Raw genomic sequence first — 144179 nt, 5'->3', positions numbered from 1 at the left:
ATTTTTTAGTGGGTCCATTGGTTGCGGAGGACATCCAAAATGCCTTTTGTTCATGCTGATTAATAGCTCATCTGTACCTTTATGCTCGTTAACTCCCATACTTGGAGTATGCTCCCTCATCATTTCTGTCTCTTAGAATCCCTTGGTTTCCTTCAAGATTCATTCAATTCAAGCATCACCTGTACAGAAGGCTTTTCCTGATCTGTCCCATCTTTAACTCAACTGCTAATCTCTTCCTCCTCCTTAACATGATTACTATGTACCTTTTTTTGTATTGGTATTTGTACTTGCATATGTACATTTTGTCCTCCCTTTTTGAATGCTGGTTCCTTGGAGCACAAGGGCTAACTCCTTTTATATTCCTGTCACCTAGCATAGTCCCACCTGGTTGATCTCATTGTTCTGCAAGATGACATCATTTCTGAAACTCAGCAGCATTTACTTCCTCAGCAGCCTCTGCTCCTGGGGTACTTCCATCCTTTTGATTAGAAAGGATGGATATTGGACGTCCAGGAGTGCCTCCCAGACCTTTTGTTTGATGAGGACAAGAAGGGAATTTATCTCATCATTTCTTACCTGGGTAACCCCCTGGATTTCATGATCTCCAGAAACTCATCATCCTGCAAGGTGAAATTACCTCTGAAAATCTCACCTCAGATCATTTCCCATCCTTACTATGACTTCATCATACCCCCTGGCTGTGCACTACCACTTCCCTCACCACCCTCTCCTTCAGCTTCTTTTTATGTGTTGTCTTCTGACTATGAGCTCCTTGAGAACAGGGACCTGGCACACAGTAGGTGCATCATAGATGTTCACTCTGAAACTGACACTGTGTCTGGCACATAATTAATGACATAATAATGACACTTAAAGCTTGTTCATTGATTGATTGATTGAAAGTTGCTTTTGGACACTGAGATGTTATGTGTCTTACCCATGGTCATATAACTAGTATGTCAGAACTGGGACTTGAGTGCAGATCCCCTTGAGTCCAAGATTGGCCTCTTTTCACTGGTTCTTCCTGCGATTCTATTTTTCTTTTAAAAGAGATTGATCTTTGGATTAGGCAGGATAAATTGAAACTGATTAACAGGGAGAGGAAACCCAATATAAATGAGAAGATGCTCAGGCAACATCTGACTGCCCTCAATGAATTAAAAAAGCTATATTTTAAAATATTGAAGAACTGACAGAGTTGATTGTTGATCAGTGGTCTTTGCAAGAACTTGGAGAATGGAAGAAGTGCCACAGGCTTGGAGAAGGTAAAATCCCTTATTTTTTTTAAAGAAAGAATGAGCAAAATGATGGGGCAAATCAAGTGATATGGAGTTTAATAGAATAAATGTGAAATACTATAGTCAGGCTTGAAAATCAACTTCACAAATACCGTAAAGGTATGGCTACAAAGAGGCTCATTGGTTTTAGTTTATGAAGCTGAATGTTAGTCAACAGTGTGACATGGCCACAGGGGTGTGCTGGAAGCAATGCCAGAAGTTCCCATGGGCTAGTTGTTAAATTTCCAGTGTAAGCATTTATACTTTGGAAAATAGGCAAATACCCAGGCTTTATTTATCGATTTGTTATTTGTCTGGGAGAGAAGAGGGAGGTTGGAGGAAGGCAATAGGCATTTACTTTGAGCCTACTGTGTGCCAGGCACTGTGTTGAATACTTTCACAAATATTATTTCATGTGATCTTTACAACAGCCTTGTAAGGTATTATCCCTGTTTTAGAGCTGAAGAAACTGAGGCAAATAGAGGTTAAGTGACTCGACCAGAGTCATGTAGTTAGTAAATGCCTGAGACTGAATTTAAATTCAGGTCTTCCTGACTAGCACTCCGGCCATTTCACCATCTAGCTATCTTAGTCTTAAGTGACAGAAAAAATGTTAATAATGCAGATTAACTAAAAAAAAGTCATATGTACATTTTTTTTTCTTTTCCAAGAGCTGGCTGTTAAACATTTACTAGTACATCACTGGACATAGGATTCAATAACCCGATTTTCCTAAGCTTCATTAAGTAAGACATAGGGTCCAGAGTAGAAGAGGTAATAGTTCCAATATACTCTACTCTGACCAACCCATATCTAGAGTACTAGCACATTTTGGGAAAGACATAAACAAACTACTGCATATCTAGAAGAGGGTGACAAGAATGGCTAGAAGATTGGAAAGCATGATTTCTGAGGAATGGTTGAAGGAACATATTTAATGCGGAGAAAAGAAGACTCAGAGAATAAACACTAACCCTGTTTAAGTATGTGAGGAATTCCTTGGAATGGGGATTAAACTTGTTTCTTTTCACCCTAGTGGCTGAGACTAGAAGACGGGACTGGAGGGATTTGCCGTTTCTTTCTCCAACTCATTTTATAGATGAGGAAACAGGTCTACAAGGTTAAGTGACTTGCTCAGCATCGCACAGCTCGTAAATGTCCGAGGCCAGATTAGAACTCAGGAAGATGACTCTTCTGATGGACTCCAGACCAAGCACTCTGCGCACTATGGTGCCAGCTCGTTGCCCACCCACCTTTAACAGTTACAGCCATCTTAAAGTGGGAACAGAATAGTCAGCCTCGGCAGGGAGGATATGCTTCCTCCAATATAACCTAATAAACATTTATTAAGTTCCTACTATGTGCAAGGCACTGTGCCAAGTGCTAGGGATAAAATTAACAAAAAGGAAGACAATCCTTGGCCTCAGGGAGCTTACAACGTAAAGGAAGGAGATAACCCTCAAAGAGAGGCAACAAAAGATTTGGGGGAGGGGAGAGGTGTACCTGGCATGGGGGCAGCTTCTTCTGGGAAACTGAAAACAGGCAGAGGAGCAGATGCAAAGCTGAGTGAGCTGGATCCAGTTTCTGCCCTCCCGCCCTCCAATCAGAGGTGAGCGGAGGATGAGGGAGGCGGGGTCAGTCAGGACTGAGTTAGCAGCTTGGTGATGAGTTCAGAAGTGATTACTTTCACCTGGGAGGGACATCTTGTTCCATGGAGTTGAAACCAGGCAGAGCAGTAGAAGCAAAGAGAAGATGCCACATCCTCCTCGGTGATGGTCTTCAAGCAGACACCAGGTTGTTGTTTTGGGGAAATATTGTAGAAGAGATTCTTGGTCAAGGATGAGTGGGATTCGTATCCTCTGAGGTCCTTTCCAGCTCTATGATTCTGTGACCTTTTTTTTTTTTTTACATGGATGGTTATCCAGCCATTCTTCCTCTATCCTGCACACCTGTGCAGTTGTTCTTTCTTCCACATGAGTTGAAAACTTAACCATTTGTTTCTCTTGAATTTCCCTACTTGGATTCAGCCCATAGTACTGTTTCATTGAGACCTTTTAGGGATCTTGATTCTGCCATCCAACACATTTGTTATTTCTTCTAGCTCTGGGCTATTCAGAAATTTTATAATCATTCCATCTGTGCTATCTGATTATTCAACAAGTTTCAAGTCCACCAAACAGCATGATCTTGGAGGCCTATGATCAACCTGACATGTTGTCCACAAGGATATCATGAGACAATTGGCAAATGATAGGCAGAAATCCAGGCACACTACTTTTTAGGCCAGGGATGGGGAACATATGTAGTCCTCTAAGTTCTCAAGTGCAACCCTTGATGTTTGAATTCAGATTTGCCAGCAAGGAAATGTGATTCATTTATCAAAATGAGGTTGGCCTGGAACTTTTACCTGTCTATTTCAATTCAACAAATATTTATTACCTACAAGTGGGTTAACAAGTAGTATTTAAAATTGACTTGCATTCCCAGTGCTGGTGTTGGGAGGATATACCCTTAATTCTTCTTGCTATGTCTTCTTAAATTATTCCTATTTAATTTCATTTAAAAAAAACCTGTTCATTGTCTTTTTTTTTTTTTTTGGTCTTACCTATTTCACACAATTCAGGGTCAACATACTGACATCTCACCACATTATGGACTTCAGTAGAAGAGTGAAGATGGTAGTGAGAAGCAACAAGTCATTTTTGTTGAATGGTTGAGTCTTCTAGTGTGTGGATGTAATTTGGTGGCCTTTATCTCATGCTTGGGAATGAGACTGGGATGAAAGCAGCAAGTCAGGTTCACAACAGAATTTGGGGGCATAATGGGACATGTGTCCTGTACTGCTATTTAAGAGCACATGGCTAAAGTTCTGCATCCTTCTGAGCACCTTGGTGCAATGGAGAGAGCTCTAGATTTCAAATGAGAAGTCCTAAGCATAAATCCTGCCTCAGCCACTTACTTGCCCTGTGATCATTAATAAGTTGCTTAACCTGTCATAGACTTAGTTTCCTCCTCTGAAAAAATGGGGCTAATAATACTTATATGATTCATTTGACAAGATGGTTGTGAGGAAAGCAATTTGCAGATCTTCAAGTTTTATATGAATGTGCACAATTATTCTTTAAGTCAGGTGTGATAGAAATCCTGGACAAAGATAATAATGTCTCTTCTGAAAATGCTACCTTTTAGAATAGATTAATCCTAGATCAAATAAATCTTTTCCCACTTCAATCCATCTTTCACTCATCTGTCAAAGTGATCCTCCCAAAGTGCAGATATGCCAACGTTACCTCCTCTATTCGGTAAACTCTCGGTCACCAGTATCAACTATAAAATCCTCTATTTGCTACTCAACGCTCCATATAACTTCCTCCCCCCACCCTAACCTGCACCTTTCCAGTCTTCTTATATTGCAATCCAGTGATACTGGCCTCTTATGTAAAACACCATCTCCTATCTTTGTGCATTTTTGTTGGCTGACTCCTGTACTGGGAATACTCTCCCTCCTTGCTTCCCTGGATTTCTTCAAATCCCAGCTAAAATTCCATCTTCTATAGGAAGCTTTTCCTGATTCTCCTCCCTCCCCCAATCATAGCGCCTTCTTGCAGTTGATCATTTCCTATTTAGCCTGTATAGATTGCATTTGTACACTGCTGTTAGCACGTTGTCTCCTCCATTAGAATATGAGTAAATGTGTCCTGCCTGAGCGCATTGTTGTCTTAGGCCCCACCAATGAGATCTGTTCCGTATTCCTGCATTTCTTCTGAGCATGGTATTACAATGAGATATACGAGTGTTTCCTCTTTCTATCAGATGTTTAGATGGTTTCCAGGACAGAATATGGAAGAACAAGATAAGAAATTCAGGTTCTGCTCCCTGTTTAATCAGGTGTTTGCCATGTGGCCTTGAATAAGCCCCATTGCCTCCCTGGGCCTCATTTTTCATATCTATAAGTGAAAAGACTACACTAGATCTGTTCTCCTCCCCAACTCCTCTTTGGTGGGTTCTACTAGAAAATATTAGGGGGAAAACCCAACTATTTCTTTTTCACTTTGCATAGCACATCTGGACTTTTTTGGCATCATGATAAGGCTCCTTCAGAATCTTTGGTGAGAAATGCTACTTGAATCTACAGTGGCCTTGGGACCTGTGGTCTCAGGAATCTACTAAAAACAAAGAATATTTGATTTATCTTTGTTGAAAGTGACTTGGAAAACCAAGGAGCATCATTTCCTAAGCCAACAATTTAGGTTGATTTGAGAAAATTTTGCCTTCATCATGCCCAGAGATATTATTCCATAAACAAAGCCTGTCCTTCCTTGTATGCTCAGGCACATTGCATGCCCTCCCAAGTGCTGATTTAGTTTAAAGATTCCCTTTGGTTTATTCACTTGCTTATTGATGCACTGCCATTTTGCCTAATGACAAGATTCTTCTGGGAATGTGGCGCTTTACCCCCGATGATAATGTTATCTATATTGTCACATACAGGTCTTGTATGGGGACTGTGTTGCTAAATGACACTTGGCAACAGGCAACGTGCCTATAGCCAAGTACCATGCCAGATCTTTAGCAGCATAATAAATCGCACGAATGGGATGCCAGCCATTCTTGGACCATTTCCTCTCTGTGCTTATGTGCTATGGACCCAGGGGGCACATAACTAAGTGGCACACTTTAGTCATCTGTGAATAACAGTGTATGCAAATGATATCTGAGAATCAGAGCATGCTTTCCTCATCTGGAAGATAGGAAATCCTTTTGGTGGCGAGCATTTACTTCTGATATTGGCCTAAAGGCTCATTCACTTTGATCCTTCCTGTATTTCTCTGTAGCCTGTTGAATCAGAATGTGGGGATCTTTTACATTTGACTCATATAATGTCCAGTTTTTGAGTAGCCTTTTGCTGAGGAAATGAAAGATTTTGCTTAACCAAGTTGACAGGTCATTTGTATAATGGATACTCTCTTTCCTGAATTTTTGAATAACTATCCCGCCAAGTGTACCATGTGTCAGAGTGGATGGAGGGCTGACATTAAAATCATAAAGACCTATGTTTAAGATGGATCTTGGATATCTTAACTGTATTTCTGGGAACATTCGATCATTCAGTGACCCAGGTGACTCCCTAAGTCTGTTGGTTAAAGACCACAGTTACCCATTTGCATTGGTAGAGGGAGTCTCTATACTATGAATTCCCTACCTTGATGAAATCACAAGTCTAGACAAAAAGAACAAATACATAAATAAAAAACAATAAAATATCCTTCATTAACCTACTATTCCATCTTAGATGTTTTATTAAACTTGTTTTTGTTTTCTCTTTTCCCTCTTTATTCTTCTTTCTTTTAATCTATAGAAGTTCTATTGGCTGTTTCCAAATTGTTATTCAGTTTCTGCCTCATGTATCTTGTACCTGAAAGCATTGTTTAGAAGTAGTTTAAAATTCACCATGTCTTCAGTAACACGAAACAAGGTTTAGAAAAACTGTCTCACCTTTTTCTCTTTGTCTCTCATTTTTCCCCCTTTCTTTTTAAGAAAACCATCCTTATATCCAGGTCCTGAACTTAACTGAGTTATAGTAAGCATTCATTTTGTTCCTGAAATGTTTTCTTTTTCATGATGCTAATTTTTATATCAATTCATGTAAATGGTTGTAAATGTCAGTGCATGCTTGTTACCAAAACCATGACTAGATATATGTATATGTAAATGTATATATGTATACATATATATGTATGTGTGTGTGTATTTCTTCCATTCAAATATGTCTGTGGTTTTTCCTTAGACATCAGGGGTTGGCAAATTTTCAAAAGTGCCGTGCCCAGTTGCCAGTCCCAATTTTCCATGAGTGCTAGTAGTGGGAGTAAAGCAGTAACTATGCCAAGTTTTGATGGGAGGAGTTATTGTACACCAGCCTTCCCAGGATAGAGGGAAGGACACAGGCAACAGCAATTTTTAGAAGTTGGGGTGACAGGGGTGTGGTGGTGATAGTAGATAGTCTCCATGCCGTATTTAGTAAGTGTTCATTAGGCTGATGATCTCTGCTCTGTAAGTTACTACTATTGCTAAAAAACAAAATAAAAAACCCCAAAAAGTCAGATATATACATTTGAAGCCAAGTTGTGTGGGAAGTTTTTGTTACTTGTTACTGTCGGACTGATTGTGAAGCTCACCCTGAGACGACAGCCTGAGGGTATCATCTTTCTGCCTGGGTATCATCCCTTGAGAATAAAGATGGGAGGAGCGTCAGAGCCACAATTTCAGACAAAAATCTGAGCTTAGTCTTTGTCAAGTTCTCATCAGTGGCCATCATTCCCAGCTAGCAACACAACCAGCTCAGGATTTTTCTCAGGTTCCTTTCACTATCCACACTTAGACACAAACTACTAGCAAGACCTCTGCCTGAGGTTCCCACTCTCCTAGTAACATAGCTCAGGACATATTACATTTGTGTAAATTTCAAATGGATTGACTCAGAGGAAGAAGTGGAAATTCACAGAAGAGGACCCTTCATAGAAGACATTATAGATACTTAAGGAAGGGAAGTCCCCAATTCCTGCAGTACTGAATGAGCATCCTGGCTGTGAAAGTATACATTGTTCCTGCTGAATTAGCTTCTCTCCCATCAGGCTGAGAAAGGCAACCAGAATCACAACATCAGCATCAGAGGATGCCAATTCTTAAAGGTTAAGTCTGTCTCCCTCCAACTGGGGAAGCAGCTGATGAAAACACTACTCCTGTGGCTTCTCTCTGTATATCATGAACCAAAACTCTTGTGCTCTCCACATCTGCACACTGACTGCAAATTCCACTGATGGTGATTGAATGGTGGGAATAACTATCACTGAGTAGATGGGACTGTTTACTTCCTGTTGATAAGAATTTTCCCAGAATCCCAAGTAGTTTCCCTAATATAAACTATAACAAATTTGTGTATTGAAAGTAGTAGACATTGAGACCTAATCTAGTTCATGAAAATTGTTTTGCTACTTTAAAGAGCAGGATGAAAATATCTAGTTACTTATTTTGGTCAAGGAAACATTTAGGCTTGGATTAAAGGACTCTGAGCTCTCTTACAACTCTAAGATTCTATGGGAAACTGAGTCCCAAGTGATTGCTGCCCTAGGCTTATTACATTACTCCCTATATGAAGGGTGGAACTAGGGAAGATTGTAGAGCTTTTGGAACAGCATATTAGTTGTTTAAATATGTGTTAACATATAAGATTAATACATTTTTTTTTTCATATTTTGGTCCTCCAAAAAAGTATGAAGGCATAAATAAAGGTTTAAAAATGTCATTTATCAAATACTTTGAGAACTGTTTAAAAGGGTCTTCTCATTAGGTTTGAAAATTTTCAAACTTTTGGAAATTATTTGTTTTGCAAGATCAAGAACAGAAGCAACATAATGTAATGGAAAACACATTGGGCCAAGGTGAGAAGACTCTAACAGTTTGGGCTTTAACACCTCCCAACTGTATTGCTGTTCAGTCATTTCAGTCATGTCCAACTCTTTGTGACCCAATTTGGGTTTTCTTGGCAAAGATACTGGAGTATTTTGTCATTTTGTTTGCCAGGTCATTTTACAGATGAGGAAACTGAGGCAAATGGGGTTAAGTGATTTGCCCATGGTCACACAGTTAATAAGTGTCTGAGATAGAACATGAAGTCACATCTTCCTGACTCTAGACACAGCATTCTATACATTGGAACATCTAAATCCCTCCAAGGTACAGTAGCTACATTAATTTGACTAGAATGTTGCGTGTGTGTGTGTGTGTGTGTGTGTGTGTGCGTGCGTGTGTGAAGGAGTTGTTGTTCAGTCATTTCAGTCATGTCTGAAACTTCATGACCCTATTTGGGTTTTCTTGGCAAAGATACTGGAATGGTTTGCCATTTACTTCTCCAGATAATTTTATATATGAGGAAACTAAGGCAAACATGTTAAATGACTTGGCTGGAGTCACATAACTAGTGTTTGAGGTCAGATTTGAACATCTCAGCCCTATCCATATTTCAAAACTCAGTTGACCTCCTCCTTCTTTTGTGAAATCTTCTCTAATCCCCTTGACAGTGATAACAGCAACAACACCAGCATACACAGGAGGGCCTGCTATATAGGTTCTTAGATCTGCTTTTCTAAACGGAAAGCAACTTTTGCAGGGGGTCAACAATCTTCTTTAATTACATTCACCAACAGAGAAAATACAGAGAAATAAAGACCAACAGACAGGGCTTCCAACTCCATTTCACCATAAGTAATGCATGCATCACAGACCAACAGACAGATCCAGCTGTCTGACCATTACATACATATATAGTTACCAGAGAGAGAAGTACCAACATCTCGGTTTTCAAAGCTGGGGGGCTCCTTAGTGGCTACCCAGAGTCTCATCTGACCAAGCAAACACTTCCAATGATTAAGTCCCAAAACAAAACCTCACCTCAGAGTATATATACACTTTTCAGAGCCAGAGGGCATCACAACCCTTGAGAGCCAGTGCCTCATTAGAAATTAACAAAAGGTGTGGGCCTTCCTATAAAACAAATCTCCCCTAATCAAGCTTCCCTTAATGGGCAGACCCATTAATTGGGTGGGGAAGATTTTTAACTCTCGTTAACACAATTAACATTATACTAGTCCATTCCCTCCTTTAATTTCCAAAAGCACTTACTATCTGTATCATTTAGTTAGCATTTACTTTTTCTTCCTATTATTTTTACATTTTCATGTGTATGTGTCTATCTCTAAATAGATTATAGACTCCTGATGGGTAGGTATGTTTCTTATATGCCATAGCACATAGCAGCTACTTAATGATTTGTAGACTGACTGGTTAAGTATTTGGGAGATTAGTATAATGGTTAGGGCAGATGGATCTAGATAAAAGTATCTTAAAATGTCATGTCTCAGTCCAGGAATTATGTTTAATGTTCCCAAAATTAAGTCATTAGGCACCTGGTATATTCATGAAAACAGAGCTGCTACCCATCTCTTGGAATAATTTAACCTTCAAGGTCTGAATTTGAATTATGTGACCAAAAGGTAAGGAGTTTTGAATTTATTAATTAGGGTCACATTTTGTTCTCAAGGGCCATAAATATAGGAGATTAGAATTCTTGAAGAGTTTTAACTTCTCTTTAATACCATGACAGGCAACAGATAAAATATTGCCACTCTGAGGTCAAAAATGATCATCTGTTATTATATACATTCATCATTCTTGGTAATATCAGTGCCAACATTGGCTTTTTCTTTTGCTAATAGCTAACTACATGGGATAGGTAGCTCAGTGGATAGAGCACTGGGTTTGGAGTCAGGCAGACCTGAGTTCAAATTCAGCCTCTACTACTTACTAGCTGGGAAAGTCATTTAACCTGTTTGCTTCAGTTTCCTCAACTATAAAATGGTAACAATAATAATAGTACCTACCTCCTGTGGTTCTTGGGGACCAGTTTGGGGAAAAGGCAAGAAAACCATTTCCTTCAAGTCTCAACTCAATCACCACCTTCTGCATGAAATTTTTCTTGACCTCCTCAACTTTTCCCCTTCAAAAATGACCATGTGTCCATTCGGTATCCATTTTGTATGTGCCAATATATACATACATATTATCTTTCCCAAAAGAGCATAAGTTCCTTGAAGGCAGAGACTATCTGATTTTTGCCTTTACATCCTCAGCACCTAGAACAGGACCTGGTGCATAGTACATCTTTAATAAATTGTTATTGATTGATTCCAACAAGGACATAAGTAGAGTGAATGGAATTATCTGCCTAGAGAGAGTTGTCATCAAAGCTTGGATGCAGGAAAATCAAGAACAAGGCTGGGAAACAGTGAAATGTCCAGTTTGACTGGAGCTCATTGAAAGAGGAAAAAAACTCAATAAGGTTGCAAAAGTAGGTTGACTCCAGTTTCTGGAGGGATTTGAACACTTATAAGGCTCGATCAAACCATAATAATTCAAATATGAGTAGAAATGACAGAAATATTTGTACTTAAAAAAAGATATTAAATTTGAAGATCTTTACCTCTAATTGACTATTAATCAGAGCCCACCTTTTTATGCACATCCATCTTCTAAATAGAACTGGAATCTTAAGTTATATGTGTATATATAAAATAATAGGGAAAGATCAGTAATTAGTAGTTAAGGCAAAGGGAATACTTAGCCTTGGAATACTTAGTGAAGACTTTAAGCACATTTCCATCTTCATTGGGGCCCAGTATTTATAGATATAAGTGGTAATTTAATAGTTGTCCTATTGTACTTTTCTTGTTTTAATGATTTCAGAGTCAACAATACATTCAATAGAAAATACTTAGATTTGGCAATCAATATTTTGCCATACTTTGATTTCTTGATGAATCCTTTATTTCATCAATATAGGTGCCCTCTTCCTCTGCATCACTCAAGTCAATGTTATTATTATATAAATACTTTTCCTACTTCTACTCACTTTATTCTGCATCAGTTCATAAAGCTTTTCCAGATTTTCCTGAAACTGTCCCTTTCATCATTTCATATGATGTAATTTTAGCAATCATATTAAGATGCTAAGATTGTTTCCTATTGATGGGCACATCCTTAGTTTTCTTTGATACAAAATACAAGAGCTATAAATTCTTTTATACATATGGGTCTTTCTTTCTTTGATCTCTTTAGGAAATAGATCTTGTAATGGTATCACTGGCTCAAAAGGTGTGCACAGTTTAGTGACTTTTTGGTATAGTTCCAACCTGCTTTCTCAAGATGGCTGTATCAATTTACAGGTCTGCTGGTGAGGTATTAATGTGCCTGCCTTTCCATGTCCTGTTGAACAACTATCATTTTCCTTTTTTTTAATCTCACAATCTAATATATATGAAGTGAAACCATAGAATTACTTCAATTTGTTTTTCCTTTGTTATTAGTGATTTGGAATATTTTGTCATATGGCTGCTAAATAGCTTTGATTTCTTCTTTTGAGAACTGCTTTTTTGCAGCCCTTGATTATTTATTTTTTGGGAAATAGCTGTTGTAGATTTAAATCAGTTTCCTATGTTTATTGAATATCAAAATATTATAAGAGAAACTTCCAGGCTTAGGTGTTTACTTTTTGTCCTAGATGAAATAGGGAGCCACTGAAGAGTTTGAGTAGGGAAGGGATGTGGTCAGACCTATGCCTGAGGATAATTCTTTTGTAAGAGACATGAAGGATAGATTAGAGAAGGGAGATTCAAAGCAACAACATTGAAAGACAATTTTGAGATTTCATCTATATTGGAAAACTCACTCTACCAAGAGAAATCAAACCAGTCTGTGGCTTGGTAGGTGAATCTTAAGAAGTTACCTGAGGCAGTAGAGATTAAGTGGTTTTCCCAGGGTAATATGCCAGTGTCAGAGGCAGAATTGGAAGCCAGATCTTCTGGATATCAAGCCCTGCATTCTGTCTATGACACTGTGGTGTGTGTATTTATTAAAGCAGTTGGTGAAAGATCAAGTGACTACTCTCATTGGCACTAAGAACACCATCATCTTGGCCCACAAAATGACCTTTCTCCTCTCCCAAACATCCTTCCTACTATGCAAGACACTGAGACACTGGATCAAGTCAAGTCAATTAACTAGCATTTTTGAAATACAATTTGACAGGTAAAATGCTATCTCAGTATATAAAGTGCAGACAAATAAATAGAAGCCCACTCCCTTGTCCCTTGGGCTAAGTGAACAAAAGGTAGAAGGTAGGAATGAGCCCAGTGGGAGCATTATCTATGGCAGACAACAAGGGTTGAGTCAGACCTGAATGGAGAGATGAAGTGGTAATGTGGAGTCAGTTGTTTCAGGACCTTGACTAGGGATTAAGGGGAGGACAAAATGAAAGCTCTGTTCCAAGATTCATCCTCTATCATATTGTAAGTTCCTTGAGGGCAGGAATTGTCTCTTTCTCTTTGTGTTTCCCTAGCACTTAGCACAGTGCCTGGTACATAGCAGATTCTTAATAAATGTTTATGAACTAACTGACTTATTTTAGAAGGATGCAGCCTGAAAGCAAGGCTACCTGTTAAGATGCTGTGCCAGAAATTCAGTGAAAATTGTTGAACAACATCAAGGCTCTGCACTCCAGCTGTGCAACTTTGGGAAATCACTTGTCGCTAAATGTCAACCTCCTTTGTAAAATGAGTAGACGGATGAGCTGATCTTTAAGGTCCCTTCTTGTTCTCGCATTCTGTAATTATGTGATTCTAGACATTGGAGTTGGTGGCAGCATGAATGAAGAAGCAACCAGTATTATGAAGGAGCCAACTAGGGGTCCTTGGGATTATGGGAGATTGGAGGGAGGAGTGACTCTAAAATAATACATGCATTTTAAACCTGTCCAGGAAAGAGACACTGGGCTTTACTGAATTCTTCTCTCTGTGCTCATATATTAATGAAAAAATGAGTGAAAAACTGCAAAAGATGTTCATCAGGAGTATTTCATGCTGAAACATGGAGATGCAAATCTTCCTAATTACAAGGTGTCATAATGGTACATAGTGAAGTTCTCATCATGGACATTGGCTGTCATGGTACCTTTTTCCTTTCCCTGAAGTATGTTCAAAGACAGTTGTACTTAAAATAAGGTTGAAATGGCTACATTAATGAAATCACATTTGGATGATTCTTCCATCTTTTCCGTTTTGCTCTCTAGTACAATAAGCTTTTGCAGGAGGCAAAGAACTCCACTGGTTTCTCTATTAAGTAGCCTTTAATATATTGGGAACGAAGGCTAGGCATTTGTCTACCTTCCTAGCAATGAGAACTTGTCTGTGCTTAGGGCACTTGTGGAGGCTGAATGGTTTAGGTTTTACCTAAAACTTAATTTTTTTGAGCTCGTGGGACACATAACTTCTTTATGAGTCTTGGCTTACTGCTGATTACTGCCTTTGTTAGGCAGCAATGAATCTATAAAGTGCCTTAGAGGGAAAATGTGCTAAATGGATACACAGAGTATTGCAACAGAGTACAAATGCACTAAGACTTAGTAGGTAAGTTTTAAGGAGCTGCCAAAGGCATGCAGAGCCAGTGTTACCTGGCTAGTCAGTTTTAGATTTAGGACAAAAGATATAGCAGTTAAAAATTTTAATCAATATGAGAGTTTTAATAGCTTAAAACTACATTAAGACCTGGGCCACTCTGTGTTAAGATGTGTTATCAGAAAAGCAGAGTGATGCAATGGAAAGAGGGTCAGCCTTATAGGCAGGAGAACCTGGGAGCAAGTCCTGATACCTACTGCTTCAGTGACTGTGGACCAGTCAACCTCTCAGTGACCCCAAATACTGCTGATCCTTATTGAAGGAATTTCTACCCAGAGACTTCCTACATCCTTGAAATCAGAGGCCTGGATCAAAACAAAACTAAAAACTGTATTATTGAATATTACTAAAATATTCAAAATTTTTAACTGGCAACTTTTTTTCATTGAAAAGAGAGCTGTAAAATTTTGCATGGTATTAATTTGCCAAGAACAGTTCTGCTGGTGGTCAGGGCAGTTGGTTATTTATAACACTATTCTATATTTGTGCGTGGTTTTGCACTTTAAACGATGCTTCTACATATATTATCACATCCGGTCCTCACAATAAGCTTATGAGATGTATTGTCATCCTTATTTTTCAAACCAGGAAATTGTCAGTCAGAGTAGTTCTGCAAATTATCCAAGGTCACACAGAAAGGTTCAGAGCTAGTCCTAAAATAGGTTCTCATATCCCTAGACTGGGATTTTCTTCATTAGGCCATAGCTTTGTGGACTCAGACTCCCTAGATGATGTCAACAAGTAAAAATCCAACATTAACAGTAGCAAGCAATAATTAAGCACCTATTATTTAGCAGACCTTGTGCTAAGTTCTGGAGATAATGACAAAGGCAAAACCACAGGCCCTGACTTTCAGGAGCTCACATGCTAATGAAAGAGACAATATGTAAACAACTATGAACATAAAAATATATATAGATATATATAGATATATACATATAATAGCAGATGACAGAAGGAAGGCACCGGCAGGGTGGAATGGGGTGGGTGACTGGGAAAGGTTTCTTTCAGATAGTGAGTATTGAGTTGAATCTTGGAGGAAGTCAGGCATGAAAGACAGCCAGTAAGAAGGCAAGATGCAGCATGTAATCCAGGGTCAGTCATGGGATCATATAATACATGGAACAGAAAAGTAGGAAGTAAGAAAGCTACAAAGTGGTGCAGGTTGTAAAGGGCTTTCAAAACCAAATAAAAGATTTTATATCTGATCCTAGAAGTAAAAGGGAGCCATAGAAATTTCTTGAATAGGGGAATGACATTGTCAGACCCATGAATGCTTCAGGAAGATCTATTTGGCAGTGAGTAGAGAATGAATTAGAATGAGAAGACATTTTCAGGAAGATCTATTTGGCAGTGAGTAGAGAATGAATTAGAATGAGAAGACATTTGAGGCAGGGAGACCAGACTATTGTAAAAGTCCAGGAGAGAGGTGATGAGGGGCTGCATCAGGGTGAGGAAAAAGAAGAGGACACATACAAGAGATATTATAAGGGTAGAAACAATACAACTTGGTGAGGGTTTGGCTACGTAGGGTGAGTGCAAGGTAAGAATCAAGAATGACAGTAAGGGTGTGAGTTTGGATGACTGAGAGAATGTTGGTGCCTTCAACAGTAATAAGAAAGTTCAAAAGAAGGTAGTATTTGGGGAGGGGGAGGTCATGAGGGTTTGTTTTGGACATGTTCAATTTAAGATATCAGGGGGATATCCAGTTTGAGATGAAGAAAAGGAAACTGAAGATGAGAGCCTGGAGATCAAGAGAGAAGCTAGCCCTAGATAAACAGACAGAAAATCATCTGCTTAGTGATAGTTATTGAATCTATATGAGCTGATGAGATCACCACATGGAATAAGATTGAAGGAAAAGACAAGGTCAAAAACAGACACATTAGGGGACACCCATGATTAGTGGCTTGGTTGGAGATCCAACAAAGGAAACTGAGAAAGAGCAGTCAAAAAGATAGGAGGGGAAGAGCATCCGGAAAACTTGTAGAGAGATTATCCAGGAAAAAAGTTTGATTATCAGTATCTAAGCTTGCAGAAAGGTCAAGAAGGATGAGAGCTGAGAAAAGGCCATTAATTTGGCAATTGAGAGATCATTAGAGAGAAATGTTTCAGTGGAATTATGAGGTTGAAAGCCAGACTTTAGAGGGTTTGGAGGAGAGTCAGAGTAGAGAGTGGAAACACCAATTATAGACTGCTGAACGTAGGAAGTTTTTAAAGAGTTTAACTATGAAAGGGAGGACAGATGGAAAGAAAGCTACCAGGGATGGTCAGAATAAGTAAGGTTTTTTTTTAAGAATGAGGGAGACATGGGGATGTTTGTAGACAACATCACATTGCCTAACAAACAGAATTATAAGAACTGCTACTTCTCTCTAGCCGACCCTGATCCCATCTCTAGACCCTCTAGTGAAACAGTAAGAGGGAGTAACTTACCCCTCCAGCTTTTTCTTTTTTTTTTTGGCATTTTTAAAATTTATACATATGTGTGTATATTTGTTGTTGTTCATTCTCCATTTTTTTAAATTTTTTTAATTTAATTTTTAACATTCATTTTCACAAAATTTTGGGTTCCAAATTTTCTCCCCATTTCTCCCCTCCCCCCACCCCAAAATGCAGAGCATTCTAATTGCCACTATCACCAGTCTGCCCTCTCTTCTAACATCCCTCCCTTCCCTTAACCCCATCTTCTCTTTTGTCCTGTAGGGCAAGATAACTTTCTATACCCCATTACCTGTATTTCTTATTTCCTAGTAGCAAGAACAGTACTCAACAGTTGTTCCTAAAACTTTGAGTTCCAACTTCTCTTCATCCCTCCCTCCCCACCCATTCCCTTTGGGAAGGCAAGCAATTCAATATAGGCCATATCTGTGCAGTTTTGCAAATGACTTCCATAATGGTCATGTTGTGTAAGACTAACTATATTTCCCTCCATCCTATCCTGCCCCCCATTGCTTGTATTCTCTCTTTTGATCCTGTCCCTCCCCAAGAGTGTTGACTTCAAATTGCTCCCTCCTCCCATTGTCCTCCCTTCCATCATCTCCCCCACCCTGCTTATCCCCTTATCGCCCCCTTTCCTGTATTGTAAGATAAGTTTTCATATCAAAATGAGTGTGCATTTTATTCCTTCCTTTAGTTGAATGTGATGAGTAAACTTCATGTTTTTCTCTCACCTCCACTCTTTTTCCCTCCAGTAAAAAGTCTTTTGGCTGCCTCTTTTATGAGAGATAATTTACCCCATTCCATTTCTCCCTTTCTCTTCCCAATATATTTCTCTCTCACTGCTTAATTTCATTTTTTAAGATATGATTCCATCCTATTCTATATACTCTGTGCTCTCTGTCTCTATGTATGTGTGCATGTGTGCATGTGTGTGTGTGTAATCCCACCAACTACCCAGATACTGAAATGTTTCAAGAGTTACAAATATTGTCTTTCCATGTAGGAATGTAAACAGTTCAACTTTAGTAAGTCCCTTATGACTTCTCTTTGCTGTTTACCTTTTCATGCTTCTCTTCATTCTTGTGTTTGAAAGTCAAATTTTCTTTTCAGCTCTGGTCTTTTCATCAAGAATGCTTGAAAGTCCTTGATTTCATTGAAAGACCATTTTTCCCCTGAAGTATTATACTCAGTTTTGCTGGGTAGGTGATTCTTGGTTTTATTCCAAGTTCCTTTGACTTCTGGAATATCCTATTCCACCCCCTTTGATCCCTTAATGTAGAGGGTGCTAGATCTTGTGTTATCCTGATTGTATTTCCACAACACTCGAATCGTTTCTTTCTAGCTGCTTGCAATATTTTCTCCTTGACCTGGGAACTCTGGAATTTGGCCACAATGTTCCTAGGAGTTTCTCTTTTTGGATCTCTTTCAGGCGGTGTTCTGTGGATTCCTTGAATACTTATTTTGCCCTCTGGTTCTAGAATCTCTGGGCAGTTTTCCTTGATAATTTCATGAAAGATGATGACTAGACTCTTTTTTTGATCATAGCTTTCAGGTAGGCCCATAATTTTTAAATTGTCTCTCCTGGATCTGTTTTCCAGGTCAGTTGTTTTTCCAATGAGATATTTCACATTAACTTCCATTTTTTCATTCTTTTGGTTTTGTTTTGTGATTTCTTGGTTTCTCATAAAGTCATTAGCCTCCATCTGTTCCATTCTAATTTTGAAAGAGCTATCTTCTTCAGTGAGCTTTTGAATCTCTTTTTCCATTTGGCTAATTCTGCTTTTGAAAGCATTCTTCTCCTCATTGGCTTTTTGAATCTCTTTTGCCAATTGAGTTAGCCTATTTTTCAAGGTGTTATTTTCTTCAGCATTTTTTTGGGTCTCCTTTAGCAAGGTGTTGATCTGCTTTTCATGCTTTTCTTGCATCTCTCTCATTTCTCTTCCCAGTTTTTCCTCCACCTCTCTGACTTGATTTTCAAAATCCTTTTTGAGCTCTTCCATGGCCTGAGCCCACTGAATATTTCTTTTGGATGTTTGGGATACAGAAGCCTTGAATTCTATGTCTTTCCCTGATGGTAAGCATTGTTCTTCTGCATCCAAAAGGATGGGAGGAGATATCTGTTCACCAAGAAAGTAACCTTCTATGGTCTTATTTTTTTTTCCTTTTCTGGGCATTTTCCCAGCCAGTTACTTGACTTCTGAGTTTCCTTTCCACACCTTCCTCATCACCAGATGTGCCCAGCTAGTGCTTGGGGGCTGAGATTCAAATGCTGCTTCCCAGACTCAGGGCTTTAGGTGGGGGTGGGGCTGCTATTCAGTGTGAGATTAAGTTCAGGTGCTCAGGTGGGGGCAGGGCCGCCACACCTCAGGGATTTTATGTGGAGACCTTCAACAATGGATCTGGGCTCCTGCCTGTTTTGGGAGCCCTTGTCTGCTGCTGCCTCTGCTGCTGCCTCCCAAGGGGGCCTGAGCTATGGAGACACCCTGCTCCCCTCTCAGCAAACTGAAAAGACCCTCTCACTGACCCTTGGCACCTGTGGGTAGAGGGACCTGCGTGGCTGCTGGAGATTCCATCCCTGAAGCCTGCTCAGATCTGCTCCTCTCAGTGTCACGTGGCCAAGGCAGGGTTGGGCTCTGCTCCAGGTCGGGTGCGTGACGGACCCTTGGCGTCAGTTTTTCAGGTCTCTCTGGAACAGAAATCTCCTCCACTCTGTTGTTCTGTGGCTTTTGCTGCTCCAGAATTTGTTGGGAGTTCTTCTTTACAGGTATTTTATGGGCTGTGTGTTCGAAACTAGCATATGTGTATCTTTCTACTCCGCCATCTTGGCTCCTCCCACCCCTCCAGCTTTTTCTCCATCTTGGTCTGGACAACACTACTCACCTAAATATTCACTCCAAGGGCCTTCTCAGAGTGACTCCATTGTCTAACCTCCATCACTGTGCCTCCACAGTAGGGCAAGATAAATGGCAAATACAAATACCTCTAAGTAGGCTTCAGTTCGACTAGGATTCAAAGATGGCACCTTCAAATTGGAATGCATGTTTGTCTAGCTCAACATAATTATTTTTCAGATGAAGAAACAGTCTCACAGAAGTTAAATGCCTGTGTAAGATCAAACAGCTAGTTATTGTAAGGAATAACTCTAGTTGAAAAATTATGCTCCTCTTTTTCCCCAGCTTGATTTTTTGGATTCAACATTTGAATACTGAGTTCCAAATATGAGATAAATCAACTGTTCACTGCTATTTCAGAGAGCCATCATTATTTGAGAAGATGTAATACAGAACCCACCAACAACAAAATCTGTCATTTTGCCAAAGAAAACAATATATACATTTTCCATTAAGAGATAAGAGCTGATGTGTTGAGGAAAACAACGTTGCTTAATTAGAACTTGGACTGCCTTATAAATAAATTTTTCTAGAAAAAAATGTATACGAATTTGAATTAGGCTAAAAATATTACAGGTGATAATACTTAAAGAGACACAGGAATACAGGACAGACTAAACCATAATGGGAGGATGACACGGTCACCTATCTTTTAGGAAGATCACTTTGATAGCTGAATGGAGGCTAGATTTGGAATGGGAAAGAGACTTGGAGATCAGAAGGCTGTTGAATTCAAGCTCCTGCTTTCTCACTGCCTGGGAAGGGTTAATGAGCCACATAAATCTGGGTATTCATAACATTTTGTTAAATACAGCATTTGCGTTTTTATAAATGTTTATACACCCTCTGCTTGCCTATTTGAGGATATTTGCATGTTATACTGTGTGTCATTAGCAATGGCCTTTAAAGTGACCTGAATTTTCATCAAATAAAAAACTGAGAACAAGCAAACTGAGATCCTGGCAGCAGTGCTCAAGGGCACTCCTCTTGTTTCTCATTTAGCTGGTTAAAAAGGAGCGGTAAAAGGTCATTCTTCACTGCACTGCAAGTTCTAAGAGAAAAAAAAAAATAACAACAGCTGACATTTGTATAACCAAAGTGCAGAGATGGGAAAATGGGAAGAACCCTCAGTGGTCATTCAGCCATCAATGGAATCCCCACCATAACTCACCCTACAAAGTGGTTGTCCAACCTCTACCTGGAGAACTCCAAAAAGGGGAGGACTTTAGAGTTACAAAACATTTGCTTGCAAATATATTATTTCATTTGAGTTTCATAACAACTCTGTTAGGCAAGTATTCTTATGTATTTTTAATCCCCAATATACAGATAAAAAAATTGAGCCTCAGACTTCATCACTTGTTCAAAGTGATACAATTGGTCAGTGGCAGATTTCCAATGTGGATCACCTGACTTCAAGTCCAATGATCTCTCCCCCAGGCTTTTCCCAAGAATTATATTTATATCTGGTCTTGTCAAACAATTATATTTAACCCTTCTCCAGAATGCAATATTAAATTCACAACACATTAAAATGAACTTTCATTGTATAAAATGAGAAAAATGCTTCCCTGGCCACCAAGGATACCAAAGTCTAGATGGTGAAATACATATGGCAATATTCTCCAATAACAGGTGTATAATCAATGGGTTCATTAGCTGCTTTATTTATGTGACATATCTACTACCCACACACAGATGCACTCTGTAGAATACAAATAGAGTCATCGGTGAGGCCATTGATCCCACTGCTAGCCATGTTCACAACTAAAAAGATAGATCCAGGATCAGCAATCCTAGCCACACCATAGATACAGACAAACTCCCCTTTGATTTATAGACATAGCAGTTTCTTGTCCTGTTTGCTATCTTTGAGCTGTACCTCTAGACTTCAAAGGGTGAGTGTCACTTCTATTCCTAAAGAGACTTTCCAGAGACCTTTAAACATCTCCATTCTCCACTGCATTTCATATTACTTGGGCTATTTTTGCTTTCCTTACATTTCATGGAGGCAGCTAGGTGGTGCACTGGATAGAGTGCTGGGCCTGGAGCCAGTCCTGAGTTCAAATCCAGCCACAGACACTTAGTAGCTGTGTGACCCTGGACAAGTCACTCAACCCTGTTGGCCTCAGATGTTCATTTGCAAAAGGAGATGAAGAAGGAAGTGACAAACCATGCAAGTATCTTTGCCAAGAAAACCCCAAACAGAGTTATGAAGAGTCAGATGTGACTGGACAAAAACATTTCAAGCAACGCAGTAGAAAGATCACATTATTTTGGAGACACTATGCAGGGGAAGGGAACTTGTGGCCTCAAGCCACATGTGACCCTCTAGGTCCTCAAGTGCAGATCTTTGACTGAATCAAAACTTCACAGAACAAATTCCCTTAATAAAAGAATTTGTTCTATAAAACTGGGACTCAGAAGGCTGCACCCACACCAAGGGGACCGACCACATGTGGCTTTGGGGCCACAGGTTCCCCACCCCTGGTAGGGCATAGGAAGGAGTATGATAACTATTCTGAAAGCTGCTTCAAGAGCTGATGTGGAAGGAAAGACCATCCTAATTCTTCTTGGGCCCCAAATTGGGTAGAAGTTTCAAAGAGGCAAATTTTGATTCTACCTAAGGAAAAACTGTCCATCAAGTAGAGCCGCTCAAAAGTAGAAGGCCTGGAAAACAGTGGGTTTCATCTCACTAGACGTAGCTAGAAAAGGCTGAATTATCCTTTGTCGGGACGTTACTGAGATGATTCTTGTATGATATAGCTTATCCCACATTACCTCAGAGGTTCTTTCCAACTCTGGGATTCTGGAATTGTGTTTTTCTACCCTCAGATTTCACAGAGCATTTAGAAAACCCCTTTCTTAGGCATCTAGAGGCACCTAGGTGGTACAGTAGGTAGAAGAACTTAAGTTCAGGAAGACCTGAGATCAAATTTGGCCTTAGACACTTACTAGCTGTGTGACTCTGGGCAAGCCATCTAACTTCTCTCCACCTGAGTTTCATCATCTGTAAAATGGAGCTAATAATAGTATCTATCTCCAAGGGTTGGGAGGAAAAATGAAATAACATTTGTAAAATGCTTTGTAAGTTCTATCATTATTATTGTTATTGCTTATAATTTCTTGTGGATATTTGTGTATATGTCTCATTTCCCTATTGGAATATGATCTTTGTGGAGGTAAGGATACAATCATTTAATCTTGACACAACACTCACAGCACAACATAGGCTTTACTCAAAAAATATGTAGTTATAGAGCAACGTCTCACACCATATTCCATGATAAGGTCAAAATGGGTGCATGATTTAGACATAAAGGGTTGACACAATAAGTAAATCAGAAGAGCAAAGGAGAGTCTATCTGTCAAATCTATGGGGAGGAGAAGAATTCATGACTAAAGGAGATAGAGAGTATTATGAAATATACAGTAGATCATTTTGATTATACTTAATAAATGTTTACTGAAGATCATGGTAAAATCTATCATCTCTCTCTGTAAAATGGAAAGCTCCACAATGCAATTAGATCCAAAGAGTAAATTGCAGGAACACTGATTTGCTTTTACCAAGACTCTTTAGTCAGGAAATTGTCATTAAGATTTTTCAAATGTATTGAGAGAGTGCATTAAAAATGATATCAACAAGGGGGACTCATTTTCATAGTTTTACACACAAATGTTACACATGGGAGCCTAATGAATTTTAGCCAAAACCTAATTTTAATTCTTTAATTACCTGAGGCACCCTCACTTGAATACTCACCATATGTATGAAAGCACAGGGGTACAACTTGATTGGATCATTTTCCCAGAGTTTAATATTTTCCCTCAGAATTGAATATTCTTCTCTTGGGAATCTGCAGCCTGACTGAGATATCTACAAAATCCTGAGGCTTGATATGATTAAACCATGCACACAGCTGCTCCTTGGTATCTCTTCAGATTTAGGCAGCTACTTGCCCCTTTGTCTATACTGCAACAAATGTCAAATTAGAGAAACCCTAAGGGTCTTCCTCTCCCAGATTAATTATTTTTTTCTTTTTCTTTGGACTAAGTACAAGATGCCATTCTGTGCCTCATTTTTTACCTAGCCTACAAATGGGCATTGCCTCAGAAAAATAGACCTGGGAAAGACCTTAAGCTTAAAAAGGTCAAGGTTTCTCACTGCATTCAGGGCCATCTCCAGTCATCCTGTTTATATCTTGCCACTGGATCCAGATGGCTCCAGAGGAGAAAATGAAGGTGGTGACTTTGCACAGTCCTGCCTCACTTCAATCCAGTTCACTTTTAAGTCATGACAAACAACAACAACCATACCTATAAAAACCTCACAGTGTGGACTCATTATAACAAGACTTCTGTGCACTATGCACTCTGTGTGAACATGTCCCAGATTTTCTTCTTTTCCATCATAAACTAGGTCCATAGAAAGTTCATACACCCCAAAGCTCTTTCTTTCTTGATGACCTCTTCAACTCCCATAGAATTATTTAGCATCTCCATGCAGATGACTCCCAGATCTGTACATCCAGCCCTAGTGTCTCTCTTGAGCTCCAGTCCCACAGGATTAACTGCTTATTAGATGTTTTCAACTCCCGTAGACATCTGAGTTTCAACAGAACTCATCTAAGTCCCACAAGAATCATTTCTCTTTCATACTTCTCAAATTCTGCTGAGCTCACGTTCCCTGCTTTCAGTCAGCCATGTTCGCAGCTTTGGTGTCATCCTGGGATCCTCACTCTTCCTTGTCCCTCATGTTTGACCACTTGCTCAGCCTCATCAAATCTACCTCCAAAGCATCTCTCACATTGACCCTTCTCTCCACCTACTATGCAACCACTAAGATCCAGAGCATATCATATCACTCCTGGACTATTTTACTGATTGGTCCCCTTGCCTCTAGTTTCTAATCTATTCTCCACATAGTTACCAAAGTAACATTCTTAAAACTCAATAAACTCCAACAGCTTCACATAATCTCTGGGATCAAACTCCTGTGTTTGGCATTTAAAAACCCTTTGCAGTCTTACTCCTGTTTATCTTTCTAGCCTTACATATTAATCCTCCTCACAACGTATGCCATCCAACTTTATACACAGCAGTCCATCTCCATCCTCATGCTTTTAAACATGCTATTCCCTCTACCTGAAATACATTTCTTGATTCACCTCAACTAATTTTTTAAAATATTTATTTATTTTTAGTTTTCAACATTCACTTTTATAAGATATTGAGTTTTAAATTTTCTTCCCCTCCTTCCCCTTCCTCCTCCCCAAGATGACATGCAATCTGATATAGACCATACATGTACAATTATATTAAAAATATTTTCACATTAGTCATGTTGCAAAGAAGAATTAGAACCAAAGAGAGAAACTGTGAGAAAGAAAAAAAAATGGAAAAATAGTATGCTTCAGTCTGCATTCAGACTCCTTAGTTTTTTCTCTAGATGTAGATAGCATTTTCCATCATGAGTCTTTTGGAATTGTCTTAGATCCTTGCATTGCTGAGAAGATCAATGTTTATCATAGTTGGTCATCTAACAATGTTGCTGTCACTGTGTACAATATTCTCCTGGTTCTGCTCACTTCACTCAGCATCAGTTCATGGAAGTCTTAACAGGTTTTTCTGAAGTCCACCTGCTCATCATTTCTTATGGATCAATAGTATTCCATTACAGTCATACATCACAACGTATTCAGCCATTCCCCAATTGATGGCCATCCCCTCAATTTCTAATTCTTGGCCACCACAAAAAGAGCTACTATAAATATTTGTATACATGTGGGTACTTTTCCCATGTTTATGATCTCTTTAGAATACAGCCCTAGAAGTGGTATTGCTAGATCAAAGGGTATGCGCAGTTTTATAGCCCTTTGGGCATAGTTCCAAATTGCTCTCCAGAATGGTTGAATTAATTTACAACTCCACCAACAATGCATTAGTGTTACAATTTTCTCACATCTTCTCCAACATTTTCCTCTTTTGTCATTTTAGCCAATCTGATAGGTGTAAGGTAGTATCTCAGAGTTGTTTTGATTTGCATTTCTCTAATCAATAGTACATTTTTTCATATGATCATAGATACTTAGATACATAGATAGCTTTAATTTCTTCATCTGAAAATTGTCCGTTCATATCCTTTGACCACTGGGAAATGACTTGTATTCTTATAAATTTGATTCAGTTCTCTATGTATTTTGGAAATAAGGCCTTTATTAGGGATACTGGCAGTAAAAATTGGTTTCTAGCTTTCTGCTTCCTTTCTAATCTTGGTTGCATTGGCTTTGTTTTTACCTCAACTTCTTAAAAGAATTAATTTCAACTGAATCTCATGCCAATTAAATGAGTCTTTCTGCTCCTCCTGCATATATATATGTATGTATATGTATTTTTTCTTCCACATATAGGTATGTTGTCTCCCTTAAAACAATAAATATTGTCTTCCCCAGTTTCTTGAGGACAGAGAATATTTGTTTATTTCTGGGTTGTTGTTGTTTTTTTTTATCCCCAGAGCCTAGCATTGTCCATTTCTACTCTCATTGTTATAAATACTCCCTCTAAAAGTGAGGTTGAAACCCACATATACTTCTCCATCTTTTACAATTTATGGCTATCTTCTCCCATAAATCTTCCACAAGCATTCAACCAAAGCCTGGGGGACAGGGACTTTCCTCTGATTTAAACCATAAAGGGCCTCACTTTCACTGCATGAGTAGCCTGTTTTCTTTATGCCAGAATCTTATGGTTACTTAAGTTAATAAAATACAAGGTGGGGAAAAAATCAGACCCCAAACAGTCTTTTCAGAGCTGTTATCTTTCTTATTTTCATAGTTCAGTGATAATTTTCTAAAACCTTTTGTGTGCTTTTGTAAATAAATTTTGTAGATTAGTAGAAAGATTACTGGATTGGAGATCGAGTCCCTGGTGTAGCAATTCCACTGAAGAGCTACATGACCTTGGGTCAATCATTTTACTTCTGTAAATTTCATCATCTGTAAAGTAAGGGGACTGAATGAAATGAATACTAAGTTCTCTAATGAATATGAGTCAAAATCGCCTAATAGTTAATAATAGTAAATATGTTTTGGAAAAAGATTATTCACACAGAGGCTCATTATAATTTTAAATTGTAACATCAATTTTCTGTGCTACATAAATATGTCCTTATGTATTAGTTACTTAAAGTTGGACAAATGTCCTTATGTATATGGTACGTTAGCTACCTAAGACTGAACAAGATTCAGATTTACATAGGTGTTCTGTAACTAGGATTTAAGATAGTTCAAACTGTGCTGTTGTTAATTTTGCTGCAAAATTTTTTTTTCAGGAAGCAGAATATGTTATTTATTACTTTTGAGGATAGATCGGCACTAAATGGGACTGCTGCAAAGAACGCTGAAGAGTCTAATTTACAATTATCTGAGTGAGATTCTCTGTTGCCCAATTCAACATTCCATTCGTGGGTAGAGGTAGCTGTCTCCATGAACAAGTTTCTGGACAAATAAGAAAGGACCTTGTAAAACAGGTTGCATCTTGCTAGGATCTGTGTAACTTAATATCTCAGTGTCCGCCCAGGATACCTGGAGATCTAATCAGAAATGCAATGGCATGCCTCTCTTAAGGGTCTACTATGTGCAAGGCTTAATACTAAGGATACAAAAGAAACAACATTCCTTGCCTTAGAGGAGCTTACCTTCTACTGAAATGATTTTTTTAAAATAGCCAAAATATTTGAGTGACCCAGACAAGAAGTGTTCAGAAGATGGGATCTATGTGGTCAGGGAAGGTGTGATGTGTGTGATGTGATGTGATGTGACGTGATGCTCAGAAAAACTTTGTTCTTCTTCCAATCCACCTACGTTATAGAAGCCAAAGTTGTCAGGAATCTTTTACTCAACACTTCCCAAGAAAGTGTCTCGTCAATAAGCACTTACTATATACCAGGCACTGTGCTGAGTTCCATGAACACAAATAGAAGCTAAAAGACAATACTTGCCCTTAAAGATATTATGTATTGACCAGGGAAGCCATCCCATAAAAGGGAACTGGAGGAGATGGGAGAGGAGAAAAAGATACTAAAGTCAAGAGAGTCACAGACAGTGTTCATCAATGGGAGAAGGGAGAAGAAGGGACAAAGGAATCTTCCTGGGTAAAATGGAAGGGGAGGAATCATAGTGAAGTCTAAAAAGTCAGAAACAGCCAGGATAGGAACAAAGACTGGTTGGCCTAAACCCTTCCTCTAAATGAAGGTTCTGAGAGAATTTTACCAATGAGCAAATGGGGCTAGGGCAAGGGTGAGAAGAATCTTCTATGGTGAGAAGATAAGTGTACAAGCAAGATAGTGTACAATGTATTCATTAAAGTTCTAGGCAAGTATACTAGAAGTTGGACATTAGCAAGGGTAGGTTGTCCAGAAATGGGGACAACCCCTCTTTTCTCCATTGAAAATAAAAAGGTGGAGAATGTTATCTTTCTAAGTCATTCGTGTACTGATCTGGAGCTCAAATCCATTTACAAGTGATCTATCAGATTATTTTAATATGTGCAAACTCAATATACACACATAAGAATACAATACCTTCTGGAAAGGTAAATAAGCCTTTTCTTCTATTTCATGTTTTTCTTTTTTCAAAGTGGAGAGTACACGCTGATCATACATTATTATTTATTCCAAAAATCTAGATCCTGCCTTTCTCCCTCCTCTTTTTCATCTGCAGTGCTTACTCAGTGTTTGGGGGATTCAACCTATGGGTTGGCAACTCACCTCTGGCTACCAGAGTGTGACAAAGGATAAGAATACAAAAGCTCTTTGTCAAGGAACTACTTTCCTCTGGAGACAGGTGGAGGCAGGCCTGCCTACCCACAGGCAAAAGGAAACTGAGGAATATAGGAACAGTGTACTATTCTCTCCATCCCAGACCCATCATAAAAACACTGAATGTTAGAGCAGAGACCTTAGAGGTCATCTTGTCCAATCTCTTCATTTTATGGATGAATAAAATAAATTCCAGGGAGGAATGACCTACCCAAGGTTAAATAGCTGGTTAGTAGCAAATTGAGACTAGAACTAAGGTTCCTAATATAATCCACCATACAATGTTGCCTATAGGAGGTTATATATGCATATAGTAGGTGTTTAGTAAACATTTGTTGAATTAAATACCCCATATACAGAGCTATCAATTGTTTTAGGTGGGGGAGAAACATACTCTTTAATATATGCAGATACACAGAAAGACCATAAGATATTAATACAAACACACTTTGACCCATCTCTCATCTACCTACCACATGGGGGACCAGGGTGGAACCGTGCTTATTGTTCATTTATAGCCCTATTCCTCAGGAGGACATGTCCAAGGATACATGCGTTTTGTCAGAAACCTCATAACTAGAGGGTAGAATGCCAAACAATGCATAGAGATGTGCTTATTCCATAGTATCAGGGAGAGATTCTGGTACAAATTTCTTTAATACTACCTGCTGCACTCCTCTGGACTTCACTGGAATCTCATCATCTGGTAAAGACCACAACCCTGAACCTCACCTCTCCTGATGCCGTGCCCCTAGACCACCTTCACCTCTGACTGGAGAGGGTAAAGGGTGAACCATCAGGAAGGCTCTTAGAACCTCCATTTAAGGAGGTCTCTGTGGTGGCCCATCTCTTCATATCTAACCTGATGAGCTCCAAACTTCATGATATCTCAGTGCTGGATACCCTCCAAACCCCATTTCAGCTTCTTTTTATGCGTTGTCTCCCCCATTAGATTGTGAGTTCCTTGAGGTAAGGGACTATCTTTTGACTTTCTTTGTAGCTTCAGCACTTGGCACATTGCGTAGCTCCAAGTAGGCATGTAATAAATGTTTATTGGTGGACTGACTTCAGGTAATATAAAATATTCCAGAAAATATAGTATGTAGATGTCTTGGGGTAGAAGTTGGGGAGGGAAGGAGTCGATTAAGCCTAAGAGAAGGAGGAAGGGAGCTGATCTTTGCCTATAGAGAAAAGAGAGAAGAATCTTGGGGTGGGGAAGGGCCTAGAGCAGGGGGTCTTAGCCTTTTTTGTGTGGACCCCCATGGCAATTGATAAAGCCTATGTGCTTATTCTCTGCTTAAATAATTAAAGATATTGTTAAATTGCAATCAGGAGTTAGTGAAAATAAAGAAGTGCTAGTGCTCCTCCTCACCTATTGCATACTTAGGACTACAACCTAGATCCAAGTATGGACAATGCAACAGGGTCCTACCCTAGAAACATCAAAGGGACCCCAGTAATCTCCTTCTGACCAGTTGCCCAACCTTCTTACTGTCTATGGGCTAAGAGGTCTAGAAACCATCACTGCCACCACTGATTCAGTTGCCCCCAAGGCCTGCTCCTGGTTTGCTGGGGCCTGGTCTGTTCTGGACTGGACTGTACTCTCACCCTGGTGCAACAGACCTTTCTTGCAGACTTTGTAAGTTGTCTTGGTTTGGAAAATTGTTTAATTCCATCTCATTGTGGGTTCTGTGGCTTTGGGGTTTGTTTTGAGGCTTTATTTAAAGCTATTTGGAGGGGCTTGGGGGAAAACTTAGGTGAGTTCCTGCCTTTTCACTACCATCTTGGCTCTGTGTCTGAGATAAAGAGAGGCTGCCGAAATTTTTGACATTAGGTAGCATATTACTTTTTTAAATGTTCAAAAGAAGACAGAGCAAAGGCCAGAAAAAATCACAGACATGAACAGGGTATATGGTTACATGTTAATTCATTTTATATTTTAAATGAAAAGCAAACTGAATATCAGAGATTTACAGCTTCTTGTGAAGACAGTTTGGTGGGTTAATGGAGAGGACAATGGGTCTGGATTCAAGAGGATCCAAGTTCAAGTCTGTCCTCAGACATAAGCTGTTTGACCCTGTGAGTTATTAAACTACTACCTGCCTCAGTTTTCTCCTTTGTAAAATGGAAATAATAATAGCATTTATCTCGATATTGTCCCAGGGATAAAATGAGATGAATTTGTAAAGTGCTTTATAAGCCTCTAAGTACTATATAAATACTGGCTATTATTAGGAATAATCTTTTTTGTTCTATGTATATAAAATACCTATTTTATCTAATGTGTGCTAAGAGCTGGTGCAATGGAGAAAGCACTGGTTCTGGAGTCAGGAAGACATGAGTTCAAATCTAGCCTCAGACACTGTCTGTGGGATCCTGGGCAAATCACTTAACTCTATTTACCTCAGTTTCCTTGTCTGTAAAACAAGCTAGGGAAGGAAATGGCAGACCATTCCAGTATCTTTGCCAAGAAAACCTTAAATGGGGAAACAAAAAGTCAGACATGTCTGAAAATGACTTAAATAACAAGTTCAGAATTAAAAAAATATTAAAACAATTATGTAGTTTATTACGTATTCTAACTTGTTTTCAGAGGTAGCATCATACAATAGATAAAGAGTCAGCCAAGAGCAGGGAAGATCTGCGTTTACATCCTACCTCTGACACATGCTGGCTGTGTGAATTTGGACAAGTCACTTAGGATCTCATTGCCCCAGGCAACTCCCTGCGAGAGTTTGCATTGGTGGAGGGCATTTCTTCACCTAAAATCTGTACCAATAAAATCATAGGTCTGGATTAAAAAAAAAAATGTTTTCTTACTATTACCCTTCAGATTGGTAGAGTATATCTCTAATTTAAAGACAAAAGAAAACAGAATACCTTCATTTTTATTCTCGATAACATCTGAGAATGAAAATAGTGGAAGATCCTGTCTTGGAGTAATAAACCCCATTTCATGGCGGAGGTCAGTGGGGTAGATCAGCATGAGGGCTTGGTGCATCTGGCAGCAGCAGATCTGGGTTTGACTCATGCTTTGTTTTACCACTTCCTACCTGTGTGTGACACTGGACAATTGCTTAACTTCTTTGGACTTCAGGTTCTGGTCTGTTCCCAGGATTGTAAGGATGAGATCCCATTGGTATCACTTCTATACAGAAACACCCTTCAACTTAATTGCTTTCTCATAATCTTTATAATAAATAAAAAATATAGCACAGTCAATTTGCCTATTTTTCTGTAATTCACAATAGTAAGGAGCATTCAGCACACGTTATAGACCTGAAATTTCTCAATTGCATTAGAGTAATTATTGTTTTTTATTGAAATTGCCTTTTAGAAAAGTGAAGCAGTAATTGTTAAGTGTTTCCTACTAGATAGCTCAAAATAATGACTTTTATTCTTTTCCAAATTAATATAAATTAGGTGGTGCTGAAAAATTGGGAAAAGTAATTATCTCAACTGTATTGATAGGAAAGCTTAGTGGTTCCTCACGGAGAATGGAAAGGATTTGCTTCCCTAATATTTTAATAAAAGCATTGCTCTGCTTTTCATTCATTGCTTATCATGCTTTTCTCCTCTAAGCAGATTTTTAGGGGCCTTAAGAAAACAATTAGCATCTTTTTAAAAGTTACTATTGTTCTCTAGGGACCTTGTTTGCAAGTTTGTTCATTGATATTTTTGCTAGATTATCAAAGTCAACTCTGCAGTAAAAAATACCGCAGGAAGTTTGTTCCCAGTCACCAAGTTTTGGCAAAATGTGTGGAATCTCAGTGTAATTTACAAATGAAATTGTTCACTAATTTAAGATAAGCATTAGAATGAATTTTCTGACTGTGAAAGCTGTGGGACATTGTTCAGACCTTATCACCTCTTATCTGGACTGCTCCAATTTCCTCTAAATTTGTTGTCTGCCTTAAATCTCTTCTCTTTCCAACTCATCCTCTCTACAGCTGCCAAAGGGCTAGTATTAAAGCACAGGCATGACCACATCAGTCCTTAGCTCAATAAACTCCAGGATTCAAACGCACTCTGCTGTTTGGTATTTAAAGTCCTTTACAAGCCAACTCCAACCAACCTTTCCAGACTGATTTTATATTACTCCCCTCCAACACAGTGTCATGGGCCCTCTTCTCTTCTCCCTCAATACTCTTTTACTTGATGATCTCGTCACATCCCATGGATACAATTATTATCTCTATGCAGGTAATTCTCCAATCTATTTATCTACTCCTAACTTCTCTCTTGATCTTTGGTCTTGCATCTCCAACTGCCTTTTGGATACAAAGGACTAGATTTTTCCTAAACATCTTCAACTCAACAAGACCAAAACTGAACCCATTATCTTTCTTCTGCCCTCCTCACACCCACCCCCTGCAACCTTTCTAATTTCTCTACTACTGTCCATAGTGCAACCATGGACAGCAACCCTGGCTTGGAACCTCTGTGTCATTCTCAACTCCTCACTGTCCCTTACCAGGCACATCCAATCTCTTGCTGTCTTCTTGTGCATGCGCTTCTTCTCTCCTCTGACACTATCATCACTCTAATGCAGGCCCTCATCACATCACATCTGGACTATTGCAACAGCTTACTGATGGGTCTACCTGACTCAAGTCTTTCCCCAATCTAGTCCATCTTCCCTTTATTTGTCAGTGATCTTCCTAAAGCACAAGTCTGACTACGTCACCTCTCCCCACTCACCCTCCAAAGAACATCAATGCCTCTCTATCACTTCCAGGATCAAATATCAAGTTTTCCAGTGGTTTTTTAAAGCCCTTCCAGATCTGGCCCCTTTTTACCTTGCTTCTTATACTTTGTCTTCACATACTCTATGATCCATTGACCCTGACCTCCTTGTTTATGTATTCCATCTCAAACCTCCAGGAGTTTTCATTGGCTGGCCTGTACATCTTGAATCCTCTGCCTCCTCATCTTTGCCTCCTGACTTCCTTGGCTTCCCTCAAAGCACAACCAAAACCCCATCTTCTACAAGAAGCCTTGGTATCCCCCTTAATGCTGGTGTCATCCTGCCATTGATTATCTCCAATGTACTCTCTCTCTTTATCTCTCTCTGTGTCTCTCTGCCTCTCTCTGTCTCTGTCTCTCTCTCATATACCTGTACATATCTTGCAGGTACATATTTTTTCATGTTGTCTCCACCATTAGACTGTGAGTTCCTTGAGAGCAAGGAGCTGTTTTTTACCTTTGTTTTCTCACTTTTTAGCACACTACCTGGAACTTAATAGGTTCTTAATAATGGTATTTAATAATAAATGTTTGTTGACTCGATTTCAAGCATTCTATGGTCCAACCAATCTGGCCTTTTGCTGCTTCTGACACAGACTATTCCAACTCCCATCTTGATGTCTGCATAGGCTACACAGGGGTGGGGAACCTGCAGCCTCTAGGCTGCATGTGGTCTTCTAGGTCCTCCAGTACGACCTTTATACTGAGTCCAAGTTTTACAGAACAAGTCCTTTCATTAAGGGGATTTGTTCTATGAAGTTTGGATTCAGTCAGAGGGCTGCACTTGAGGACCTAGAGGGCCACACTTGAGGACCTAGAGGGTCACATGTGTCCTAGAGGCTACAGATTTCCCACCCTTGGGCTACTCTCATTCCCTCACCCCATGCCTCAGCCATATTCCCTCATCACCTCTCTCTCATAGAATCTCCACTTTCCCTCACATTTCAGCTCAAGTGCCACATCCTACTTATGGCCTTTTCCAATTCCCCTAAAATATCAGTACTTCATTACAAAATTATTTTGTATTTACTTTGTCAATGTTTTGTACATATTTATATACGTACCCGTCTCCCCTGGGACAGTCTAAGCTCCTTGAGAGCAGGAACTGTTTCATCACTTTCTTGGCATGTTAAGTTTCTCTAACAAAGTAAGTACTCTATAACTGCTTATTGATTGGTGGATGGCCATGCTTTTTTCCAGAGATTTTTTTTTGAGGGAAAGTCTCTTTGCTATGTGGTTTGAATGGAATCTGTGCCCAGAATAATGCTCTAGGTATTTCTAAGGGGAGGAGTCTTTCCTCAGGTCAACACTCATCCCCTCCATTCATCAGTGTTCATTTCAATTCAGGAAATCTTCCAGCTTGGAAAAGATGGGATGAGCAGTATATCATTGTTGGAGAGGCTCTTGCTCTCCCAACTGCTCATTGTTAAACCTTCATTTTCACAGGAACTGTGGTGTGTAGTAGCAGATGGGCATCCAGGAGGGTGCCAAGAGGAAGATTTCCCAACAGTTTTAGGGATGTTCATGACATGTGTTCTTTGCAAAGACTCGGCAACAAAATATGGCCATGTTAGCCTTAAGAGCTGTGTTTATTCCTTTTGGCTTATAGTTTCCTCTTGATTGTGCTGTGTTGTAATGCTTCTTTTTTTTCTAATTTTCCCTCTGCCATTTAGGCTTCTCATCTGTCATTCCAATTAGAAACCAAAGTGCAACAGAAGAGATGCATTTTCCAAAATAAGACAACCACGTTTTACAACCATGAAATGGGGTAAGTGAGCAGCTCAGTGCTTGGACACTCCTCAGTGAAGCAGTATAAACTCACTGAAATGGGAGGTGGGTTATGAGTTGTCCATGCCTGGAATACTTGCATCCTCTCTTTACATTTTCTAATGGCCAAGTGGTGTTCACTTAGAGCCTTACTATGTCAACTTTACAGATGCAAACACTGTGTCCGTTATTCCCGGGGGCCATCTCCACTTGCCTTGATCTATGTCTTGCCATTGGACCCAGATAGCTCCAGAGGAGAAAGTGAGGCTGGAGACTTTGCACAGCCCTCCCTCACTTACATCCAATTCAATTGCTAGTCATGCTATCACCTTCCTGATGTCATGGTCCTTTTTGAGAATGAAGGACAAACAACAACCACCTTTACTCCCAACAAACTGTAATCAAATGAAATAGAGTTTGTAAAAATAGACTTAGTAAAGAGCTTAGCATATAGTAGGTGCTTCATAAATGCTTATTCCCTCCCTCCCTGTGAGCATTTCATGTTTAATAATCACTAATGCTCAGTGACAAAACTTTCCCCTGGGTTTGACTCTCATTTTATTGTTTGTCACTAGACTAATGGGTGCTTTTTATTTATTATATACAACTTTCAGGCATTTTAATATGTGGTAATGTCCTGGGAAGTGGACCTCACTTTTACTGATGAAAAAAAAGTTAAAGTATTATAGATTTTTGAGCTGAACTGGACCTTAGATGTCTGTGTTCTTCAGTTTACAGAGGAAGCAATGGAGATCCAGAGAAAATTTTATATTCTAGGAAGATAGACTTGTAATTGGAATGGACTTTCAAGGCCACCTAGTAAAACCTCCTCACTTTAAACATGAGGAAACTGAGGTTCAGAGAAGTTGTGACTTCCCAAAGATCATGGGAATTCAAGTTAACAAGCAGCAGTAATAATTCAAACCCAAATCTTCTGACTCCAAATCCAATGTTCTTTCCTTTGTACTATGTGCCCTTTTTAGAGGATTATTTATTCTTTTGGCCATTAGAAGAATAGTAAGTACCCTGGGAATGGTGAGCCTGATGAACTGATGTGCATTCACCAAAATGGTGCATTTACTCCTTTCCCATTTTTGTTGTTAAGTCTTTTTTCAATCATATCTAACTCTCTGTGACCTTATTTGGGGTTTTCTTGGGAAAGATACTGAAATAGTTTGCATTTTCTTCTCCTGCTTATTTTACAGATGAGGAAACTGAGACAAGCAAAGTTACATGACTTGTCCAGGGTCACACAGATAGTGTGTGTCTGAGGCCAGATTTGAACCTAGGAAGATGAGCCTTCCTGACTTCAGGCTCAGCACTCTATCTATTATACCACCTAGCTGCCTCTCCTTTCCCTTAAGTCAAATCAAAACCAGTATATATAAAATGATATACTTAATTCTCCATCTAGATAGATTGTAATGACCCATTGGAAGGAACAGTTAACAGTTTCTTTATTCTGATTAACATAACTTGCAATTTATGGGGGTTCCAGCCCAGAAGCAAAGCATCAACTCCTCTGTTTTTCTTTTTTTTTTAGTGTGGGTGCCCACATCCTGTTCTTTGTATTGAGTCACAGTTCCTACAAAATGCTGGCTGTCCATGTAGATAAGCAAAGCCGTCAGCCATAGGTCAAGTACCGGAAACGTTGCATAACTGGCATCTGACTCATCGACTTAACAGGGAATTCATTACCTCTCAGGAGTTGAAGGGTATTTGAGATGCTGGCCAATGCTTGTGAGGTAGTATATGTGATGTTGACTAGAACTAGACTAGCACAGTGATGTTCATGTGTGTGTACGTGAACATTTCTATTTCTTTATGCTTTGCTAGTCACATTTACCTGAAATGCATATTAGTGAATTCGAGTTTGGCCAGGCCTTACTTAGGAAGGGAAAAGATACAGCAATTCATGTTCCTCTTGAGCCTTGTGAATCTTTTCCCTTGACTGCATTTCTGACAACTTAAACTGTGCCAGACTCAAAAATTATAATTAAGCAAATTGTCAAAGTGAAATCTTTCAAAATATTGACACTTTAATTCGGTCTCTTCCTCCTTCCTGTAATGCCCAAATATCTGATGTCAAAATAGAGGCCTCATTTGATTCAATCCTGTGAAATATTTCTACCCTACACATGTGACCTTGGTGCATGACTAGGAAAGGTGATGAGGGATGATTCTCTCTCATAGCTGAACAAGGAGCATGGGACATCTGCTCCCAGTGTTGCTAAACTGAAGGAACTAAGGTATAGTAGGAAGAAACAGCAACTGGCAAAACCCACCAAATATAATTTAATTATATTTAAATATATATTATATTATAAATATATAATTATAATTATATTATATTTACTTGATTCTCATTAACCCGTGTCTTCTGAATGTCTGCATTTATATCTATATCTCTACATAGATATAGATATATATACACAAGTATATGCATATCTATATATATATGTACATACATACGTATAAATATATCTACATTTGCTTTTTATTTGTGTGTAATTTAAAATTTTAAATGAGTTTCTCCTTTTTTTTAGTCACTATTATAGTACCAGAATCTTTGCACCTTTCTGTCAATATTAACATATTAGTATGTTGCTTAATGCCCTAGAAAACTGCCTGAGGTTCAAAGAGATCCAAAGATCACAGATCTAAAGTTGGAAGGGATCTCAGAGATTTTCTCATCTAATCTCATTTTACAGATGAAGAAACTCTGGCCCAGTGGGTTAAGGCACCAGCCCAAGGTCACGAAGTGAGCAAGTGACTAGTGGGTTTGAACCCATGATCTCTGCCCGCATCACTGTATCTTGGTAAAGAAGAGTATTATAAGTAGAATATATATATATATATATATATATATATATATATAAATATACAAATAATTATATTATATATTATATTTTCATATAATATATAAAATGTAATATAGATAAATAGATATATGAATATATAAATATGGAGTAATACTTTTTCAAAAATTATTTTTATTTATTTCATTAAATATTTCCCAACTATACATAACATTTTAACAATCATTTTTTTAAAACTGTGGGTTCCAAATTCTCTCGCTTCCTCACTCTCCTCTGCACTCTTTGAGAAGGCAAGCAATTTGATAACAATTATACATGTGAGGCAATGCAAAATACACTTCCATATTAACCATGTTATAGAAGAAAACACAAACAAAATATAACAATAAAAAGAAAAATGTATGCTTCAATCTGCAGTCAGAGTTCACCTGTTTTCTTTCTGGATAGAGAAGACATTTTTCTTTGTTTTTGTTTGGAATTGTTTTGGATCATTGTTTTCGTTAGAGTACCTTAGTCTTTCACAGTTGATCATAACACAATGTTGCTGTTTCTGTGTACAATGTTCTCCTGGTTCTGCTTACTTCACTTCCTATTAATTCATATAAGTCTTCCTAGTTTTTTTTTCTGAAACCATCCTGCTTATCATTTTTTATAGCACAGTAGTATTCTATCACAATCTTATGCTATAACTTGTTCAGCCATTTCCTGATTAATGGGTATCCTTTCCATTTCCAATTCTTTGCAACCACAAAAAAGACCTGCTATAAATATTTTTAAACAAATAGGTCCTTTAACCTTTTCTTTGATCTCTTTGGAATACATACCTATAAGTGGTATTGCTGGATCAAAGGGTATGTACAGCTTTATATACTCCTTTGGGTATAATTTCTAAATTGTTCACCAGAATGGTTGAACTAGTTCACAATTCCACCAACAGCGCATTAATATCCCACTTTTTCCACATCCCCTCCAGTATTTGTCATTTTCCTTTTCTGTCATGTTAGTTACTCTGTTAAATGTGAGGTGGTATCTTAGAGTTGTTTTAATTTGCATTTCTCTAGTTGCTTAGACCATTTTTTCATCTGACTATTGATCGCTTTGATATCTTCTTCTGTAAATTGCCTGTTTGTATCCTTTGACCATTTATCAATTTGAAAATGGCTTTTTTTTTTTTTTTTTACAAATTTGGTTCTGTTCTCTATATACTTGAGAAATGAGGTCTTTATCAGAGAAACTTGCTATAAAACTTTCCCCCAGTTTTCTCTTTGTCTTCTAATTTTGGCATTAGTTATGTCATTAATTTTATTTGTACAAAAGCTTTTTAATTTCATGAAATCAAAATTATACACTTTATATTCAGTGGTGCTTTTTATCTCTTGTTTGTTTATAACCTCTGCCCTTATCCATGGATCTGATGGACATATTTTTCCATATTCCCATAATTTACTGTAATGATTACTGCTTGGTAATATAATTTGAAATCTGAAAATGCAGGGCTGCTTTCTTTCATTTTGTTTCATTGATTCCCTTAATGTTCTTGATCTCCAAATGAATTTTGTTACTCTTTTTTCTAGCTCTATAATATAATTTTTTGGCAATTTTGTTGTCATGACACTGAAATAAGTAAATTAACTTAGGTAGAACTGTCACTTTATTATATTGGTTTGGCCTACCCATGAGCAACTATTATTTCTTCATTTGTTTAGATCTGATTTTATTTGTGTTTTGTACTTGTTCAAATAGTTTTGTAATTGTGTTCATATAGTCCCTGAGTTTGTCTTGGCAGGTAGATTCCCAAGTATTTTATATTACTTAAAATTTTAAATAAGTTTCTCCTTTTTTTTAGTCACCAGAATCTTTGCACCTTTCTGTCAATTTATTTAAGTTGGAATTATTATTTAAATGGAATTTTTCTTTCTGCCTCTCCCTACTGGGTTTTGTTGGTAGTATATATAAATGCTGATGATTTATGTGGGTTTATTTCATATTCTATAAATTTGTTAGAGGCACAGTTGTTAATTGTTCCCACTAGTTTTTTAATTGATTTTCTGAGATTGTCCAAGTATATCATCTTATTGTGCACAGAGTTGCCTATCTTAGTCCTTCAATTTCTTTTTCTCGTCTTATTGCTACAGCTGATATTTCTAGCACAATATTGAATGATAATAGTGAAAAATGGACTTCCTTGCTTCATTCCTGATCTTTTTGGAAAGGCATGTTTGCTCTTGGTTTTAGATAGATACTACTTATCATTTAAAAATGTTTTCTAACATTTTTAATAGAAATGACTTGTATTTTGTCAAACGTGCATGTGCAATTATTGATAAAATCATATGATTTTGTTGTTTTTATCATGGATATGATCAGTTATGCTGATACTTTTCTTATTTTGAGCCAGCCCTGCATTCCTGATATAAATCCCACCTGGTCATAGTATATAATCTTTGTGATGTATTACTGTGATCTCCTTGGCAATATTTTATTTAAAATATTTGCATCAATATTCATTAAGGAAATTGGTCTGTAGTTTTATTTCTCTGTTTTTGCTCTCCCCTGATTTAGGTATCAAAACCATATTTGCGTCCTTCAAGGACTTTGGCAGGACTCCCTCTTTACCTATTTTTTTCAAATAATTTATATGGTATTGGAATTAATTGTTACCTAAGTGTTTGGTAGAATTCACTTGTAAATTCATCTGTTCCTGGATAACTTTTTCTTAGGGAGCTCACTGATGACTTGCTCAATTTCTCTAAGATAAAGTTATTTAAGTATTCTGTTTCCTCTTCTGTTAATCTGGGTAACTTACATTTTTGTAAGTATTTATCTATCTCACTTAGATTGTCAATTTTATTGGCATATAATTGGGCAAAATAACTCCTAATAATTCCTTTAATTTCATCTTTGCTGGTGACACATTCACCTTCTCCATTTTTAATACTAGTAATTTGTTTTTCTTCTTTCTGTATTTTTAAAAATCAATTTAATCAAAAATCAATCTATTTTTTTGTTTTTTATAAAACCAATTACTAATTTTATTTATTAGTTCAATTGTTTTTTCTTTTACTTTCAATTTTATTAATCTCTTTTGATTTTAGGATTCTCATTTTGTGTTTGAAGATTTTTGATTTGTGCTTTTTCTAGTTTTTTTAGTTGCAAGCCCAATTCATTGATCTGTTCTTTCTCTCTTTTGTTGATGTACGTGGTTAGAGATATAGAATTTCCCCTACGTACTAACATGGCTGCATCCCACAAGTTCTTTCTTTTCTTTAATGAAGTTGTTGGTTGTTTTTTGGTCTATGCCTAGTTTCTGGCAAACTACTTTCCAGTTTTCCCAGCAATTTTTGTCAGATCATGAGTTGTCCCTCTCAAAGCTTATATCTGGAGGTTTATTATATTACAGTTTGTAATATAATTGGTTGTTTCTATGATTTGTTTTTTGACCCACTCATTCTTTAAGATTAACTTTTAATCTATATTTCCACTACTTTTATTAAATGTAATTGTAATTTCATTATGATCTGAAAAGGATGCATTTAATATTTCTGCTTTTCTGCATCTGGTTATGAATTATGCTATGATACATGGTTAATTTTTGAGAAGGAAACATGTACAGGAGAGGAAAAAGTATGCTCCTTTCTATTCCCATTCAGTTTTCTCCAGAGGTCTATCATCTCTACCTTTTTTAAGATTTTACTCATTTCCTTGACGTCTTTCTTATTTATTTTTTGGTTTATCTAGCACTTCAGATGGAAATGTTGAGATCTCTTACTAGTACAGTTTTACTGTCTATTTCCTCCTCTAATTCATTTAACTTCAGGGTCTCTGTTCCCTTGAGATTGGAAGTAATACTGCCTCTCAGGGCTTTCACTCCCTCTTGACTAAAAGTGTTTCTCCCTGCCCTAGAACTATGATCCAGAAATAGGTACAGAAAATGGAGTTTCTAACCAGTTGTCCCTCAGTTTCTATTCCCTCTAGACTGGAAGTGCTCCTCCCTACCCTTGAACTATGACCCAGAAGTGAACATAGGCAGTGGAGTTGTCAAACAGCATCTGGGGTGCCCTGAAGTTTCTTTCTGATCAGTTTTCAGGTCCCTTTACTGTCTCTGCTTAGGAGATCCCAGCCAAGAGAGTTTTGGAATAGTACAGCATAATTTGATGAGAGTTTGAAGTAGGGAGGTGCCAGTGCCAATGGGTAAAAAGGAGATAAATGGAATAGACATTTCAAAGGCAGAGCAAGATGATAAATCAAAGGTGGATCTTAGCATTTCAAGATTTTGTAAGAGGAGAAAAAGAATGCAGACCTGGCCCAGGGAAAAAAGATTAAATCCTATGTTTTAACATCATCTAGCTGTAAAAAAAAATATAGTTGAATCAGTTGAAGGGACATTAGTTAATGTCCACCTACATTATCAACCTGAAATGAATTGAAGGAGTTAGGAAACATGATTTGTTAAAATCATACGTTGTAAACATTAGTGACTAGCTAAATAAAGTGGAGAAAAATTCAATGAAATTAAGCCTCTTTGTTTATCCTGACTTATTAATAACATTCACTGCAAGTCAGAAAAAGTCCCTACGTATCCATAAATAAATGACTTGGTCATCTGCTGAATTATTACAAGTATGCATCATTAACCAAGGATTGGATTCATTTTGAACTTCTGATCTTGGATGGGCTCTGATTACTTTTAATAATAATTGTTACCTGACTACTATATGTCAGGCTAACCACTTTACAAATAGTACCTCATTTCCTACTTACAACAGCCCTGGGAGGTAGGTGCTATTATTATCCCTGTTTTACAGTTGAAGAAACTGAGGCAAAGGGAAAGTGACTTGCCCAGGTTACACCGATAATAAGAGTCTGAGACTAGATTTGAAGCCAGGTCTTCCTGACCCTAGGGTCAGCTTTTTATCTACTTTGCCACCAGTTAGGTGGGGGTGGGGGTGGGTCTGTAAAACTAACTTGTTCTTTCTGTACTTGTACTATGGTCTGCTGCTCCATTCCCAGGTGTTCCTCCTCATGAGCATTGTTGTTCTTAATAGACTAAACTCCAGGTGTTTCCTCAGTTTTGAGATCCAGTCTCCAATGTAGAAGTGACACTCTGTCTAGAGAGGTACCATATAGCAGTAGTGAGGGAAGAAATGGTAAAGAGATTTATGTCACCCTCATAGTGACTACATGGTCATTGGCTAACTGAAGACAGCCGTCAATTCAGTAAATATGTATTAAGTACCTATGTGGTGCAATGCACTGTGCTCTAAGACATGTGATCTTTATTATACAAATGGCAGTTTCTGCCTTCAGAGAGCTTACATTCTCTCAGGTAGGGAAACAGACATAATGTATGGAGACAAGTAAGACATAAAGATAAGGACTGATGAGGGGAAGGTGATGCTCTCTAGGAGCATTTAAGGGAGCAGAGGGCATATTCACCTATGTGGTCCAGGGAAGGCCACACAGAGGCAGCATCTAAGCAGAGACTTGACGGAGAATAAGATTTCTGCTAAATAGAGATTAGGAGCAATTGTAGACATTTTAATTACCTCCTAATTAATTGGTTCTCTCCAAGTTAATTGCAGGCATGGGGGTGACATGGGAGGCAGGAGAAGGCATGATAAGTTTAGAGAATGAGTTAAGTCAACAAGCACCTTAATCATCACCTACCATGTGCCAGGCACTATGCAAAAAACTGGCGCCATCAATTATCAAGTGACATAAAAAAGAAGTAATTGGCAGGAAAGCTGGGAAGGTAGGTTGGAAACATTGGGAAGACCTTAAATGCTTGGCTAAGGAGGTTGGAATTTATCCTAAAAGTAGTAGGGAGCCCTTGAAGGTTTTTGAGCAAGAGAGTGATATGGTCAGACCTCTGCCTTAGAAAGATTATCTTGATAAGTATTTAAAGAATAGCTTGGAGAGACCCAGTTAATTAGGAGATAATTGCAATAGCCCACATGAGAGGCTGATATGGTTGCCATTTAGAATCCTGGGTCACCAAAAGGTGAACTACCCTTCTTGAGTCTTTCCCTCAGGGATTACTTAGTACTTTGTTTTATATTTCTTACGCATTGCTCTGATTGTCCATAAGTGTCTGAACCCACTGCTATATTATAATCTCTGCAGAGGAAGAGGCCATGTTTTATTGAAGCTTTGTAGATACCCAAATGCAGACACTACATTAGGTTAATAAATGCTTATGATGTGAAACGAAAATATGTAGAAATAACTAAATTCAGTACCACTGGTTAACTTTTAGCCACGAACAATATCGTTAGCTAGGTGATTCATCTTCCAGCATCTTTTGTAATGAATGTTTCAGTGGGATTGCTCTAAACATACAGTGGTTATGGCAGGGGGTGGGGCCAAAGGGCCATTGTGTTCCCATTAATTAGCCAATCAGCAAGTCTTTATTATTGATGTTGTTCAGTTGTTTTTCAATTGTGTCTAACTCTTGGTCACCCCATTTGTGATTTTCTTGGCAAAGATGTTAGGGTAGTTGGCCATTTCCTTCCCTGGCTCATTTTACAGATGAGGAAACTGAGGCAAACAGAATTAGATTACTTATCTGGGTCACATAGTTATCAAGTACCAAATTTGAACTCAGGAAGGGGAAGGAATGAAGGAAGGAAAAGAAGCAGAAAGGAAGGAAAAAGGGAGGGTGGGAGGGAGGAAAGAAGGGCAAAAAAAATATGTTTCTTTTCTTCAAGAAGCTAACCTTCTAATGGAGGAAATGATAAGAAAAAAATTGTGCCTAAATGATAGAGTGTAAATGGAAAGTAATCTCAGAGAAAAGGTACTGTGAGTGGAAGAGACCAGGAAAGACTGAAAAAGATGAGGCTTGAACTGAGACTTGATGGAAACCAGGAGGTGAAGGTGAAGAGAAATAGAGAATGTTCTATTGTCCCATGTATGTATGTATGTATGTATGTATGTACTGTGTATGTATATACATATATATATACATATACATATGTGTGTATGTACACACACACACATACACTGAGACACCAAGTGTGCTCACTGGCTAGTGGCCCCTTTTCCTATTACCTTTGGACTCTTGGCTGACTTTTTGTACAATTATGGTATAAAAGAAGTCACTTTTTTGATAGATTTCTTGATCATTATTCAGTCTGGTGAAAATTTCAGCTTTTTTTCTAGAATAGCTATGTAGAAGTTGGAGGTCGGTCTTCTTACTTAGGCATATCCACAATGGCATTTCATTAGGACTCATATTTTTATGTGTAGATGTATTCACCTTACATAACACAAAAACAAGCAAAAGTTAATTGTCTTTGATTTCAATCCGGTATAATGTTTTCATTATAAATCCATTCCTCTTTCTTTGCCTGATTCGCTTAATGGATGGCATTCATATCTTAATTTACTATTCATGGTTGAATATTTTAGTTGTGTTTTGTTATGAGTATGAACAGGAAGAACACTAGTTCATTTGCAGTATAGGATGACAGATCAGAAGGGTACATGGGATTGAGGCTTCGAAATGCTTTATACCACAAACAGAGGAGTTTATATTTGATCATAGAGGTATTTTGGTAGCTACTGAAATTTACTGAATGAGAGTGACATGGTCAGACCTGTGCTTTAGAAAAATCACTTTGGCATCAGTGGATGATGAATTGTTGAAAGGAGAGATAGGAGGCAAGGCAACCAATGGGGAAACTAATACAATGAGACAGGCAGCAGAGGATGAAGGTCTGAGCAAAGTGACTGAAAAGTTAGGAGAAGACAATGGATGAGAGGGATGTTGTGGCTATAGGAAAGAGAAGATCTGGCAATTGCTTTTATATGTAGTATGAGTTAAAGTAAGGAGCTGAGGATAACACAGATTGCATATCTGGATAACTGCAAGGATGGAAATTCCCTCAGTAGAAATAGGGAAATTTGAAGATGGGTGGGCTGGGGGTGGGGAGGGGGTGGTCATAGGGAGTGGGACAGATAATGTACTGAGATATTCAATGCAGATTGTGAACTATCTGTGCCTTGCTCATCCTGGGTAACTCACTCTAACCCATTAGAAGCAGAAAGGGGATGACACTCTTACTCACTGGTTACTGCCCTGGCATGCCTAGTCTTCCTTCCAATGGATGCCTATTGAAGCCTATTCAAGGTGATCTGGGGATAAGAGGTAGATGTGGATAATGGTGGTATATGTACAGATTTTCCCAGTGATACTTAATGGAGCTACTAATGTAGATGCCCAGACATGGGTTAGGTTATAACAGCCTTGAGGAGCTAATGCTTGGTATAGAAGGGGGAAAATTGAGGAGTCATGGAGTAATGAGAGAGAGGTATAATTGTATTGAAAACCAGCCCACAATTTGACATTATGGAGAGGGTAGGATGTACCAGGGGTGTGCTAGAACCAGTTCTAACTAGCTTACAAGAGTCCATTGTTAAATTTCCAGTGTAATTCAGTTAAATTTTATAGCTCAGAAATTAATAATTGCCACAAACTCAGGCTTAATTTGTTTTGCTGATTGCCTACACTTAAGAGAATGTTTAAAAAAGGAGATAGATAAAACTTGAAAGTGTAATGCACACCACCCCTCCCCCCACATAGTTATTAAACATTTATCAGCATACATCTAAATGTGACTCATCTTCCCATACTTTGTTTGATCAAACAACATTTGGTGTCTTGCCATGGCCGTCCCCACTTAGGAGACCACTGGATCTCAAGAAAGGCTCCTCTCCAGACTTGGTACTTGGCTCATAATAATATCAGGCTCTCATGGACATTCTTGGCCCTTGCTGCAGGGCAGCTCTGGCAACTTGGTATCAGAGCAATTTGTATTTTTCTATTGGACAAGGACAGATATTCTGATTGATTTCCCACCTCCCTGAAGTCACTGGTTGTTATTCAGTTGTTTTGTGCAAATCAGCTTGGAAACTGGATGTTACAAATCTGTAACAGAAGATCCCATATACAGGGGATACCAGAGAAAAGAGGTAGATCAGAAAGGAAGGGGTACCAGGAAGCTAAGGAACAAATAGCCTGTAGGATACTAAGATACTAGGCCAGAACAGGTTCAGAACTTTTTCAGTCAGGGAGAGAACCATCACCAAAGCAGAATGAAAATTCCTGTGTAACTTAAGATCTTAGAAAGTTGCCTTGGGGTACTAAAAGGTGAAGTGACTCAGCCAGGGTCACATAACCAGTATGTGTCATAGGTAGGACTTTTTGATGTAGAGGCCAACTCTCTCTTCATCATGCCACACTGCTTTCTTCTCATGGCAAGGTTATAAGCATTTAATATAACAGGCAATGGAAATAGCTCTGCCACCCACAGGGTCACTGTTATGGTGGTGGTGAATCTTTCCATTAAGACTGCTTTTTCCAATTGTTACATAAGCATTTCCTGTGGGGGCCTCTGGCAGTGTTGAATACTTGCTCTCAAAGACAAATCTTCCCTAATGATGGAACATTTGTTGTTTTAGCACTGAGATAATGTGATCTCTGCCCAAAACTCTATAAAAATAATCTTTCCTTTCCTTTCTTTTCCTTTCCTTAATACTGATCTTACATGAAATAAGCTACCAACAATGTTCTTGTTCAACTATCTGCAAGAAGATGGAACAAGATGTAAAACTATATTTCCCAGCAATCTAAACCAAATTCAAAAGCACCCCATGAACAAACATTCAGATCTCCATTGTGAATTTCAATTAGAACTATTCTTACTCTGTGAAATGCTCAGACCTTCACCAGTAAGATAAAAGATTAAGTCCTCCTACGGATTAGTTTATATGAAAGTTTTAAAAATATTAATTCAGACTTATTTTCAAATAAGAAAATTCGGGTTTCTGAGACTTGTCCTGAGAGCTGTCCAAAGCACTTTTGAAAGCTAATCTCCCATAAAAAGTTGTGGTATCTTCAATGTTGACTCATTTTATTGTGTAGATTCCCTTTCTGCAGTGTTTGTTTTGCTAAAAGCAGAAGTTAGGGGAAAAAAGAAAAGAAAAGAAAAGGCAGAGAGCTCCACCATAAAACTAGAGTAAATATTTAACATTCTCTTTCACAATATTCTCTTATTCTCAGTATTTAATATTCTCTCCCCCTTAAGTAAATTGACAGAGTTTCATGACAGGTCAGGCAATTCAATTCAATTCAACAAGTTAGCACTGTATCCTTACTTCTAGCCCTAGAACAGGGCTAGGGTGTGGGAGAACCAAAAGAAGATCCTACTTTCCAAGAGCTTCCAAGATAAAAGGACAGTGTATGGAAATAATTTACACTTCCCACCCCCAATCTCCTAATAATGGAGAGAGACATTTCAGAACAAAGTCATACATGGAATCATAGGTTTGGAGCTGGAAGACATCTCAGAGTTCATCTAATCCCAGAGGACACGAATCTTCTCTCCATAGTGTCAGGATAAAGTAATGATATCCATGTAAATTACATCTAGTTTTTCAGTCCTGCGTTATAATAGACTCCTCCTTGAGGATTTTAGTGAGGGAAGGACAGTTTATAAGTCTGTTGGAATGCTTCTGATAGGTGCCTTCTAATCTTGAATTGTTGAATATCCATCCAGGATAATCAACAATGTAGAGAGCTAGGAGCAGCTCACCACCTGTCAGGGTTAGGTCAGAATGAGAACCACCTGAGAACTCAGACCTAGCCCAAAGAGCAAGAGAATTAACTATTTAATAACTAAGGAGATTCACAGAGTTTCCAAGGTTAAGCATTAGCAAAGATTTGAATGAGAACTTGTTAGGCAGAAAAATAACAGCCCCAATTAATAGGCAGCTTACTAGTAGCTTAATAAGAAGCTAGATAGCACAGTGGGTAGAGTATTGTACTTGAAGTCAGGAAGACCTGAGTTCAAAAATTGCCTCAGATACTAGCTGTATGACTCTGGGCAAGTCACTCAACGTTTGCTTCAGTTTCCTCATCTGTAAAATGGGGATAATAGTAGCACCTCCCTTCCAGGGTTGTTGTAAGGATCAAATGAGTTAACATCTGTAAAGCACCTTGCAAACCTTAAGTGCTACATAAATGCTAGCTCTTATTCTTACTAGTTTTCATACAGAAACTCACTGAAATTTATAAAACCTTTCCTGAAAACTGGAGACTTTTACAAGATCCAAAGAGAATGGTTTGACAGATGGAGGGCGTAGTAGTTTGCTTTAGGAAAAAACAGACAGCTATGGACGCAGACTCATAAAAATAAAAGAGAAAGTAATCTGGTTGTCTGAGGCTGAGGCAAGATGCCTTCAGTTAGGGTGAGGTCAGATTCTTAAGTGAGTGAAGTTCCTAGTTGGGAATGGATTCATTTCCCTAAGAAACTGGGAAACAAAGCAGGATTGTGAAGCCTAATTGATTCAGTGATATGTCTATTCTTTCATTGTCAACAATAGCTAAAACCTTGCTGACTATGAGTATATTGGTGTGGGAGACACCATCCAAAGCGTCATTCTCATAGGCAGGATACCAGAGTATTTTACACTCCCTAAATCATCCATCCATTGTCCATTCATCTTATTTTGTTTTTAAACCAGGCATTTCCTCCTCACCTCCTTTCTCAAGGAACTTTTCCTTATATAACTTTTATAGCCTCTCAGGGTTCATAAGCCAAGTTCCACTTGCATTGACATGAATTGCTTCTACAGAGAGTACTAGAGGAGTCCTTGAGAGATCATGGGTTTTTCTCTAATGCCATTGTCTTGAAGCCCTATTCTGATACATTCTCCCTAATACCAATCACCTTGGTTGGTTGGTTGTTGTCCTTCATTCTGGAAGAGGACCAAAATGACATCACCATGATAAACTCAAGTTTCAATGTGTCCAACTGTGGCTGATCAGACCAATATGAACTTGGAATGCTCTATCACAGATTGGGCACAGATAGTCTGTGTGAACATTTGGGGTGGATACTCCAAATTTGTGTATCCTATGTTTCTTTTGTGCTGTCTCAATTCTGCTTTGCTCATAGAGCACAGCACCCTTTCTGATGCGGGCACACCATGCTGAGCAGTTCTGTGCCAGTGCCTCCTATGTTGCACGGTCAAATCCAAAGTTCTTGAGAGAGACCTTGAGACAGTCTTTGTATTGCTTCTTCTGACCACCATGTGATCGCCTGCCCCATGTGAGTTCTCCACAAAATAGTTTTTTGGCAAGCATTTTGCTTGTCCATCAGAGTTGGCCAGCCCATCAGAGTTGCACTCTCTGAAGCATAGTTTGAATACTTGGCAGTTCAGCTCTAGGAAGGACCTCAGTGTCTGGTACTTTATCCTGCCAGGTGATCTTCAGAATCTTCCTAAGACAGTTGAAGTGGACAGTTCAGTATCTTGGCATGGTGCTGGTAGACTGTCCATGTTTCATAGGCATACAACAACGAGGTCAGCACAACAACTCTGTAGACCTTCAGTTTGGTAGTCAGTCTAATACCTCTTCTCTCCCATATTTTTCTTTGGAGCCTCCCAAACACTGAGCTAGCTCTGGCAATGCATGCATCAACCTCATTGTCAATGTGTACATCTCTAGAAAGTACACTACCAAGGTAAGTGAACTTATACACAGCATTCAAAACTTCTCCATTTGTTGTAGCCAATGGTTCCACATATGTAGATGGTAGCCCTGCCCTTTGGAGCACAATTGCACCTGGACACGTCAGTGCCTTTGGTCCTTTAGGTTGTTGATATGTCTGGTGTTGGAGCATCTGGCATGTACACCACTACAAATGTGACAAGTTATATTTTGATTCGTGCACCCAAATAATTTATTAGTGAATAATTTAATGTGAAATGAATAGTAATTATGTAAGCTGGATGGTCTTTCCAAAGTGAATCCTATAGCACCATAAACAGGTAACTGGGAGGCCCAAACTTCAGTGGGATAACCAAATAGGTTACATTTATTTAGTGCTCTATGTTTTTGAAAGCACTTTTAAATACAAATCATCCCTTTTGATTCTCATAACTGCCTCGTAAAATAGGTAACACAACTATTATTTCCATTTTAAGGATTTTTATTTTCATTATTGTTATAAATATTTGTGATATTGGAATGATATTAATTATTGGACTTTTGTTTTTAAAGAAATAAAGACTGGCAATCCTCTGTTATTCTGTACATGAGCACCATGACTCAGGATGTAAAATGACTTGACCAAAGGTCACACAGCTAGTAAGTGACAAAATGTGGGACCCAAATCCAAACCTTGGGTCTCCAACTCCAGGGTTCTTTCTCCTATAACAGGCTGCTTCCCATGTGCCTTCTTAGACAGAAATCGAAAAGACAAACACAAGATTGTTCCTTTGGTGTTCTGTGGAATTGTGTTGTCACCTCATTGAGAATGAATGAGTGAATGAATGACTACTCGTAGAAATTTATTGGCTACATAAACCTTGGAGTCAGAAACAGCAAGTTCTGACTTTGTGGCCTGTATTGGGACTATACAGATGAAAATGAAGTATTCCCTGTTCTCAAAGATCTCTACTGGTACAAACACGTATAAAAATAAGTAAACACAAATTATATCAAACTAAATACAAAGTAATATATTGGAGAGGCCAAGAGAGCCCTAAAACCTGGGGGTGGGGGAAGAAATGGGAAAAGTCTATTATAGGAGGTAATATTTGAGTTCAGTCCATTACCTGGTAAAATCTGGAAGCATTGGTGTGTAAGGCAGGATCTTTGAATGAAAGTCCAGACTAGAAATGGCTAGATACCACAAAAGATAAAGAGAGATAAATAACAGGAAAAACACGGGTGAATGCGAATGGATCCACAGCGGTTTCACTTCTCCCCATTCTGATATTAGGATTACTGGACACTGAACATGAATGAGATCGTTCAGGTATTCAACACCTGTGTTAACTTTAAGCATTATGCTCAGCCCCTCTGGACCTGAGTTCCATTTGGAAAATGAGATAACATATTTTCTAGCTTTAAATCCTTTGTTGTTATAAAGCTAGACATATTACACAACTGGGCCTTGCTTGCTTGTTGGAAGTTGTGATGTACAGTAGGGAGCTTTTCTCTCTGAAGTGGCTACTCATGCCTTAGATGAGAGTCAGTATGCCTTTGCTTCTAGAGCTACTTCCCCTACCTGCTCAGCGGGCTTAGCAGCAATATTGGAAAGTACACTAGACCTTGTCAAGGACTGGGGGGAGGCCAGGATACTGGGGTTTAATTCTGGCTGTGCTTCTAATTTACTGTTTGACATTGAGCAAGTCACCTTGATTCTCTATGCCTGTTTTATGTGCTGCAAAATAAATTAATTAATCTTAATCCATTGATTGTGAGTTTCTTGAGGGTAGGGACTATCTTTTGCTTCTTTTTGTATCCCCAGTGCTCAGCATAGTACCTGGCACATAGAAGGTGCTTACTAAGTATTTATTGATTTATTAGTACTGAAGAATGTGTGGGTCAAAAAACAAATCATGGGAAAATAGAGAATTTCATTTTCTGAAAATGACAGCAATAGGATTGTATACTCAAAGTGTTGGGATGCATCCAAAGCAGTCCTGAGGTGAGAAATGTTTATCTCTAAACACTATAACCAAAAACAACAACAAAAAAGCAATAGATCAATGATCAGTGAATTTTGCATGCAACTGAAAAACACCCCTGGGGAACCAAAAAAATTATTTTAATTAATTAATTTATTTTATTTTATTTATTTTCAGTGTTCTACAATCACTACCATATAACTTGGGTTATTATTTCACACACCCCCTTCCTCCGTGAGATGGCATACAATTGTGTACAGGTTCTACACATACATTTCTATTAAATTCATTTTCACTGTAGTCATGCTGTATTGAAGAATTAAAATGAATGGGAGAAATCATATAACAAACCAAAATGCAATACATACACACACACACACACACACACACACACACACACACACAAATGATTTGCCACATTCTGCAATTGGATTCCATAGTTCTTTCTCCGAATGTGGAAGGCATTTTGCCTTAGTAGACCACTGGGAGTTTTTTTTAAGTCCTTGCATTGCAATGAAATTCCAGGTCTACCAGAAAAAACTTGCACACTGTGGTCATTGCTGTGCACAAAGTTCTCCTGGTTCTGCTCCTTTCACTCAGCATCAGATCATATAAGTTTTTCCAGGCCTCTCTGAAGTCTTCCTGTTTATCATTTCTTATAGCACAATAGTATTCCATTACATTCATATACCATAATTTATTCAGCCATTCCCCAATTGATGGGCATCCCCTTGATTTCCAGGTTTTAGCCACCACAAAGAGTGCTGCTGTAAATATTTTTGTACATGTGGGACCCTTTCCCATTTTTATGATCTCTTGGGGATACAGTCCTAGAAATGGTGTTGCTGGGTCAAAGGCTATGCACATTTTTGTAGCCCTTTGGGCATAGTTCCAAATTGCTCTCCAGAATGGTTGGATCAGCTCACAGCTCCACCAACAGTGTATTAGTGTTCCAACTCTCCCACATCCTCTCCAACATTTATTATCTTCCTGTTCTGTGATGTTTGCCAATCCGATAGGTGTGATGTGGTACCTCAGAGGTGTTTTGATTTGCATCTCTCTAATCAAAAGTGATTTAAAGCATTTTTTCATATGACTATGGATATCTTTAATTTCTCCCTCTGAAAATTGTCTGTTCATATCCTTTGACCGTTTATCAATTGGGGAATGACTTGTATTTTTGTACATTTGACTCAGTTCTCTATATATTCTGGAAAAGAGGCCATTATCACCAACATTAGTTGTAAAAATTGTTTGCCAGTTTTCTACATCCCTCCAAATCTTGGTTGCTTTGAGTTTGGTTGTGCAAAAACTTTTCAGTTTGATGTAATCAGAATTATCCATCTTGCATTTCATAATGCTTTCTATCTCTTCTTTAGTCAAAAATTCTTCCCTTCTCCATAAATCTGATAAATACACTATTCCTTGCTCCACCAATTTGTCCATAGTATCAATCTGTATATCTAGATTGTGTACCCATTTGGATTTTATTCTTGTGTATGGTGTCAGGCATTGGTCTATGCCTAGTTTCCACCACAGTTTTATTCAGTTTTCCCAGCAATTTTTGTCCAAGTGAGTTCTTATCCCAGAAGCTGGGGTCCTCAGGTTTATCAAACAGTAGATTGCTACATTCATTGTCTACTGTGTCTAGTGTCTGGCATATTCCACTTGTCTACCCTTCTGTTTCTTAGCTAGTACCAAGTGGTTTTGATAATTGCTGCTTTATAATACAATTTGAGATCTGATAGCGCTAGGCCACTTTCCTTAGCATTTCTTGTCATTAGTCCCCTTGATATTCTGGAACTTTTGTTTTTCCAGATGAATTTTGATACTATTTTTTCCAGCTCTAGAAAATAATTATCTGATAATTTAATAGGTATGGCACTAAGTAAATTAATTTAGACAGAATTGTCATTTTTATTATATTGGATCAGCCTACCCATGAGCAACTGATGTTTTTCCACTTACTTAGATCTGACTTTATTTGTGTGAAAAGTATCTTGTAGTTGTGTTCATATAGTCCCTGGGTTTGTTTTGGCAAATAAACTCCTAAATATTTTATAGTGTCTACCTTAGCTTTAAATGGGATTTCTCTTTCTATCTCTTGCTGTTGGGCTGTGTTACTAATATGTAGAAATGCAGAAGATTTGTGTGGGTTTATTTTGTAACCTGCAACTTTGCCAAAGTTGTTTATTATTTCAAGTAGATTTTTACTTGAATCTCTGGGATCTTCTAAGTATATCATCATATCATCTGCAAAGAGTAATAACAGTTTCTTCTTGGCCTATTCTAATTCCTTCAATTTCTTTACCTTATCTAATTGCTATAGCTAACATTTCTAGGACCATATTGAATAATAGTGGTGATATTGGACATTCTTGTTTCACCCCTGATCTTATTGAAAATGCATCTAGCTTATCACCATTGCATATAATGCTTGCAGAAGGTTTTAGGGAGATACTTCTTATTATTTTCTGGAAAGTTCCCTTTATTCTTATGCTCTCCAATGTTTTTAACAGGAATGGGTGTTGTATTTTATCAAAAGCTTTTTCTGCATCTATTGAGATAATCATGTGATTTATGTTAGTTTTGTTGTTGATATGGTCGATAATGTTAATAGTTTTCTTAATATTGAACCAGCCCTCTATTCCTGGTATGAATCTTACCTGATCATAATGTATTATTCTTGTGATAAGTTGCAGTATTAATTTTGCTAAAATCTTATTTAAAATTTTTGCTTCTATATTCATTAGAGAAATTGGTCTACAATTTTCTTTCTCTGTTTTGTCTCTTCCTGGTTTAGGTACAAAACCATATTTGTATCATAGAAAGAATTTGGGAAGACTCTTTCTTCCCCAGTTTTCAAAAATAGTCTATATAGCATTGGAATTAACTGTTCTTTAAATGTTTGATAGAATTCATTTTTAAATCCATCCATCCCTGGAGATTTTTTCCTAGGGAGTTCATTGATGGCTTGTTCAATTTCTTTTTCTGAGATGGGGTTATTTAAGGATTCAACTTCCTCTTCTGTTAATCTGGACAATCAATTGAAAGAATAAGCATAGGCAAAGAGGAAACAAAAGAATCACTTTTTTGCATTTGATATGACCATATAAATACAGAGGCTGAAGAGTCAACTAAAAAAATCAACTGAAGCAATTAATAACTTCAGCTATTCTTTTTCATCTTTCTTTCCAACGATGTCATCATCTTAGGTGTTTATTTCATATAATTATGATGAATTTGGGCACAAATCTTAGCTACCCCTCTACACTCTGCATCTCAACAGGAATATTTTCATGTTATAGTACATTGAATCCATCTCAGGAAACTTTACCTCAAATACACTGTTTGAGCAACTCTGTCATATTGATGATTTTTCATATCATATCAGGCTTTCCCTCCCATTGAAACATATAAATTGTTTGACCAAATAGGAATCATTTTCAGGATGGCAAATTTTATTTACTTTATTTGCAGTATATTAAAAATTGTCCTTAAAGGTTAAAGTGAAATCAATTATCTTCCCTTTTCAGACTTTTCTATATGTTCTCCACATTTCTAGAGAATCCACGGATCCAAGAATATACTTGACTATACCTAAATTTACAACTAAGAAAAATAACCATCAGTAATCATACATACAGGGTCTTATAGAGAAAATAAATTTAAGAGACTGAACATCCATAGAAAATATGCAAAAATTCACAGATGTGTTTTAAATGAGTGAAAACATGAGGAAAACTTCAGAGATGTGATAGGGATTAGGTAAGACAAAGATAACACAATTTTTGCTACATTTCAGTATTGCTTCAAAACTAGCTTTTTAAAGAAAAAGTGCTAGATTAAACAGTATAAAAGTTCAATTTACCTTTTTATGAGTTTCATTTTACTAGGTAATTTGAATATTGTAATGCTTGACTGTTCACGTAAAATACCGGCCTTACTATGTTTGGGTACCACTGAAACCTATCAACTCATTGGGAACGAACCATCAGACTAGTCACTGAAGGATAAATCTTCGTGTTTTAGCATTCCACTGGCTACTTTGTTTATGGTCTCTGTTCTTTCTGAATCACTCTAATCATGTGTTTTATTTCACCCACCTTACCTGCCTCAAGAAATTTGTTGTTTAGTTGTTTCTGCCTCTTCGTGACACCATTTGGGGTTTTCTTGACAGAGATTGAAATGGTTTGCCACTTCCTTACATAACTCATTTCATAGATAAGGAAAGGGCAAAGAGTGTTAAATGACTTTCCCAGAGTCACACAGCCAGTAAGTGTCTAAGGCCAGATTTGAACTCAGAAAGATGAGTCGTCCTGACTCCAGGCTTGATACTTTACCCCCTGTACCACATAAGGTAAATAAGTAATTCTGTCTTCTAAAAAGAAAAATGAAAAGCAAAGAAAAATAAATAAATAAACTGAGTGCTAAGATTTACTTTTTTTGGTCGACTAGCTAACAGCCACACACACTGATGTTAGAAAGGAAAGTAAATCTTGAGAGTCTACCACAGGCAGTTTGCAGACAAAGAAATCAAAGCTATCTATAGTCATATAAAAATTATTTGAATCACTATTAATTATAGAAATACAAATTAAAACAACTCTGAGGTACCACCTCATACTTATCAGATTGGCTAATATGACAAAGAAAGGAAAATAATGGATGTTGGAGGGTATGTGAGAAAACTGGGACACTAATGGACTGTTGGTGGGGTTGTGAACTGATCCAACCATTCTGAAGAACAATTTGGAATTATGCCCAAAGGACTAGAAAAATGTGCATACCCTTTGATCCAGCAATACCACTGCTAGGGCTATATCCCAAAGACATTCAAAAGCAAAAAAAAAGGGAAAAGGACCTGCTTGTACAAAAATACTTATAGTATCTCTTTCTGTGATGGCTAAGAATTGAAAGTCAAAAGGATGCCTATCAATTGGAGAATGGCTAAACAAGCTGTAGCACATGATTGTCATGGAATATTATAGTGCTAAGAAATGACCAGCAGGATGAATTCTGAAAAACTTGGAAAGACTTACATGAATTGATGCAAAGTGAAGTGAACCATTGTACATATTAAGAACAATATTGTTCGATAAAGAATTGTGAATGACTTAGCTATTCTCAACAATACAGTGATCTAGGACAATCCTAAGGGACTAACGATGAAGTATACTATCCACCCCCAGAGAAAGAACTGGATATTGTTTGAATACAGACTGAAAAATCATGCTATTTTTTACTTTCTCTCAATTTTTTCTTTTGTGTCTTCTTGTACAAAATGACTAATATGGAAATGTTTTGCATGATTTCATATGTATAACCTATATCTGATTTCTTACTGCCTCAGGGAGAGGTGGGGAGGGAAAGAGAGAGGGAGAGATAGAATTTGGAACTCAAAACTTAAAAAAAAATGTTAAAAAATTGTTTTAATATGTAATTTGAGGAAATTGGACAGATAGACAGACAGATAGATAGATCAGAACAAAGTTTCTTTCGAATTAATCAATTATTTACCCTTCAGTTCTGCAACTTTTGGAGTGACAGATCATAAAGAAGTTGCTGTGATCCAACTGCAGTGTGTGGCTGTTCTAAATGACAGATGTTGGTGGGTGGTAATGATTCAGATGCTACTTATTTTCACAGTCAGCTCAATGTGAAAGATTGTAATGTCTCGGGTGCCATTTTTCCACATTTGAATTGAACGCTAAGGTATAGTGGGCTATATTACCAACCAAGAATGTTTTGAGACATGACAGCAGATGTGGAATATGTAATCAGTCTCCCAAAGGGATTGATTTTAAAAAAGACAGCACTCATTTATACGTATAATTTCTGATGTATGTCTTGTCTGTCTCTCATTTCTGAGGATAGTCAGCCTCCAAATATTATTTCCTGGCTTATAGAAAGTTACAACATAGAAATGCAGCTAAAGCACAATTAGATTATGGTAGCTGACAAAGATTACTCTATCAGTCAAAATCCAAAAATGGCTGTATTTCATTCTCAGAAAAGAAGAGCATGAGGATATTCTTTAATTAATCTGAGGCTTTTAAAGAAATGCTTTATTGTTGACTTAGTTTTTTTTTTATATTACTGTAACTTCCCCAAGGCCTCCCTAAGAAACTTAGTTGGCATATTAACAAATTAACAAGTTGCATCTGAGCAAAGTAAATCAACATCTTGATCATGTCTGACAGCATAGACCTCATTTTTCACCAAATACTCTAATACGTCTTTGGCTCTCTTTGGAAGGAGGTATACCTCACCATCATTTCTTGGAAAATCACAATTGGTTACTGAGTTGATCAGAATTCTTTTGCCTTCATTGTTGTTTTCCTTTATATTATTGTTATCATTCTGTAAACTGTTCTCCTGATTCTGTTTATTTCACTCTGAATCAACTTCTACAAGTCTTTCCAAGTTTCCTTAAATTCTTTATATTTGTTATTTCTTATTTTATATTTTATAATATTTATTATTTTATAATATTCATATGCTACAGTTTGTTCAAACATTTCCTAGCCAGTAGACCATCCACCCAAGTTTTTACTACCATTAATATTTTAGTATATATAGGATCTTTCCCTCTATTTTTAAGTTCTATTTACCAAATACAGTAGTGGTATTGCTAAGCCAAAGAGGATGCGCAGTTTACCATGGCTCAAACAATAGCACATTAGTGTATTTACCTTTCTTATAGTCACTCCAACATTTTTCATTTGCCAACTCACACCATCTTTAAAAAATATAAGGTAGAGCATCAGTTGTTTGAATTTGTGTATTTGTGTCTAAAAGTAGCCATCTTTCAGTGGAGGGGAGGAAAAAGCAAGAAGTTACATATTAACTTTATTATATATTTAAAAGGATGAGCAAGTTGTACATTAAAAAAGAATCTGCAATTTTCTTATACTGCAATTAGTAATTTGGAGCATTCTTTCAAAAGGTTGTTGATCATTTTATTGATTCTGTTTATTCAAAGCTTTTGATCATTTAATAATGAGAAAATCACGTTTATTCTGATATATCTATATTAATTTCCTATATATCTTGGTTATCAGATTTGTATTAGACATATTTACTGCAAAGATTTTTTTCTCAAACATTTCCATTTTTATCCTGGATACATTGACTTTGACTATGCAAAACCTTTGTAATTTTATGCAATGTAATTTGTTTATTTTATTTCTTATATCACCTGTATTTCTTGTTTAGTTAAGGAGTCTCACCAGTTATGATTGTACAAGATACCTTATTCCATTCTTCTCTAATTTTTTAGTGGTGTGGCCTTTTACATTTAGATCACACATAAAATTGGAGATTATTGTGATACATGGTATAAAATGAAGTCTAAAATTTAATTTTGCCAAACTGCTATTCATTTTCCTCAACAGTCAAAGGCTATTTACTCCAGTAGATATGTTCTTGGACTTACTTGTAGAACACTCTTCTAACATACATTTAATTGATTGCCTTTTTATTTTTAAAATTAGTATCAACTAATGTTAATTATTCAAATACTCAAAGGACCCAATTGATGGGGATCTCTGCAATTTCCAGTTCTTTGCCACCACAAAGAGAGCTGCTTTAAACAACCCATTCACATTCAAAGTTATAATTACTATTTGTGAACTTCCCTCCCTCTTATTTTTTCTCACTATTTTCTTTCTGTCTTTCTTTTTACCCTATCCTTGTTTACCCTATCTCTATCCCTATTTACCCTATCTTTTTACCTTACCTTATCTTTTCCTCTCACTATTCCACTCCATTCTTTTTTAGATCAAGTATCCATTAAGAATTTGTTGTCCAGTTTTTCTTGTTACTTTTTGCCCAATAGTGAGTCTTTATTCAAACAGTTGGGGTGTTTGGTTTATCAGACAAAGCTATTTGACTCACTTACATCTGTGTGTTTTGTAATTAATGAGTTCTACTGATCAGCTTTTTTTTTTTTAAAGCAGTACCAGATATTTTGATGATTATTGCTTTAGATTGTAGTTTGAAATCCAGTACTGGTAGACCTTTCTCCTTTACACTTTTTTTTCATTATTTCCCTTGAGATTCTTGACTTTTCATTCCTCTATATTAATTTCATTATACATTTTTTTCTAGTTCTTTAAAGTAATACTTTAGTATGAGCCCTAAGATTTGTGTTATGTCCCATTCTTTATAGCAGTACTCTAATACTGTAGCATTATGGTACAGTGGACATGGGAGCTAGATCTGGAGGCAACGCATCTGGGTTGGAATCCTATTTCTGCCACTTTGTGACAGACTAAGTGACCTTGGGCATGTCATCTAACTTCTCTGTACTTTAGTTTCCTAGTCTATTAAATGAAGTGCTTAGACTAAATGGCCTGAAAAGACTCTTCCATTATTCTAAGTCTATATCCCTGTGAACCTATTATTATTGTCTCCAGAGTTCAGCATACATAGTTCCAATTTTACCTAGGGCAAATGAACCACCTTCTTTCTGAGTCCAAACTAAACAATGGAAAAGCATGTCCTCCTCCTCCAAATTATTTAGGTGGTTCTGACAAAAGCATATGTTGGACCTACATTATTTGAATTCTTACTTCAATACTTAATATCCCTATCCAAAGTATAATCCTGACTTTCCAGAAATAATCATTGTAGATACAGGATCAGCAGAACAGGAATGAATCAATTGCTTGTGCTAGCAATGTGATTTCCAAATGTTTTAATTTATCATCATGATTGAATGATTTAGTTTTCATATTGTTTTTCAAAAGGTGTAGACTATAGAACTTATAGGGGGCAGCTAGGTGGTACAGTGGATAGAGCACTGAGTCTGGAGTCAGGAACACTTATCTTCCTGAATTCAAAACTAGCTTCAGACACTTACTAGATGTGTGGTCCTGGGAAAGTCACTTTGCCCTGTTTGCCTCAGTTTTCTCATCTGTAAAATGAGCTGGAGAAGGAACTGGCAAGCCACTCCAGTATCTTCGCCCAGACAACCCCAGATGGGGTCACGAAGAGTTAGATGTGACTAAAACAACTGAAAAACAACAATAGAGCTTGTAGTGGCAAGATCATAGATTTAAACTGGGAGAAACCGAGATATTATCTAGTCTAACCCCCTCAGATTGTTTGTTTCTTTAATGGATCTGTGATGTCACTAATGCATATTCCCTCTAACAGTGCGGATTGCAAGCCACACATCTATGTCCACGTTCTCCCAAAGATTCTCCAGAGGATATGCTCAATGTATTGGAGGACCTGTTTTGGGTCTTTTTTTTTTATAGTGTAGGTTCCAGTTCAACAGTGGGAAAACAGTAGTGGATAGAGCATGGGCCATGGAACTAGGAAACCTGGATACATGGACCAATCATTTACTTTTTCTGATAGTCAGTTTCCTCATCTGAAAAAGGGAACAGAGTAGTGCCTATAGTGCCTAAATAACAAGGTTGCTTTTTGTGAGATTTAAATAGAATACTGTATACAAAATGATTTGCAACCTTAAAGTATTGTATCAATGCCCACTTTTATCCCTCCTTCTTGCTACATCACCAAGTCAGCTCCTTTTCACTGATCTAGGTCCTCCCCTCCATGGTCACAGATCACAACCCTGCTATGGAGAGTTGCTGTAGCTAATATGAGCATCACCCGGTGACCACAGTGATTATACTCTTCTCCAAATTTAGTGAGGCCAATCTTTTTGTGACAAACATGCAGCCCATCCCCAGACATATACTTGAAGGAAGCCCTTTGCACTCCCATGGCATAGTCTATGAGAACCCAAAGATACCTTCACACCACCGTGAGGCATTGGAAGAGAAACTTCGTTAGAATATGGCCTCATACAAACATAACAAGGTTTATTATTTCCAGCTGACCCAAAGTGGAGCATTGGAGTAGAAGAGTCATTTAAAGGATGAGCTGGCCATATCGCACATTCTGCAGATTTAGACTCCCTAACCACCAACTAATCAACAAGGATTTAAGGATGAGGATTTTGCTTGCAAAATGCTCATAGAAATTCTGTTTTCTTTTTTAAAAGATCATCTCTACCCTGACCCCTGAAACTATATGGGTGCTCTGCTTATAGACAGAATCATTACACACCAGCATGGAGGGTAGACCCCTTCCTAACTTTACTCCCTTTCACAAACTGTTATTTTACACATTACACTTCTCCTGAATCCATGCTTTATCACTTGCCGTCCTCCATGCCTAGAGAGCTCTCCCTCCTTTCTTCTGCTTCCTGGCTTCCCCAGCTTTCTTCAAGGATCACCTTCTGCACTAGGTATCTCTAACTCTCCTCCACTGCTGGTGTATTCCCTCTGAGATTATTTCCCATTTACCCTGGGTAGATACATGCATATCTTAGATGTAATAATTATTCTCATATTGTCTCCATCGTTGGACTGTGAGTTTCTTAAGGGCAACGATCATGTCTTGTTCTTTCTTTTTATCCCTAGGTCTTGTGCAGTATCTGGCATAAGTAGGACTTAAATACTTGGTGGTTATCTGAACAGGATAATAACTGGGTAGTCAGATGGCTTAGCAAACAGAGCGAGTGCAAAGATCTGTGGGGAAACCTCCATATTTTTACAATAGACATCACTTGGGAGGAAAAGATTAAACACATATGTTCACCCATTTGCACAACCTACATAGGAAACACCCAAAACAAACTATCTTCACCTTACAGATGTTGAGACTAAAAGAATTTTGAGAAAACATTATGATTACCCAAAGTCCTGCATACAAATTTCTAGCCAGACCCAGCCTTACAGATAGAAATCAGAAACAGGTCTCCTGATGCAGACATGCCAACATGCTCCAAATCATGTGTTTATGAGGAAAGTCACTGAAGCATGAATTCTTCTAAAAGCTAATCTCTGAAAGTAGTAAGAGAAATTGGCAGGGATGATTCTAGCCCTGGGAACTTGGTCTTGTGACATGTAGTCATGCCGTGCCTACTTTGGGGTTTCCTCTAGTTGGGGAAGGATTGATAGTTGGTTTTTTTATGATTAGATGGACTTGATCACAAATGACCTGAAACTGGAGGCACACTCAAGAATGGCTCCCTAATCTTGTTGTCAGTTGATATTTTCCTCAAGATTTTTAATGACAATCTTTCTCACATAATCATGTTTGTGTCACAGGACTTTAGACAATCGACAATCATATGAAGCATTTACCATGCTAGGTACTAGAGATACCCTTGAGATAATGTAGAAATCAAAGTAGATAAAATAGTCATCTTAGCCTCTTGTCCTCTGGGTTTTCCATTGATTTTGGAAGATTCTTTAGCACCTTGTTATCTGCAGCCTCTAAGTTTTCTTAGAAGCTTCACTTCATGCCTATAACAGTCTTCCTTTCCCAGCCTATCCACATCTTCCCTTCCCATCATTCTTAAATGTCCCTAAATGATTCTCCTTCAGACTTGCTTCCTGAAGTCTCACCTGGGTAGCTTGCTACCAGGCCCATACTGCTATCATGGAATGTAATTATTGCAAAGGAACTTAAGATATCTGGCATTCAATGCCCTTAATATAGTTTTCATCATCCCTCACTTAATCAATTAACCAACCAGTTGTTCTTATACTATAAAATCTCTATAGTACTTTTTCTATTGAAATGGGTATCTGAGTGTATCACAGTATCTCCTTAAATAGCTGTCTATATCAGTGTTGTCTGGATTGCAAACTCATTGAGGACAAGTATTGGGTAGAATTATTTTACTTTACATGAAATCATGTTAAAGGGAGGTTTTTAATAAGGTGATTAAGTTATGTCACTGTCTTGTTTTCACAGATTCCTCATTTTTAAAAATAATCAATGTTACTGCCTTTTCTTTTTTATTATTATTAATTTATTTGTTTTCAGTTTTCTACAATCACTTCCAAAAATCTTAGATTTTTTCCCCTCCCCCTCACTGAGACAGCATGCAATCTGATATGGGTTCTACACATACATTCTTATTAAACACATTTTCACATTAGTCATGTTGCATAGAAGAATTAAAATGAATGGGAAAAACCCAAACAAAACAAAACATAACACAAGAGAAAATTTTCTGCTTCATTTTCATTCCAATTTCATAGTTCTTTCTCTGAATGTGGATATTGCTTCTAGGACTGTATCCCAAAGAAATCATAAAAATGGGAAAGGGTCCCATGTATACCAAAATATTTATAGCAGCTCCCTTTGTGGTGGTCAAGAACTGGAAATCAAGGAAATGCCCATCAACTGGGGAATGCCTGAACAAGGCATATGAATGTAATGGAATACTATTGTGCTTTAAGAAATGATGAACAGGAAGACTTCAGAGAAGCCTGGAAGGACTTATATGAACTGATGCTGAGTGAAAGGAGCAGGACCAGGGGATCATTGTACATGGCAACAACCACAGTGTGTGAGGAATTTTTCTGGTAGACTTAGCCTCTCACAGCAATATAAGGACCTAAAACAGTCCCAAAAGATTCTTCAGGCAAAATGTTACTGTCTTGTCAAAATGTAGACTTAATACCCATTGCTCTAAGGGCATCGTTCTTCACAAATGCCACTACTGGCTCTACCTTGCCACCCCTCTGCTGAAAAAGCAGGGTTTTATCAAAACAAAGCAAAATAAAACCTAAGAATTCTCTCATCAGTCTCTCTAGTTCCCTACACTCTCTGTGCCAATGGGAACATACCTGGCTCCTTGTGCAGAATCTAAAGATCAGGAATGGGGTAGGTAACTCTAGGTAAGTCACTGACTTTGTTTTATCACCTTTGAATGCTGACACATTCTGTAATATCAACATATATGAGAATAAAAATGTGTCATAATCACAATGGCAGGGAATTTTTTTTTCTGTTAGCAAAAATTGAATTATATATCTAGGTAGTGAATACAGTCACTATATCATCTTAAACTAAATACCTTGGAGAAAACAATAGAGCAATTTATTCCAGGTGTACTTTTCTTCTGACATTTATTTAGTCCCGCATTTGGAAACTCAAAACACATTCACGCTCACTTTGTCACAGGTCCCCAGTGGATACATCTATTACTGTAATAGCTAAATGTTGATTCTTGATATAATAAATGGATGCATGAATGAAAACACAATATTAAAGAGTTATTATGTGCTGACACTGTCCTAAATGATAGGGAAATAAATATGAAAAAATCTTTCCCTCAAAGTGCTTACATTCTAATTGGGAGAGAGGGTGAGGCCAAGAAAAATGTTATGGTCAAAGGTTTAGAGGTTGAAGGGACTTTAGGGATCAGCTAGTTTACCTCCCCCAATGCTCTTATTTTTATCATTGAGAAAACTAAGACCCAGAGAGAGCAAATGAAATGGTCTAAGTTATACATACAGGTGGCAGAGTTGGAATTTAAACCCAGGTCCTCTGACTCCAAATTAAATGACCTTTCCACTGCATCTGGATGTGAAAAACATGTAAATGTATGCAAATAGTACTTTTATAGAATGATAGAGTCATAGATTTAGACCTGTAAGTGACGTTAGATACATTCTAGTTCAATATCTTTATTTCACAGGTGAAATTGATGCCCATTCCATGGACTCATAGGTAGTAGGTGGCAGAGCTGACATTTAAACTCAGGTTGCCTGGCTCTAAACCTTCCTTCTATTATATCTGTTGTGAGATTTTACTGCTACAGGAGAAGTGGAATGACTTGAGAATGTGTTAGGAGAAATTCTAAAGTCTTCCATTACACAAAGGACTTTTCTATACCAATTACTGATAAAGCTACACTCTTTGAAATGACTCACAGCTATTCTTTCCCTTCTTTCTCTCCTTCCCTCTTCCAATTGTGGGCAAAACTGGGGCATGGGATGAGGAGGGAGAGGTGAGAAGCATGACAGAATGTTAGAACTGAAAAGAAACTTAAGAGACACTGCAGTGAATGCTCTCATTTGACACATGGGGCAGGGGAAATGAAGTCTAAACATCTCCAAAGAGGGATGCATCAAGTAATCTACAGGATACATTTTATACACCAACAGTTGGAAGATGGAGATTGGAGACCCACTCTCACTAAACAACTGATCACAGGGTGTGTGATCTCAAACAAAGCCTCCACCCCTTTCATTAGGGGTGGCCAGAGAGGAGATCTAGCATGCAGGGTATATGTAAGCTGGGCGTGAGTGAGGAAATTTTCCCAACTGTGCCTGAGCAACTGTTGTAGGCATCCATTCTGAGTAGCCAGACAATGACTGACACAGGATGAGAAAGAGTAGTAGCAAATCCAGGGATATCTTTCTACTGCTCCTGCTACCAGTGCCATTGCCCTGCCTCTTCCTTGCCAGGACCAAGTAGCATTTAACCTCTAACTTTGTCACCCCCTAAGAAATTAGAAATTTATATATTAACTCATTTTTTGGTATGCATGAAGGTATATATTTGTACTCCCTTGCCTGGGTAACCTGGTCCCCTGCCCCACTTGATTTACATCTTTTCTAACCTAAGATCACAAACCCACTCTTTCTGCTTTTTTATTCTCTGATCTCACTCCATTTACTCAGGCTGCCAGATCTTCAGACATTACCTTACCTTCCAGCATGATCCCAGTTCCCAGTCTTACTCCCCCTACACAGGCAGTCTGGTTCTAAGACCTTACGACCCAATCCTATGCTCTCCTTACCCAGGGACCATTTAAAATAATATTTTCATTTATATTTATTTAAAATAAATTGAGGCATGGTATCTTTGATAAGATCTTTAAGATATCATTCATTTCATCTTTTAAAAATCTCTAATCATTTTATAATGTACATAACATATGGGTATAGTAGTATCTGTAAAGCAACTTCATTGTGACTTCATTGTTATAGGAAACTTTTTGGTGAGGAAACTCCCTCTACCAAAGCGAGCTGATGTCTTCTCCAAAACTTATAATCTTACCAAGTTGCTTAGAGCACTTAGAAGTTAAGTGACTTGACTAGGGTCATACCATCGGTAAGTGGCAGAAGTGGGACTTGAAATCAGATTTTCCTGGACTGGAGCCAGCGGTCCATGCCCTATGTCATTCTGACTCTTTTATACATTAATAATAAAACACTGGCCATTGACACAGGATCAACATTTTTTTAGACTAAGAGGGAGATGTGATTAACAATAAAGGAAGTCTGGGGATCTTTGCCTACAGAAGAAATGGACAGACCTGTTTGGAAGTCACGTAGCTTCTATCCCAGGTCTCCTAAAATTCAGTCTCATACCCTTTCTGCTACTGCCCTAGATACAATGTTGCTTCACATTCGTTTGTTGATTCATTTTGGCCTCATACTTAATTCTGCTTCCACTCCCCAAATGGATCATGGGGATAGAGGGTGTAGAAATAACAAGGGAAGCAGGATCTAAGACCTCCTAGCCACTCTTCCTCCTCAACTTCCTCTCCCTTTCTCCCCCTCCGTTCTTCCCCCTCTTCTTTCCTCCCCTCTCCTCCCTCCTCCTCCTCTTCCTTCACCCTGGGGCAATGGCTCTGTGGTTAAGTCTATTAGACACACCTAAACCAAGTGAAAATCAAGGAAACCAATCAGACTGCATTGTCAACTGTGATGCCAAAGACCTCCTTTGTCCTTCCTTTCAAAAATGTGTATTTTATTTATTTATTTTGCCAAGTTGATTCCATTAACTGGCTGTGGGGGTTTCATCTAGAGTAGACACACACAGCCTTAGCCAGGTTCCATTACCATCTGCAGAACAGAGTTTTAGCAAACACAGGTACAAATATTTACTCAAAGTACCAGAAGTCTTGTAATAATTTACGTGTTAGATCGCTTTGGCATTAGCCTTTGTTATTATTAACCAAACTTGTGAGATGTCTGCAGGAAGCAGGGCTTGGGCTGTGCATAGCGATAGCCTCAGGACTCTCAACTTTAACAAAGCTTAAGTCCCTTTCCTCCTTTTCACCCCGACCCTTCCTCTGCCCCCTAACCCTAACCCTCCCTCCCCGTAGCTAAGGCTCTTTGGGGAATACTGTGGTTTGGAAGCGTTTCCCTCCAGTGCCCAGGGCCCTAGAAAGAAGCGGCTGCGTAAACGCAGAAGATAAACGACCAGGATCCAGCCGTGTGCTAAGACTTGCTGCTGGAGAATTCCGCCAGCAGCCGCCGAGCGAGTTGTCTTTCCAGGCAGCTGAGTCACAAACCAGATTTGCCGGAGGTGAGTTCCTCATATCCTCGTTAAGGCTCTGGAGGCACGCCTTCTTTCCATACAAACCTTTCAGATAGAAGCTGCTTCAGCCGACTTCAAGGGGGTGGGTGGTGCCACCGGAGAACTGCAACTGCCAGTCTTGCCGGACGGGGTCTGGGAGAGAAAGGCAGAGGGCACCTCGGGATTCAAAAAGAGGGTACCTCTTTCCCCCACACACCCCCTATGACTGTCGCTTGCTAAACACCCAGTTCTGCTTTCTACTGCCGCGGTCGCACCCCGAGAAGCTGCACAGCTGGGACACCTCTGGCTGAAGGGAGAGGGAGCCGGCTGGGAAACCCGACACCCAACCCTCGGCAAGCCAAGGAAACTTCGCACGCTGGTGAGTTGGGGAAGCCGAGCGGCCGCCGGCAGGCAGTGATGGCTGGAATGCGCTTCCCCCGCTCAGTGTAGACGCGTCGGCCAGCTCGGTAGCCGGCTAGGGAGGAAGTGAGACGTGGAGACCGAGGTGCTGTGGGCCTGCAAAGAAGCAGACAGCTGCTGGGGTTTGTGCTTTCTCAGGCTTGGCGTGGCAGCCTGGAGACGCGCGGTTTCCAGCCCTAGTCCGACAGGGAGAAGGCGTTGGCATGCAGGGCACGCAGCAGCTGGAAACTTACTTGGAGGCTTTTGTGGGATATTTGCATTTGAAACAGCTGGATTTGTTTAGTTCCTTTTTTTACAGTAGTGTAATGCCAACTTCTTTCAGCTTGGTGGGATGTCAGTTAGAAATAACATGTTTCTGATCTGATCTTTAGAGAGAAAATGAGATTGCCTAAGGCAAAAGAGTCCAGTTGAACCTTTCACTAGGTTCAGAAAACTCAGGAGTAATATTTATTTCCCACTTAAAAAAAAAAAAACTTATTTGCTTTTGTTTTGAACTAAATTTGGCATCTTTTATTTTGATTCAAGGGGTCACAAGGTATTAAGCTTCATTCAAAGGATTTCTCAATCACAATATTGGGAGTCTGAAACCTAAGGATGTCCATGCTAAGGAAATGCTCAGTTTAAAAGGCAGAGAATGTGTCAATGAAAGCAACTTCTGATAAATGCCTGCTACCTGAGAGCACAGAGCCAGCTGTTTCTGTCCAGAGCTAAAATTAGTTGCATGACCCTGCAGGTGCTTGTAAGAGATGTCATCAGGCCAAAAAGGAAGCTCTGTGCCTTTAGTGTTATGGACAAGAGAACTGACATATAGGTCATTCACATCTGAGTAGCAGAGTCCCCTTTCCCTCAGGGTGCAGTTTGTCAGCCTAAAGTAGTACTCAGTATGAGTCAGATTTTGATGATCTAAACTTTGAAAAGTGATAGATGAAAGCTTTTTAACCAATCAATGCTGGATTTTACAGCTCTGTATTTTGGGACATGAGTTTATTGTACTAGCAAGCTGTGACATTGGTAAGCTAGTCATCACCCATAAATCATAACAAAGCTATTTTAAGGCCAAGTAGAATGGGCGAAATGATAACTAGCTTCATGCCATTTATGGCATTTGCCCCCAAACAGTTGTTCATATTCCGTAAATGTTTTCTCCTCCTCTCCATGAGATCAGGCCTCCCTGCTGCAAAAAGGAGAATCCTATAGAGCTGAAAACATATTCCATTCATGGCTGAATAATTTAATATTAATAAGCTTTTTTGCTTGCTAAAATATACTATGCACACTGCACTTGAGTTTTTACATCATTGCTTTCAAAAGGAGCACAAAGCAATTTCCAGAAGAAACTGGATGAGCCTGTTCTAGTAGTTGCCAAGGAGGGATAAAAGGAAACTGTCAAAAACCTGAGCAAATGACAATTCCTCCTTCTCATCAGTTTTTTCCCCACCCCTTGGACCCAAACATGTTTGACTTGACAGAAAAGGAAACCTTTTGGAAACGGATATTTCTTCTCTGCAACTTAAGTCATTTGAGCAAATGCAAAGTTAATTTGCAATGTTGTCCTAAGATTTGCTTTTTCTGGTTTAATGAACTATTTGGGAAAGTGGAAGTGGCCTGAAAAAAATACTGAAAAAAAATCTGCTTATTTTTAATGTTCAAACAGGGAGACTTCTGCTGAATTTCATTAATCTAAATACTAGTTTACTTGACCCAGATTCTGCAACAAAATGTTAAGAGATTGATAATGCAAGTGGGAGGGTTCTGATCTGGATTAATCTAGTTCTTTGAGTTTATTGGCTAAAGATCTGATATTTTAGCAGTAGTACAAGATAGATGGCTATTATAGCACTGCCTTAGGGAAATAAAGAGAGAAAAAACAGAGAAAGTATAAAAACAGTCCTTTGCAGTAGTGATGATATATGGTACAATGGTTAGAACCCTGGGCTTGGAATCAGGAAGACCAGAGTTCAAATATGACCTCAGGCACTTACTAGCCATGTGACCCTGGACAAGTCACTTACCCTCTGTGTTAGTTTCTTCTACTGTATGATAGGGATAATTATAGCACTTATATCTCAAGGTTGTCATGAGGATCAAATGAGAAAATATTTGTAAAAGTGCTTAGCAAAGTGGATGATTAGTAAATACTAGTTTTCTTCACCTCTTAAAGGAAAGTGGCCCTGTCTTCACCGTTAGGTAAGCTTACAAACTCATAATGTAGAAACCTAAAAGAGATGATAATAAGATTCTGTCTGCACCATGCCAAAAAAGCCAGTACAAGAAGGCAGCAATCCCAAACCCATTAGTTCAGTCACCTTAGTCCTATAACTGGTCAATTAGTGGAAAGCAAATCCATCAAGTTCATTGTCAGTTTTAATATAGGTGTGGCAGGTAAAGGATCAGGTACTGTCAACATGAAATGCTGACTGCCAAATCAAGAATAATCCAAATGTGAAAGAAAAGAAAGGGAGTCAGCTAAAGAAACCAACTTGATTTCATGATGAACATAAATTTTAAAAGAACAATGTAGTGAAGTTGGAAGGGGAGGCATGTGATTAAAGATGAATTTTAAAAAATGGCACTAATTTATGAGGATAAAGTCAGGCAATAGAAAACTAGGAATGACATGAGGTTCAGAAGCATGCTAAAGGCAGCAACAAAAGGGACTTGGGGGTGTTCATCGAAAGAAGATGTATAAGGAAGGTCTCTTGGGTAGTGGAATGCTGACTTTGGAATCAAAGGACCTGGGTTAGAATCCTGACTTTATTATCTTGTCTATGTGGTGTTAGCCAAATCGATTCATCTCTGGGCTTTTTTTTTTTTTCACAAGTAGAGCCAGAAGGTTGGACTAGATGACCAGACCAGCTCTTAACCTTTGATTCTAAGCTTATCACTTAGCCCAATGACAAAAAAAAAAGAACTTCTTAACTCTCATTTTGTTTCAGTCTTTTTTCTGATTGAACAATGATCATGGAACAATGAGATCAAAGATTCAGAGTTGAAAAAGAACTTCAGAGGCCATCTGGTCCAAACCCATCATTTTACAGATGAGGAAATATTAGCTCAGAGAAGTTAAGTGATTTGCCCAGTCACACATGTAGTGTCATAGCTGGGATTTGAACCTTCAACTTTAGACCTAGTATTCTTTTTGTTTTTCCATACTAACTTTCAGAGTGGAAAGGCAAGAACATCCTTAATAAGAAATTAAAACTCATAGCAGATGAAAGTAATAAGAGAACATGTATTCACTTTAAATAGGTCTAAGTTACATTAAAGAATTTTGAAAGAATTTGCAGATGTGAGGAGAGGCACCTATGAATAATCTCTGAGAAATCACAGGGAAAGGGAAAAGTGTCAGAATTCTGAAAAAATTCCCAACTTTTCATAAAGAACAAATATAGATTCTGATAACTATAGACTAGTCAATTTCATATTGATGTCTGGTAAAATCCTACATGAGAGACTACTAAACATAATGTTGGTTAGTCTTTTAGCAAGATGATCGTGATCATTGGAAACCAGCATGGTTTCACAAGAAAAAGTTATCTAAAATTAACCAAATATAAAAAAGAAATTAATTTACTGAACTGATAGTTCAAAAGAATACCATGGTTTATCTTGATCTCAGTAAGGCATTTATCATAATGGCTCATGATACTTTTGTGGACAAAATGGACTAGATAATTATTTAGTTAGATACATTTCCAACTAGCTGAATAAACACATGCAAAGAATATTAATTAATGGATCCATGTAAACCTAGAGGTAAGATCCTCCAGTCATACTTCTGGTACTATTTTTGGCCCTGTACTATTCATCATTTTTATCAGTGAATTGGCGTCAGGAAGGGAGCTGAAGTGTACAAGACAATATAGCCCTGAAGGTAGCTGTCTGATCCATCCCCCACTCAGTCTTTGAAATCATTTTCTTGAGGTGAAGGTCTGCCCCAGGAAAGAGTACAAAGGCAATTGTGATAGCATGACTTGTAGAACCCAGAACAAAAGCTGATCCTGCCAATCCAAGCAGGTTAAGGTGAGAAAATAATGGTGCCAAGAGAGTGGGTGAATAGAAGCAAGACATGAAACTAGGCAGTCAGACTGGGAAAGCCTAACCAGGGATTATCAAAAGTAAAAATCAAGGAGAAAGCAAGGAAATATGTGATAGTGACTTTTGCAGATGATGAAATTAGAGACCTAGAAAGCAGTGGAGTTGGAAACAATAGTATAGCTGTGAGCTGAGCATGGATCACCTTGAGCATTGTGGGAATTTAATGGAATGATTATGCCAGTTGGATCCAGTGATGCATTGGTGAGCTGAAAGGAGCTATACTTCTAGTAGAACATCAAGGATTGATAGGATGGCAGTACTAGGCTTCTTAAACCAAAGGATTTTCTGAAAAGAAGATGGGGCATGTCTGAGGAGAGGATTCCTACTCCTTGAGAGGTGAACTCCCTCCCACTCACTTCTGCATCTTTTGGTCTTCATTGTCTCTTCCCCAAGAAGGAATCGTGGAGGAGAGTGGGGAGTCTAAGAGCTGACGAAGGAATTAAAATATCGAAGGTATACTTATCAGGTTCGTGCATGATTCATAGCTGGCAAGGGTAGCTGGTATGCTGAGTGACAGAATCAGAATTATCTTGATAGCCCAGAAAAATTAACCAAACCCAACAAGATTTCATTTAACATTATAAATGAAAAGTCAAGTTTTTATATTCAAAAATCAGTTTCACCCACAGGATGAGAGGTACCTAGCTTGATAGCTGTTCATGTGACAGAGACTTAAGGGTTTGATTTTACCTTAACTCCATATGAGGCAAAAATTGAATGTGGCTGGGAAGAGAGCTAATGTCACCTTTATCACACAGCCACTGCCTTGGTCCAGGTCCCTATCACCTGTCACCTGGACTATTGCAGTGCCCTCCTCATTGGTCTCCCCCAAGTCTCTTCCTGCTAAATTCCACTCTATCATCCACCCAGCTACCAAAGGGATTTTCATAAAGCACAGACCTGACTATGTCACTCCCTTATTCAGTAAACTCCAGTAGCTCCCTTTGGCATCCAGAGTCAAATATCCAATCCTCTGTTTAGTTTTTAAAGTCCTTCACAAGCTGCCCCTTACCTGTCTCTCCAATTTCATACATTCTCCCTCTTCTCACATTCTTCAACCCAGACAGGCTGGCCTTCTTTCTCTTCTTCATATTTGGCATTCTGTCTCATCTCGATGTCTTTGCAGTGGCCATCCTCTGTACCTGGGATACTTTCCCCCATGACCTTCATCTCATACAGTCCCTCATTTCCTGCAAGATGCAGCTCAAGCCCTACCCCTTGTACTAAACCTTTACTGATTTTCTCCAAATCCTAGTGTTTTCTCTCCCTAATTACCTCATAATTCATTTTATGTTATTCAGTCATTTTCAGTCTGATTCCTCAAGACCTCATTTGGTGTTTTCTTGGCAGAGGTGCTGGAGTGATTTGTCATTTTCTTCTCTGACTCATTTTACAAATGAGGAAACTGAGGCAAACAGGGTTAAGTGACTTGCCCAGGGTCACATAGCCGGTAAGTATCTGAGGTCAGATCTGAACTCAGGAAAATGAGTCTTCCTGACTCCAGGCCTACTACTTATCTACCATACCATCTAACTGCCCTAGTATTCATTTTATACTTACTCAGTATGTACTTATGTATTAGATGCAGATTAAGAGAGGTGTTGTTTCTCATAGAATGTTTGAGAACAGCAATTGTTTCATTTATTTTTGTCTTTATATCCCCAGAAGCTAGCACAGTTCCTGACATATAGTAGACATTTGATAAATTCTGGTTGTTTGATTGATTGGTTTGCTTTAATGGAAGAATCAAGGGAAAGATCAGGGAATCTGGGGAAAGAACAGTCCCACTCTACTTCACACTAAGAGAACATTGGGAACCTCAAGTCCCATTCTAGGCATAAAAGTTGGTGATGATACAATAATTCTATGTCCTGGAGAAGGATAACATTTGTAATGCATTGTCTTTTATGAATAGTTTGCTTGATGTTTCATGATCCTGTTAGCTTCTCGGAGCTTGAGTAGTAATCATTTGGCCACCTGATACATGGAGAAGATGGCAAGGATACTACAAGTTGATGGATATTGGGTATGGGTAGGTTAAGTCAAGCCCTGTGGGGAACCTCACCATTCAGTCTATCCTAAGTCAAAGATAGATTACTATTGGGACAGCAAAAGTGATGCAGTGTATGGGGTGCTGGGCTTGGAGCTTGTAAGATCTGGGTTAAAATCCAGCCTTAGACACTTGCTAACTGTGTGACCCTGGACATGTCACTTAACTTCTGTTTGCCTCAGTTTCCTTATTTCTAAAATGACCATAAAAATAGCACCTACCTCCCAGGGTTGTCATGAGGGTCAAATAAGATAAAAATTGTAAAGTGCTTAGTCCCTAGCACATATTAAGTGCTATATAACATTAGGTAGTAGTAATAATAGCAGTAGCAGTAGTGGTAATAGTAGTAGTTAGGAGGAGGCAGAAAAAGAGGAATAGCAGCTGTTTGTTCTACACAAATTAGTTACATGAACTGTGATTAGAATATGGTTCTGGAAGGTTATACCTTGCATAAAATAGAATAAAAGAAAGTTAATGTAGCATTATACAATCAGAGGTTATACTCATCTAAAGAAATCCAAGACTAAACATGGCAAAGGATGTTTAGGTGAACATCGATAGAAGCAGAAACAGAAATCCTCATTTCATCTATGTTTAATACAGACCACTTAAATAGAAAGAACAGAAACGAGGATTCTGGGAAGCAAATGAAAAGCATGGCATGGAGACATGGTATAGTAGTGACTGACTGGATACTTTCATTATCTAAATATCTGCTGATCGTCTCAATACCCAAAACAGGACAGCTTAGAAATTCTTGACTTGCCTTAGTGATAATTTCCTTCTTCAAAAGGTAGAGAAATTAATGGGTAGAACTGATATTCTAGGTCTAGTTTTCACCTGCCAGGAGGAAACGTTTAGTAGCATGAGAATGATAGGATCTTTGGGCAAAAGTGACCAATCCAGTCTTAGAGTTTGGGAAAAAAGGAGAGAAAAGCTAGGCATAGTTTGATGCACATGCACAAAAGGTAAAATGATATAGGGAAGAATGAAAACAAAAAGGAAACAGTCCTGATGAGCACGAAAAGGGGGAGTTGTCAAAAGAGACCAATGTTTTCAAACAAAGATTAATAGATAATGGATTAGGAATACTGAAATGTGGCATAGTCCTGTAAGAATAAGGGCAGAAGCACTGAAGCTCAGGGTAAAATGAGGTAAATAAGGAAAACTAAGCTAAATATAACACAAAGATATTTTAAAAATTTAAGCTCTATTGAGGAAAGGGATCAGAGAAAGGACATCTCCACTGCTCAAGGTGGATGGAACAGTGATAATAGATGACATAGAGAAGGCAGATGATGGTACTATTATTTTACTTTTGTTTTCTCTGCCAAGGAGAATCTTTGGACTGAGGACAGAACCAAAAGGACAAATAAGAAATTGCAACCCAAGATAAGTAGGAAGATGATAAGAGAGCACCACACTGCACTTAATGGGTTAAAATCACCAGACCAAGAGAAGCTATATCCTATAATGTTGAACTAACTGACAGTTTTGATTCTGACCCATTGTTAATTATCTTAAAAAGGAACATAGAACCAGGCTTGGTGGTGGCTATCCTAGAACCAGATGCTGGGAGGCCAAGGCTGGTGAATCACTTAAGTTCAAGAGTTTTGAGTCATAATTTGTCTAAAATTGATTATCCACATAATATAGTAAGCCACTGTCTAAGGGGAAGTGAATAGGGGGGGTGAGACAAATTGAGCAGGTTAAAGCTTTTGTGCCAGTTCATATTAGGATCAGGACTGTGAGTAGCTACTATACTGTACTGTGAGCCTAGGCAAGATAGGAAGACCCAACCTAGTACAACAATGGATATTTGTTCAAAGTGTCCCAAAGTCTTAGTGCAGGTTTAAGCTAATAGAGCTCTAATAGTTTAAAATCTTGTAAATATCTTTGGATTCAGAAGACCTGAGTTAGGGGTCTTACTTTCTACTACTTTAATTGCCATATGACTTTAAGTAACTCAGCTTTTCTTAGTTTCAGGAGTAGAAATAGGAAAGTCAACTCAGGTTTTCTGAATCTGAAGATATTTATGAGATGCCCATTTAATAATAATCATAACATACAATGGCCATCCTGGGAAGGTTGAGGATGCTATTCATTCTAATATGTAGACTGGAGTTTTTCTTATTCATTTATCAATTTACCCTATTGAAAAAAAATGTTTTGATTTTAAAAAAAAAAAGGAAGGGACTTTATTAAGATAAGCATAAAGTATATGTATTTGGAGTCTTCCCAGGTCAGCATCTAGTTACTACATGTCGTTACTGTGTAGGTTATACAGAAACCATTTGTGTGATGTATATTGTGATTTTCTCTATAAAATGAAATTAAGACCACATGAAATGTGATGTAAAGATGAATTTATAGAATAGTCTTTCTCTGAATTCAGTTTATTTCTTCCTGTTTCCCAAAAGTTCGTTGAATCACTTGTATTTCTTCCTTTCTTTCCCTTCTCCAATATTTCTGCCTTCCAAAGTTTATTATTACTTTCAAGTAATAAGTGTGTTTATAAAGAACAAGAAAGTAAAAAACAAGTTTCTGTTGGATTAGGAAGAGTTTTGCCACAAACTAACTAAAAATAATTGTCCACATACATCAAGAAACTTGACTGAAAATCAATATGGCAAATATTCAAACACCATCAATTATTATATTGGTTTGACTCCTTGAGAATAGAGAAGTAATGTAGAGTTGAAAAAAATAGTCATTTAAATTCATAAAAGACCCAATAATTTTCAAAGTGATTTGAAGCATCTTTAATTTGCTTTCTTTTTAGACTTGACCAAGAAAGGTGAAAAAAAAATTCTTAACATTCTTTCTAATTTACCATTTTTTCCATTTTCCAAGCAAATAGGTAATTGTAACTATAGTTATAAAAAAAATCTGAATAGGTTATCACAAAAATATGACAGCCTCAAATGTTTCTTTATATCTATTTTCTCTCACTCATCTTGTCTTGCTAAAGAACAATAAAAATAGAAGTATTCAAGTCTTTACTTCCACTAAAATTATTTAGTAGATGTTAAAATTTTTAAAATTTATTTTGTCTTTGACACAAAATTGGAGAAATTATGATCTTTACCATCAGATGATGTAGCCATATTGAGGAAATCAGGGCACTCTGACGTGTTGAAGCGAATTTTTGCTTCATGAAAATGCTTTTTTTTTTTTTTTTTTTGGACGCCATTAACATTTAAGTATCTGAATGACTTGTAGAAAATGTCAGGGTATAGTGCTGTGAACTGGCCTCAGAGTCAGGGAGAGTTGTGAGTTCAAGTGGGACATCTGACTTATGTGGGATCTATTATCCTGGGAAAGAGGTTAAATTATTTTCTAGGATAACAGAGCCAACCTATGGACAACTCTCAAAGACTCTAAGTTGAAGAACATGTGCTTGGTCTACATGGGTAGAGAGAGAGAGAAACCTGACTGGCCGTTTCCTACATTAATGAAGTCAAAGGTCAAATAAACAATAATGATCACAAAATTCCCCATCCTTGAGTTGGAAAGCAGCAAGTCCAGTACACAGGAAAGAGTACCGGATTTAGACCTGTGTTCAGATCATGCCTTTGTCATTTATCTACCATATGATTTGGGGGTAAATCACTTAAACTCTCTGGGCTTAGGCTTCTCAACTGGAATTTGAGGAGGTTGGACTAAGTAGCTTTTGAGGTCAGTCAATCACAAAACACCTGTCACGTACCAAATACACCCAGGTACTGGAGATAAAAACAGAAAGAATGAAATGATCTTTGTTACCTTCTAGTGGGTAGAATAGCAAGTGCATTATAAGTACATGCATAATAAATACAAAAGAGTTCAATACAAGATAGTTTGGGGGGAAGTACAGGTCATTGGGGAAATGAAGAGAGGCTCCATGTAGGAGCGGTGGTACTTGAGCTGTAACTGGAGGGAGATAAGGGGAGCTATAAAATAGAGATGAGGAGGGAATGAATTCTGGGCATAGGAGACCATCAAGGCTATGGGATGGAGACGAGACATGGAGTATAGTTTGTGAGAAACCAGGAGAAGAAAAGTTTGCCTGGCTTGCAGAGGGCAATGAGACTGGAAAGATAGGTTGGGACTGACTTTAAGATCTAAACAGGGGAGTTGTAGTTTTATCATGGACACAATGGGGAGCCAGTAGAGTTAAGCAGGGGATTGACAAGATTGGATCTGCCATTAAGGAAAACCTCTTATGGATGGACTGGAATGGTGAGAGATGTGAAGCTAGGAGAAGACTGTTGCGATAATCTAGGTAAGACGTGAGGAGGACCTGGACTAAGGTAGTTATAATTTGAGTAGAAAGAAGGATATAAGAAATGTGGAAGTAGAAACAATATTTGGTTACTGATTGGATATGTGGGGTAAGGCATAGCAAGGAGTCAGCAGTAACACTTGGGTTATGAACCAGGCAAGTGAGAGAATGGTGATACTTTTGTTAGCAATAAGGAAGTTTGGAAGGGCAGATAGTTTGGGGAAAAGATATGAGTTCAGTCTGGGTCGTGGCGAATGAGAGATGTCTCTGGAACAACAGTTTGAAATGTCCAATAGGAAGCTGATCATGAGGCACTAAAACTCAGGAGAGAAAATGGGGTTGGATATATACATTCAAGAGTCTGTGATATGTAGACTGTAAGCACAGGGATGATTAGTTGTTTTGCAGTTATGTCCTACTCTTCATGACCACATTTGGGGTTTTCTTGGCAAAGATACTAGAGTGGTTTGCCATTTTCTTCTCCAGCTTATTTTATAGATGAGGAACTGAGATGAACAGGGTTAGGTGACTTGCCCAGGGTCACACAGTGAGGGTCTGAGGTCAGATTTGAATTCAGGAAGATGAGTCTTCCTGCCTCCAGGTCTGGTGCTCTATCCACTGCCCCAACTAGTCACCCCCTGAGATGAGAGTTAAACCCAAGAAAGTCAATGAGGCTGCTAAAAGAGTAGGGAAGAAGTAGAGACAATGGCTTAAGAGAGCTCTTCCCCTGCATGGGAACTCTTAAAACAGGGGTTCTTAACATTTTTTATATCATGGATCCCTTTGTGAAGCCTATGAGTAATTTTGTTTTAAATGCATAAAAATAAAATAAAATATGCAGGATTATTACAAAGGAAATGAATATATTGAAATTAAGTTATCAAAAAAAATTGTTAGTATTCATAGACCCCGGGTTAGAATCCCTGACCTATAAGTTAGAATGAATTAAGTCCATCCCTGACACTTATTAGCTATATGATTTGGGGCATATTGTTTACACGCTTTATCCTTGACTTCTCCACATGTAAAATGTGATTCACTGAAGTCCTTACTGTAGCATGGTGGTAATCATGAATTCTTAATCAAATGAGATTATTAAAAGAATAGCACAGTGCCCAGCACATAGTAGGCACGTACTAAATGCATGTTCCCTCCCCTCCCTTGAAGGCTAAACTCTGATAGGTAACAAGACTTCTGGTAGAGGTCCAATGATTCACAGTCATCTAAGGACCAACCCAGCTAAGTTTTGAAAGATTCATCACCAGAAGGTAGATCACCAAATAACAAATCATTTTTCATCATAGCAACTTGTTAAACCATTATTCAATCCACAGATGTCTACTTAACTTCTATTCTGAGCCAGGCATTATGTTAGGACTACAAAAGCAAAAATGGAAAATTTCCTGCCCTCAAGAAACTCATATTCCATTGGGTACAACGTGCACACATTTAAGTGTAGACAAAATAAACTTTAGCTAATTTCTTTGAGGTAGGCATTATTAGCTGGGAGAAATCAGGAAAGGCTTCATATGGGAAGTGATATTTGAGCAAAATTTGAAGGAACCTAAGGATTTTAGGAGATGACCTTAGGAGGAAATACATTCAGGAGGTGGGGGGAGGTGAGGGGAAGGGGTGTGGCATCCTATGCAAAGGTCTGGAGATGAGAGATGGAATAGCTGACAGGGGTGGAGAACCTGCAGCTTCCAGTCCACATGTGGCCCTCTAGGTCCTCAAGTTCTGCCATTTGACTGAATCCAAACTTCACCTTGAATTTGTTCTGTTTCCCCTGGGAAGAATTATTTTGTGTGTCAACAGAGCAAAGAAACTATAGGTTTTACGAAGTTTTAACGTTTGGTGCCTCTCTCAGAGAGATGCTGTGTACTAGTGACAGGTTGGATTTAGTTATTGTCTGAGTCCCAGAAAGTTAGAACTAGGTGAAACTTTAGAGAAAATCAAATCTCTCCCCCTCATTTTATTTTGGTTTCATTAGCATCTTGCCTTAATGCCTGAACCAACCAGTCACATATTCACTCTACTGAAAAGCAATTTAGCTCTTTTTTTTTTTTAATAGAGACATTCTGTTGAATGACTGATACTATTTTAATACTCTATTATGTCACTGGAAGGAAAATGTCATGAATTTGGAAAATTCTCTATCTCGGTTTGAAGGGGTCCCTCTAAAGACTTCAGGGATTCTTAATCTGGGGTCCATAAACTTGTCCTTTTGAGAAATAGTTTGATAATTTTATTTCAATAGAATTGCTTTTCTTTGAAACTCTATATATTTTATTTTATGTATTTCAAAACATTCTGAGAGAGGAGTGGCGTTGGCATGAGCTAGGTTCATATGCAATTTAGTCTCCTCCCAGAGGAGCCAGTCCAAGCCTTGCCAGAAAGACTGCAATTTTGATTCACCCACACTTTACTAACCTAACTCTTCCGGTTTGCCAAAGAGAGTCCTATGACAAAAAAAAGGAATAGTTCATGCCTAGGGCTAAAGCATTCTTCTGTTCCAAATTTCAAAATAAGCTCTGTTCTTTTCACTACTATACCATAAAAATGTTTATTTAGTAAAACAGCAGGTCTTTCTTTTGGCCATTTTTATTTCCTTCATCTTCTTCAGCCAAGTCCCTGGCTGCCTCTCTTCCTCTTCCTTTGTAAACACCTCTAAAATGCAGAGGTATGGGCACAAGTGTCGCTGTATCTCCTGGCTGGATTGTGGGATTCCCCTGCGTGCTCATCTAATTCACATTTTGTAGTGGGCATGACATCATCATTGAAAACATTCTAGAATAAATTGAGTTCTCAGGGGATGTTTTTCATAAAAGCAGCATGAGTGGCTTGAACACTAATTTTTTCTGGCCTCCTATTTGTGCATGGGTAAGCCAGAGCATAGAGAGAATTCAGTACCTCATCTACCATTTAGTCAGCAGAATTCACTTCCCTATTTTCCTCCAAAGGAAGTGATCAACCTGTATAAAGACATCCCTGATGTTCCTTTGGGAGATGTTAGTGCAATCCTTTTCTCCCTCATTGGTGCTAAGTTCACAGGCAGCTCCAATCACAGGACTGGGGCTCCTTTAGGCATTGTTCTTTTTAGCTATTAATTAGCTGGCCCTCTTGTGGGGGCATGGATTATTATACATACCAAAAAAATAGTGCCAAATTCTATTGTAGCAAAAATATTTTCCTGTAACTCACTTACCTTTATGAATCCCTCTAAATGAAACCAGCAGGTTCAAGTTGCCAGATCTAAGAATGAAGATCAAGGTTAAACCTTTGACCCATAGCTGACTGTAAGTAATACATCACTTTGCACAGACATTTCTAGTCCTTAGAATATCGATGCTGAATAGTAACCATTGGTAGCAACCGTTTTCATTTCTAGTTCAGTTTTTAAAAGCAATAGTAATGCATTTATGTGCTATTTTAAAACTTACAAAAGTATTTTCTTCCCCAAAACCCTATTAGGCTGATAGAATAAGAATTTGGGGAAAGGGAGGAGAGGGGAGGAGAAGGGAGCTGGCTCTGTGATGTCATTGGATAGGTATCTCCTGACAAGGAAAGTCCCTTTACCACTGAAAATCAAAATCTGCTCTGAAATTTAAGAGTCTTCAAGAGCTGCCTAGACTTGCTCATGGGGGACAAAGCTAAGGCTCAAAAAGGTTGTGACTTGCCCAAGCTCACGCTTCTGGTAAATAGCTGAGCCAAGATTTGAACCTGTGAGTTTTCCCCATCATTGTTTGGCTGGTTTTTCTGTTTCTTTTCACTCTTTGTCTTTGTACTGCATGTACCTGGTACACAGTGGACTCTTAACATTTGTTGGATTCCTGAGTAGGTTTCCACATCCATTTTGTTATGTGATTTTACTGAGGACACATTATCACAGGATGACAAACATTAAAAGATGATGAAGTAAATGCCTATTCTGTCTGTCCTCTAACCTTATAGATCTTGAGTTGTATTTCACTTCAGCCCATTTCCAGGAGTGTGGATTTGGATTGTGATTAGTCGCAGGAGGTCTCTGTACACTTGGAAGGGCAGACATAGGATCCAATCCATACTTGGCGTTCCCTAGTAGATCTTCTTCAAGCTTTTCCGTAGGGTCTCATTTGTTATCTAGCATTCCAAAGACATCTTAGAACAGATGACAGAACAGTAGGCGAAATATGTAGGGGAGAGATGAATCTTTTTCTTGCTTGGCAGGAGCAAACATTTCTCTGCTCCTCCCAGCTTTAAACCTACCCCAAATGGCCAACAGGGCCAGACGTGGAATGATCCTGGAGAACAGGAATAAGGATTATTCTCCTTATTAGGTCCTCTGCAGTGATGAGTTGCTCAGACAGCCATTTTGATTTAAATTTTGGCACCTTTGAGCCACAAGATTTCTATTGAAGCTTTTCAAGAGGAAATCAGCCTGCTCATGCCCTTAGAGTTTCTCTGAGGCATTTTAGAGCACTGTTGTGGAACAAGCTCCTCTTGCTTAATTGGAAATGATGAGGCCTTATAAACTCAAACCCTAGGGGCCCTTAAACTCCTGTCTGGGCAAATGACCTCATTGTAGTTCTACTGGTCGCAGCAGCAAGATGGTCTTTTGGATTTTTCACATAGTAACTCTTTGCAAATGAGGAAAAGAGATAGCTACATCTCTTTTCTGCAAGTGGTTTCTGGGCAGAACTGTGAAGGATGCAGACTGTTTTGGTGTCCACCCAACTTTCTTCCCTTTCACTCTTCTCTCTGAGTACCCAGTGTTCTCATGCTGACAGCTCCATTGCCCCTCCCTTCTAACCATGATTTCCAGCTTGCCTCTGCACCCATCTGCCCACATGCCCGGTAATGTATCAGTTCTTTAAGATGCAGTTCCATGTTTATGAGGCTGCTTGTTTTGAGCTAAGACTTTCTGAGATGGATTTCATGCACTGTCTTCTTCATGAGGCCTTTCCCGATAACTCCCAATTGCTAGTGTCTTCCCTCCCAAACTACATTATATTTAACTTCTTTTATATTTAATAATAATATTTATGGTAAAAAGATAGAAAAATAGATATACACCTGCCACGTGGTGAATATGTATGTGTGTGTGTATATATATATATGTGTGTGTGTGTGTACACACACACACACACATATATACACACACTTGCCAGATATGTGTGTATCTATTTCATATGTGTGCATATCATATGGTGTATATATATTAAATATATATGCATATATATCAAATTATATGTGTGTGTATATATATCTGTATGTGTGTGTGTATGTGTGTAGGATGGATCATTTTATTCTTTGTACTTGTGTCTTCAGCACCTGACACATAGTAGGTGTGCAATAAATGCTTATTGATTGATCCTGCCCTTCATGGTCATCCCTATGGTTTTTAATCTTTTCTAACAACTTGTCACAAAAATGTCAATGCCCTGTGTTCCATTTTTATATATTGATATTTTGATATGTTAAGTCTAAGTGAGGTGTCTGGGCTGATAATGTGACTTTTACTGTGCTATCCTCATTGCCACCCCCAGAATATATTCTCATTTTAACAGGCACTTTAATTCCAGGAATGGTTATAGACAGGAGTCTTAGGCATTGGTGCAGGAAGACCTTTCTGGAACTTTCAAAGTAGACTTCTCCTAAGTAGAGGTGACCCCATGTGGTCCACCTGTGACTCCAGGAAGGAATCAATCCCTTTAACAGAGCCAGCAAACTACTCAGGGCTATTAATTGTCTGCACCACTTTTCTGCATGTTCTGAATATCAGACAAGTATCCCAGCAGGTTCTTTGCTTCTCCTTCTCCTGGAACAATGCCTGTAAGCACATTCTGTCTCCTCTGGACCTTGGTTAGTTCATATAAACCATTGCTTGATGTTGAGCTGAAATGAATTGAAATTCTTGAGAGTAGAGGGAAAATTTTCAATGGCTTTAGCCAGCCAGCCCAGCAAAGCTGTGAATAGCTAGGAAGCAATAGCAGCTGTTGTATCAGGGCAAGTGTCCAGCTGCCAGGAACAGGCTGCTCTTTTTTTTTCTTTTTTTTTTCTTTTTTATTTTTTTTAAGAAAAGATCTTATGAGAGACCAATTTCACGTGTTTGTTCATAGGGTCAGAAATTTCAAGGAGGAGGGGATCCCAGAAGTCATCTCATCCAAGCTGCTCATTTTACAGTTGAGATCTGTAGAGTTAAATTACTTGCCCAAAAGGAATGAGAAATTGCGAAAATGCCCATCAACTAGGGAATAGCTGAACAGGATGTGGTGTATGAATGTAATGGAATAAATACTCTTCTGCTATAAGAAATAATGAGCAGGCAGATTTCAGAAAAACCTGGGAAGACTTACATGAACTGATGCTGAGTGAAGTGAGCAGAACCAGAACATTGTATACAGTAACAGCAACATTGTACAATGATCAGCTGTGATAGACTCAGATCATCTCATTAATACCATGATCCAAGACAATTCCAAAAGATTCATGATAGAAAATGCTAACCACATCCAGAGAAAGAACTGTGGCATCTGAATGTAGATCAAAGCATACTATTTTCACTTTTTTTGTTTTTTTGTTTCTCACAGTTTCCCCCCCTTTGTTCTGATTCTTCTTTCACAACATGACTAATGCAGAAATATGTTTAACATGATTGTGCATGTATAACCTAGATCAGACTGCTTGCCGTCTTGGAGAGCAGGATTGGAAAGGAGGAAGGGAGAAAAATTTGGAACTCAAAATCTTATTTTAAAAATGAATGTTGAAAACTCTCTTTACATGTAATTGGAAAAGATAAAATACTATTTACAAAAGATGAATAAAAAAGTACTTGCCCAAATTACACAGGTAGTAAATGTCACAGCTGGGATTCAAATTCATGTCTACTCATTCCATATCTTGCCGGTTTTCCATTTCATCATATTCTCTCCTTTGGGGGTTAAAGGAAAGAAGAAGAAGGATTGCAGCTACAAATTTCTCACAGTTAAGCTGTTGAGTGGTTGCACATTGGCCTTTTTAATTGTAATGATGGTGAGTATGATAATAATAGCTAACATTTATGTCATACTTTGTATATGTGTGTTTGTGTGTGTGTGTGTGTGCGCCAGGCACTATGCTAAATGCGTTAGCCACACTCATTCACACTAATCAAATTTCCAACATAGAGATGAAAAAATGATTATGATACATATATGATACTTAAATCCTATCTCTTAAGCTAGCAAACATAGATTCCTATTACTTGGGTAACATGAGATGTTTCAGACATGGCATTGAATACATTTCCACGAGTTCCTGCTTTTCTGAAACTTGGGTTTATCTAGGATTCAGAAATCAATATTGTTTTCTAGACTAATATAAGCAGAGTGGAATTTTGCATTCACAGCATTCACATTTCCAAAAGTTTTGTCAGCAACTTTTAACTTTAACTGCTAAGTAGCATAAGATCACCATGTAAGACAGAACTTTAAAATAAAACTACTGAGTTCCTTAAGGATGAAATTCATCCCGTATTTCTAGCCCGATTTTGTAGGAAATATAATTATTTGTAGGCGTTTGGAAATCAGTGAGATTTAGGGAGCTTCAGTGATTGGTTCATTTGTTTGCTGAAAAGGATGTGCCAGCACTTTCTTGTTTATTCAGTTACAAGGGAAGCCCAGCCCAGTTCCTTTTTGAGATAACTAGATGAATTCCTAAGATTTAATAGTGTCCCAGGCATAGGGAGAGGGTGGAGTAGAAATATTTTCTTCCCTTTTTAGTTTCACACTTATGTGCAAAGACAATGAGAATGTTTTATATTTCTTCTTGTATAGCAAAAATATATTTTGGAATGTTTTTTCAACACTCGATATCACATATAAATCTATAAAAATGAAAGGAAATTTGGACAGACATTTCTAAATAAATAAAACTTACCAACATTTCAGGATATAGTCCCTAGCTTCTCAGAGTTGAGATGAAAATATCAAGAGGTGAATGAGAGTAATCACTGGAAAAATATAAATTGTATGAACTAAATGCACATGCTCACACCTTCAGTGGGAACTAATGCATGGACTTTGGTGTATTTCATTGCTTTTAATCAATATGCATTTATTTTTTTTCCTCCCACCTCCCCCCACGCCCAACTCTACTGGAAAAAAATAGAAAAAGCACATAACACTTAAGTAGAGTCATGTAAAACAAATTCCCATATTGGATACATCCAAGAATGTGTCTCATCCTGCATCATTAGTCGATCACTTCTATGTCAGGAGAGAAGACTTTCTTCATTACCAGTCCTTTGGAAACATAGACTGTAATTTATTTTAAACTACTCAAACTCAGCTCAGGCATTCTTTTTCTTTTTGTTGGAGAATGTAAGCATCTCTCTAAAAAACCAAAAGGAAATAAACCAAGACTAGATTATTATTATTTTTGTTTGTTTGGAAAGAGCAAGTGGTGGGAACATTGACTCTGGAGTCAGAGAACCTAGATTCAAACCCTCATTCTGACACTATTTGAGCCTCAGTTTCCTCAGTGGTAAAATGAGAGAGGTTATCTTAGGTGGCCTCTGATGTCCCTTCCAGCCCTAGTTCTATGACCCAATGACTTATGTTCAATTACTTGGTATCTCCCCAGCACCTTGAATAGTGCTTTCCCATAAGGGAAGAGCTTTTATTTTTTACTAGCATGGGGAACCTCCAGAGTGAGGGACTTCCTCCAGAAAGGCAGATTAGCAACCCATCTATGATTTAATAGATAAATCTTTGGAAATTAGCATGTTGAGGTTAATTGACTTGCCCAGGGTCACATAGCCAGTAAGGGCTAGGGACTGGGGGGAGGATTTGAACCTAGATTCTCCTGACTCTAAACCTAGATCTCTATCTCCTATACCAGGCTGCCTCTGCCTGAAGTGGATGCTTAACAAAAGACTGATAAATAAATAAATTCCATAGGGATTACCCTTCTTGCATTCAATATGATATATATTTTGCAACTGACAGAAGCAAATTTTTGTATTTCCTAATAATCATAAATAGAAAAATCCCATTTTAGTATATTGGAAAGTTGTTAGCATAAGAACACTGGCTATAGATTTTTTCAACAATATATTTTATTTTTCTCCCATTACATTTTAAAACAATTTTTAAACTTTTTTATTTAAGTGTTGAGTTCCAAATTTTATCCTATCCCCTCTTCCTCCTCTCCCCTCTCCCTGAGACAGTAGGCAATCAGATATAGGTTATACAAGTTCAATCGTGTAAAACATTTCCATATTACTGATTGGAGTTTTTAATAACATGTCCTTAATATCCTGAATTACACTTTAATCAACTGTTTGTGGAATGGACGTTAGTGAAATTATTTGGACATCAAGTCTTTATGGTTGTGTTATGGCTTTAATTTTGGTTTGTCAGCCAGGCTTTTGTTTTAAATAAGATAACATTATCTACATGTAAAGATAATGATATCAACATATTGTCAGGAACTTGTCTTAACGTCTATTTGTTTTGGTTTTTTTCTCCCAATGGTGGGGGTGGATTTGCATCATTTCACCCACACCTTCTCATCCAGTTCCCTATTGACCAATGCCACACATTGCTGAGGTGGCTGGTTTGGATTGTGGGTGCAGCCCAAGCAGAATGAACTGGTTTATACAAGGTACACATCACTGACCTTGGCCTTCTTAGCCTCACTCTCCATCTAAATGAGCTAACCAGTTGTAGCCTTGAAGGTGGCATTGCAAAGTTCTACATTGTAAGAATCATTTCCATGTAACTTCACTCATGTGAAGTTCTTGTATGAAATCTGTCTCAAAAAAAGAACAAGATTAAGTTCAAATGTGTAATAATCTCAATAAATTGTCCTTTCTTTACAAAAAAATTCAAGATTTATAGTTTTGATTTTTAAATATTATAAAACAGTAGAGCTTTCTAAAGATGAAATTATTTTATGTATTGTATGGTCTTACAAATATTCTTAGTTGAAGCTCACACTGTAATGAAGGAAAGGTAGGGAAAAAGTATTCATTTCCTGCTTTTCAGCCTGTTTGGAATGCACAACCCTGGGAGGAATACTTCTATAGGAATAGAAAAAAATAAAATGTTATTTCATGTTGACTGATAGAATGGGAATAGAAAAAGGGGAAGAAAGAATTGTCAGTGAAAGGGGATGGAGGACAGTGTCCAACAAACCAGACTGTAGCTGTACTCATCTGGGTGTGACCCAAGAATAGTACCTTGTTTTTCTAGAGAAGCAGACTATAAAATTAGGTTTGATGTATACAGCATTAATCCATACAAATCAGCCATCATCCTGGGAAGCAACCCCTGTGGAAATGCAGTGTGGCAACTGCTCCTCCAGGGGCAATTGCCATAGTTACTAAAGACTCAGAAAAGAATGTTCTGGTCACTAAAATCCTTGGCACTGTCAAATGGTTCAACATCCCATGCTAATATTATTTTTATTGTGGAAATGACATTTAAAAAGAGACATTACCATTTAATTTGTCACTGTACCTTAAGTAAATAAAAAGGTTTTTTCCATATGACTTGCAGCATCCATGGATGCTGTCTCCCCCATTAGACTGTGACCTCCCTGAGAACAGAGATTATCTGACTTACTTTCTGTAACCCCAGAGCTTACCACAAGGCTTCACACATAGAAAGTCCTTTAAAAATGCTTTATTCATTCATTCAAATCAAAACTTTTAAGAAATTGAACAAAATAGTTGTCAACCATATCAAGTACCAAGGTGACAAAAGGATTTGAAGACATGTAAGATACTAGTACACATATATAATGTAATGTAATGTAATGTAATAAAATACTAATATATCTCAGGTATATTTGATACTAATAATTACTAAGAGGACTTCTCAGATGAAAAATAGTGGCTGCATTTTATCTATCTGGTTGACCAAGCCCTTCTCATCAAAATAGAGAGGCATTATTGGGACAGGGTGGGGTTGAAGAGAAGGATACTTTCTTGGTCTATTGGAAAGGGCATTGGTTTCTAGAGTTAGATGACCTGGATTTAAAAAAAATTGTCTTTAACCTTTACTCTCTGTGTCATACCTCTTCATGTAGGATCTGGGCTTCAGTTTCCTCATTTGTAAAGATGAAGTTTTTTAGTTCCCTTCTGATTCTTTTTTTTTTTGGAGGGGGGTTGATTTATTATTTTATTGATTGTCTAGACCAGGGGGTGGGGAACCTGAGGCCTCGAGACCACATGTGACCCTGCGGATCCTCAAGTGCAGCCTTTTGATTGAATCCAGACTTCACTGAAAAGGGTTTTATTTGTTCTGTGAAGTTTGAATTCAAAGGGCCACCCTCGAGGACCTAAAGGGCCACATGTGGCCTCGAGGCCACAGGTTTCCCATCCTTGGTCTAGACTTAAGAAAGTCATGAAATAAATGTTAATAATGCAGGCTAAAATTAAAAGTATGTCCTACTATATGTGTTTCCTTCCCAGGATAACTGGTTGTTAAACATTTAACAGCAAACCACCAGTAACAGGATGAAGGGTGAGACCTTAGTAAAGTCAAAAGTTAAGAGGGCCAAAAGAAAGAGATGTGTTCAGTCACTTTTTTCAGTCATGTCCAGCTCTTCATGCCTCCATTTGGGGTTTTCTTGGCAGAAATACTGAAGTGATTTGCCATTTCCTTCTCCAGCTCATTTTACAGATGAGGAAACTGAGGTAAACATGATTAAGTGACTTTTTCAGGTCCCTTCTAATTCCAAATTGATGATTCCATAAGATAGACCATGGATTCTGAGTACAGACTGGCTTATCTGCATTATTCCTGTCATGCTCCTCTTCGGTCTTTTCAACCTGATCCATCCCAGTTTTTGGTCTGTGGATATCTTTATGATGGCATCATTATGAAAATTCATAGCGAGAGGAGAAGAGGGAAGCTACTAAAAAGTAGATTCATGTTTTATATCATTAACTCTGCCTTCTCTCAGGATCTATCTTCTTTCATAAATTGGGATTTTAACTTTAACTGTTAGTTGAACCTGAACTGATACACTGTGCCTACATATTTTGTTGCTTTTCACCAGAATAGAAGGAGCATAACAAAATACCAGTAACTCAATGTGCTTTTCTTGGGTGAAGGTAGAAATTGCCAACTGGGGAAAAATCCAGCACCGTTCAATAACTGTGCACTCACAGGAGTAATTAATGTGTCAGCATTAAACTGCTGTTTAGGGAGTCCCCTCCTTCCCTCCTGTAGCATTTTCTAGTTCCTTTTTTTAAACCTTCTTTCCAGGGGCTTGGCATCCTTAAGGTGTTCCTTCATTACTCTGTCTTCTTTTGTGCCCAACTTGGCCCTGTCCTCTGAGGGACCCAGCCTCCTGGTCAGCGTGCTCCAGTCTTTTTCCTATCCTTTTTTTAATTAAAGTTTCATTTTTTAATTAACAGAAATTGATTTTCTCTCTCTCTGATTCATATCCCATTGGTGGAACAAGAAACAAATTCTTTGCAACAAATAATGTATAGTCAGGCAAAACAAATTCCCTCATTGGCCATGTTCATTTTTGATTGAGACTATATATCTCATTCTGCAACCCAAATCCATCACCTCCCCATCAAGAGAAGAGTAGCATCCATCATCATAGATCCTCTGGGATGCTCATCCAGTGGATGCTCATTGCCTTCTCATTATTCTTACAACTTTCAACGTTGTTTGTCTTTATGGTATTGATATTGTTGTATGGCTTATTCTCCTGGTCTGCCCATTTCATTTATCAGTTTATAAACGTCCTTAAAAATGTCCATTTTATATAATTGATATTATACTATAAATTGTTCTTCTGATCCTGCTAGCTTCACTCTGCACAAATTTGTATGTCTTTCCATGCCATGTCTTATTGAAATGATCTTTCCTCATTTTTGTAGCACAATAGTGTTCCATCACATTCATATCCTTGCACCGCCCTCCGTCCCTCAAAACAAAGTCAAGTGCAAGTCATGTCATCATTTCTCTGATGTCATGGTCTTCTTCAAAAATGAAGGATGAATGCAAACTGGGAATAGATCAAGTTGCTGGAATGGGGACCCAGCTGGCTGGGTAACTCAGCTCATCTTCTCTCCCAACCTCCTCTATTCCTTCTCCCCTCCAAAAGAAGATAAATTTTGATCGCCAGATGCTGCCCAGCTAACTTGAGGTTTACTGGCTAGATCTCCCTCCCTTCTTCCCTTCCTTCCTTCCTTCCTCCCTCCCTCCCTCCCTCCCTCCCTCCCTCCCTCCCTCCCTCCCTCCCTTCCTTCCTTCCTTCCTTCCTTCCTTCCTTCCTTCCTTCCTTCCTTCCTTCCTTCCTTCCTTCCTTCCTTCCTTCCTTCCTTCCTTCCTTCCTTCCTTTTCCCTAAAACCTTAGACCCAGTGCACTCTGAAGTTCATAGATTGAACAAAAATGGATCCCTACCCAAGCTTCACTCAATGGCTGTTTTTGGCCCCTCCTGGCTTACAGTGAATGTCAATAGTAACTGTTTCTCTTTGAAGCAACAACAACCATGAGGCTCATGCCCCTCCTAGTGTGATTTATTTATTTTTTTCTTTTCTGCGTCCAGGGGCCATCCCCTGACTACTTTTTAAAGAGGCTTATTCAATGAATGGGCATTACCTTACTTTAAGTGAGTACCTGAAAAAGCCTTAGCCTAAGAGGCCAAGGTTTCCCATTGCATTCTAGGCCCTCTCCAGTCTTCCTGATGAATATCTGGTCACTAGATCCAGAGCGCTCAGGAAGAGAAAATGAAGCTGGTGACCTGCACGGCCCTCCCTCACTCAAAACAAAGTCAAGTGCAAGTCATGTCCTCATTTCTCCAATGTCATGGTCCTCTTCAAAACAAAGGATGAATACAACAACAAGTACAATAGTGTTCCATCACACTCATATACCACAATTTGTTCTGCCATTTCCCAGTTGATGATCACCTACTTTTCCCGAAATAAAAAGCTACCTTTTCAGAGTCCCAAAGCTCAGCCCAGAGAAAAGTGCATTGATCTCTGTCTAGTCACAGCAGTGAAGCATGAGTTGGGGCAAAGCCATGGAAGATATTTAAATATATGTTTATGGCTAAATTCTTTGGTCAGGTTAGGAAACTTATTTTTACCATAGTCGAATCTGATACCAAAAAAAAAAAAAAAAGGTTAGTTAGTTTGTTTGTCTTGTGAGACAGAAACATAAATGAACAACTCACCTCATTTTGAGATTTTAAAAAACCCCAGACTTCACTTAAATGTGTTGGTTCCTAGCCTGTGGACTGCAGATCCTTCAGAAGCAGCAGTTACAGTAATGGGTCCTCACATGCATATATGCACCAACCCTGTTACTTTGTCCTTTTTCATTTTCTCAGTCAACGGATACTGACCTGCTATCATGTAGAATCTATGAAATTTGATGCATCAAAAAAAGTCCTCAAAAATAAATAAATAAAAATTTAAAAGGGCCTCGTATTCAAATGGCTAAGAACCACAGTGTTAAAATATACAGATTCATACTATGAGCAGTTTTATGAGGGAAGGAAAGAGAAGTAGAGAAACAGAGAGAGCCATATTCAGAAGAGGAGTTGAGGCAAGTTGAGGAAAAGGTTTGATTAAGTGCTGCGCTGAGTATTAGGCAAGTGTTCTTTCTATTTATTCAGGTTCTTGAAGTCCATGCTCACTCTCCAATGGCTAAATCATGCCCAGGGACTTCCTCTTCAGAGTTAAATGTTGATTCCATTTCACTTTTAAATTAGATAATGCCCATGTAATTCTAATGACCAAGCTTGCATCTAGAGAAAATTGAGAAAATATGCCATGCTCCTTTCTTTGGAGACATAGGGACTACGTGTGTGGAATACTACATATTCTCAGACGCTGCTGATGTGTTGTTTGATTTTTCTGCACTGTTTTCCCCCTCCTTTCTTAATCTTTAAAAGAAAAAAATGTGGCTATCTAAGTAGGGGACAAAAAGGGAGAAAGGGTTGAATGTGGTGTTAAAAAAAAGGGTTGTTGTTATTTAATTGATTAATCATATCTGACCCTTTGTGACCCATTTGGAGCTTGCTTGGCAAAGATACTGGAATGGGTTTCCATTTCCTTCTCCATCTCTTTTTATAGATGAGGAAACTAAGGAAAACAAGGTTAAATGACTTGCCCAAGGTCACACTGCTAGTAAATGTCTGAGGTTGGATTTAAACTCAGGAAAATGAGTCTTCATGACTCCAGGACTGGCGCTCTATCCACTGTACCATGAATTTTAAAAAAAGAGACACCTCTTTAATAAGTGACTGTTAATGTTCAGTGCACTTTCTGTCTCCAGGGAAGTAGATCATCATGGCATCTATAGGACAATATAAGAACTGGTTTGGGAGTCAGAGGACCTGAATTCAAATCCTACCTCTCATGCTTATGGCCTTTGTGACCTTCTGCAGGTCACTTAACCCTAGGTTTCAGTTTCCTATTTGTATAATGAGGAGCTACAGTGGATTAGATAGTATCTAAAGTGCCTTTTAGCTCTAATTTATGATCCTACTTAAATGAAAACCAATATGTTAGAGATATCTATATGTAGATATGCATATACATATATACATACATATACATATGCACACACATATACATTTACGTGTGATATACCATATATATACACGCATACATACGTACATGTATTTGTTGTTGTTGTTAGTTATTTTCAGTCATGTCTGACTCTGTGAATCCATTTGGGATTTTCTTGGCAGAGACACTGGAATGAATTGCCATTTTCTTCTCCAGCTCATTTTACAAATGAGGAACTGAGGTGCACAGAGTTAAGTGACTTGCCCAGGGTCACCCAGCTAGTAAGTGTCTGAGGTTGGATTTGAGCTCACCAAGATGAGGCTTCCTAACTCTTGGCCCAAGGCTCTATACACCAAGCCACCTACCTGCTACACATGCACACACACACACACACACACACACACACACACAATCTTTTTTAAGAGAATAAAAATTAACAACAACAACAAAAAAACCCACCTAAGCACCATGGTAACCACTGATATGCTATGGAAATAGTTCTATTTTGATAACTGTTAAGTGGCATTCTACTGCTCCCTTGCAAATATTTGATCATACTCACTAAACTAAACACAAATTCAGGCTCAAGTGTGGATGGCTTTAACTAGCTAAATACTGTGTCATTTAAGCAGTGTCCTCTCAGCACCTGGGCCAGCACCCCTTGCTTTATGTAATGGATCTAGTAGGGAAGACCAATTAATAGACTTCGTGTATTACCCACTTTCTACTTGATTGCCTTGTCTGTTAAAATGGCATTTATAAAATGCCCTTAGAAGCAGGTAGGTGGCATAGGGGTTACAACACAGGACTTGGCATCAGAAAAATCTAGGTTCAACTCCTGCCTCAGACACTTTCTAGCTACCAAAACAACTTACCCTTTCTACTTGCCTTACCTCTTCAATCCCGTTTCCTCATCTGCTCACTGGGGATAATAATAGCACCTGCTTCATGGTGCTGTTGTGAGGGTCACATGAGATAATGTATGTAAAGTGCTTTGCAAACCTCAAAGCATTATATAAAAGTTAGCTTTTATTAAAATAGATAGATCCATATAATTTATCACATGAAAAAGTATTCTCCAGTAAGTTCATTTAAGTAGTAAGAAATAGAAGTGCACTTTTAAACATGATTCAATTTACAAAAACCTAATCCCCACACATATTTCTGGAATGTATCTGTTCAATAAAGAATGCCCTACCTCTACTTTAATTCCACAAACCAGAGGCTGCCCCTAAGCAGCTTGCTTATGCCTTGCTCACAGGTATTAGAAAAGCTCAATGGGTGCTCAGGTGTGAAATACAAGATGTATATAATTTAAACATATTTATAAAATCCATATTAATTTGTTATTAGCCACTACTGAGCAATTCGCAGGGAATGCCTGGTTTACTTGAAGAGAGCCTTAATCCTATGTTTGTTCCTTCTCCTTCCTAAAGCACTGACATCATCAGCTCAACTTGATAAACATTTATGAAGAGTCTGTGTAAGGCATTATGGTAGGCACAGAATGAATTGAGATGGATAGTCTAGTGTCTAGCCTATGTGAAAAAAAGCCTCATTTTACCATAATTCATTTTACTATGATTTTTACTATGATTTTACTATGATAACTATTCAATTTTGTGCTTTTGAGAACAACTGATCCAATTGGGGACACAAGATGGATACACATTAAAGAATAAAAGTTATGGGAAATCCCCAGGAATATTTCTGTGATCTAGCTACATTTTGAATGATATAAATATCCTTAGAGATTTCCCATAACTTTTATTCCTTAATGTATGTCCAACTGGATTGTGTGGTTGTGCTTGAAAGTGCAATATCTTATATTTATGTCAGTTCATCTCTCTGGGGCCTCAGTTTACTCACCTGTAAAATTCAGTTGGACTAGGTAACCTGTAAAGTTCCTTCCAGTTCTATGATCCTATGATGGTTCATGACTAGAACAGTATTGAACAATAGTAGGAACTCAGAATATTCACTGATGGACTGTTTTTGTTTGCTATTAATGGACTCTTCATAGCCTGGAAGTATCAGCTTGGAGGCAGGTAACTTGTCCTTGATCCACACCAAATTCTAGAATGTTACCTTCCCTGGTGAAAGCAATCCCTAGTATTGAAAAGGAAAGAGTTAAGTGAACATGGGATTCTGAACAGATGTTTCTGCTTCTCAGGGGGAGGTCAGAGCTTTCTATGGAGAACAAATGGAGAAGGCAGAGAAAAGTAGGAATCCTTCTAGCTCACTTAATTATGGTCTTTATCAAAGCCTAGGTGTCATCATTTTGGTTTTCGGTTAAATAGCAAAATGAGCAGTATGGAAGATGTGACTGTCAAGGGCTTATGAGGTAAGAGTTGAAGAAACTGTGAGCTGGGCTTTGTTGGGAGAGAGTTGTGTCTTTTGTAATAACCAAAGCTCATTCATGCAATGTAATGGACCTTGCATGTCATGATTTAGTTCATAGGTCATTTGACTTTTCCACTCAAACTATGTCTACATTGTACATATTTGGTGATGTGTGACTTATGCAAAAAGAATTAAACTAGCTAGGAGCATATTGTTTCTGGATATTTTTAACCAAAGAATCCTCTCCTCTTTTCTCCATGTGTGAGTATAAAATTAGTGTTTTTTGGTAAATGGTCAGATACCCTGCTTAGCCTTTGAAATAGGAAGCGTGTCTCCTGCAGAGTGTCTAAGTGATATCTGAGGAGAGGATTTAGGGAAGGGAGAAGGAATTTAAGAGGTAAGGGTTTCTTTTTTGGCTCAGCTATTTATTTGGTGAACTTACATAGTTCCATATTGGCATTCTCTTATCTTGGAAAAACAAAGGTGTTCTATGCTCCAGGTAGTTTGACTGAAGTGGATCCATCAATCAATAAACACTTATTAAATGCTTATCATGTTCTAGGAACTGTGCTGGATGCCAGGGATATAAAGACAAAAATGAAAAAAAAAATACCAAGACCCTAACCTCAAAGAGTTTATATTCAAATGGGAAGGTGCAAAACTTATAGAGTGGCAAGGAAGGAGGTTTTACTCTAGGTCAGAAGTTCTTAACTTTTTTGGAGTGTCCTGGAACCCTTTGGCAGTCTGGTATAGTCTGTGGACCATTGCTTAGAATTAATGTTTCTAAGTACATGAAATAAAATACATAGGGTCACAAAATAAATCAGTTATGAAATATATTTATCAAACGGGCAGCTAGGTGGTACAATGGATAGCACACTGGTCCTGGAGTCAGGAAGACTCATCTTCATGACTTCAAATCCAGCCTCAGACACTTACTAGCTCTGGGGCACTGGACAAGACACTTAACCCTGTTTGCCACAGTTTCCCCATCTGTAAAATGAGCTGGAGAAGGAAATGGCAAACCTATCTTTGCAAAGAAAACCCTAGATGGGGTCATGAAGAGTCAGGCATGATTGAAAAACTATTAAACATACATAGTTATCAAAATATTTTAAAAAGAAGCTTCTGAACCCCATGTCTAAGCAGGCATAGGAATTGTAAGTAGAGCCATAGATAAATAAATAGATCAATAGATCATATCAAATAGATCATAGATCAATAAAGCATTTGTTAAGTGTTTACTCTGTATGACATTGTCAGTTTTAATTTAATTGTTGAGGGATGGGGGGGTGGGATGGGGGATGTCAGGGCAATTGAATTGCTCTGGATAGGCTAACCTGGTAGATGACTGGCTAGGATAAGAAGCATCATATGGGGCCACATAAATAGGAGGGAGGTGAGATAATAGCAAAAGAGTGAAGAACCTATAGCAGAATTACAAAAGCACAGAACGTTAGAATGCTCAATCTTGAAGAAACTTAAGACCTCTTCATCCAACATTCTCATTACAGTAAAGGAATATAAAGACCAAAAATGTGAAGCACCCAAAGTCACAGTTAGGCACGGCCAGTCTTATCGCAGCCTATGGAATATCTGGGATAGGAAATATATAGTGGATTGAGTGCTGAACTCAGAATCAGTTAAGACTTGAGTTCAAATCCTGCTTCAGACACTAAGTAGCTATGTGATTCTGGGCAGAATTTAAATGTAAATTCTGTCAGCCTTGCTTTCTTCATCTGCAAAATGGGGATGATAATAGCATCTAACTTCTAAGATGGTTGTGAGGATCATATGAGATAATCTATATATTTTGCAAACCTTAAAAAGATATGTAAAGGCTAGATATTATTATAGTTCCATGTATACCAGTACATGTTGACCACTACCTCTGATACTTATAGCCTGAGAGAGCTGCCTAAGCTAAGTGACTTGCCCAGGGTCACACAGCCAGTAATATTAGAGGCAAAAGTATGACATCACCATCTCTGTCATTCTGGTAGTTCAGGTTTACATCTTGACTCAGAATCCAGAATGGAATCTACTTCTCCATGGAAGGTAATACAGAATATAGATCATTTTTATTGACTGTGAAAGAAGCAAGTAAAACTGGGCTCAAGCTAATGACTTTGTGGGAGCATCTAATTTCCCTAAATGTGTCCTTGTTTGAGAATTCTTTCTCCTGGCTGTCCTTCACATTACCAGCATCCCATATGTTCCTTGTGAGATGTTGTTTCTTTAAACATACAAAAAGAGTGGGCTTTTCCTTCTTCTTCTGGATTTGAACATTCATGGGAGCCCTTCTCCTGTCTGTCCTCTTGTGATCTTGGACCTAGCTCTCGTCTGGGGTTGATGGCTTCCATTTGGTTTGCCTTTCAGCTGTCCCCTCCTGTTTCTCTGACTCTCATCCTTTTCCCTCTCCCCACCCCCTTCATTTCTATTGTTTTATAGCTCCTTTCTCTTGTGCAAGCCAGTGATTCATAGGGTCATCAATTTAGAGCTGAGAGAGACCTCAGGAGTCATCTGGTCCAAGTATGATGGTGTGAGACAGGCTCCGTTTGGACATTTCCTACCCTCGAGCTGCACCCTCCTCCTTCTTCCCCTCCCGCCCACTGCCCTATTGCTTTCTGCTTTGTGATTTTATAGTTGGCAGTCTAGTGATGATACATTCCACTCCATGTTAAGGAATGTGAGTTACTGTTCTCATTAAATGCCACAGGTAAAGGGCACACTGATGTGATACATATTTGTTATTAGTGCTGATGGGCAGAATCTGAAGACTCCAACATCTGTGGACCCAAATTACTTCCAACTGAAAGTTTCCCTCCCTGAGCATTGGCCAGTAGAGTTTGTCATAGAAGTCTTTGCAGGGGAGCCATGAGCATAATTGTGAGGCAGCCAAGGATTGTCTTTGTCTTGTCATCATTCTTCTTCATTAATCCAGTGTCCACACATAACTCAGAGCACCCCCAGGGACCACACATGACTCATCTTCACCTTCAAAATACCCCACCAACGAGGTCCCCTGCCTCTGGACAAGAGAGTCCATCCACATTCCATACAAGCTTTAACTATCAAGAAGTTTTCCTTGCTCTGAGTAGAACTCTGCCTCTTGACACCTTCTACTCGCTCCTCCTGGTTTCAACCCAGGGCCAAGCAAAACAACTCTACTTTTTGTTTTTATTTTTGTTGGTTTTTTGCTTTTACTTTTAAAAATATGTCATTCTTAAACTACAGTATTCTTAAAACTATCATTATTACTAAGGTAGTTTGAAATAAAGCTTGAGGCTGAGTTGTGTATGTTGGGATGCTCCTAAAAAAACAAACTTGGGGAGGAAAAGGTAAAAAGGAGCAATTATCTCACAAATATGGGATGTGAAAGGAAGAACGAACATAAAGGAAGTAGGTGGGGGTGGAGGGTTGGTAATTTGGCAACCCTCTCATCTGGGGTGAAGAGGAAATAATGTATGCACCTGGAGGAGGGTAGAAGTCTTCTGAGCTTACAGAAAGGTGAGAAAACTGGGGAACAGAGTGAGAGAGGGACATTTAGAAGGGTGTGTATATTAAGATATAGGAAGATGAGAGAGAAGATAAGGGAGGTACTTTTGGAGGGGTATGTGTATTGTCCTTTTCCACATACAGCTTTTTAAATAATTGAAGACACCATTAAGATATTATACCAATCTTAGTGGTCAAGGTGAACTGACTTTCCCAGCGTCACAGAGGTAGTTAGTGATAGATAAGTAACTAGAAACTGTGGTATTGTGCCCTGACTCATAGTGACATTCTTTTGGGTGTACTGTGTTCATTCTGAGTTTTCATATAGATGATTTTAGTATAAACACCATGTTTATTGCGAGACTGAAGCTTTGTATTATGAGTGCCAGGGACCTGAAAACAGACAAGCTGATGAAATCTGAACTTTGGCAACAAGTATAGACCTCTGGAATTCAGTGTGGTGTTCAATTTACAAAGGCTAAAACAAAAGCAATGGTTTAATTTTGCCCTTTGGTTAAGACATGCTACCAACTGGGCCTTATTTTTAAAGAATTTCTGATAGTTTAGAAATACTAACCTTAGTATTAAGTGCAGTAAGGTAGTTCCTTCTGTCTTCTTGGGATCCCGCAGTATTCACAGTGAAATATTGCATAAGATATATGATTTTGTTGCTGTGCAGTTGCCGCCTCTGTGGACAGATCACCTGCCCATGACATGGCTTGGCCCATCTCTGCATTGCACAGGCAATCTCCCATGCTTGTAATGTATTCCTTCCTCATCTCTGCCTCTTAAACGTGAATCTTGAAAGCGATGTTGCCTGATCCAAAGGAAGTCAGAAAGGCTGAAGGCAGGATGAGATGGCTTAGTTTTACAGAGCACCCACTCTCAGGTAATCCTGCATTGGATTGACTTCTCAGTTCTATAGCTAAGGGGCCCTGTTAGTGCTTCCCAAAGCCCCTGATAAATGACCTTAAGCAATACCAAGGAACTGATTAATAAAAGTATGTATGAAATAATATTACATATTTGTGTACATATGTGTGCATAAATACATACATATATGTATAACATGTATATATTATATAATAATAATAGTATAATGCATATATGTGTGTGTCTTATGGTAGCCATCCCTAGGGGAGGGGAGAGAGGGAAGAAAAAAAGGAAAAGACATAAAAAATGTAATGATAACTTTATTGTATATTTTAAAAGAATAGCAAGCTGTAAATTTGCAGTTTCATGTGCAATCATCTTTTTGATTATATTATGTAATGGAACTATTTGTTTTATTTCATAAATTAAAAATAAATAAATTCTTTTTAAAAAATATTAAATTTCTTTTAGGCTTCCCTCTTTACAAATCCATAGTCTTTAGCTTATTCTCACTTCCACATCTTTCAATTGCATTCAATTAGGAAAAGTCAAGGAAGAGGAGGTAGAGGTATTGTCAAATTTCACCAAGTTAAATAGTAGCCAGAGGTAGCACAACGGACAGAGCACTGAACCTGGAGTCAAATCCAGCCTCAAACATATACAAACTGGGTGCCCCTGGACAAGTCACCTGACCTCTGTTGCCTCAGTTGGCTCATCTGTAAAATGAGTATAATGTGTATACCTGCCAGGGTTTTTGTAGGCACAAAATAAGATATCATTTATAAAGTACTTTGCAAACTGTAAGGTGTTATGTAAATGTTAGCTATTGTGAAATATAAAACAGACCTTGTGAAGTAGGTGATAGAAATAGGCTCTGAGGCCTTTCTTTAGTAGCTTAATGGTTCAATCATTTTATCTTCTTTGGATCCACAATTTTAAACAATGATGTTTCAATCTATCAAAATTATCAAAGTACAGATATTGACACCTTGACTTGAATGTTCCTTCCTTGAGCCTTTCTTCATCATTCAAACCATGGAAGACCATGTTGATTTTAAGAATTGTTCCACGTATGATTGCCAAATAGGCCTTTGTATAAAACCAGCTTCAAAACAGTGCTGTTGGATGGGACTTTTCAGTTGAAGTAGGATGATAGGATTGGAAGGGATATCAGGGGACATCCAGCTCCCTCAATTTCTAGATCATCCAGTCAACAAGCATTTATTAAGGTCCTTATATTGTGCTAGGCACTTGCGATGTAGATGAAAAAATTGTAGTCCCTACCCTCAAGGAGTTTTTTTAACATTTTAGTGGAGGAAAGAACATATACACATACAGATATATTAAAAAAAAAAATAAGGGCAACTAGGTGCTGGATAAAGTGCTGGATCTGGAGTCAAGAAGACTCATCTTCCTAAGTTCAAATCTGGCCACAGACATTTCCTAGCTGTGTGACTCTGGGCAAGTGACTTAACCCTATTTGCTTCAGTTTCCTCATCTGTAAAATGAGCTGGAGAAAGAAATGGCAAGCCACTCCAGCGTCTCCACCAGAAAACCTCAAAAGGGGTCACAAAGAGTCAGAAATGACTGAAAACTACTGAATACGAAAATATAAAAAATAAATCCAAGGTGATTTTGTAGGGAGGCTCTGGGGAGATCAAAAAAAGGCTTTATGTAGGAGCTAGTGTTTGATCTGAACTTTGAAAGAATCTAAGAATTCTAGGAGGTGGCCAGGAGGGAAGAGTACCAGGAGAAAGTTAAAAGATGGGCTTCAGAAGTTGTTGCAGAGTTCTATCTCCACACAGGTTGATTCCTTAGATGATGACCGGGGGGACTGGGTTGGAAGCAGGGTCAGGGATCTGGCGTCATTGCTATTGCCAGGAATTCTTAGGCTTACCTTTTCAAATCTAGCAGATGGAGTTGGTAGCAAGAATGGAAGTTCTAGTCTTTAAAACACACAGTTTTTTCAATTAATAAAACTCAATTTACCCTCCTCACCCCCTCCTCTGGAAAAGACAGACCTCTTATAACAAATACAAATTGTCTAGCAAAACAAATTCCTGCATTGGCCGTGTCTAAAAATTATATCCCCTTCTCTGTCAGGAGTTGGGTAGTATACTTTCTCATCTCTCCTCAGTAACCATGATTGGTTGTTGTGCAGATCAGAATTTTTGTGGCTTGCAAAGTTTGTTTTTGCAGCTTTGTTGATGCTTTAACTGCTCCCCTAATTCTTCCTTCACTCTGTACCAGTTTATACAAGTCTTCCCAGTTTTCTCTGAAAACATCCCCTTCATCATTTCTTATGACACAATAGTATTCCATCATATAAATATTCTTTAATTTAGTCAGCCATTCCTCAATTTATAAGCACCCCCCCTTAGTTTCTAATTCTTTGGCAGACCCTTTTTGTATAAGGATGGCTCCGCTCAGTGAAGGCTTTGGGAGTCAGGATGAAAGCAGGGTTGGTGTTCAGAAGGGCACTGTGGTTCCCTGGCCTCTTGGACTCAGAGTCCTGGGCTGTCTCCATCATAGTCTGAGGGAAATGGTTGTTAAGATGGTGGCAGTGATGGTAGATTGACACATCCATAAAATATCACTTGCTAAGTATGACTCTATGAGGATTCCCTTCATATATGAATTGAATCAGATATACTCTACAGTTCCTTCCACCTTTCATATTCTGTGATTCTATGGGAATAGAGAGCATTTTAGAAATAGAATAAAATATGACCAAATTAAAATGAAAGAACAAAAAAGCAAAAGTGAGACAATTGCTTTGTAGTTTGTGAGATGAAAATAGTTAGAAAATAGCTTGATAAGGGAGAAGAAGATCCCAAGAACATAAAATTCATAATAAACCTTTTTGTTTGGGGTTATTTTTAAGTCAAATTGGAGGATATGGGTTTTTTTTTTTGTTTTTGTTTTTACATTTAGCATCTTCCAGAAAAGACCTTCTAAACTATGCTGAGGAGGCCTGAAGAAAAAGACTTAATAGAAGATGCTTGAAGATTCCAAGATGGAACTCATGATAGTAAATGCCCGGGTCTCTGAAACCTACTGAAAGCAAGACCCTGGGTGGCTGCATGGAGAGCATCTGGGCCCTCTCTCAATCTTTCCTTGAAGGAATGAGTTAGGGAACAGAAGGAAAGTAAAAATTCCAATGAAGGACGTACATCTTGTTTTTCAATTCAGCCAACATTTTCTGAATGCCTACCATATACAGATGCTTGCTGAGATAGGTTATTTTTAAAAGTATTCTTAAGCAACTTGGCACCCACTTGCTTTTCCTTCCTAAATATTTTATAAGCTGCTCAAGGTTCAGAGCTAGAGCTCCTGTTGCTTCACCTTTACTGACTGCACAGTAAATAGGTTTGACTAAAATGCCAGCTTTGTCCAAAGCAGCATTGGGGGAATGCCAGGCTCTTGGCCAATTTCTAGATCTCTGGTTTGAGGTGCCTGGTGCCACATTTCATGTTTCACCTAACTACCAAACTACCCTGCCAGGGCTCATCAGAAGGATGCAAAATCTTGTTTTCCTTAACTTTGTACTTTGGAAAGTCATTCTCTCCCCTCCCCATGCACTCATTCTGCTGATTTTTATTAATGGAGTAAGGTATGGGTTGACCCTAGTAGGATTAAGGAAAATACTTGAGTATCATTTCTTTTTTAATCTTTCTTCTAGTTTAGGTAGGGAAAGATTTACAAGTATGACAGAGAAACAAAGTCTTGAGTTATGGCAAAGGAAAAATCCAAAGGCACATGTTTAGTCTATGGTTGTGACTTATTCTAGAATATTCTACAACAATTCAAAGATCTTTCCTCCAGAGGTTCTAGTAGCGCAGAAGATAGAGGAATGAGCTTGGAGTCAGGAAGACCTGAGTTCAAATCTGGCTTCACATCACTTACTACCTATGTGACCCTAGGCAAATCACTTAACCAATCTGCCTCAGTTTTCTCAACTGCATATGAGTTTATGTGCATATGTTCATATATTATATGTGCATATATACAGTATATTACTTTAAAACATAGAAAGTGCTTTACTCATTATCTCAGTTAAATATGTGTAAACACATGTTAGGGATGTGCTCTAGCCAGCTCCCATTGGTGGTTAGTAAGAGTCAATTGTTAAATTTTCAATATGAGCATTTCTATCTTGGAAATAGGCAAAAACTAGAAATCAAGGCTTGAATTATTTAATTTTATTCATTGTCTAGGAAAGTGATGGAGAAAGTGCTAATCATGCAGATTAAACTTAAAAGTATATTTTGTGTTTTTGGAGAATAGGTTGTTAAACAGTTAGCAGAACACCCCCGATAAATTTATAGACAAAGAAATAAATGTGTGTATGTATATGCGTGTTTACACATGTGTATGTATAGCATGATAAAACTTACAAATATCAAGCCTATTGTCATCCCTCTTATCGAACAAAGGTTGGGACTGCTGAGTTCACAACTGAAGTCTTCCAGGTTCACCCACAATCTGCGTGTGCATCAGACTACAAATGTTTTAGGAAGTTACCAGTAAGAGAGACTGTTTAGCTAGAGATTATAATATTATTTATTTTTTCATAAGATCTTAGTAAGACTAACTGATTATGTATCGATAGATAGATAGATAGATAGATAGATAGATAGATAGATAGATAGATACTGATATGTAAAATGTAAGAGCTAGCCACATGATATCATTCTTCATGGCAGGTCTCATGTAGGAGGTGTTGCATTGATTTAATGTTTCTCTGTCCCTTTAAAGAAGGTTTTCCTGAGAAAAACCCATCCTATAAGGCAAATAGTAAAAGCATTTCATTTGGTCTAGACCTCTTATTTCATTTGTGTAGAGAACTCCCTGGGTGGAAACTCCCACTGCTGATATAAATTGGTAAGGTTTTGTGTCTCTCTCCATCTATATATCATCTATCTAAAATGACTTATTCTTATTTAGATCTTACATAAAAAGTTTATGTATTTATAGCCTCTGGACAGTCTCCCTCACTCTAACTTCCTAAAGCATTTGTAATTGATTGCACAGACAGATGCGGGTGAGCTTGGAAGACTTGAATTGTGGAACTCAGGAATCCCAGGCTTTGTTTAACAAGGGGAAGGAAAACAGGCTTGGGGGCTGTGACCATTTCCCATTTTGCCAACGAGGCCTGAATGATAACTGGTTGATGAACATTCCTTGGTTAGGGCAGTAATATTCTGAAATCATTCTGAATCTCTAAACCCTTTTCTGAAGGTGCGCCAAATGGCCTTTTGCATTGAGAAGCTGTCTGCTTGAGAACTGAATGTTCAGAAGAGGGTATATTCCGGCCTTAGACTCTGCCAAGCAAAACTGAAACTTCCTCATTTTTTATTTATTCCTTCATGTGATTGGATTTCATATCCATGGAATTTGATACTGCAAGCATTTAGTTATCACTGTAATCTCCTTCCCTGGTTTCCATTACAAATATATAGCCTTTATGAAAGGACCAGAAAACAGGATTGATTTTCAGCTGGAAGATTGCAGATTTTAGAGCATTACGAAGAACTTTCTGCAGTTAAGGTAGTTGGGGCATTGAAATGAAATGAGATATTAAAGGATGTATTCCCTGATGAATAAGATGGATATTAATCTGTCCAAAAGTATATTAGGAAAAGCCCCATCTAAAGATGAAGAAAATGACAACTTCTTGTAGCTCTGTTTCTTTGTCTGCAGGACATTAGCAAAGGTGGGTCCTCACCGAGATGGGTTAAAAAGTTTGCATTTTTCTTTTGCTATTTTGGTCATCCTTCTAGTAAACAGTACAAACTAGCAAGTCTTCTGATTCCAAGGCAAGTTTCCCTTTCTTCTACTCTACACAGGCCTTTATAAGAATGACTATTTCTGATGAATTCCCCAAATGGAATCATCTTCCTTTTCCACAAAGAATAGTTACTATGGAGATCAATAGAAAAGAGATTATTTTGTGTAAATATTCTTTTCATTTAAAAAAAAAGAGCAAAAGACGGGAAAAGGATAAATTTATGTTCCAGGAAGACTTGGTTTACATCCCAATATTTACTTTCTTCCTTTTGTTTTTGTGGATGTTTGAAGAGAAGCATCCCCGTTTGTTATTGTAATCAGACAGTGAATCAGCCAGCATTTGTCCTTGACTAAAGATTGCACATGAACAGTTAAATGCTCACGTAAGCTGTTTTCAACAAGTACACGCTCATTTATGGGCCTGTTGTGTCTCTACCTTTTTTTGCTGTGTGGCCGTTGTTGTGATTGATTATTTCAGTTCAATGTGTTGGACAAAGTACTGAGGATGGAAATGCAAAAATTAAAACATTCCCTGACCTCAAGGAGTTTACATTCTACTAAGAGGATACAATACACATAGTGGGAAGACCAATTGGGAGTCTTTGTAGTAGTCCATATGGCAGAAAGTGAAGGCTTCAACTCAGGTGTGTTAGCTAAGGTATTGGATTAGAAAGGAGGAGATAGTTGAGTAGTTAGAATTGGCAACATCTCCAAAGTGATTGGCCATAGAGTTTGAGAGAAAAGAAGTTGAAAATGACTTTGTGGTTGAGAATCAGGATGGCTGGAAGAATGGTGGTGTCATCTGTAGAAATAAAGAAGTATGAAAGGGCAGTTGAATGGGAAGAAGGAGTTCTATTTTGGACATTTTGAGTTTGAGATATCCATGGGATGATTGTTCAGTTGTGTCCAACTCTTCATGATCCTATTAGGGGTTTTCTTGTCAAAGATACTGGTTTGCCATTTCCTTCTCTGGATCATTTGACAGATGAGGAAACTGAGGCAAACAGAGTAAAATGACTTGCCCAGAGTCACACAGTTAGCAAGTATCTGAGGCCAGATTTGAAGTCAGGAAAATGAGTCTTCCTGACCCCAGGTCTGGTGCTCTATCCATTGTACCACCTAGGCAAAGGGACAATTATTCAGTTCTAATACAGGGTCTGGTGGGACTAAATGGCATCTGAGCTAAAGGCAATCTGGGGACAGAGTATCAGCAACTGGGAGACTTAAAAGAAGTTTCACTTAGGCAATGGCACTTGAGCTAAATCTTAAAGAAAGCTAGAGACTCAAGAGGAACATAATACGCACTTAGACATCAGTAGATTTTCTCTGAGAGTTTCATCTTTTCTTTAACATTATCTTCCAGAACCAGCACCTCAAAGTGACACAGGACTGTGGAATGGGAGCCATGACCTACCTTTCCCATCTTTCTCTCTGTCCCACCGAGGCCCTTCAATCCTATTGTCAAAATTCCTCTTACCAGCATTCGGAGGAAGCCACTGTGTGGTGTGTGGCCATCAGTCCTGTTCTGATTAAATCTGAAAAGACTCCATCCTGTTCTGAACAGCAGGGAGAGGTTGTTTCAGCTGTCAGTGGTTCTTTGCTAATGATGACTTTTGCCCACCAGAAACATCTGGGGGTGAGGGAGGGCAGGAGGGCTTTAAAAAAATGTATAAATCTTTTAGAGTAGAAAATGTTAGTAGAGTTTGAGACATGATCAATTGACTAGACTACTGCCAAGGAGGAAACAATGGACTCATTAAGCCAATAATTAGTCATAGCTGAGATAGTGGTATGTGTAACCAGTGCTTCAGCAGTAGGTGAGGTGGCTTTCAATCACCTAGTTTTGCCGTAGGTAAACGTGAAAATGCATTTCAAACGTTACATTTGCTCCATGAGTTTGATAGAGCATCATTGTTCCTGGAAACTTAGCTGCTCACCCAGGGAATGTCATTAAATAGGCTGGAGACCAGAACTGGGCCCATAGTTTTAATGGCATGAGGGGCTCTTGAGTAAGGAAACCGCGTCTGCCAATGCCCTGGTGCCTTCTCTAACACTTAGAGTCTTAGGAAATCTGGAGTGTCCTACTCAAAGACAAATAGGGCCACTAAACATACATGAGGATCCCCATAGGCCACGTAGTGACCTAGAAAACCACAATTATTGCAATTAATAATTGACCTTATCCATGTTTTATTGTATTTTTATTTATTTTTTTAGTTATTTCCCAATTACATTTTAATCTGGTTGGACTGAACTTGACCACCGTAAGGCAGATAAGCAGCATGTTTGCTCCCTCTGACCTAGAGCACTGAGAAGCTAAGTGACTCACCCAGGGTTACACAGCCAGTTTATGTCAAAGGGAGGACTTGAACCCAGATTTTTTCAGTTCCAAGGCCAGCTCTCTACCACTAAACCACATTACCTCTCTAACAAATAACCTTTGTTAAATTGTTAGATATATCATATTTTATTCTGTAATTCCCCAGTTGAAAAATCTTCCAGGGTCATATTTCTGCCCTTTCAGCTACTCCCCCATATTTCCCAATATACTCTCACCTCTATGGATTCTCGCAGGTCACTTTCAGCTTGTGATATGCTTTTTCCTAATCTCCACCTACTGGAGTGTTGGTTTTCCCTCGGTGGCACCTCCTCTATGAAGGTTGCCCTAATCAGCTGAATCTGAGCTCTCCTGCCTCAAAAACCCGGAGAGAGCTTTTGGTTTCAGACTCTCCTTTGACCTCATCACATTTTACCTTGCACATATCACATAGGGACCACAGACAAGAACTGGGCCATTTTCTCATGTTTGGATTCCTAGTGCCAAGCACTCTGGTGCATAGTAGGAACTTTTACAAAGTATTGGTGGACTTGAAATCAAACTCCTTGGCTTCCCTTGCAAAGTCTTTCACATTCTGCCCTCACCCTACCTGTCCAGCCTCAGCTCCTACAGTGCCCAAGTCTCCTTATGATCCCTGAAGTTTGCCATGATCATTCACCTTTGGGTCTGGATTAATCTTGTTCTGCTTGCCTGGAATGAATCCTCCTCTTTCCTACTCCCATTTACTCTTCCTCATCCTTCAAGATCCAGCTCAACCTTTGTTCATCTCTCTGAAATCTTCTCTGAATGAATTAATTCCTGAGTGAATTCCTGTCCCATTTTTAGTAAGCCTTAGATTTTTTTCTTGGTGGAGATCTTGGATCCAGAGCTTAAGGGGATCTCAGGTGCCATCTATTTGAACCTCTTTAATTTTTCAGATGAAGAAATTGAGTCCTAAGGTATTTGACTTGTGCAAGGTCACGCAGGTCAGAGGTGGGATTTGAACCTAGAGCCTCTTCTTGTCTCTATTTTATCACACTAGCCCTATTCATCTGTCCTTATATGTTTTTGCTATTGTTTCATATTCATGTTCTTATCTTCCCAATTATGACTCCTCCTAATAACTCATATTCAAACGGCACTTTAAGTTTTGCATAGTGCTATCCTCAATCCTTTGAGGTAATTAGAAAGTATTATTATCCCTTGTTTATAGATAAGGAAATAGGCACTGAGTGTTTAAGTGACTCGTCCATGGTGATACAACTAGTAGACATCTAAGGCAGGTTTCTAACCCAAGTGTCTGTCTGTGCCAAGTCCAGCACTCTTTTTACCATGCCACATTCTCTCCCCAGAAAATAAGACGTCTGAGGATAGAAACCATGTCTCACACGCTTTCTGGATCCCACATTGCTAGTACCTAACATAATGCTGGGCTACATAGCAGGTACTCCATATCTTTGTTTAATAAATTAATGCCCTTAATCTCCTTCCTCTTCCTTATTCTGTGATAAAAAGGTATATGCTAGTAAATATTTAACAGGTGTCTCTCCAAAAAAAATGCACACAGGACATGTCCTTTTAAATTTAATCTGCATCATTAACATTTTCTCCATCCCTTTTTAATATCTAGACAATCAGGAGAACCATCAATGATGCCCTGATTTGAAGTATTTGTCTCATTTCTGAGGCATAAATGCTCACATGGAAAATTTAGCGATTGGTTCTCTCAGACTGGCCCCAGCACACCCCTAGCAGTTCGCATCCTGACCATTTCTCACAGATAAAATGAAGGGATCCTCAGTTATATAGGGTTGGTTGGTCAGTGAAAGCTAAGCACTGAGTAAAGAGACGTCATTCTACTCCGAACAGGGATGAGAGATGGTGTGGCCATTTGGCCTTGGTTTTGCTGACCTGATCTATTATCTCTATTGTAGGTGTAAGACACAGAGGCATTTTAGAGAATAGCTCATGTCCTTTACTTCATTTACTTCTAGTGAGGCATTGCTAGTAACTTGGAGAATTTTTATTTCTTGTCCTAGAATTAGGAAAGAAAAAATTATCTTAGGCAGACAAGAAATGCTAAATATAAAAAGGCTGGTTATTGTTCTTCATTTTAGGGTTTGTTTGTTTTTAATGATGCAGGGGAAAAAGGAACATCAAAGAAAGAGTAAAAACACTGGACAATTATAATGGATGTTGGAAAAAGGCAGCAATGCTTATTTCTTAATTGACTTTTACTTTCTCTGCCAAGGAGAATTATCTTTGTACTGGCAAGAAAAGCAATAGCTAATAAGGATTTGAAGCCCAACAGGAAATAATAAAAGTGAACATGGTTGATTTTTATACTTTCAAGTCACTAGACCTGGAAAAAATTAGATGCTAAGGTATTAAGAGAACTTGGGAATGTGACTGCAGGGCCACTGTCAGTGCTCTTTGAAAAGCAGTGAAGAATGGGAGAGAGGCCCCCAAACTGGAGAAGGGCACTTCTGGTCCCATTTTTTTTAAAATAGAAGTTTGCAAATGGTTGACCAACAAGCTGACTTTTACCTCTAGAAATTCTAGGATATTTCACTGAAGAGAAGGTTAGTGAATACCCAGAGAAGGAATCAGTGATCACAAAGGGCCAGCATGACCTCATCAGGAACATTTCTTTTAATAAGAATGATGATGATGATCTGTTCAATCGTTTTCAGTTGTATCTGACTCTTCACAGCCAATTTGGGGTTTTCTTGGCAAAGATACTGGAGTGGTTTGCCGTTTCCTTCTCCAGCTCATTCTATAGATGAGGAAAGTCAGGCAAACAGGGTGAAGTGATTTGCCCAGAGTCACATAGCTTAGTAAGTGTCTGAGGCCAGATCTGAGCTCAGGGAGATGAGTCTTCCTGACTCCAGGCCTGGCATTCTACCACTGCACCATCTTAGCTGCCCCATATATAGTGATAGCTTTTATTTAGCATTTTAAGGTTTGCAAGGCACTTTACAAGTTTCTCATTTGATCCTCACAACTGTCCTAGGAGGAAGGTACTATTATCTTCATTATTCTTCATTCATTATTCAGTTGAGGAAACAGGTGGACAGTAGTTAGGTAACTTGCCCAGGATTATATAGCTAGTAAGTATCTGTCAGAGGCAGGATTTAAATTCAGGTTTTCCTGACTCGAGGTCCAGCACTCTACGCACTGCTCCACCTAGCTACCTTTGATAGTTACTAGAATGGTACATCAGGGAAAATGCAGCAGATGTAGTTTGCCATGATTTCAACAAAACATCTGACTTGGTTTCCTTCTGGATAAAAGAGAGGTGGGGGCTAACAGGGGTTATGATTAAGTAGATTCATAGCTAGTCAAATGGCTAGAACCAATGTCAACTTGGCAAGTGTCTCAGGTAAATGTCCCATAGATCTGGATTCTGTGTTGACTTCTCCATCAGTGAACAAAGCAATTAATTTAAGAAGAAAAAACATTTATTAAGTGCCTCATATATGCCAAGCACTATGCTACGCATTGGAAATATAGATGCAAGAGCAAAGACTATCCATGCCCTCAGAAATTTACATTTTCATGGGGGAAATAACACACAAACTTCCCTGTTTTGGGAAGTTACAGAGATCATCAGATCATGGAAGCATAATGTTAAAATTCGATGGGCCCTTATATGCCATCTCATTTCACAAATAAGAAAAATAAAGCCCATAGAAGTTAAATGACTTGCTAAGGGTCACACAATTAGTAAGGGCCAGAGGCAGGATTTGAACCCAGGTTCCTTTTACTCCAGATCTAGTACTCTATAATGCTATGCTGCTTCCCAAGGAAGGAGAGTGCAGCCTCAGAGTATCTATTGATACAGACCATCCAAGAACAGTGGAAAGGTTGATTTGATCACAGTTCATGATTCCACATCTGAGGGATGGTGCCTTAGAAGGGAGGATGAAAGCATAATCATGAGACTGTAGGGCCTTTGTGGGATAGGAAATTGTGGGAGAGTAGGGATAGAAATAAAGCAAGGCTAGGGCTTTCCTGAATAGCCATCATAGAGAGGCAGCAGGAGATGGCCATAGAGTACTTGGAGAAAGGTACAGATGGCATGCCTACCAAATTTGCCGCATGACACAGCGCTGTAAGGGATAGCTGTGTTGGGTCAAACAATGAACATGTTATCAAGTACACCAAATCTAATAATATGAAATTCTACAGAGATAATTTTGTTGTTCAGTTGTTTCAGTTGTGTCCAACTCTTTGTGACCCCATTTAGGGTTTTCTTGGTAAACATATTGGGGTGGTTTGCCATTTCCTTCTCCAGGTCATTTTACAGATGAGGAAACTGAGGCAAATAGGGTTAAGTGACTTGCCCAGGGTCACACAGATAAGTATCTGAGGCTAGATTTGAACTCAGGAAGATGAGCCTTCCTGATTCCAGGCCCAGCATTCTATCTTCTAGACTACCTAGATGCCCTACAAAGATAATGAGAAAATCCCATATTTGGATTCCAAAACTCTACTTCGTACTGGTAATTTGATTGATATAGTTTATCCGAAGAATATCCAACATTTTTAGAAGACCCCAAGCTCAACATGTGTCACAAAGAAAATAATTCAGTCTAAGGCAGCATTAAGAGAAGAAAAGACAAGTAAGTAGCCCTCCTATACTTTGGGCACCACAGCTGAGGAAAGACAAATGTAAGCTGAAGAGTGCCCAGTAGTGGGTCGTGCCAGATGATGATTATTTGAAGAAACGATGCATGGTTAACCTGGGGTGGCCGGGGCGGCGAGGGGGGGGGGGGGGCGGAAGGGGAGGGTACTTGAATTACCACGATGACTACCATCCAGCATTTGAAGGAATTACATGTAGGATATAGATTAGATATATCCTCAGCCCCAGAGGACAGAATGAGGAACAATGGATTAAAGTTGTGGAGAGATAGTTTTTGAATTTAAATGTGAAAAAAACCAACATCTCAACTATTAGGGATATTCACAAATGGAATTGGATGCCTTGGAAGGGAATGGGTTTTTTTCCCATTTTTTTTTTCAGAGGAAGACTAGATGGCAACTTGTAGGGGGCTGTTTTAGAGGGAATTGGGGGCTGAATGGGGTTGAGCTCTCTGGTCCCTTTCAAACCTGAGATTCTGTGAACCTGTTTAACAGATAATAGGCCCTTAACACAAGTCATGCACAAAACATCATTGTTTTAAGAATCTAGTACAGGAATTTTGGGGGAGAAAAATAGACTAAATGAGGTAGAAACTTATGAGCTAGACAAATTCCTTCTCTAGTCTAGACAGAAATCTTTATCTCTTCCTTCAGCATTTACTGAGCTAATCATGCCATGCTATTCAATGTTTAATTCATATAAATGACCAGCTAGCTTGTCTTTCTAAAAAATGAATGCAAAATCTTTTTTCCATTTGTTGTTCTTGGAATTATATTGTCCTTAAGGTTACCAAGAATTAATTTTACATAGGAAGATTTTAAAATAATTACAGTGCCCTGCTTATTCTCATCTCTGTGTGGTTATGGATTATCTATTCTGTCTTCCTAACATATCAGAGAGCCAAGAAGACATTGGGGGCAGGGAATTGTATTATTTTCATTTCATAAATAAGGAAACAGAATAGATTATTATTTTCATTTCATAAATAAGAAAACATGAATAGATTTTCCCAAATTAACAGCCATATGAGAACCCAACTCAAATTCCCAGCCTCCTAAGCCAATATTTGGTAACTATTTAATCTTTTTGGTAAAACATGTTATTTTAAAAAAATGTTAAACTTTAAGTGATAAACTTTATATAAATATAGAATAAGTTTAGTTTATTTTTATGGTCTTTTTTAGACTAAATCTCACATCTTATTTTCTTCCTCTCTCTACGTATTCCCCTACCCCATCCTGGGGAGAGAGGAACATACAGAAAAGAGATCAGAGGAAGGATTATTTATGCGGTATCCTTATTGACCAATTTGAGTCCACAGGTTCCCCACAACTGAATTAGATACAATGGCCTTTGGGATCCTGTTAAGGTGTAGGTAGACCTACAATTCTATGATCTTTCTATCTCTTTTATCTTCTTAACTCTAAATCTACTTTTCGTCCTTATCATAGTGACTTTCAGCCCCTTAAACCATTCTGTTTACTTTCCATGCCAGGCTTCAACCTCCTCTCCCCCACTTCCTCCATGGTTTACCATTCCAGTGGCACTAGCCATTGGGACCTCACCTATTTAATCTCATCTCCAGATGACCTCCACCATCCAATTTGTCCACTTCAGTTATAGAGCTGTTGAGCATAGCTAGAAAAAAGTATTTATACTGAGCTGATTTCATCCACTACAGATTTGTGGCTCACAGTCTCAGCTGGGCTCACCTGATTGCTTGACGAGTCTTGTATTGTTCCTGTTCAGTTATTTCCATTATGTCCAACTCTTTGTGACCCCATCTGGGGCTTCATGGCAGAGATACTGGAGTGTCTCGTCATTTCCTTCTCCAGTTCATTTTTATAGATGAGAAACTGAGGCAAGCAGGGTTAAGTGACTTATCTAGGGTTACACAGCTAGTAAGTCTTTGAGGCTAGATCTGAACTCAGGGGGATGCGTATTCCTTGCTTTTAGGCCTGGCACTCTATCCATTGCACGATCTATTTTTCCCTAGGAGTCTTTTACTTCACCCTTATTGAGTCTTTGCCTCATTCCCAACAGAATCTGCTATAAACTATTTTTTTTTCTCCTTCTCCCTCTCCTCTCACCATCAGCCCCACCCAACCACATTTATAATTGACCTGGACTCCTTCTGCACTGAAAAGATTGAAGCCATCTGGTGGGAGCCTTTTAATCCACTTCCACCCCTGGACTCCATTCCTTAGACCTCTGTACCATTGCTTCCTTTCTCTTTCCATTGAGTGAAGGGGAAATCCCATTATCTTGTATCTTCTCTAAGACCTTTTTCCATCCGTCTTGTTTACTTTCCATCTCTCCACTCTAATCAATCTTCCACATAACTTTTAAAAACAACACTAGTCTGCATCTTGTCTTGGGTGGAGGACAGGGAGGGGAAGGTGAGCTGAAGAGGGGAATCCAGCTGTTTCTGCATCCTGACTTCTTGGCTTATAGCATCAGTAACAACTGCTCACTTTTCAGCTTTCTATGAAGCTTTGAGAGTTTAATTCATATTCATTTCCATTAGCAGCTAAACATTTCAGGTAGGGAGCATTTTTGGAAAATCATTCAATTAAGGTGACACAAACAGGACTTGTTTTTTACTCCCTACATAACTGATAAGTAGCTATAAAGCATTTGGTAGCTATACAGTATATGTTAGCAAACATTTTTTTAAAGCCAAAGTATGTGTAACAGAAATTCATAGTTCTACAATGAGATTCTTTTGTTTTTCTTTGAATGTTGAAGTTTTTGTCTTTGTTTAATTCATAATAGAAAAATAAAATTTAAGATAAAAATTCAATTACCTTTCTTCTATAAAAAAGGGAATGTAATAAATTTGCGTTAGCTGGCATTATACTTTCTTTTTCATCATATTCAGTCAACATATATTTCTTAAGCCCTTACTATATACAAGTCATTTTATTTGGTAATGAGAGTTATAGAAATATAACTAAGATGTAGTCTTTGCCTTCAAGAAGCTTACAATTAAATATGGAAGATAAATAATGTACACCATAATACATACAAAACGAAGATGTACTTAAAGGAGAGGTTCAAAGCTCTCTGAGAAATGGGAAAGAAGATTCCACCAATGGCAAGGGTGAATCATGGAAAGCTTCATGGATAAAGTGCCATCTGATCTGGGTATCAAAAAAGGCAAAGGATACACATTTTTCACACAGTAAAGACATAAGATGGTTTGGTTCTTGCCTGTAGCAAATGTGTCTTAGTGTAAAAAACACAGGATTGATTTAGAATCAAGGGACATCAATTCAAGTTGTCTCTACCATTTAATAGTTGTGTAACATTACTTTATCTGTTTGGACCTGTTTCCTCATTTGTAAAATGCTGATAAAACTACCTACCTTAGTATTATGGTGAGCATAACATGAGAGCATATGTAAAGTATTTTATAAACCATGAAGCATTATAAATGTGATACAGAATTCCACATTCTATAAATGAGTTACTGTTATTGATAATTGATTTGAAATGTACTCCATTGAGGTATTTTCACTTTTTGCCTCTATGGACACATGATTTTTAGGGGCCAGGTTAAGTTTTAGTTGTCATGTCTTTCTTCAATGTTTCCACTTGAGGCATCTGCCAATATTGTACTGGACTCAGCAATGTGGCACGTTGATGCTCCTCCAAATCCTGTTGTGTTTTAATGATCTGATAGTACGAAACACATTAAAATAGTTCATCTGACTGTGCTTAAAATAGATTAGAAAAAGCTTTCTGGAGAGCTGGAGGAGGGAGAGCAGCTTAAGATGCCTAGAATGAAGAGACATTTTCAGTTGTTCATGATTTGACTTCTCAGCACAGTCAGTAAGCTACAGGTTTCTCAGCAGGCTTGTTCTCAAGCAAATTGACTTTTCACCAACTCAGCCTTAATGATAGCGTGGCGCACAGCTGTACCCCACATACAGGAGAGGGGGTCCAGCAGTCTCTGTGAATGGGGTTGAATGAAAGGAATGGCAAAAGGGATTATGGGAATACCATAGAGGAGGAAAAAATCCATAAAAGAAATAGATTTGGGGGAGATATACTAAAGAAATGGGAGCAAGGGTAGATGGCTATTTCCAGGGAAGGGGGAAAGAGAAAGAATGGAATGCTGGCAAAAAAAACAAAAACAAAAACAAAAACACTTTTTTAAACACCTGTGTCTGGGAAGCATCTGGCAGAAAAGGGTTGTTGATTAAATTTGAAATTTAAAAATAAGTCCAGTCAGATGCCATAAAGTTTAGTCAGAGTCCAGAAGGTGCTATTACCCTTTCGCCTCCAAAAAATTATGTTAGAAAAAAATATTACATTTTATTGTCATGAAAGGGTCATTTCAGAGGATATATAGGCATACCCTATACAAAGTATTCACTGCTAATTTTATTTCATAGTGCCATTATTAATGTGTTATAATAAAACCACGGCCGATTAAATCACAAGTCCAGATATCCTCCTCCAATGCCATAAAATTGTAAAGCCCTAAAATAATATTGTTTATCCAATCACCAATTTACTTTTATGGAACTAACTCCTGCATGTAGCGTTACTTCACCTAACGTTTATACCTTGACCCGATTACAGATGTTGGATGGGTTATACCAGGTTTCTCAACATGGGGCCCTAAAGAGGTCTGTGAATGAATTTCATGGAATCTGTGAATTTAAATGAGAGAAATTACACCTTTATGTCAATATGGTTGGTTTCCTTTGTAATCCTACATATTGTATTCATTGGGAAACATTATTCCTAGAAGATGTTCATAGGTTCACCGTACTGCCAGTAGGAGTGCAGGATGCAAAAAAAATGTTCAGTATCCTTGGGCTATACTGTGATAACTCAGGGTGATCTTCCCCTTCAATTCTAATGCCAGTAGGCTGAATTGTAAATCTCAGTCCTTTCTAAATACCAGTACCCTCCTCCTAATCCTTGGATCTGTAAGGCACCTTAGTAATCAACTTGTCCGATCCTTTCATTTTAAAGATGGAGAAGTGAAATCCAGAGATGTCAGGAGAACCAGCCAGCTAGCGGAGGTTAGTGGATAAAGCCACATTTCCTATATACTCTTCACATACCAGCTTCCATCGTTACTAATCCAGTTCTCTGTCACACTTGAGGAGAGAAAAAGCAATGCCATGAATTTCTATTTCTTTTTAAAACAGATTTGTTGGAGTGGATGCATTGACCACTACCAGTTTAAGTAAATGTGGTTCGATTAAGTTGACTTGAACTTATTTTTCAGCTCCATCTTGACTTTAACAGTGAATTATTTCCCAACATCATTTAGATCAGTTAAGTAGTAGTATTAACTACTTCTAAGTAGTATTAACTTGAAATCCAAATAATTTATTATGATTTCAGTGCAATCCAGTACAGTAGGGTACGATGAACAGAGAACAAAAACCATCTCACTTGGATTTTTTTTAGAACAAGTGATTCTGTGCTATTCATATGTGGCCGCTGATCCAGGGCTTCTCTCATTCATCATTTAAAACCAAACCTTGGGGATGTTAATGAAGTTATGTGAAGTGATGTTTCATGGTTGATTATATGTATGATACCCCCTGGCTCTAACTCAAAGAAATAACTATTGGGAGAGATCTCAGGACTTCTATCATACCTGTTATAGTACAATTCAAGGCAACCAAATCAAGATAAATTGTGAAATCCAAATATGTTGCCACTTTCATATTAGAAAGATTGATTTAATTCATTAAGACTGTGTCTACACTGTCCCCACTGATCAAACTCATTCATTTTACAATGTAGGTCACATCAGTTGATGTTCTAAATAATACAATCTTGAAATATAAATATATAGTAATCCCTGGACAGCCCATTACCTAAAGAACATTTGGAAATTTTGTGGAGTGGAAAGCCAATATGAGATAACAGTGTGATATAGCAATGGGATTTGGGGCATTATTAAGAGAAGCAGAGTACAGGACTAGAGAGGTGCCAGTCCTTCCCTGCCAGGGGCAGGGTACTGTGCTCATTTCAGTGTGTCACAATTTAGGGAGGATATTGATCAATGGAAAGGCAAAAAGCATGATAAAAGGCCTTAAGATCCAGAAACCAGAGCTAGGAGCAGTGGTAGAAGTTACACAGAAGCAGATTTAGTTTGACAAAAAAGAAAACTGTTTCGCATTTTGAGCTCTCCAAAAGTGGAACAGGCTGTCTGACTCACATAGTCCATCACTTCTTCCAAAGTGTCTGCAGGGATGGGCTTGAGACCACTTTTCATATATGTTATAGAGGGGCTCTGTGTGGTTTGGTCTGCACCAGATGGGCCCTAAAGTCCCCTTTAACTCCAAGATTCTACAATTATGAAATTTTATATTCATGAAGCATTTAACTTTCAAGTCTTTGAAATATTTCACTTAAATTCAGTTCTATAAATTTTATTGCATCTTATTTAAGCTTATTTGTATGTATTTAGAATAATAAGTGCCAATCACAGTTACGTCCATTAGACGACTAGGTAGAATGCTAGACCTTGAATCAGGAAGGCCTGAGTTCAAATGCAGGCTGAGATATTTACTAGCTGTGTGATCCTGGACACGTCACTTAAAGCCTTTTCGCCTCAGTTCCCTCATCTTTAAAATAAGCTGAAGAAGGAAATGGCAAACCACTTCACTATCTTTGCCAAAGAAAAGCCTAAATGGGATCACAAAGAGTCAGACACAACTTAAACAACTGAACAGCAGAATTAACTGATCTCTATGGACCTTAGAACATCTCCAAAAATTCAGTGAATAAATAAGAATTCCGAGAATAAGCACTGCTGAAATTCAGTTACCTCTCCCTCCTGTCCTCCCACCTTTTGCTCCTGGTCCCAGAAGGGCCAAGCATGTGACACTCTCCTTCCTCTGTCAAAAGGAGCCAGGACTTCTTGTGGTAGAGCTTGTGACACACTGATAACGACCAAGTATCAGGCACATTTCCTGCAATGTGACATTGCCCTGGCTCTTCTCTCTTTGTGTGTCAGTACAACAAAAGAGTGACAAGATCATCCGTTGTTGTACAAGAATAACTGGTGCTGGGAACTCCCTGGCCCTTTCCTCCTTCCAGACCTGAGGCTGCAGGGTATTTTGTCTTGTGTATGGCAGATGAAACCTTGTGAAGCCATTTTAGAGGTCAGAATCATTGATCTCTACGTCCCTCCTGGAGACTTGCCCAGGGTCACAGAGCTGAGGCATGTCAGAGGCAAGACTTACATACAAGTCATACTGAATCGGACGCCAGCTTCCTACGTGCCATCACATTGTCTCAAAGTCCAGGCTTAGAAGTTTATACTTCTATATCTTGGGCCCATCAAACCAGTGTGGATTTATGACAAAAGGACAATCCTTCTGGAATGTGTTTTAAGAAAAATGAATTTTGAATAGAATGCTAAAGGGAAATTCTAACCTAGGCTAAATACCAGCATCTTACATACATACATATATATATGTATATATATGTGTGTGTGTATATATGTATATGTATATATATCTTATGTACATACACACAAATATGTGTATACATGTATATGAACATACATGTAACTCTATGAATAAAGGGATAAAGACATATTTGTGGTTTCACTGATATAAGGAATTCTTAGATGAGGAAACTCCTTCTACCAATGCATGTGGGTACCTTCTTGAGTCGCTTAGAACACTGAGAAGTCAAATTATATGCTCAGAGTTACCCAGTCATTAAGTAGTGAAGGCAGAATTTGAACTCAAGTCTTTGTGGCTCCAAGGTCAAGTCTGTAGCCTCTTACACCCAGATTACATATAAATTAATGAATGAATAAATAAATGAATGTATATGTATGTATATATACATCCACACATAAATACATATATAATATAAATATATATTATAATATATAATTGTATATAAATATAATATACACATGCATAAATATTTATTTACATATAGACATGCATATACCCCATACATTTATGTACATGTATATTAATAGTTACAAAATTATACTGTATATTATATCATAATTATATTATATAATTGTATTATGCTACATTACATATAATACATACATATAATGTTATGTATATGTACATTATAATATATGCCTCTATTTATGGACATATATAAATATACGTATGTGTATACGTTGTTGTCATTCAGTGGCTCTAGTTATATCTGAGTCCATGACCCCATCTGGGGTTTTCTTAGCAAAGATACTAGAGCAGTTTGCTGTTTCCTTCTCTAGCTCATTTTACAGATGAGGAAGCTGAAGCAAACGGGGTTAAGTGACTTGGCCAAGCTCACACAGCTAGAAACTTTCTGAGACCAGATTTGAACTTAGGTTTTTGTGACTCCAGGCCTAGCACTTTATCCACTAAATCATCTATTTATGGTATTGTATATTATGTATTATATATACATACTCAGAAATGCTAAATGAATGAAAAGTTAACCGAAAAGTTTCCCCAATGCCAAAAGTGAAATATAGAACACCCTTAATCAGAGAGAACAAAATCTGTCCAGGTATATCTCAAGATCCTTGTTTTCCCAGAATTGGCTATTCTGATAAACACCCCAGTTTGGTTTTTATCATTCATTTACCCAGTGTTTGGATGTTTTTATGCCTGAGACAGGGTGAGAGCCAGCCTCCTTCACCTGGCATTCAAGGCCCTCTACAATTCTGTCCCTAACCTTTCTTTTCAGCTTTCTATCTCACTTCATTTGAACCCTCTGTTCTAAGAGTCATCTGTCCCCCAAAAGTACCTTACATTTCACTAGGGCTGTGTGTTTGTCCGTGCTATCTTCTCTGTTTGACACGACCTCCTTCTCCCCTTTCTTTCTGCACATACTTTATGACTCAGTTGAAATCCCTTGACTTTTTCTCACACAACTACAAGGAGCTGTAGTGCCTACCTTACAAGGTAATTGTGAGAATCAAATGAGAGAAAACTTAGCATGTACCTGGCACATAGTAGGTACTACATAAACGCTTATTCCTACACATACTCACACACACACATTTGGCAGTTTATCAGGTACCATCTCATCATATCTGAAATTATCTTCTATTGATATTTATTTTTTCACCTATACTCATCATTTTCCTCTAATTGGATTGTAATGTGGGCTCTTTGAGTGTAAGACCTCAGGCTCGTATTTATATTGCTTTCAGGGCTTTACTCACAGTTTATAGCTTGGGCAAGAAATAACCTTTCTAGTTGCTGGAATAGCAATGAACAGGGACAGCCAGAAGCAAAATTATAAATAGCACAAGTTAGTGTACAGGGTCCCCAGCCTTCCCTTTAATCACCCTTTGCCATTTCTTCCGTAGGCATCTCCCTGTTTCTTCCCTCCTACCTTCTCCACACATTCACGTTTCCAGTTGCTTTCATGTCCTTTCTTTCTTCATAAGAGTTGGAAGTGATTTTAGAGGCCTAATTTCCCACTTACAATTGAGGCAACTGAGGCCTAGAGAGGTAAGTGACTTGCCCAATGTCACCAATGTAGTAATTTTCAAAGTTGTATTTTTAATCTCAGCACCTTTCTCTGACTCCAAGTCCAAAACTCCTTCAGCTATACCAGTTTTCCTGATGATTAAAACCAGGAAAGTATCTGATCTCAATAATTTATACTTCAGTGTAAATAAACTTAAGTTCATCTGTTTCCTTTCACATGGGAGGGTTACATTTTAATGCCTTTTCACTTCTTGTGAAAGGTTTGGGTTTTTTTTTCCAAGGAATTTTGGCCATGCCTGGAAACACTGGGTCCCTTGCTAAGCACCTTTAAATTATATGATATCGACATTCCTTTCGTATGACTGACCCTGCGCATGGCCATCAACCATTGCATCTATCAATACAACATTCTAGTAAAGCATAGAGGACGTCTCCAGCAAGAGTTAACAATGGGTTATGTTTTTATTTTAACTAGTAACTGCTTCTCAACCTATCTTGGGGGTTCAAACTCAACTCAGGATAGGTAGGTAGATGGATACATGGATAGATGGATAGATGGATAGATAGATAGATAGATAGATAGATAGATAGATAGATAGATAGATAGATAGATAAGGACAGATACATACAGATAGAGAGAGGGGCAGGGAATGATACGCATACATGCATTGAGAGGGGAGAGAAGGATAGATAGATAGAAAAATGGAGGGAAGAGGGAAGGATAGATACATACAGACAGAGAGAGTGGGAAGGAAGGATACATGTATATACACATACATACATACATACACATAGAGAGAAGGGGAGGAAAGGATAGATTGGTACATACAGATCCATACATACATTCATACATACAGAGAAGAGAGGGAAGGATAGATAGATAGACAGGAGATCTTGAAATGGGTGGATTGAGGAGGGATACTAGAATGACATGATCTTGTTGAGGAGAAAAAGGAAAAAAAAATATATTTAGTGTCCCTAAGAAGGACTCCAGGGTTTTCAAGCTCATATCTGAAATCATGAACAAAAACCAAACGTTTCCTGAGAAGTTAAAAGGCACAAGAGAGGAAGTAGACTGACATAATCTTATTTACACTAAAGCATAAATGATTGAGATCAGGTACTTATCTAGTTTTAATCATTGGGAAACTGCTGTTAACTGAAGGAATTTTGGATCTAGAATCAGAGGGAGAAGAGAGGACATCTAGAGAGTTATGAATGAAATGAATGAAGGAGGGCTGAGGTCCCTCCTGAACAGTGGTCTGGATAGGCCTGTTACTTCAATGATTAAATAAAAATTTTTCTAGCATTTATAATCTTTCATAACCTTGCCTCAATCTGTTCTTCCAGCTTTGTTACAATCTGCTCTCCTTTACTGCTCCTAATACTAGATGCTCCATTTCCTATTTTTGTGTTTTTGCATTCCTCTCCACCTTTTAGGATCCCTAGTCTCCAAGTCAGCTCCAGCACTACCTTCTAATCAGGCCTTTCCTTATCCCCCAGCTGCTGGTGTCCTCCTGCCCCTAAACTGCCTTGTATCAATTTTGGATATGTCTACACACATACATATTTGCTTTCCTGATAGAACACAGATTCCTTGAGAGCATGACTTTTATCTTGGTACCTCTGGTCTCCCATAATGCATAGAATATAAATAGATATTTAATAAGTCCTTATTAATTTAATGATTGATAGTCTTTGATCACTTATCCATTAAGGATGTCTTTTTGGTCTAGGATATGTGTGCTAGTTTCATATATGTCTTAGATATCAGACCATTATGAGAGATATTTAGTGCAAAAGTTTGTCTATCTCCCTCAACTGACAGCTTCACTTCTTATCCCAATTTCATTGATTTTGTTAGCACTGAGAGGTTTTCAGAGGTCTAGTCATTATTGGTGTTGGAAGGGCATTGGAAAGAGAAAACTGATTATTTTCCTTCTCTTTCCTAAAGGAACCCCTTTGGGATGGTGGCTATCCTAATAGGAAGACTGCTCTTGCATATGCTACTAGATGATGTATGTCTTGTCCAAATATTGAGGAAAGAAAAAAAGTTGTGGTTGGCATACCGTAAACCTGAATAATTTATTTAACAAATAGTAGTCAATAGAAAAGAAAGTTAAAGGTCACTGATTAAGAGTTCTCATGCCACCTTAGTTCCATTGTTTTTAATAAAAAATAGTAAATGAAGATCATAGGATCATAAATTTAGAGTTGCAAGGGACAGTGGGAGGGAGAGAATCCCCTCATTTGGCCCAAGAGGAAACTGAGACCTAGACATATTAAATGATTAACCCAAGGTCACACAGCTAAGTAAGTTGGTATATGGACTGAGATTCTGTGACCATAAATGAAACCCTCTTTCCATAGTACCATGATGCTGTGGTTGAAAGACATCTAATTAGTTTAGATATGCACACATATAAATATATACATATATACATATGTGTTTATATGTATTTCAAGAATGTTCAGAATCATCATGTTCTGGGTCATTTTTGATATGACCATGGCTTATTCTAAAGTCTTCTCTGATCCCCCTAGCTGAAAGTGTTCTTTTCTCTTATAAATTTTCCCAGATATCTTTGTCTCAGTCCTTGCCTCAACTTTATATGAGACCTTCTTGTGTACATGTCCTATTCACCATTGGATGATGATATAAATAAAAATGGCTGACATTTTAAGGTTTACAGAGTACATTAACTCACTTGATTGTAAACTCTTAGAGGTCAAGAACTGTCATCATTTTATTATCTTTGTATCAGCAGCACCCAATACAATGAACATAGTAGGAAAGGACTTTGCTGAGTTGAATGTAATTATTAAAGTTTGAGAACCTTTTAGAAATCATTCCTGAACTGTGTGTGTGTGTGTGTGCTTAAACTTAAAGACTGAGAGATTTTTCCTTGTGAATTTCTCCCAGCATAATGCTATACAAAGAATGTGAAGATGAAAAATCGAGAGACCTAGGTTGTAGTCTTGGCCCTGTGACCATGGATATCCACTTCACTTTTTCTGGGCCTCAGTCCCTTCATCTGTCATATATTTAGTCAAGAAGCATTTATTAAGTACTCACTCCATGTCAGGCGCTGTGCTTAGCATGGAGTTAAACTAGATAATCTCAAGGATACCTTTTTAGCTCTTAACCGCTGTATTTTACTGTGTGTTATAGTGATAAGAGCTACTAGGTAGCTCAGTGGATAGATAGGAAAACTCATCTTTCTAAGTTCAAATCTGGTCTCAGATACTTCTCAGCTGGGTGACCTTGGGCAAGCCACTTAACCCCATTTTGCCTCAGTTTCTTCATCTGTAAAATAAGCTGGAGAAAGAAATGGCAAACCACTCCAGTATTTTTGACAAGAAAACTCCAAATGGAGCCACAAAGAGTCAGACATGCTGAAAAATAACAACCAATCCTAGCTGTCCCTTTACCTGTGCTCTCAATAGGATCACATGAGAAAATGTATTGATTTTGCATTTTAGCATTAGTGAAAAAAAAGAAAATTTAAAATTAACCCAACTCTTTTTTTCCTCTTCCCTAGGTCCACCAAGATCAGCATTATGACTGATGGAGACTATGATTATCTAATCAAACTCCTGGCCCTTGGAGATTCAGGAGTGGGGAAGACTACATTCCTTTATAGATATACCGACAATAAATTCAATCCCAAATTCATCACTACAGTAGGAATAGACTTTCGGGAAAAACGTGTGGTGAGTTTTTAATTTAACTTGCTCTTCAGGTGCTTCTCTCACATAAAGAAGGAGAGGCTTTCATTAAATAACATCCATTTACTTCCTCTAGTGAAACTCATAATCTCTGGCAGTTTGTTTTGATTTATAATCCTACATATTTCCTTGTAGTGAGAAAAGAATACTTGGATAGGAAGGATGCATTCCTCATTAACAATGACGCCATGTCGTTTATTTACATATAAAGAGTATTACACCCAGCTATGGAAAGTCCATGTGAACAGCACGTTCTAGAGATCCTAAGAGGTTGTTCTGAAACTTTAAAACTGAATTTCTTTAGAATCCATTGACATTTTAAACTTGGGTCAAATTAGATTCTATTAGTAAAAGTCAAAGTTAATCTCTTTTGTCTTAAGCAAAAAAGGCCAGAAGCTTCCAAAAATAGCTAAGTCCCGAAAGGCACAAGCAAGCCAAGCACAGTTTCATGGGTATCCTATTTATTAAGAGACAGAGTAGTACAAGAGAAGGAATATTGGTTCTGCAGTCTCAGTGATGTGGATTCAAATCTCATCTATGAGATTCGTTATCTTGTGTTACTTTAGGCAAGATACTGAGCTACAATCCAATCCATCCTTCACACTGTTAACAGATCTGTCTTCCTAATGTACAGTTTTGACCATCTCACTCTCTGCCTCAGTTTTTAAAAATTGTTCCACATTCCTATAGAATTAAGTATAAACTTAAAAAAAATTGTACCTGTGACTTCCTCTGAATAGGAACCTCCCAGTGAGGAAATTCCTTCTACATGCAGATGGACATCTGCCATGCAATTTATATTCTTAGAGTGTTGTTTGTTGGCACTGAAAGATTAGGCAAATTGCCTAGGCTTACACGGCCAATGCATGTCAGAGACAGGAAAGAAACCCAGATCTTCTTGACTCTGAGATTGGCTCTCAATCCACTATGCAATGTTGCCTCTTACTAACTTGACATTTAAGACCTTCTCGAGTGTAGTGCTGTTATTTAATGCTGATATGTTTTGCACCCTTTTTTTCCAGATAAGCTGGACTCTTAGATGCCACTCAGCTTTGTCCCACCTACCCCTGCCCCTATATATTTGCAACCTCTATCCCCCATGCCTAGAATTCCCTTTCTCTAGTTTTCTTTTTGAAATTTTTCTCTTTCTTCGAGTCCCAGTTCAGGGCCATTTCTACCATGAATTCTTCCTTGAATCTCCTCTCTAACTCCCAACACCCAACTAAAAGTGATCTTTTCCTCTTTAAATTTCTGATAGCACTTTGGCTAGATTTCTTGAGGGCACAGATTGTGTTACTGTTCATCTTTGTACCTCCAACACCACACATGGTGTAGACACTTATTATTTGCTCAGTCACAGATATGAGAACAACTCAGTCACTCTCCAGGGAACATGCTAACAAGAAAGCCTTTATTTGACTATATTCAGACACTTTCCTTCCCAATAGTAGATACTTTTTATAGGAACAGAGATACTGTGATGTATGTAATGTGTAGCATAATGGAAAGAGTGCCAGACTTTGGGTCTAAGGGATGAAGATTTTGTGTAATCTACTTAACCTCTAAGAGTCTCAGTTTCCTATTTGTAAAATGGAGTAGTAGTGCTCTCACTCGTAGGATCATAGATGTAGATTTGAAAGGAACCTTAAAGACCATCAAGTCCAACTCTCTCATTTAAGAGATAAGGAAACAGATCCAGAGAGGATGGTCACTTACTCAGGGTCATATATGTGTAAATGTTTTTCAGTTGTGCCCAATTATTCATGACCCCATCTGAGGTTTTCTTAACAAAAATACTGGAGTGGTTTGCCATTTCCTTCTCTAGCTCATTTTACAGATGAGGAAACTGAGGCAAACAAACCTAAGTGACATACCCAAAGTTGCATAGCTAGTAAGTGTCTGAGGCCACCTATGAACTCCCAAAAATGAGTCTTCCTGACTCTAGGCCCAGCTATCTCTTTACCATGCTACCTAACTATCCTTTGTTACTGTTAGACACACAAGTTTAACTACTTGGGATTCAACTCCTTTAAAGCCACTGTTGATGGTCAAGGGAGCCATATGTTGCTCCATGATTGTTGCTTAGGACAGAAGACTTCCATGTGGAAAACTGGTTGGTTTTCAGACTATGATCTCTCTTCAGATCCATTTTCTAAGAGAGAACTTAGCAAGAATACCAAACTCCCTTGCACTGTAGCCCTGAGGATCACTGGCTTACTCCAACCACTCCACTATCTGCAAAGTCAATATAGATTGTTTTTGTTTAATTTTGTTTTTAAAAGAGAATCTCTCTTTATAAACATTAGTTACCATATAAATTAAATTAATGATAACTAAAAATGGTCAGGAGAGACACTGGTCAAATGCATAGTTCTGGTGAAATGGCAATTGCTATTTCGTAGTCTTAATCGTCATTCACTTAACACTTATTTACAGCCTAGTGAGCTCTAAATAAAGTGTGGGAGCTAGCATTATGAAGAGAAATAAAGCAGTGAACACAGGGAAGCCTTCTACTCAAGTAAGGTACCCAGGTAGCATTCTCTTTACTTATCATACAGTTTGGCCCAGAGGACCAACTGCTCAAATGTTATCCCAAGTATTAGCATATAGAGATAAGGACCTACCAGCACAAAAGTAATAATTGCCACTTTATATTATTTGAGTAAGCTCTATGTCTAATGATGGCAAATGATGAAATAATTTATGGTATGTTAATGGGAATGAAACACTGGATATCATGTCATAATAATGAGAAACATGAAAAAGACATAAACATCAAAAGATTTATATCAAGTATTGCAAAGCAAGGTCAATAGAATGGAAAATATGAGCACCACTGGTTATAACAGCATTAAAAACAAAAGGCAACAAAATTTTATAAATACCCAGCTGAATTTGGCAGAGAAACATGAGCATAAGTGAATTGTTAAAATTTGTAGTATATAATTATTTTCCTAATTAACGAGGAAATAGTTTGGAATTTTAAGATTTTAATTTGAGATTTTCTCCACAGTCTTAAGTGTTTATATTTGTTGAATTCAAGTTTATAATAATAAAATAATTCTTCCAAGATAATGTACATTATTACTGTCTTACCAGATGCAGTCTGGCATACTGAATAGAGCAGTGGTGTCAGGGGCAGAAAGATTGTTGTTCAAATGCCCCTTCAGACCTTAGCTTTGTTACCCTTGGAAATTTGCTCTACCTTTCTGTGCCTCAGTTTCTTCAACTGTCAAATGATATGGTTACATTTGATTACCTTTAATGGTTTCTCTCTAATCTAAAACCTATAATCATTAGGCCAATTCAGGAATTTGTTTTATTTGCTTATTCATATTGGTTACAAAGGTTTTGTTTTTTTTCATTCTTCCTTCCATGGGAGGGAAAGAAAGCTTATTTTGTTCATTGAAAAAAATAAAATTTAATTTTAAAAAATAAGTAAGATCTGTGACTCTTAGTAACATTCTGATGTTTCAGTTTTTCCTTAAAAATTCCATCCTGGTCAAGACCTTAACTGTCTGAAGATTCATAGGTCTAACCATGAGTTTGTTCCTGTCTTGGATTTTCCCAATTGTTGAGAGGTATTTAATATATCATTTGTCTAGGCGTGTAGGATATACTTTATAATTGTATTATTTTTGGTAATTCTTGGAAACTTGGAGACAGGTTCTTCCTCTCTCTTTTCCCATGTGAAGTATTTTCCAGTAACTCTTGATCCTGGGTTCTGTTTAAACAGAAAGGGCTCTGTTTTGCTTGATTTTATTAAAAAGCAATAAACAACAATTTAAAATAAAATATTTTCTTTTAAGACCATGGTAACCATGGTTAATAAAGGAATCCACTGAAGGCCTGGTGGAAATTCATCACAAAAAATAGGATACCTATTGTCTTGTTTTGCCATTTCAACCACAACCACCATAAGCAAAGACATTCAAATGAAGGTATTCAGAATTTACTTATGAGGATAATGCCAGATTTTTCGCTGGTAGTAAGCCTAAAGACTTTTGAAATCCTAGCATTTAGAGTCCATTTTTTTCATACAAATTCTTACGTACTTGTTAGATGTTTGTGTTTCCAGTAACATTTTTGGGAAACAGAAGGTATTTATTTAGGATTTCTGTGAACTTTGACAAGAGTGATTTAAAGAAGACATGGGAGTGAGAGAAAGTAGATAGCATGTTGGGGAAGCAGTCTACTATGGCTGCTTCACTTGAATAATGAATTGATGATTTTTATATTTGTATATTTCAGGTCTATAATGGTCGAGGACCAAATGGGTCTCCAGGAAAAGCTTTTAAGGTACATCTTCAGCTTTGGGATACAGCTGGACAGGAAAGGTAACTATAATAATAAACAACCAGAGTAATAGCAGTGACAGCTCACGTTTGCATAGTACTACATAAAATAAAAAGTGCTTTACTCACAGCAAACCGTTCTATAAGGTAGGTAGTAGTATTAATCCTACTTATAGATGAGGAAATTGGGATTCAGAAAAGTTAAATGATTTACTCATGATCACACTATTGGTAGATATTACAGCCCAGGCAGCAGCATCAATCTTCTGGTTTTGTTGTAGGCAACGTTGCACTTCATAACTTCTAGATTAATGACCCAAGACTTTTTTTTTTTTTTGGAAAATTGCTAATATCAATGACTAAAACTACTGACAATAATCATCGCTAACACGTACGTAGTAGTTTTAGGTTTGCAAAGTACTTTATACTTACTATCTCACTTGATCCTCACAGCAGCTCTTTTTAAGTAATAAATCCCCATTTTACAGATCAGGAAACTGAGACTGAGTTGTTAAATGACTTGCTAGCTAGTGACTTAGCTAGATGTAACTAGGAAATGTATGAGGTAGGATTCCAATTCAAGTCCTCTTGGCATCCAGATCAGTGAGCGCTCTTATCTCACAAGTTACAAAATATGTATCTATCAAAAGAGAAGCACCATGGGTATAGTGGAGTCAAAAATATCTGGGATCATTTTACTTCTGACACAGACATGTAATTATCCCTGAAACTGAGGTAATGCTATGAATTATAGGTGGGTTGCGACCTGCCTTGTGGGAGGGACTTCCCACAGGTACAAAATCTGACATCACTGCCATATTGGTGTGTTAAGATGTAAAAATAAACTACTTCTAGGTAATTAAGATAGGGGCTTTAACATGTAATGTCACTGGTATAGAAAACTCACTGGTGAGGAAACTCCTTCTACCAATGTAGGCTGAGTCTTTCTCTGCTACTTATAGATTCACCTGGAGCATTGAGAGGTTAAATAATCTGCCTGGGATTAGAGAGCTAGTGAAGCCAGGTCTTCCTGGCTCTAAGGCTCATTCTCAATTCACCACAACAGAAAGGCTGCATCCCTCTAGATAATTAAAGATGACTAATAAGTGAGTGTATTTTAGTCACGTGTGGCAAGCAGAATTCTGAAGCGTCATCACTGCATTCTTCTCTATGAAGATAACATCTTTCAAGTTGTCTCTGGTTTTGGGTAGTAGGTAGGGGATGAGCTCAATTAAAGAGAAATGAAAAAGAGAAGTTACATATGTAAAAAAAATATATGCCTACAGACTGTTTAAGAAAAAGACTTAAGCCCCTTAAGGGGAAATTTTTGTTCCATCTATAATAACCCATCTGTGCTGTCCTCAAGTATACGCACACTTCCCTCTCCATGGTTTTGCCCATTTCATCTTTCTCTTCCCAGGATGCTTTCTTCCCTTCTCTCTTTCCATCTTTCAAATTCTACCCATTCATTGTAATTACACATGAAAGTCAATTGGCTTTTGGCTTCAACTGAATGATGGAGGGGTAGCAAAAGACACCCACCCACTCATTACTATGAAGTCTTCCAGCTTCACAGGACAAGTACCCATGTTATTTTCAGAAGCAAAATGACATTTCAGCTTTCAAAGGCCTTGACCAAGAATTTACCATTTTAGCCATCTGAATGATTTGGCAAGGATCCTTCTGTTACCCTCTATCTTGAAGGTATCTCATCTGTTGTCCTTTTACCAAATTACTTAAATATTTTGTTATTGTTTAATTTAATTTTACCTGTACCTTTCTCTGACCTCGCTAGCTAGATCCTTGAGGGCAAGGTTGCTATCATTAAAATTTAATTTAACTCAATTAAACAAACATTTATTAAGCCTCTATAGTCTGTCAGCATTGGTCTAAGTGCTGACAATACAGAGGCAAGGATGAAATAGTTCCTTATCTGTAAAGAACTTGCTTTCTATTGGACAGGAAGAAAATATGTACAAAATAAGTAAATATTTTTTTAAAAAAAAACTTTTGTGGAGAAACAAATCAGGAAAGCTTTTGTGCAGAAGGTTGAATTTGAGTTTGACCTTAAAGGAAGCAAAAGGCAGAAGGGATGAGGAAGATCATTTTAAACATGGAAGACAGAATGTGAAAAAGCAGGAACCAGGGGATGGATTGTCATGAATGGGGAACAAAAAGCCAGCTTAGGTGCAATGTAGAGCCTGTGAATGGAGTATTGAGAACTCAGCTAGGTGAATGGATGTGCTGGGTACACTCTGGTCCTCTCTCCCAGAGCCAACCTATGACATCTCCCCTCAGTGTTCTAGGTATCCTGAAGGACTTGAGTATCTTTCTTCTCTACTGCTGTCCCTCAAGCCCTCCGTGACTATGCTTCCTCCATTGTTAGGTGCTTGTGACTAGCACCCCTATTCCATTTAACCATTTAACTTTGATGAGTTATTACAAGGACATTTTTATTTCTAAGATACAGATAAGATCAAAGTACAACCACCTCCCCTCCTCTCACCTCTTCCTTTAGGGTATCCTTTACTACTTTCCTTCAGTTTCTAATCTAGGGATTAGGCTCTGAACTTAGTTGAGTTCCTGTCTACCACTGATCCCACCAAGTTAATATGCAAAGATAGCATATCTGCCAGATGAGTCCTTATCTCAGTTATCCCTGGGCTGGGATCACTCCCAAAGATTGCTCCTTGCTCTGTGGGGCACTAATGCTGTATTTGTTCTAGAATCCAGACTGTGGAATACCAAGACACCAGGGTATCCTCCTATTGACCTTTACAACTAAATAGAACATGAGATGCTTCACCTAGAATAGAAAAATGATGAAAGAAGGCCCTAAGACCTGTTCCTGTACTTCATGGCTTCTCACCAGGCACCAGAAGTGAAGGAGTCCCACTGAGATCCCTCAAGAGTAACTGAGGCAAAAAAGGAGGTAGCTCATGTTGACAAGACTTTTTGAATTCCCCTGAAGTCAATCAAACAGCCTCTTCTTCACCATGTGTCTAGAGTATTGCCACAAGCTATGGAATATCTATGTATGTTCTATGATGTGTACTTTCTTTAAATATTATCCCAATTCTCCCAAAAGCAAGCTCTCTAGTGTCTTTCATGTGGAGTTACATCAGCTGAGGAAATTGATAGGGTCTGCACATATACCAGTTTTTGCTGTTGTTAAGTTGCTTTTCAGTCATATCCAACTCTCCATGACCTCATTTGGGCCTTTTTTTGGCATAGATACTAGAGTGGTTTGCCATTTCCTTCTCCAGGTCATTTTACAGATGAGGAAACAGGAAAACAGGGTTAAGTGACTTGGTCAGGGTCACACAGCTACTGTCCAAGGTCAGACTTGAACTCACAAAAATGAGTCTTCTTGGTTCTAGGCCCAATACTCTATCTACTCTGCCATCTAACTGGCTCACATATACCAGACCCCCATGATAATAGATTAAAACCAGATTATGATGGGCTTTAAATGTCCCATAGAAGAGTTTGTGTTTTATCCTAAAGAGAGTAGAAAGCCACTGAGACTCCTATAGTGTGGGAAGCGACACAGCCAGCCCTGTGCTTTAGAAATACCAATACCCCTTTAGCTGTGTGAAGGATAAATTGGAGAAGGAAAGACTAGAAGCAGGAAAATCAATTAATGAATTAGGAGGCTATTGCAATAGTTCAGGCAGAAAGTGCTGGAGGTAAGAACTGGGTGGGGGAGGGAGGTGGGTTAGGGTGTGAATAGGGAGGAGGGGTTGGAGACAAGAGACAGGGAGGCAGGATCAATAGGACTTGATGAGTGATTGGATATGGTAGTGAGGTGACTCACAAGTCTGTGTACCTGACAGGATGGGGAGATAAGTGCCTTTGGCAGAAATGGGAAAGTTAGCAAAAATGAGAGAGAGAGGGAGAAAGAGGGAGAGAGAGGGAAAGAGAGGGAGAGAGAGGGGGAGAGAGAGAGAGGGAGGGAGGGAGAGAGAAAGAGATAGAGAGAGAGAGAGAGAGAGAGAGAGAGAGAGAGAGAGAGAGAGAGGGAGGGAGAGAGAAAGAGAGAGAGAGAGAGAGAGAGAGAGAGAGAGAGAGAGAGAGAGAGAGAGAGAGAGAGAGAGAGAGAAGTTTCTTGTGGAGAAGATATCGAGTGCCTCCTTGGACACTTTCATTGGAAATCTTCTGTCTTTGTATCCCACGTGACAAAGTGTCCTGAACAAAGCAGGCACTCAGATACTTGCTTATTTATTGATTTTAATTGGGGGGAGGGGGAGTGTACACTATATACAGTCCATCTATATAAATGTACACTCTATAAATGTACTTCTTGTGTAGCTAAATAATAGTGTAGAATATGGCCAGCCTGAGTCTTAGAAGGTGTGGATTCTACTGTTGGTTCACTCAATCTTCAGCCTTGGGCAAATCACATAGACTTCTCTTGGGTCTTATTTTCCTCATCCGTAAAAATAAAGATGTTGGACTGGACCAACTCAAAGACCTATTTCAGTTTCAAATCTATATTCTAATATGATGTAAAAACTCAGTCTGCAAAGTAGTAGCATATTCTTAGATATTGCCATAAAACCATTCAGTAAAGTATAAGGATAAAGATTGATTCTTTTAAAATTTTTTATGTTCCTTAGTTTCCCAGATCCTATATACACACATCTATCTCCTTCTCAGATTTTTGTGGTTATAAGTGATTCAGTTTTAAAAATGGATGCATAATAAATACTCATATTTAGGTCTGTAAATGTCAGGAAAGGTGCTGGGATTTTTTTCTATCTGTTTTTTTCTTAAACTGTGAACTCTACAGCTTTCATCATAATTATGTTCCCTCTGAAAGTATTGCTCAAAGAATCTTCATATGTCAGTCTTGTTATCACAGACCACACATTTTTTGAATATTATGAAAATGAAAAAAATGTTGCCCCCACATGTAATAGTGTTTTCTGCTTTGGTCCAGCCAAGTGAAAGAGATGTTTTATCTTGCATTCTCATAACTACTGCTTTGGGAGGCAGGGCAAAATGAAAACAAGGGGCAGTCTTCATTACCATAAGTCATCCTTCTGTTGACAGTTGTTCTGTCAATTTTGTATGTGGTATGTTTGTAGGATAGTTAAGCAAGGCCTATCGTGTCACATAATTCAACTATGTCTATGGTGTGTACCACCATAATTTCTATGTGGTTATATCATTCAAAAATATGTTGCCCTGAAAGAAAAAGTCATACCCTTCAAGTAAATCTAAGGGAAAACAAGACCTAAACTTAGTGACTCAAGGAGAGTGATAGTGAATCTCTGGAATGCTTTCTTTATCCTCATGGAGGGTAATCATACCAGATTCACCACCACTCCCAGCTTCCAACCAGTCCAAGCCACTGGGGTAATTAAATCAGCTATTTGGCTAGTCAATGAACATTAAGTACCTACTATATGCCAGGCACTGTGCCTTTACTACCAAAGCAGTGGTCAGTGAAAAACACTTAATATAATCATTGCTGGGCAGTACTGAGATCCAAGATATTCTAGTCTCTAAGTCAAATTTAGATGATTTTGCACCAGAATGATGGCAGAAAAAAAGCCGTTCCCTCTGTTATCTCTGCCAAGGGGTTTTTCTTTATTAATCTTTGACAATGGAAATTTTCATTTGCAAATAAAAATCCTTCAAATATTTCTCAATTTTCATGCCCTCATGCTAAAAATGTAATTTTTAACTTGCTATAATAATTTCTTAAGACTTTGTATCCTCCACCTTTGTCTTTATGCCCTTTGCCTCTTTTTTTTGTATTTTGACAAATAATCTCCCTCCCTTGCTCCAACAGTCTTTACTTTACTCAGAGCTCATGGCCAAATTCTCATTCATTCATTCTTTCATTCTATCAATCATTCAACAAAGATTTTTATCTTATGCCTACTTTGTGTTACTCTGCTACCACTGTGGAATATATGTGTGTGTGTGTGTACACACATTTATGTGTATATATATGTATAGAAAGATAGACATGCACATACATATATATGTATGCGTATATATCTGTATATACATGCATTACATATGTATATGTAATATATAGTTCTACCTTCTTGTTCTTTTCAATCTTGTTAGAAACATAAGAAGAACCACTGTAACTAGTAACTATTCCCGTTTCTATAACATGCTTAAGATTTATAACAAGTATTCTTCACAACTCTATAAAGCAACCAAGTCATGCAAGGTGTTATTATCCCCATTTTAGAGATAAGGAAATTGAGACTGAGAGTTTAAGTTACTTGTTCATAGTGGCACAGCCATAAGTGTTAGAATTCCAACTCGTCTCCTAATTTGAAGCTTTCCCCACTAGACTTGCCATCTCTCACAAGACAAAAGTACAAGAGAAACCAAGTAAATAATAAGATTCCAGAGCAACATATCACCAAGAACACAATAGATGGATATAGTTAGTTTGGAGGTAACCAAGGGCAAGGGAAGTCATCAAAATGGAATTTAAGCTCCTTCTTATAAAGAACTTCAAGATTCTCCATCCTGATGACAATTTCCTCTACATTTGGAACAACTGCAAACCGTTGAGCAGTCTTTCCTTGTGTTCCATCTGTAGTCCCGTGGAAATCTCTGCAATGGTAAGTAAAGGACTCTGATTTCAAAATGAGAGAAGGCACAGGAGGAACCCTGTTGCATAGTAGAAGGAGCACCAGTCAGAAGAGTTCGTGCTAATCTAAAGTGAACACCTGTACCTAGACTCTCTTGAAGGGTTGTTGGGCAGTAAAGGCAATAAAGTGTTGTATGTAAATTGCTAAAGACTACTTAAGTGTGAGCTATTGTTGTTGTTGGTTGATTAACTAAATTACTGTAATTAACATTCATTCCTTGTGCTTTCTTGGCAGATTTCGAAGTCTCACCACAGCATTTTTCAGAGATGCTATGGGCTTCTTATTAATGTTTGACCTCACCAGTCAACAGAGCTTCTTAAATGTCAGAAACTGGATGAGTAAGTCAGAATAAGTAGCTTGCCTTGACTGCTCTAGAACCTAACTTATGCATTTCCATATTTTACTGGTTTGCCTCGATTTTGCTACATCACTTCTAGAATGCAGATACATTTTCAAGATGGAGTCTTGATTTCCAAACCCAGTGGCTTTTCTTAGCCCTCATCCTTTTTTTTTTTGACTCTTCCCTCTTCATGGATCTTCCTTCCTCTCTGAAAATTTTTGATACCATTCTCTCAAGTTAATCCTATCTATCTGGTCACTTGTCTGTCCATTTTTTAGCATCATTATCTATGATCTACCTTATAACCTTGAGGCTTTGCCCTGGGGCACTCTCAGTAATTTTGTCAACTCCAATGGACTTAACAATTATTTCCATACAGATGACCCATAGATCTATCTATATATCTGCCTCTAACTATCAAATGCCTATTGGACATTTTTACCTGGATATAGTCCTCTCATGTCAACGTATACAAAATGTAACTCATAAACTTTCCCTCAAAATTTGCCCCCCCCCCCTTCTGAACATCTCTATTTCTGTCAAGGGTCTCACAATCCTTCCAGGTTCCCCACACTTTTGGTGTCTTCTTTGATTTCTCACTCTCTCTATACCACATATCCAATTCACTGCCAAGTCTTGCTAATTCTACCTTTCCAACCTCTCTCATCTCTATACCATTCTCTCCACTCAGATCACAACCACTCTAGTTCAGGTCCTGATCACCTCTCAGCTGGGCTATGGCAATAGTTTCCTTATTAGCCTCTTGTATCCAGCTTCCTCCCTCTCCCAATCCAACCACTGGATAGTTACCAAGGTGATATTCCTAAAGCACAGGACTAACCATGTCACTCTTCTGCTTAAAAAGTCCAGTGGTTTCCAGTGCCCTCTATAACCAAATTCATACTCTGTTGTGTTATTTTAAGCTCTTTGTAATCTCGTTCCAGACTCATTACATAAGAATCTCCTCATGCACCGTTCTCTCAATCCTGATTGTTTACCTGTTCTTCACATATAACATTCTGCCTTCTCTGCCTGTTCCTATCCCCTTGCTTAGGGTTCTGCCTTCTTACTTCTGCCTCCCAGAATCCTTGGCTTCCTGCAAAATTCAACTCAAGCACCACCTTTATTCTCTACGTGAGGCCTTTCCCCATCACTCCAGCTTCACTTTCCCCTTGTCCCCTATTAATTTGTATTTACTTTGTATTTTATATTCATTTATATGTGTACATGTTGTTTCCCCAATAGAATATAAGCTACTTGAGGGCGGGAAATACTTCACCTTTGTCAGGTACACAGTAGGTGCTCAGTAAACACTTGTTGGTCTGATTTGATTGAACCAGATAGTGATAAGTAAAGTTGGATGTGGGTAGTCTGTTTTACGTCTCCATCCCTGGCCGTGCAAGATGCTCATCTCTGTATTGGTGCTGTGTTTTCTGGCAGTGAGATGGCATTTGTCCATTTGACCTCTCAGAGAGAAATATTTCTGGCATTGATATCAAATGTACTTATGAGACTAGTTATCTCATTTGAAAAGCCATTAACTCCACTTCTTTAGCGTGCCCTTGAGTGCCTCTTTAAACTAATTGAGTTGGCATCTACAATGGGAAGCATGGAGAGGGCACGGGAGAATGAAGTTGGGTATACACTGAATGGGAACACTTACACCTGAAATGTTCATGAACTCTTTGCCTAAATGGAACTGGAGTAGAGTTAAAGAGGTGTGTGTGTGTGTGTGTGTGTGTGTGTGTGTGTGTGTGTGTGTGTGTGTGTGAAAATGGAGATCTAAGTCTGTTCTACGACTAACTGTGAAAGAGCCATATGTGAAAAATGATTCCCCAGGCTTCTGGATTATTTGAACTTATTAAGAATAATGGCAAAGGAAGGACTTGAGGAATGAGTTACACAGAATATTTCATGAGAACAACATTTAGTTGGTACCACGGATAATTTTTCTTTCTAAAGCCTGGAAGAAAAATATTTCAAATGTGTTTGAGATTATCGGTAGAGAAATTTTTAGTCCACAAGGTCAGAGCCCTCATGCAAAAGCTTGTATACTTTAGTGGTTAAACATTATTGTCATCACCATTTTCCTATAAAAGCATTTTCTTTTTAAAATAAATTTTATTAATATATTTCCTTTTTTACATTACCTAAATTTCCCTGTGTCCTCTCCTAGGGAGCCATTCTTTATAACAAAAGATTTTTTTAAAAGAGAGGAAAAAGAGAAAACAATTCAGTCAAATTGACAACACATAGAAAAATGTGACATTATATACAATTTCCTACACTCATGGATACTGACATCTGCAAATGAACTAGAGGAGGCATCTTTTCAGATCTCTATTTTTTGGCCAACCTTGGTTTTTATAATTTTGCTAAATTCAGTTGTGACTGTTTTACAATTATTGTTCTCCTATTTACATCATTGTAGTAGTTATCATATATAGAATATATACAAAATATATACATATATGTGTGTATGTATGTATATGTATATATATAATTTGCTTGGCTTTGCTTCACTTTACTTTGCATCCCTTTCTGTAAGCCTTTCTATGAAAAAGCAGATTTCCTACATGATGGAAGAAAATTGGAACCTACTAATCCTTTAAAAGTGGGTGAAGTCAAATAGAAGTTAAGTGACTTGACCAATGTCACTTAGTTTGAACTCAGGTGCTCCTGATTCCAGGAGTTCACTGAGTCCACTATCCACTGAGCCACCTAGTAACCTTTTACAGGTTACTCATCCGTAAAATGATGAGGTGAGATGTAATGACCTGCAAGGTCCTTTTGAGCTCTAAATTTGTGAGCTTTTCATCTAAAGGGCATTTAGTGCAAACTGTATCTGAATAGGAATGTCCTGTTCAACATCATCCCTGTCACCCAGCTTCCTCTTGAAGACTTTTAGTGATGGGCAACTCAGTACCTTTACAAAGCAACTCATTCCACCTTCAGAAAGTTCAAATTGTTAGACCATTTTTCTTAATTCCTAATAAAAATTTAAAAAATTCCTAATTAATTTCCTCATATTCTAATATTGAGTTGTAATATACCACTGAAACGTTTACCCATGCCTTCAGTGTTGTGCCCTTGGGCCAAGCAAAACCATTCTAAAGTTAAGGTTAATGTATTATAGCTTATCTGCTTATTTTTTCTCTGGCTTCAGAATAGAATTATAGTTTTGGAGCTAACCTCAGAGGTCCGACCTGCTCACATACATATACACAAATATACACACATATTCCATTCTATTTCTGTTTGGAGCTGGGCATAGTACTGCTTTCATACTTTCCGTAAACATAGAGGAAAAAAACATAGAGATCAGATTGTGTGTGAGTATACATGTTCATGTGTATATATGTGCGCTTCCTCATGCATTTATGTATATTGGAGATTATTATTTTGATTAAGCCTCTGGAGAATAAGCAGTCATATGTGACTGATGTTGTTGATTTGTTCGGCTTTCTTTTCAAGGCCAACTGCAAGCTAATGCATATTGTGAAAATCCAGATATAGTATTAATTGGAAACAAGGCAGATCTTTTAGACCAGCGGGAGGTCAATGAGCGACAAGCCCGAGATCTTGCGGACAAATATGGGTAAGTTAGTTATTGCAAAAATTCATCCCACTGTACTGGCTGCAGCTAGACTAGGGCTCTTCCATGGGTTTCCTGACACATGAGTCAATACTCAGTATTGGGGTGTATGAAGAGGGACCCTGCATGATTGTAAAACTTCTGGAGGAGCTCCAGGGAACAGATACAAGCCCCAGCCCTAGCCAGACTTGCCCTGCTTCAGCTTATTCTCCAAAATCAAAGATACCATTTTGTGGCATTGGGGTTTTATTTGATGGATGGATTTGGCATGGTTGGCAATTCAAGCCTGTAGGAGGAAAACTCGAGGAATGTGGGTAGCCTCTTACCTACCTGGTTTGAATGCTTCTTAGAACAGATAAGATTCAATAAGCTCTGGATTGGGGATTATTAGACTTCAGTTTGAATCTTGTCCCTACCACTTGGACAAGTTGATACCCCTCCTGCTCTGTTTGCTCATCTGTAAAATGAAAGGGCTGGATTAGGTAATCTCTGAAGCAGCTGAGTGGTGTGGTGGATAAAGTATTGGAGTTGGGAAGACCCAAGTTCAAATCTTGCCACAAATAGTAGCAACATGACCTATGGCAAACTACTTAACATGTTTGCCTCAGTTTCCTCAATTGTAAAATAGGGTAATAATAACACTAAATGGACCAAATGAGATAAAATATGTAAAAGCACTTTGCAAACCTTTACGTGCTACATAAAAGTTAGTTATTAGCTCTTGACCACAGTTCTAACATCACTTGACTTGTTTAAAAAAAGAAAAATGGTAGCAACGGTGCAATTGTTGTGGTCCTTTTCTCTTCCTGTGGGAAACCACAGTGCTGTTTCGCAGTTTAGCAGGCAATGAGATCTGTCAGAATTTTTTAACTTTTTCCTTTTTAAAAATTACATGACTTTGTGCTACCTATTGGCAGCTTATGATGACTTTTTCCCATCTCATGATTATTTGTTTTCTGTTATTGTCCCTGCCAGTATACCCTATTTTGAAACAAGTGCAGCAACGGGACAGAACGTTGAGAAACCTGTGGACACACTTCTGGACTTAATAATGAAGCGCATGGAGCAGTGTGTGGAGAAGTCACAAGTCCCCGATGCGGTCAATGGAGGAAATTCAGGGAAGCTTGATGGGGAGAAACCAGCTGAAAAAAAATGTGCTTGCTAGACTTCACCTTTTTAAACTGAAATCAAGAACCTCACCCAAACAGTTGATCAGAAAATGGTTGACAAGCCACGTAATTGATAAGTGAGCCTTGCACAGATACATTTTCTTTTCTTTTTTCTTCCAGAGAATGAATTTTTAAACACCACTGTGATCATCAGTATTCAGTGGGACTGAACTATGAGTAAGGCCTTAACAGTTCTGAGTCTGAGCTTTCCCAACACAATCTCTCCATCAGGGACATTCAGTCAATTTTCGGGTTGTTTATTGCGTTTTTTTTTTTTTAAATATTACAGTAGCATTAAAATCTTCCAATAGGTAAATCAAAAGTGTGAAAAGCCTAAAATCAGAAAGAAGGGAGATCACTTGTTGTGTGTAGGTGGGGGGGAGGGGGAATGATAAATTGATTACTGAGGAAAAACATAAAAGGGCATTTCTTAGATTGTTTTCACTTATATGGAGACTAATGATTCAAACCTTTTGTGTTTGCATTGATAACAGTGTATGAGCTGAAGAAAATCTGCAAGTGAAGAATTCTCTGGGCTTCATTAAAAATGACCTTATTATAGGCACACAGTATGTAACTTGCCCTACTAAATTACAGATGATTATCTAACTTTGATTAAATTCAGGGAATTGTGTGATAATGTCATTTCCGTGTTTCTAGTAATTGGCAGGTAGACTAGATAGGATGACATACAGGCAAAACAAGCAACCCAAAAAAGGGCATGGAAGGTTGACAT

At 38.2% G+C, this 144179-nt stretch overlaps 1 protein-coding gene across 3 annotated transcripts; it reads left to right on the top strand.

Moving 5' to 3' along the window:
• Positions 1 to 68364: 68364 nt before the first annotated feature.
• Positions 68365 to 143864, top strand: RAB27B (RAB27B, member RAS oncogene family). 3 transcript variants are annotated; one of them, XM_072606001.1, is made up of 7 exons: positions 68566 to 68818; positions 119239 to 119288; positions 127232 to 127403; positions 131670 to 131755; positions 138574 to 138677; positions 142154 to 142277; positions 143250 to 143864. In XM_072606001.1, the coding sequence occupies exons 3-7, from the start codon at positions 127251 to 127253 to the stop codon at positions 143437 to 143439; spliced, it is 657 nt and encodes a 218-aa protein (XP_072462102.1). In that variant the 5' UTR covers positions 68566 to 68818; positions 119239 to 119288; positions 127232 to 127250; the 3' UTR covers positions 143440 to 143864. The 3 variants fall into 3 exon arrangements, with proteins under 3 accessions (XP_072462103.1, XP_072462101.1, XP_072462102.1); XM_072606002.1 differs by lacking the exons at positions 68566 to 68818; positions 119239 to 119288 and adding an exon at positions 68365 to 68448 and having other exon boundaries at positions 143250 to 143558; XM_072606000.1 differs by lacking the exon at positions 119239 to 119288 and having other exon boundaries at positions 68396 to 68818.
• Positions 143865 to 144179: the final 315 nt, after the last annotated feature.

Source organism: Notamacropus eugenii, chromosome 4 (assembly GCF_028372415.1).
Source record: "Notamacropus eugenii isolate mMacEug1 chromosome 4, mMacEug1.pri_v2, whole genome shotgun sequence".
Taxonomy (NCBI): Eukaryota; Metazoa; Chordata; class Mammalia; order Diprotodontia; family Macropodidae; genus Notamacropus; species Notamacropus eugenii.
Note: the sequence above shows the minus strand (reverse complement) of the source record. Positions and strands in the feature narration are given on the sequence as shown.

What these genes read in the sequence shown, in the direction of transcription:
- RAB27B (XM_072606000.1), top strand. Translation starts at nt 127,251, where the DNA reads ATGACTGATGGAGACTATGATTATCTAATCAAACTCCTGGCCCTTGGA. An exon ending in AAATGTCAGAAACTGGATGA is followed by an intron (nt 138,678 to 142,153) that starts GTAAGTCAGAAT and finishes TTTCTTTTCAAG; the next exon opens with GCCAACTGCAAGCTAATGCA. An exon ending in GATCTTGCGGACAAATATGG is followed by an intron (nt 142,278 to 143,249) that starts GTAAGTTAGTTA and finishes TGTCCCTGCCAG; the next exon opens with TATACCCTATTTTGAAACAA.